Source organism: Peromyscus leucopus, chromosome X (genome assembly GCF_004664715.2).
Source record: "Peromyscus leucopus breed LL Stock chromosome X, UCI_PerLeu_2.1, whole genome shotgun sequence".
In the NCBI taxonomy this organism is placed as follows: domain Eukaryota; kingdom Metazoa; phylum Chordata; class Mammalia; order Rodentia; family Cricetidae; genus Peromyscus; species Peromyscus leucopus.
The window spans coordinates 60,935,819-61,076,644 of NC_051083.1; the positions used below are offsets into that span (position 1 = coordinate 60,935,819).

A 140,826-nucleotide genomic window follows, 5' to 3' on the forward strand; every position below is an offset into this window, starting at 1 on the left:
CCCTGTAGCCTTTTTCCTCTCAACAACCCCCTCGGGTCCTAGGTTTCCTACCGGCTTTGGTGTCTTCATTCTCACTGGGCATGAGGACCTTGGGGCTGCACCATACCCCTAGCAGGAGCAGCTGAAGGAGTAAGAAGGCTCTAGATGGCAAGAATGGATTCAACATGGCGCTTGCTCTTCTCCCTCTGGGTGTCGTCTGTGTCAGACCTCTGAACTACTCTCCCACAACCCCTCCCCACGCATACATTTCCTTTTGTCGTAGCTTCCGGTGGAAAGAACCTTAGAAACCACGGCTGCTGAGGGGGTTGGTAAATAGGTTCAGTGACACGGGCTAAGTCCTCTGGGAGATTGGGTTCTGCTGTAAGGTGATGTCAGGTCAAGATTAATGCTTGAACAACATCGGCCTCACAGAGTCAAGAAGCGTCAGGCCTCCTTTGGTCCAGGAAGGAGCCGCTCAACACCCACTGCCCCACTACACACCATCATCCCCAATCACCTTCTCTTCCAAGTTATCTTCTAGAGTAGAAGGTCTGAACACCCCCAGCCTGGGTTATGATCTTGGGGAGGATGGAAAATACTGACTTGATTCCCGTGGGCACATATACAGCTAGCTGTCTTTCCTCGGACCTACCTGAGCTAGAGTAGCCACCTCTAGCTACTGCCTCAACTCGGTCCCTGTTGACACTGGGGAGAGCTGGCTTCTAAAATGGGAGAACAGCAGCGCTAGCTTCAGGCTCCCCCAGCTCCCTGCAAATCTGCTTCTCTTCCTGCCGTCCTTGTCCTGGTTAATAGTATCATCACCTGCCAGACTTGAAACCTCAGGCTCCTCTTCATGTCCCCCTTCTCTCTCATGCTGAGAATCCAATCAGCCCTGTTGCTGTGATATTTCTCCCAGCAGTTTCCTCTTTTCTGTTACCACAGCCACCGTGCTAAATCAGCCTCTCATTACCTCTAGTCATGATTATTCCTGTAACCCACAAACTGGTCCCCTTTCTAAAGGGCCTCTGCTCTCCAGTCCATTCTTCATTCTGTGGCTGAATTTACCTTCCCTCAAAGCACAGGGTTGATTAGAGAAGCCATTTACTGAAATTGTTTATCCAGCCAACATTTATTGAGTCTTTAATATGTGCTAGGTACAGTGTTTATGTTCTGAGAACATAAGACAAATAAGATGTCATCATTTTAGAAGCTCACAGATAAGTGGGGAACATATAAATAATACAATATTCTCTAATGAGTTCTACAGCGTAGATGTGGAGATTCTCCAAAACACAGTTGTACAAAGGTAGGAACCAGCCAGCTGCTCTTTTCCTGAGCCTGATTTGCTACTCCATTTTCTCTCTGGTAAAATTACACTCATTTTTTCAGATTCTGCTTTAAAAGCATCTCTTCAGTAAAGTGCCCTTGAACTATCCTCTTTCCATCTTGGTCAATTTAGTTACTTCCTCTTTCTGGGAGAGGTGGTAGTGGTGATGTTGAGACAGGGTCTCATGAACTCCGGCTGACCCCAAACTTGGTATGCTGTGAGGCTGGCCTTAGCTCCTGATCCCTCTGTCTCCACCTCCTAAAATACCCAAATTACAAAGAAATGAGCAGCATGCTTGGCTTGCAAACCTTACCTTCACTAGACCTTCTAAAACCCTTTTTGCCAAAGAAAATCACAAATTCTGAGTGCACATATCTTTTTGGAGGCCACCATTTGGCCTACTACAGAAGAGGTTATTCACCTTTAAAGTCTTCAAATGTTATCCATAGCCTTTAGGATTAAGATTCCATTAACCTATGCTAGCCATATTGGATACATGTTTGACTGATTTAGCCACTGCCTAACTTAGAGAAGGATCCCATCTTAGAATGGCCAAGATCAAGAATTCTGACACCACCAAACCTGAATTGCCAGAGGCATCAATGTGAAGCAATAAGAACTCTCATTCAGGGCTGGTGGGAATGGAAGACTCTAGGTTAAATCCCTCTTCGTGTTTTTTTTTTTTTTTAAGATAGGGTTTCTCTGTGTAGCCCTGACTGTCCTGGAACTCGCTTTGTAGACTAGGGTGGCCTCGAACTCAGAAATCCGCCTGCCTCTGCCTCCTGAGTGCTGGGATTAAAGGCATGTGCCGCCATGCCTAGCTGCATTTTTTTTCTATTTTTTTCCCTTTTTTTTTTTTTTAAAAAAAAAAAAAAGCTCTATGTACTTTGGATGTTAATGATGTACCAATGTAGAATATAAATTCATCAATTGTAACAAAATGTACCACTCTAGGGTGAGATGAGGCGAGGCAGAGGGAGTGAATTGGAGCAGTTTCAGGTTCACAGCAATATTAAGCAGAAGGAACTAACTCTACCTTGCTGTGAACCTGAAATTGCTCCAATTTTTTTCAAACAAAGTCTCCAATTTACTGTGTAGCTGAAGATGATGTAGATCCTGATCTTTCACCTCCAGTCTCAAGGGTTGGGATTACAGGCATGTACCACTATACTCATCTGCTGTTTGTTTTTGAAGGCCTTCAGAGTTAAATCAAAAGTCACCACATCCAGTATATTTTCCTCTACCCAATCAGATCATATTTTTAAAACTTTTTTTTGAGACAGGGTTTCTCTTGTGTAGCTTTGGAGCCTGTCCTGGAGCTCTCTCTGTAGCCCAGGCCGGCCTCGAACTCACAGAGATCAGCCTGCCTCTGCCTCCCGAGTGCTGGGATTAAAGGCGTGTGCCACCACCACCCAGCTGTGTCTTTATATTTTAGAAAATAATCTTTTGTACTCAACTTGTATTTTTAAGGCTGGCCTTTGCAATTCTCCTCCTCCAGCGGCCCTACACCTAAGGGTTCAGACTCGTGGACCATTATCAGTATTTCACTTACTACTTATTTTTGTCCACTTGTCTTTGTTACTTTCCTTGGAACAGTGTGAGATCAGTTTGCCTCTGTCTGCAGAGGGCTAGGACTACAGTCATTGCACCACCATGACCAGATAGTTAGTTATATATTTTGTGTACATGTGTGTATATGTGTATGGGCAAGAAAGTTCCTTCCACCATATGGATTCTGGGGATTGAACTCAGGCTATGAGACTTGGTGGCAAGTACCTTTACTTGATGAGCCATTTTGCTGGCCCTGATTTTGGTACTTTTATTATGGCACTTTAGCTGTCTTTTCTCTAAAAAAAAAAAAAAGTATCATAATAGACAGACTATCAGCTGTATAATATTGGGCAAGCAAATTATCACTCTTTGAAAATCAGCTTCCTTGAGCCAGGTGTGATGGCACACACCTTTAATCCCAGCGCTAGAGAGGCAAAGGCAGGAAGATCTCTGTGACTATGTGGTCTACAGAGCAAGCTCTAGGACAGCCAGAACTACATAGAGAGACCCTGTCTCAAATAAAGAAAGAAAATCAGCTTCCTCATGCAGAAAACAGAGACACTAACAGTGCCTAAATCATGGGGAGTGTGGATTAAAGGAGATAATGTCTAAAGCATGTGATACAGTAGGTGCCTCTCACTACAGCAAAGGTTCTTCTTAAAATGTATTTTTAATTTAAAAAAGATTAATTGTGCCGGGTGGTGGTGGTGGTGCACACCTTTAATCCCAGCACTCGGGAGACAGAGGCAGGCGGATTTCTATGAGTTTGAGGCCAGCCTGGTCTACAAAGCAAGTTTCAGGACAGCCAGGACTGTTACACAGAGAAACCCTGTCTTGAAAAACCAAAAAATAAATAAGTAAAAAAAAATTAAAATAAATAAATAAAGATTAATTGCTGGGCAGTGGTGGCACACACCCAGCACTCAGGAGGCAGAGGCAGGCAGACCTGTGAGTTCCAGGCCAGCCTGGTCTACAGAGCGAGTTTCAGGACAGCTAGGGCAATACAAAGAAACTGTGTTTCGCCTTGAAGCTTTAGGAGGCAGGTGGCTCTCTGAGCTTTCTGTGAGTTCTAGGTCAGCTTGGGCTATTTAGAGAGTCCCAGGCCACCTGTGGCTACAGTGGGGTGACTCTGTCTCCAAAAGGACGGGGGGGGGGGGGGGTAGTTCTCACTATGTAGTTTGGGCTGGAAATGAGTCTATTGAGTTGTGGGAATTATAGGTGTGCAACACACACACACACACACACACACACACACACACACACACACACAGCTTCGATGGTTTCCCCTACACCCTTTGGTCTTTTTGAGACAGGGTGTCACTATGTTGCTCTGGGTGACCTGCTTACCTCACCACATCTGTCTCTTCGATGGCATTTTTTGTTTGTTTGTTTGGTTTGGACTTTGGTTTTTGAGACAGGGTCTCTCTATGTAGCCCTGGTTGTCCTGGAGCTCACTGTGTAGACAAGGCTGGCCTTGAACTCACAGAGATTCTCTTGCTTCTGCCTCCCAAGTGCTGGGATTAAAGGTGTTTGCCACCAACCTGGCTTTTCTTTTGTTTTGTTTTTTTGACACAGAGTCACAGTGCGTAGACTTGGCTGACCTGGAAGTCACTATATATATCAGGCTGGCCTCAAACTCACAGAGATCCGTCTTCTTCTGCTGGGACTAAAGGTGTGCACCACCAAGCCTAAGTAAAGGTTAATAACAGCAACAACAACAAGATTAGAAAGTTTGGGTGCAGAGGGGCTGTAACTGCCTGGAGAGATTTATACAGGTGCTTTCTTTTTTATAAGACAGGACCACTTGTATTTCAGCCCATAGGTGCTTTCTTTCTTTTTTTCTTTCTTTCTTTCTTTTTCTTTTTTTTTTTTTTTTTTTTTTTGTTTTTGGAGACAGGTTTTCTCTGTGTAGCTTTGTGCCTTTCCTGGAACTCACTCTGTAGACCAGGCTGGCCTCGAACTCACAAAGATCCGCCTGCCTCTTCCTCCCGGGCTATAGGTGCTTTCTTAAACAATAGTAGTCTCTAATCTTTACAACTGCCTTTTAAAGGAAGTATTAGGATACCCCTTATCCAGATGCAGGAATTAAAAAACTCAGTACTTAGTAAAAGATGCAGTTATTAACCAAAGTAAACATTCCTGAGCACTTATTTTAGGCCAAGAACTGAGAGAGGCGACGGGAACCCAGTTCCAGCTAGAACTCAGTCGCGCGGCAGTCTCCCTCCATCTCAGGTCTGCGCCTGCAGCACAGGCCATGCGGGTGGATTTTTAGTAGGTGAAATTGACTTTCCCTCCTAGGGCCCAAAGCTCCCGGGCCGTGGGGCTCCGCCCCGCGCTGGCGAGGCCCCACCCCTTCTGCAGTCAGTATTGTCCGACGGTACCCAGCGTCCCTCGGCAGTTTCCGGCAGTAATCGAGAGTTTCTAACGTGCCCCGCCTCCGCCACCCCCCTTCTCTCGGCCTAAGTCCTCTCAACCGCCGCCCGGCTGGCTGTCCCCGCGTTCCCTCCCGTCCTCGGCCCTCCGCCCCTTCCCTCCCCACCTCGCCTGGCCCTGCAGGCGCCTCCGGCGGTACGGGCTGGGCAAGATGGCGGCTTTCGGGATCTTGAGCTACGAGCACCGACCCCTGAAGCGGCTACGGCTGGGGCCTCCCGATGTGTACCCTCAAGATCCCAAACAGAAAGAGGTGCGTTCACAAATCCCGGTTCCCGCGGGGTCCGGGCAGGTGATTAGTATTGGAGAGACAGTTGAGGGAAGGGGGGGCGGGGCGATTAGGTGAGAGCAAAAGTCCCAAAAGGGTGAAGAGTAGAGTGGACCGGTGCCGGAGAGTAGGGTCTGCCGGCAGTTCCGGTTGGTGAGCAGGCAATGGCTCACGAGCCACGCCAGAGGTGCCCCCCTCCACACTCACGCGGGCGCTCACACACAAACCTCAGAAAGTTGTTAGGGCCAGCTTGGTGAGGTGCCTGCAAGGGAAGAGTGATGTTGAGGTCGCTCTGAGGAATGTGGGAATCTCATTGACTGTGGGGGTGAGGGTGGGGTCCAAATGAACATAAGGGCTGGGCTTTAAATAACAACCTCTTTTACTCGGAATCCTCCTCCTCCTCCCGTTCTCCCTTGTTACCTTGCTTTTTAACCTTTCTAACCACCTCTTCTACGAGGCGAATCGGGGGGGAGCTAAAATGCTGTTTTTCTGCCTCAGGATGAACTGACGGCTTTGAATGTAAAACAAGGTTTCAATAACCAGCCTGCTGTCTCTGGGGATGAACATGGCAGTGCCAAGAACGTCAACTTCAATCCTGCCAAGGTGAGACAACCCTGCCAGGCTGAAGGAAAAGGCTGGAAGAATCTGAGAAGGAGCAAAGGCTCTGGGTTGGGAAAACTTAAAAGGGATAACCTAAATGGCAGAGTTCATAACCCAGTGCTACCACGTTGGCGTTTTCACATGAAAAGCAGGACCACCTGTCTACCACTTCTTACTACCCTGAGGTATACTTTTCTGCCTTTAGATCAGCTCCAACTTCAGCAGCATTATTGCAGAGAAGTTACGCTGTAATACTCTCTCTGACACTGGTCGCAGAAAGTCCCTAATGAACCAGAAGGACAACTTCTGGCTGGTGACAGCACGTTCTCAGAGTGCTATTAATACCTGGTTCACTGACCTGGCTGGCACCAAACCACTCACACACCTAGCCAAAAAGGTGAGGTACTGTTTCCTGTTCTTAAGGTCAAGGTGGGGAATGTGTCCGGTAGCTACCTATATCCTGAGATTAAGCTACATGGTATCAGCTCCTGGGGTAATAGAGACCTTGCTGTTTGTTATGATGTCTATCCAGGTCCCCATTTTCAGTAAGAAGGAGGAAGTGTTTGGGTACTTAGCCAAATACACAGTGCCTGTGATGCGGGCTGCTTGGCTCATTAAGATGACCTGTGCCTACTATGCAGCAATGTCTGAGACTAAGGTTAAGAAGAAAAATACTGCCGACCCCTTCACCGGTAAGTAACTGCACACCTGGTGTACCACACCTTCATAGAGCCTTGGGGAAATTCTTCTTCCTAATCTGTATTCCTTGCTTCTGCCTGAATTTTGCACTCACTCAATTGGTAAGAATGGAGTCATCTGCTTATCTGCTGTGTTCAGGTACTGGGCTGTAAAGATGACCAACATATAATCTCTGCTCTTTGGAACTTAGTGGAGATGCGAAGGCATATGTAGTGTAATTAAATATAGAAAATGGTAAATGCCAAAAGAGTAGACAGAAGATTCTTTGGGACTTCAGTGGACATAATGATTACTTGCTTTAAGGAGGTGGCGCTCAGAACTGTGGTGATTGTGGGTGGAGGTAGGATACAAAGTATTTGAAGCCTAAGAATAGTATTAAATAGCTCCCTTTCCATATTTTCTTTAGAATGGACTCAGATCATCACAAAGTACTTATGGGAACAGCTACAGAAGATGGCTGAATACTATCGGCCAGGGCCTGCAGGAAGTGGAGGCTGTGGTTCTACTATAGGACCCTTGCCCCATGATGTAGAGGTGGCAATCAGGCAGTGGGACTACAATGAGAAGCTCGCCATGTTCATGTTTCAGGTAGGAGCAAGGGCATGTTGTACGTGGCATTGAGTTACACCCTATCCTGTGCTGTCGGTATAGAATGGAATTTGCCTGTTACCTTGCCCCTGCTGTGGCTCTCTTCATCCATTTACTTTATCTGCCTTACCTCTAATAGTTCCCTGCTATCCATAGGATGGAATGCTGGACAGACACGAGTTCCTGACTTGGGTGCTTGAGTGTTTTGAGAAAATACGCCCTGGAGAGGATGAATTGCTTAAATTGCTGCTTCCTCTACTGCTTCGAGTAAGACCTAGACCTGGGGAGGGAGTGTTTGAGGGGAATTGAGGAAGAATTAGACATTGGGGCAGTGTCTCTTGGAGACAACTAGGGGCTCTGTTGGTCATGTCTTCGCAGTACTCAGGGGAGTTTGTTCAGTCTGCCTATCTGTCCCGCCGCCTTGCCTACTTCTGTACCCGAAGACTGGCTCTCCAGCTGGATGGCGTGAGCAGCCACTCATCTCATGTTATATCTGCTCAGTCAACAAGCTCTCTGCCCACTGCCCCTGCGCCTCAGCCCCCAACTAGCAGTACACCCTCGACTCCTTTTAGTGACCTGCTTATGTGCCCTCAGCACCGGCCCCTGGTGTTTGGCCTCAGCTGTATCCTTCAGGTAGGTACTAGAGGGCCCAAGAAAGTGTAAAGAACTGACTGCTCATCCTGGAAAATGGGGGTGAGTCCAACTCAGAGGTGGGAGCAGGCACTGAGTACCTGCTCAGGAGTTAATGTTTCTCTGGAATAGGATGTTCCCTTTTAGAGGGTTTGGACATTCTCCCCCAGTCTAAGTAGGCCCAAGGCTTCTTAGGAAAGTACCTGAGAATCTGGGTCATCGTCCCAGAACTTGGAAAGAAGAGACAGGATGATTGTAAGTTTAAAGTTAGCTTGAGCTGTATAGCCAAATGAAACCTTGTCAGAAAATACTGTAAAAATAATAGGAAGATAAGGAGGAGGGGGGTCAGGAATGATACTTGTCCCAGAGACTCCATCATAGTCAACCGAATTCACATGGAAGGGAGGCGGCCATGACGGTCGGTTTGATTTCTCTGTTTGCCGGCAGACCATCCTCCTGTGTTGTCCTAGTGCTCTGGTCTGGCACTACTCATTGACTGACAGCCGAATCAAGACTGGCTCTCCACTCGACCACCTGCCTATTGCTCCTTCCAACTTGCCCATGCCAGAGGGTAACAGTGCCTTCACTCAGCAGGTAAGTTTAAAAACTACCTTGGTACTTCAAAGTTGAGATGTGATACTAAATTATTTTTCCAGAAACAGTGATTTGAAGTCTGCTACTGTTTTATGTTTTTGTTTTGTTTTTGAGACAGACTCTTGCTAAGTAGCCTTCGATGACCTGAAAGTTGACCAGGCAGGCCTCAAACTCAAACTTCTGCCTCTGCCTCCCAAGTGCTAGATTACAGGCAGGCATATACTACCATGCCCAGCTTTTGGCTATTCTTCTTTTAGCATTTTATGTATCTAGGTGTTTCCTTAAAGGTTTTTTTTAAAAAAAAATTGCAGGTCCGTGCAAAGTTGCGAGAGATTGAACAGCAGATCAAGGAGCGAGGACAAGCAGTTGAGGTTCGCTGGTCTTTTGATAAGTGCCAGGAAGCTACTGCAGGTGGGTGTCAGAGGGCAGAAGCTAAGAAAGGATGGGTGATGATGGGTTCATAGATAGGTGAGAATCTGAATGCATTGAAGCTCTAGTTACGTCCCCTTTACTGTTTATCCTCAGGTTTTACCATCGGACGGGTGCTCCATACTTTAGAAGTGCTGGACAGCCATAGTTTTGAGCGCTCTGACTTTAGTAATTCTCTTGACTCCCTTTGTAATCGAATCTTTGGATTGGGGCCTAGTAAGGATGGTCATGAGGTGAGTAAGAAGAGAAACAGAAAGAGCAAACACATTGCAGGAGAAACAGTCTAAGGGTAAGGTTAATAACTCACTGAAAGCCGGAGATTCCTGAAGTGCTGATCTTCCTGGATCCTGGGCCCAGGATGTTTTTAGGTGGGGTCTATTCTTGAAGAAAGAGGAACTCAGTTCTTTTGTCCCCAGTCTTCCCTTACTTATCCTCATTAAATCCTTTGGTTACAGATTTCTTCAGATGATGATGCTGTGGTATCATTATTATGTGAATGGGCTGTTAGCTGCAAGCGTTCTGGTCGGCATCGTGCTATGGTAGTAGCCAAGCTCCTGGAGAAGAGACAAGCGGAAATTGAGGCTGAGGTTAGAGGCTAAGAAAAGGGAGTGAGCTGCCCAATGGAAAGAATCTAACTGGGTTTGGACATATTGGAGTGAGTGAGTGAGGTAGTAGTGGGATTGGGACTGGGCCTGAGGGATTGGAAAGAAACCACAGAGAGCTCTTGTCTTGACACATACCTGTAACTCCAGCACTTGAAAGGCATATATGGGAGGATTATGATTACAAAGCCAACCAGGACTAGCCAGAGAGACTGTCTCAAAAGTTAAAAAAAAAAAAAGCTGAACATGGTAGTGCATACCTTTAATCCTAGCACCCAGGAGCCTGAGGAATGCAGATCTCTGAGTTTGAGGCCAGCCTAGTCTACCTTTTGCATTGTAGAACAGCTATGACCACGTAGAGAGGTTCTGTTTCAAAAAAAAGTTTTTAAAAAATGCTGGGCATGGTGATACATGACTTTAATCCAGCACTCAATTGGGAGGCAAAGGCAGACCGATCTCTATATGAGTTTGAGACTAGCCTGGTCTACATAGTGACTTCCAGACCATCCAGAGCTGCATAGTGAGACCTTGCCTCACAAAACCAAATAACCAAATAAGTAGAGAAAAGTGGTAGAGAACTTACCGGGAATGTTAAGGACAAAAGGCACAAATAGAAAGGAGCTGATGGATTAATAGGTTAGAGAAGAGATCAGGGCTGTAGTTGGGAGCTGGCGAAGGAAGTGAAACGCGTGGGATGGAGGCAAGACAGGTGACACTTCCAAGGTTACATACTGAAGAGGGAAGAAGCGGGGAAAGTCACTCCTCAGCTTGTTCTGTCTTCTTGCAGCGTTGTGGAGAATCGGAAGCAGCTGATGAGAAGGGGTCCATCGCCTCTGGTTCCCTTTCTGCTCCTAGTGCACCTATTTTCCAGGATGTCCTCCTGCAGTTTCTGGATACACAGGCTCCCATGCTGAGTATGGACGCCTATAATCTTCTAGTCATAAGTTACTTTGAAAACATAAAGACCTTCTGTTCATCGGGGGTGGGGGTGGGGGGGGGGGGTGGGGGGGGGGTGGTTCACACCTTTAATCCCAGCAGTCAGGAGGCAGAGGCAGGCGGATTTTTGCGTTCGTGACCAGCCTGGAATACAAAGCAAGTTCTAGGACAGTCAGGGCTGTTACACAGAGAAACCTTGTCTCGAAAAACAAACCAAAACAAAAGCCAGGCAGTGATGGTACACGCCTTTAATCCCAGCACTCAGGAGACAGAGGCAGGTGGATCTCTGTGAGTTCGAGGCCAGTCTGGTCTATAGAACTAGTTCCAGGACAGCTAAGGCTGTTACACAGAGAAACCCTGTTTCAAAAAAAAAAACAAACAAAAAAGGACCTTCTGGTCTATATTTCTGTCTTGGGCTCTGTGCAGAATTAATTTTAGGTATAATTCTACTCCTTGATGGTCTCACAATTTTAATTGAGTAGAGAAATGCACAGAATAAACACAAGAACTTTCGAGCAAAGCATTTTTACTGTATACACAGGAACAAGGATACTTGTTTGTTTTGAGGTGGTGATGGACAGCATCAAGTGGTGTAACCATTCATCCTTTTAAAAATATTTGTGTATGGGTATTTTTCCTACATGTGTGTCTGTGCGCCACGTGCATGTCTGGTGCCCACAGAGGCCAGTGGAGGGCTTCGGATGCCCTGGAACTGGAGTTTCTAGACAATTGTGAGCTGCCATGTGGGTGCTGGGAATCAAATCCCAGACCCTCTGGAAGAACAGCCAATGAATGTTCTTAACTGCTGAGGCATTTTTTCCGGCCCCACCAACCATACTTTGTATCTCTAGGCAGTGTCTGGTTTTTTCTCTTGCTGTTTTTTGTTACTGCCTCAGGGATGTCTCGATGTCTGCAGTATTCTAAGAGCACCATGACTGAGATGTGTCCCTATCTCTTTGTCCTATCTGTGCTCTGCTTAACTTCTCTGTCCTCATTCCCTTTTTCTAGCTGATCCCCGAAGTGAGAGTGAGCGAGTGGAATTCTTTAACTTAGTATTGCTGTTCTGTGAACTGATCCGACACGATGTTTTCTCCCATAATATGTACACTTGCACTCTCATCTCTCGGGGGGATCTTGCATTTGGAGCCCCTGGTCCTCGGCCTCCCTCCCCCTTTGATGATCCTGCAGATGACCCAGAGCGCAAGGAGGCTGAAGGCAGCAGCAGTAGCAAGCTAGAGGTGTGTGTCCTTTTCGCTGTACTTAATTACTTTTGACACTCCCATTTTCACTTCTGGAAGTGAAGTGAGCTTCTGGAAGCCTCTGAGCATCTCTTTTTACCCAAAATGGTATTTTCTCAGCATTTCGTGGTTTATAGAATAGTCTCATGTCGGTTTTCACTTGGTCTGCACAAAAGGTCTGTGAGGTACTCCTGCCTTCCATTTAAAGCTGATGGAAACTGAGGCTTTACTTACTGGTTAAGTAACTGACACAAGGTTTGAATCCAGAACTTGGGCTTTCCTCATGCCTCCTTGATCCATTTCTCAGTGAACTTTCCTGGACATCGGGGAAGCAAGCCCTGGAACTAAGGCAACTCTTGCTTTGTTGTGTGCCTGCAGGATCCAGGGCTCTCTGAATCTATGGACATCGACCCTAGTTCCAGTGTGCTCTTTGAAGACATGGAGAAACCCGATTTCTCAGTAAGATCCTGAGCGTGGACGAATGCAGCCCCTCGGTTCTCCCTTATGCCTCCTTCTGGAACTTCTTTATGCCTCTTGCCCCTCCTGAATGTTCTGCCTCTCACCCTCCTAGCTGTTCTCCCCTACTATGCCTTGTGAGGGGAAGGGCAGCCCATCCCCTGAGAAACCAGATGTCGAAAAGGAAGTGAAACCCCCGCCCAAAGAGAAGATCGAGGGGACCCTTGGGATTCTCTATGACCAGCCACGACATGTGCAGTATGCCACCCACTTCCCGATCCCACAGGTACTGTTCTCCAACAGTTGCGATGGCCCTGTTTTGAGCCCAGATTTTCCTCCAAGGAATTTGCCAAGGGGCTTAGACCCTGTTCCCATGGGTGTGGGTGCGTTTGAGAAGGGGCTTGAACATGGGAGTGTTGAGAGACACAAAGCCTGCTCTTGAGAGGAGGGCAGCAGGCCTGGGATGGAGTCTGATGGTGCTGCTGGGATGCAGGAGGAGTCATGCAGCCATGAGTGCAACCAGCGCTTGGTCGTACTGTTTGGGGTGGGGAAGCAGCGAGATGATGCCCGCCATGCCATCAAGAAGATCACCAAGGATATCCTGAAGGTTCTGAACCGCAAGGGGACAGCGGAAACTGGTGGGTTTGAGGCTCCTTAAACAGAAGGCTCCCCAAAGAATGCCCTAGTCAGTCTCCCCATGCCCAGTGTAGGGCGCTCCCCAGTCATGTCCCAGTGTCCTGTCTCTTGGAGTCTCCTGAGAGCTCTAGTCCTTTTGAAACTTCCCCCTCATTCCCCCCCTCTACAGACCAGCTTGCTCCTATTGTGCCTCTGAATCCTGGAGACCTGACATTCTTAGGTACCTCACAGTAAGCCCCTTACTGCCCTTGCCCCTCCCCCTCCTAACCTAGCACCTCCCTGTACACAATTCCTCTGCGGTCCACCTAGTCTGTGGTCCTTTAAACCTGTGCTCCATCGTCCCATTTGTCCCCACCCCAGCCCTTCCTCGGCCCGCCCTTCCCTTCTTTTCTCTTCCTCCCCTCCCCACTCCCCTCCTCCCTCCCCACCATAGTCCCTTCTCCACACCCCGACCCGACCCCCCCCCCCAGTTGGTCAACTCGTTTTCTTTATTGTCCTGACTCATTGCTTTCAACTGTCCCCTCAGGTGGGGAAGATGGGCAGAAGCGGCGCCGCAACCGGCCGGAAGCCTTCCCCACTGCTGAAGATATTTTTGCTAAGTTCCAGCACCTTTCTCATTATGACCAACACCAGGTCACGGCTCAGGTGTGGGCCTAAGTCAGCCCCCTTCCCACATTCTGGCTCCTGTCCTGTTTTCGGTTTATCTTCCCCCCACTAAGCAGGCTAAGCCTGCTGGTCTCATCCCCTTCCGCCATCATCCTTTCCTGCTTCCCTGGATCTTTCCTTCCATTCGCGTCTCACTCGCACTGCCCTTATCAGGTCTCCCGGAATGTTCTGGAGCAGATCACGAGCTTTGCCCTGGGCATGTCATACCACTTGCCTCTGGTGCAGCATGTGCAGTTCATCTTCGACCTCATGGAATATTCACTGAGCATCAGTGGCCTCATCGACTTTGCCATTCAGGTGGGGAAGTTGGGGCAGATAAGGGCGGAAGAAGGAATTCATGCTATATAGGGTGACGAAGACAAGAGTAGAGGCCTCCGCCAGTTTCCCAGGCTGTTCGGATGGCCGAAAGACTAGCACAGTGGGAGTGGAACATGAGCTAAGACCGCCGGAATAGAGACTTAAGTGCTCCCTGGGGAGGCCCGAGAGACAGATTAGAGCTTTGGGTCCAGAGCATCCTCCCCCTGTGGAGTTTATAGCATGCTGTCCTGGCGACTGCTTAGAGATACTGCTGGTAGATTGCAGGACACTGGTACGTGGTAACCTGACCCTTGGCTGCTGAAGTGACCCCAGCAGGCAGGGGCTCAGGCTTGGCCATGTCAAGTGCCTCACAGGAAGTGGGGTGATGTACGGTGAAAGGGGCCTCATGGTTCACCTCCGTTTCTCTGCTAGCTGCTGAATGAGCTGAGTGTGGTTGAGGCCGAGCTCCTCCTCAAATCGTCTGATCTGGTGGGCAGCTACACAACCAGCTTATGCTTATGTATCGTGGCTGTCCTCCGACACTATCACGCCTGTCTCATCCTCAACCAGGACCAGATGGCACAAGTGTTTGAGGGGTAAGCAGGGTTTCAGAGTGACGGCAGTGTGCAGGGTCTGGTGAGGGCCAGTTGGAAATGGCCTAGGAAGGACATGTGGGTCCACCGAGTGGGCAGAGTCTGCTACGCAGGGAGGGGTACGGATAGCTTCACCGAGACACTTGAACTTGCTTCCAAGGCCTTTGCGCCCTGGGCCCCGTAGACTCCTATTGATTCTCCCTACCCTGCTTCTGAGACAGGCTCTGTGGCGTAGTGAAGCATGGAATGAACCGTTCAGATGGCTCCTCTGCAGAGCGCTGTATCCTTGCTTATCTCTATGATCTGTATACTTCCTGTAGCCATTTAAAGAGCAAATTTGGGGAGCTCTTCAGGTAAGAGAGGTGATGGGGTAAGAGAATGGGGCTAGTTCTACGTCCTTCCCATTCCCGCACACCTCAGCAGCACCCAGCTGTCTGTGCGGGGTCAGTCACTTACAGACTATGTCCTTTTCCTGTTACTACATTGCTGAAAGTGAACCTTCTTCCTCCTTGCCTTCACAGGCCACTCTTTCTTAATCACATGTGGTTCCCTTCCTGCCATGTCTGCTGTGGCCCAGCTCCCTTTTTCTTCTCCCAAGGTCCTCCATCCTTCACTCCTTTTTCTTTTCTCCCCTTTCCTGCCCACCCCTGTACCCTACCTGACCTCCTTCAGTATTGCTGTTTTTTTCTCTACCCCTGCAGTGACTTTTGCTCAAAAGTGAAAAACACCATCTACTGCAACGTGGAGCCATCCGAATCCAATATGCGCTGGGCACCGGAGTTCATGATTGACACTCTGGAGAACCCTGCTGCTCATACGTTCACCTACACGGGGCTGGGCAAGAGTCTCAGTGAGAACCCTGCTAACCGCTACAGCTTTGTCTGCAATGCCCTGATGCACGTCTGTGTGGGGCATCATGATCCCGATAGGTATGGGCCGTGCTGACTTGAAGAATGGGCATCATGCCGCCACCTGACCCTGGGAGGGAGGGCTTCCCCGAGAGATGCTATACCTTTCATTGCTGCTGGCGCAGAGACAGACGGCTGTGAGTCTGAGGGCTTCTGTGCTTTTCCCCAGGGTAAACGACATCGCAATCCTGTGCGCGGAGCTGACCGGCTATTGCAAGTCGCTGAGTGCAGAGTGGTTAGGAGTACTTAAGGCCTTGTGCTGCTCCTCTAACAATGGCACTTGTGGTTTCAACGATCTCCTGTGCAATGTAGACGTAAGCTCTTGGGTGGGGCTCTTGCTGGAGAATGAGACACTTACCTATTTGATGGACATCTGGCCACATTCAGGACCATAGAGGGTCAGAGCTGAGTAGACCGGAGGCATGGCGCACTGGCTAGGTCTCCTCCCTCCACACCGAGTCACAGTGTGTGTCCGTCTGCTTTTTTTCAGGTCAGTGACTTGTCTTTTCATGATTCCCTGGCTACGTTTGTTGCCATCCTCATTGCCCGACAGTGTTTGCTCCTGGAAGACCTGATTCGCTGTGCCGCCATCCCCTCCCTCCTCAATGCTGGTAAAGTCCCAGTCCATAACCCCTAGAATGTCAGCTCTCTTCCATGTGCTAATGCGGACTCCAGAGGCATCCTCTTACTGTGGGACACCCTGCTGCCGTTCCCAGGCCAGTGCTTTGTTGCCAGTCCAGGCTGAAAGGCTCCAAGGGCCTATTTTGAAATCGCAGCCCTGAAAACAGCTCCGCACTGTGTGTGTGTGTATATATCTGGGGATGGAACCCAACACCTCCGTCATGCTTGAGCATCGACCTCTTTGGGTTTTACCCTTCAGCTGTGTACCATTTCTGTGCTCCACTTCTCCTTCAGGATTTCCTGGTCTCTTCCCCTTTCACCTCATTTGGATTTCCCCATACTCCCCCTCCCAGCACACCTACACACATGCAGAGTTGGGCTTCGTTCTTCTCAGATCTGCTCTGTCTTCCTTCTAGCTTGCAGCGAGCAGGATTCTGAGCCAGGGGCCCGGCTTACGTGCCGCATCCTCCTCCACCTGTTCAAGACACCACAACTCAATCCTTGCCAATCTGACGGAAGTGAGTGACTCTGATTGGAGCCAGGCAGCTAGAGAAATGGTGGCCCTCCCAACCCCACTGCTTTTACTTTGCCTCCCTCACCCCGGCTCCCTTGCAGACAAACCTACCGTTGGAATCCGGTCCTCCTGTGACCGCCACCTGCTGGCTGCCTCCCAGAACCGCATCGTGGATGGAGCTGTGTTTGCTGTTCTCAAGGCTGTGTTTGTACTCGGTATGCAAGGGGGTAGGAAGAGAGACGTGCCAGAAGTGTATATAGGGTGGGGTGCCAGCAAAACAACAGGGACAGCCTTTCTCCCTCCCAAAGGTGGTCTCTCTGACCTTTGGAGAGAGGGGGAGAGAAAGAAATATAGTTCTGTCTATTTCTGTTTCAGAGGGCAATGTTTGGGGGGAATTTCTGCCGCTGTGGGCCAGGGCAGGTCTCCCCACAGTGTTCTGATCGCACTCTGCCCTCCCTATCTCCCAACCCTGAACCACAGGGGATGCGGAGCTGAAAGGGTCAGGCTTCACGGTGACGGGAGCAACAGAAGAACTCCCAGAAGAGGAGGGAGGAGGTGGTAGTGGTGGTCGGAGGCAGGGTGGCCGCAACATCTCAGTGGAGACAGCAAGTCTGGATGTCTATGCCAAGTACGTGCTGCGAAGCATCTGCCAACAGGTCAGTCTCACCTCCCCCCACGCCACCTAAATGCGTCTGTGTAATAGAGTCTTGTTTCCAGCCCACGAGCACACTGCCTCCCTGCTATACATTGGGTCCTCTACCTGCCCCTGCCTGGCACGACTTCCCAGGGTTGCCCGCAGTCTTCTGATTATCAGTCTCCTTAGGAATGGGTAGGAGAGCGTTGCCTTAAGTCACTGTGTGAGGACAGCAATGATCTGCAAGACCCTGTGTTGAGTAGTGCCCAGGCCCAGCGCCTCATGCAGCTCATCTGCTACCCACATCGCCTGCTGGACAGCGAAGATGGAGAAAACCCCCAGCGGCAGCGCATTAAGCGGATTCTCAAGGTAGGCCAAGGTGCTGGGGTGCTGGGAGAAGCAGCAGGACCCTACCTGGAAGCAGTGGGAACTGTTCAGTAAGCAGGAAGGTGAAGCGGCATGTAGGAGGATGGGAGCAAGGAAAATAGCTCTAGCACGGCCTTAAAGAGCAGATCTAGTGGTCTGCTCTAGACTCAAGAGTTAGGCGGGGAGGTGGCCGCACACCTGTGCAGTGAGTACAGCTCATGGGAAGGATGGCCTCTGGGAGGCCCAGATCCTGCTGTGCATATATGGCACTTGGGTTGTGATTCAGTAAGTGAATGGTAATAGCCACTGTGGTTGGAAATGTACTTCGTGCACAGGTACTTAGATGCATGGCATATGCATTGTGCGTTCATTTTTTTTTTTTTGATCTTTGTGACCTCGTGCAGTGACTAGGAATATCCTTATTTGACCAGTGAGGAAACTGAGGCTATTTAACTTGTCCAAGGCAGTTTAGGGCCAGCCTGAGGACCCAGGTGTGCCTGTGCCCTTTCACCTTATCCTTCTGCTTGCTTCAGACATATGGCCAGCTGGGGGGTGGAGAATCAGGCCGTGGAGAAATAACTAAAGGAATGAGGTCTGTGCAGGCTGGAGGAGATAACGCCAGAGGGAGATTACTTCACAGTAATTTCCAGTCTCTACAGGACTTTGAGAGAATGGCCGGTAAAGGCCCTGTGGGGGACTTTGAGCAGCTGAAGCAACAGAGTCAGGATTCAGCCTTAACTTTAGGCATTTAAAGGTGAGGCATGGAGCAGAAATCTGTGAGGCACGGGAACAGGAGTCTAGGGGGATATGGAATCTTTTTCTCTTTTTTTTTTATTCGAGACAGGGTTTTTCTGTGTAGCTTTGGCACCTTTCCTGGAAATCACTCTGTAGCCCAGGCTGGACTCAAACTCACAGAGATCCAACTGCCTGTGCCTGCCTAATGCTGGAATTAAAGGCGTGGGCCACCACTGCCCGGCATGGAATAATTTTTTAACCATATGTAAGATATGCTAGTTTTCAGTGATTATTATCTAAATGTAGTCTTTACTACAGAGAGGGACATAGAGGTCTCTTTCCAACTTCTAAGAATCTGTTCTGGGAGATTCGGAATTAGCCATAAAACAGTAGGTAGCTAAGGCTGACACAATGGTTTTTAACCATCAGAACTTGGACCAGTGGACCATGCGCCAGTCGTCCTTGGAGCTACAGCTGATGATCAAGCAGACTCCCAACAATGTAAGTAATATTCCCAGGCCCTCCCTTTCCCAGGCCTACTTCCAGTTCCCCAGGTCAGGGTTAGCAGCCATCATAGAAGAACTGAGGCCCTACCCTCAAGCTTCTGACTGAAAGAGATAAGAGAGGATGCGTGAATGGCAGACGCATGGAGCTGTTGATAAGGGAAATGGCTTGAGAGTATTGAAGCTTTCCGCTAAGGATGGCGATGGTAGCAATAGAGCCTACTTCTGTGGCCTCAGGTGTAAGGAGGTTTGCAAGGGAGAAGACAGCGGGGAACTGTAAAATACAGAGGTACGGGAGGGCACAGCTTCTGACGGTTCTGTCCTACTGCCGACCTCCACGATGCTCTCCTTCAGCCTCATCTCCCAGGGCTCCTGCTTCCTGCACTACTAGCTGCCCAGTTAGCAATTTTGTACCTGTTATCCTCCCCAGGAGATGAACTCCCTCTTGGAGAACATTGCCAAAGCCACAATTGAGGTTTTCCAACAGTCAGCAGAGACAGGGTCGTCTTCGGGAAGTACAGCAAGCAACATGCCCAGCAGCAGCAAGACCAAACCTGTGCTCAGGTGGGGAGAAGCATGTTAGGATCGGTCTCGAAATGGTGATGCTGGACATGCGCGCAGGGAAAAGAAATGATAGATTGTTCAACCTTGTCTCCCTGGCCCCCCTGAAACCCATGTCCTCTGTCTTCTAGCTCTCTAGAGCGTTCTGGGGTGTGGCTGGTAGCTCCTCTCATTGCCAAACTGCCCACCTCAGTCCAGGGCCACGTGTTAAAAGCTGCTGGGGAGGAATTGGAGAAGGGTCAGCATCTGGGTTCCTCTTCCCGAAAAGAACGAGATCGACAAAAGCAGAAGAGGTAAAGGGGCTCTGTGGGTAAGGACTGAGGAGTAGAAAGGAGAGCAGGCTGCAGGCCCAGGGAAGAATAAGCTTTGGGGCTCAGGGTAGAGAATAGGCCTCAGGAGAAAGTGGCTGTTGGGTGGGGTGTAGTGGCGCACGTCTTTAATCCCAGCACTTGTGAGGCAGAGCCAGGTGGATCTTTGTGAATTCAAGACCAGCCTACAGAGTGAGTTCCAGGACAGCCAGGGCTACATAGAGAGATCCTGTTCAAACAAAACAAAACAAAACAAGAAAGGAAGGAAGATGTAGTTGGTTGTTTTTTACTCTTACTCTTTTGGCTCTTTGGCTCTTACTCTTTGGAGGGTCCACCACCCAGCTCCCAAATCAATCACACAGAGGTTTATTCTTACTTATGAATGCCCGGCCTTAGCTTGGCTTGTTTCTAGCCAGCTTTCCTCTTTTAAATTTTTTTAAAAATGATTCATTTTTATTATATGTGCATTGGTGTTTTGCCTGCATGCATGTCTGTGTGAGGGTGTCAGATCTTGGAGTTACAGACAGTTGTGAGCTGCCATGTGGGTGCTGGGAACCGAACCCTGGTCTTCTGGAAGAGCAGTCAGTGCTCTTAACTGTTGCGCCATCTCTCCAGCCCCTAGCCAGCTTTTCTTAACTTAAATTATCCTGTCTATCTTTTGCCTCTGGGCTTTTATCTTTCTCTATTTATGAATACCTTTCTTTACTTCTTACTTCATGGCTTCTGGTGTAGCTGGGTGGCTGGCCCCTGAAGTCCTTCTCTCTCACTTCCTCGTCATCTTCTCCTCCTATTTATTCTCTCTGTCTGCCAGCCCCACCTATCCTTTCTCCTGCCCTGGTATAGGCCGTTCAGCTCTTTGTTAGACTATCAGATGTTTTAGACAGGCACAGTAACACAGCTTCACAGAGTTAAACAAATGCAGCATAAAAGAATGCGACATATCTTTGCATCATTAAACAAATGTTCCACAGCACAAACAAGTGTAACGCATCTTAAACTAATATTCCACAACAGGAAGGGAGGAAGGAAGAAAGGGGGAAAAGAGAAAGTGCAAGTCAAGAGCTGAGAGGCATGGCTAAGCAGGAGGTCACATCTTAGGGGTAGAATCTAGGGTTCCGCAAGATGGCTCCCTGGGTAAAAAATGCTTGCTGCCAGCCCTGAGTTCCGTCCAACTCAGAAGAAGAGAACCAAGTTTTCCTTTGACCTCCAACTGTGCAGCATGGCATGTGCACATGCATGCACTCAAAATCAAGTCAAGACATAGCAAACAGAAATGAAATGGTTAGAGAATGCTTTAAGAGTAGAAGAAAGTTGGACAAGAAAGTTGGAAGTTGCTTGAGCCGTAGTCTCCTCTCTCTGCCCTTCCCCTCCTCGTGGCTTTAGCATGTCCCTGTTGAGCCAGCAGCCCTTCTTATCCCTGGTGCTGACGTGTCTGAAAGGACAGGATGAGCAGCGTGAGGGACTCCTTGCCTCCCTCCACAGCCAGGTGCACCAGGTACGGGGATCTGGGCCATGGAGGCGGCATCGGGGTGGGGAAGGGGGTACACCTCAGAGGCCACTCCGTGCTTCGGCCCTTCCTTCTTTCCTGATGAAAACATTTGGTGACTTGGACCAGAAAGGAGACGATCCCTGAGCACTGTTCAACGTGCTTCTGTCCTAGATTGTGATTAATTGGCGAGAAAACCAGTACTTGGACGATTGCAAACCGAAGCAGCTAATGCACGAGGCACTCAAGCTGCGCCTCAACCTGGTAAGGGATCTGGGCTGAAGGAAGCGGGGGGCTGGAAATACACTTTCAAAGCCCCAGGTTGGGGAGGACAGGTTTGAGAATGGAGGCCCTAGGTTCCCTTAAGGTCTTCCAGTATTACCCCTGCTTTCCTAAGGAATGCAGGACCTTAAAGTGGTGAGAGGAACTGAATCCCTGTGGTCAGGATCCAATAGACTGAAGACCCTGTATGCTTGCAGGGACCCCTGCCTCAGTAGTCGATGTTCTGGCTGAGCCCCAGAAATACTAAAAACCTATTTTGGAATGGTGAATAGAATTATGGAATTTGTTTAGTACAGGTCCCATCTCTTTATAAGTAAGGACACAGATCCTGATATATCAAATTCAGCCCCACTGACCCAAGATTGAATAGTAAATCATAAGTACAAATGATGGGATAGGGCCTCGGGGGTCTCAGCGCCTACCCAACCAGATTCTAACCTAAGCTTTTCTCAAACACTTACCTCCTTGAACCATCTGGCTGATCTGTGGTCCTGGCAGGTGGGGGGCATGTTTGACACAGTGCAGCGTAGTACTCAGCAGACTACAGAGTGGGCCCAGCTCCTCCTGGAGATCATCATCAGCGGCACTGTGGACATGCAGTCTAACAAGTGAGCATCCCTACCCCTGCAGACCATGCCCTGGAGTCCCTGCCGTATACCAGCTGCAGGAACCACTGACTCCATTCCTGCCTGGGACCTCTTGGGCCATTTTTTTCTTAATCTTGCCTCTCTGGTTTTCTCCCTGCCTGCCCCAGTGAGCTTTTCACTACTGTGTTGGACATGCTGAGTGTGCTTATCAATGGAACACTGGCTGCAGACATGTCCAGCATCTCGCAGGGCAGCATGGAGGAAAACAAACGTGCATATATGAACCTGGTGAAGAAGCTTCAGGTGAGCAAGGGAGTCAAGAACAAGGTTTCGGGGTGCTGGAAACTCAGCTCCTTCTACCCTGACCCTTTCCTGTGCCGCCTGGGAGTGGAGAGGGAGATGACTTGTTTTGTTTGGTCTGAGCCCTCTTCTTCCCTAGTTCCTGGCTGCTCTTTTTCATCTGTGCCATGGGGAGTTACTGAATGCCATTGCTGTTTTTTTTTTTTTTTTTTTTTTGAATTTGTGCTTTTTGTTTGTTTGGTTTGAGACAGGAGCTCATTTTAGTAGCCCAGGTTGTCCTGTAACTCACTACATAACCCATACTGCACTTGAACCCATAGCAATCCTCCTGCTTCACCCGTATGAGTGCTGAGATTATTTTTGTTTTTTGAGATGGGTGGCTCTTTATATAGCGAAGGCTGACCCTCAAACTCAAAATACTCTTGCCTCAGCCTCCCAAGTGCTGGGATTAGAGATGTGCACCACCATGTCCAGCTCCGAGTGTCTTCTTTATACCTACTGTGTTCTGTGCTACCTCTTGAGACTTCCCGTCCCTCTTGTTCTGTATCTTTGAACTCATGACCTATCTCCCTGTTCCTGCAGAAGGACTTGGGAGAGCGCCAGTCTGACAGTCTGGAAAAGGTTCACCAACTGTTGCCACTACCCAAGCAGAACCGAGATGTGATTACCTGTGAGCCCCAGGGCTCCCTTATCGACACCAAGGGCAACAAGATTGCTGGCTTCGATTCCATCTTCAAGAAGGAGGCATGTTCTGTTGTCTTCCCGTGTCCTCTAGCCCAGCACCCCACGTTCATTTCTGAGCCCACAATTCCAGCTAACACACCGAGCTCAGGAACCCATTGGGCTCTCCCCAGTAAAACGTACAGAGCATCTGGGCCTTTAAGCAAAGCACTTAGTTTTCCCTTCTTTGGCGTCTCACCCTCTTCCTGGACCCTGCTTTACTTCCGCCTGTCTCTCACTGACTCTCTCCCCCTTTTCCCCCTCTCTGCCCCACCTGGTTTTGGTCTTCTCACTACTCTGCTGACACCGTCTCTTTTCTCGGTGTCTCTCATTTGCCCAACTCCGCTTCCCTCTTCTTCATGTGAGTTTCCATATTTGGATTAAAAAAGTGTATGTACACGGCAGTATGTGTGCCACTTCCATGTGCAGGTGCCCACGGAGGTCAGAAGTTGGGTTCCCTGGAGCTGGAGTTATAAGTGATTGTGAGCCACCTGATGTGGATTCTGGGCAACAAGCCTGGGGCCTATGCAAGGGCAGTGAGGCCTCTTGGCCGTCTATGCAGCCCTTAGTTTCAGTATTTTCTGGATTAACCATATTACTCTGCCTAGAAGTAAGAGGGAGAAAAGGGAATGCCAAGTTTAAAATGCAAGGTGAAAGCCTTCAGTGTACACCTTCCCTTGATTCTTTCATCAGTCTCTTCTGTCCTCCTCCTGCCCTCCCTGTCCCTCCCCGTCCCTCCCCCGTCTTCCCCTTCTCTCTCTCTCTCTCTCTCTCTCTCTCTCTCTCTCTCTCTCTCTCTCCTCTCTCTCTCTTTCACTGCCTCTCTTTGCCTCTTTTCTCCTCTCCCTTCCCCTTTGCCCCTCCCCTCCCCGCCCCCCGATGGGGGGGGCTTCTTTCTAGCCCTCTCATCTTCTGTCAGCCTTCCTCCTCCCCACCGTCTCTGTTCCCTGCCTGCCCCTTCAGTACCTCTTTCTCTCCTGGCCTCACCTTTCTCCTTCACACCTTCCGCCTGCAGTTCAACTCTGTCCCAGCAAAGATGGTCCCTTCTGCACACGTCTGTGGCAGCGTTCATCTTTCCTCTTCTCACCGTGTCCCCCGATCTCTTCCCTTGTTGGAAAACCTGCCAACGGATATTCCCCCCCCTCCCCTTCCATGAGTTCTCAAGCCCTGTCTCCTGTTTTCCAAGTCTCCACAGCTTACTCTTTCTCATTTTCTGGAGCAGGGTCTACAGGTTTCCACCAAACAAAAGATCTCTCCCTGGGATCTTTTTGAGGGCTTGAAGCCGTCCACAGCACCACTGTCCTGGGCCTGGTTTGGCACCGTCCGAGTGGACCGCCGCGTGGCCCGAGGGGAAGAGCAGCAGCGGCTGCTCCTGTACCACACACACCTGCGGCCTCGGCCCCGAGCCTACTACCTGGAGCCACTCCCGCTGCCCCCCGAAGACGAGGAGCCACCAGCCCCGGCCCTGCTAGAGCCTGAGAAAAAGGCTCCCGAGCCCCCCAAGACTGACAAACCGGGGGCTGCTCCTCCCAGCACCGAGGAGCGCAAGAAGAAGTCCACCAAGGGCAAAAAGCGCAGCCAGCCGGCCACCAAGACTGAGGCTAGTCCCCAGCCTGACCCCACCCCCCCATGACGTTGTGTAGCACGGAGTTCAAGTGCCTGGTTTAAGGGCGGCGTGGGGTGCGTGGGAAAGGGGTGCCGGTAGAATCGTGATAACAGTGACTGTATCAGTGCCGCTCCTTCTGACACCCTTCTCCCTCAGCTCCCCCACCTCCCCACCCAGAGCTGCTGGAACCCACTTACCTTTGCCCTCTGTATCCACGCAGGAATATGGCATAGGCCCAGGGCGGAGTGGTCCCTATGGTGTGACGGTGCCTCCAGACCTTCTGCACCATGCGAATCCTGGTTCCATATCCCACCTTAACTATAGGCAGAACTCCCTAGGCCTGTATACCCAGAATCAACCGCTACCTGCTGGTAAGTGCCAGTCACTAGGAATGGTGGAGCCGGACATTCCTCCCTCCCCAGGGGAGGTGTGGATGGCTGGAACTGTTTTTGAAAAAGGCCGAAGGGATGAGGATGCCAGAGAAGTCAATTTGCTCTCCATTCCAGGTGGCCCTCGTGTGGACCCATACCGCCCTGTGCGATTACCAATGCAGAAGCTGCCAACTCGACCTGCTTATCCTGGTGTGCTGCCCACAACTATGACTACTGTCATGGGCCTCGAACCCTCATCTTATAAGACCCCTGTGTACCGGCAGCAGCAGCCCACAGTGCCCCAGGGACAGCGCCTTCGCCAACAGCTCCAGGCAAAGATAGTGAGAGGGCTAGTAGGGAGGAGGACTGTCAGGGAGAGGGCTTCTGGGGGTCACAGGACTGAGAACATACTTGGGACCTTCACAAGAGCATGCGGTATAGGTAGGCGGTATAACAGAGACGTGGCAGAAAGCAGTCCCTGAATTTGACTTCCCCTTTTCCCCTTTAGCAGAGTCAGGGGATGTTGGGACAGTCATCTGTCCATCAGATGACTCCTAGTTCTTCCTATGGTTTGCAGACTTCCCAGGTAAGTGCCTGGGACTCTGACCATCAGGGAGAGGGTGGCAGGCTGCTGTACACCCTCGTGCCCCAACACTCGCTCTCTCTCTCTCTCTCTCTCTCATCCCTCCCTCCAGGGCTATACTTCTTATGTTTCTCATGTGGGATTGCAGCAACACACAGGCCCTGCAGGTACCATGGTGCCCCCCAGCTACTCCAGCCAGCCTTATCAGAGCACCCACCCTTCTACCAATCCTACTCTTGTAGATCCTACCCGCCACCTGCAACAGCGGCCCAGTGGCTATGTGCATCAGCAGGCCCCAACCTATGGGCACGGACTGCCTTCCACTCAAAGGTACCCAAAGCAGTGGTGAGCTGGGAAAGGACACAGGGATAAGCAAGCATCTGACTGGGGAAATCCCATACTTGAGGTAGTAGATGGACCTGAACTTTAGGAAACATCAGGAACACTAATCTTGTCACATAACCATTACCACAGACAACCAGAGTTGGAGCAGACCCTAGAGACCAAGACTCTCACATTTTCAACCCTGGCACTTCCTTGAGGACCAGAGAGAAGAAACAAATATAGCTAACTTTGACAAGAAGGGATCTAGGGTTTTTAGACATAGTAAAACAATAAGGAATCCTAAATCCAGTATGAAACAGTTAACTCTAGGGCTGAGGATTTGATTTAGTTGATAGCATGCTTACCTAGCATGCATGAAGTCCCAAGTTTGTTCCCAAGCACCACATAAAACCTGGTGGGTTGGCGCACACCTGCAGTACCAGCACTCAAGAGGAAGATCAGAAGTTCAAGACCATCCTTGGCTACATAATGAGTTTGAGGCCAGCCTGAGCTACATGAGACGCCTGTCTCAAGGGAATAAAAAGCAGTTGAACTCTAGAATGGACTAACAAATGAATCTCATGGTTAATTTTAGTTGACTCTTAGTTAAGACCTGGGTAACTGTCATGAGGCTGTGCAACTTAGGATTCAGAATAAGAGCAGCTTGATTAATTGCCTGCTGTGTAGCCAACGTTATGTTAGGACTAGAGTGAAGAAAGATAGTGAAAAAAAGGTACAAGGTTCCTCACCACCAAGATTTTACCCTAGTTGAGAAGTAGAGGTCTTATACAGAGGAAGAAACCATACAGAAGAATATTTAGAGAATGGTACAAAGACATGATCAGGTGTTCAGTTGGGTGCCAAGAAATAAAAGGGGACTTGAGTAAAGATGTAGGTGAGTCACTGGAGAAAGATTCATGGATTTGAGCTGGCCGTCCAAGGATAGCTATGATTGGGGTTTGTAGAGAAGGGAAAAGGAAGGGCATTCCAGGCAGAGGAAGCAGCGTGAGTAAAACCCGGGGACTGGATTGAGTGTCTGGAGACAGAAAGGAGCAGATCGGAAATGTGTGGAACTTGCGCTAGGGAAGGAGCAGGGGCTAGGTTAGACATAGGACATTGAACAGTGAGCTACAGCATTGAGACACAACCCTAGGAAGGACTGCTTCGCTCAGGAGACTGATAGGAGGCTCTCGGCATGGCGAGCGAGCGAGCACCGTGGAATGAGTGGACAGAGTGGAGGGAACGTGGGAGAAGATGGGCGAGGGAGCCCAGCTGCAGATTGTCAGGGATGGGCAGATTTGGGTAGATCGGGCATATGGAGTAGCAGAACAGCTGGGGGGTTTCTGGGGTACAACAGCAACCACAAAACTCTGGATAGGTGTTTATAGAATGCTTCTCGTGTGTAGACTGTTTTTCATAAGAGAAAAATAGCTAAAGAGAATCGAAAAATTCCTAAGCATTAAGGTTATGAGACAGTAAAATGGAGTATTGTCTTTGTGTTTTATTCCCTGACCTAGAAATCTGTCAGACTCCAGAAGGGCTCCTCTAGTTAGTGCCAAGAGGAATGAATACAATGACTTGTTAGTTTCTTTCAGGTCAGGGACCCAGGGTTTGTACCACCCCCTTTCTCTGCCCTGTGCTTTGACCTCTGGACCTCTTGTCTTTGGAGGTTTTCACATCAGACATTGCAGCAGACACCCATGATGGGTACTATGACTCCATTGAGTGCCCAGGGTGTCCAGGCAGGCGTCCGTTCAACTTCCATCCTGCCTGAGCAGCAGCAACAGCAACAGCAGCAGCAGCAGCAACAGCAGCAGCAGCAGCAGCAGCAACAGCAGCAGCAGCAGCAACAGCAGCAGCAGCAGCAACAGCAGCAGCAGCAATACCACATTCGGCAACAGCAGCAGCAGCAGATCCTACGGGTAAGGCCCCAGGATCGTGTCTGAGACTTAGGAGCCCAAGAAGGAAAGGGCATATTCTTCCCACACTGTCCCCAAGATGAAACATGATGTAATGTGCTAAGCACCCAGCAGAATGGGTCATGTTTTCTTTGGTTTCTTCAGGACCCTTCTTTCAGCAGGGTCTCATACTCATGGCAACCCTCCTGCCTCAAGCTTCCTGAATGCTGGAATTACAGGCCTACACCACCATATTAGATTTGATCATGGTGCTTAAGTGGCTTCCTTTCCCCTTCCTTTTCATTTCCTGAGGATCATCGTGAGGGGAAAATTGGACACTGTCTGCCAAATACACTGTTTGGTTTCTTTCACATGTGGACCCCGAGTTCCCTCACTGTTCCTTGGCCTCAACTCCCTTTTCCCTTCCTGCTCCCATCTTCTCAATACAAAGGCATAGTTCCCGTGCTCTCAAAATTCTCTCTTGTATGCTTATAGCAACAGCAGCAGCAGCAACAGCAGCAGCAGCAACAGCAGCAGCAGCAACAACAGCAGCAACAGCAGCCGCAGCCGCAGCCGCAGCCGCAGCCTCAGCAGCCTCAGCAGCCACACCAGCAGCAGCAGCAGCAGGCAGCTCCTCCCCAGCCCCAGCCCCAGTCCCAGCCCCAGGTAGCCGCTGCACTAGATAGCTGCAGACTCAGGGATGGCAGCACAGGATGGGCAGGCACACAGGCAGCCTGTGCTAGGAAGGAACAGTGTGTGATGGGGTAGTGTTGGGAGGCCAGGCACAACACTAGGGGAGGGGTATGGGTGAGGAAAGAGGTGGAAGGTTGGAGTTCTATCTTCCACTTTCCATTTCCACCCAGTTCCAGCGCCAGGGGCTTCAGCAGACCCAGCAACAGCAACAGACAGCAGCTTTGGTCCGGCAGCTTCAACAACAGCTCTCCAGTAAGCCTGCCTCCTTCCCAAGAAGAGCCTGGGGAAGAAGCGGGGATGGGGTAGGAAGAGGTGGCCCAGGTGCTAGCTAGCTTCAGGCCCAGATAATGGAGGCCCCCTCCCCTTCCCCCTTCCCCTTCCTCATGAATATGAGCCCTGACTGGTCTTCCATCCCTGACAATCTCTCATTTTTCACAGATACCCAGCCACAACCCAGTACCAACATATTTGGACGCTACTGAGTCACCGGGAGGAACTGCTTGTACACTGGATGTGGCCCAACCTTTCTGCTTAATTCTCAGTCCCCTTCCTGGGCGAGCTCCAGTAGTGGTTGGGGTCCTTCCCTCAGGCTCCATTTTTAATGACTTTTTAGTATTTTTGTTAATGTGAAGCATTGAACTGTTGGATTTTGTATATTATTTATATAGAGACCCCAGAGCTGTTGCGCCCAATACATAGAGCTTCTTTGCAAAAGAAGTGTGTGAATCTGCACATGGAGAGGTTTCCTCTGAGAGTGCCGGGGACAGGATGAACAACTCAGAGCCTTCATACCTTCCAGATTATCCCCCCACTCTCCCTCTACCCTCTCCATTTTGGAATTCTAACTGCTCTCCTTTCTTCCTGCTCAAAAGTAACGTGCAGTGAACTCTACGCCCTCAGTCCTTTCAGGGCAGCTTACCTCCTCAACCAGACAGTGCAGTTTCTTTACAGTGTGCCTGCCACTGGGGACATACCACTAGAAGAGGGGGTTCATTAGGCCGGAGAGAAATCAGCGGAAGCCCGTCATCCTTCCACAACACCCCACATACTTGGTCTCAAACAGATGCCAGACCATAGCTTTCCTTTTCTCATCCCACGTGGTCCCCATCCTACACCAAGGTAGCTAGAGAGCCTCCCCAAAGGTAACGTTTCTGGCCTGAGAAGTTGCTCTCCAAGGGCATGTGATGTCAGAGAATAGGTAGGGACAGAAGTCCAGGTTGGCTCTAGCTGGAAGAGAGGCCAGCAGAAAGCCTCGCCTGCTGCTCTCTGGCCTGCTGCTGCAACTTCACGTTTTCACACAACCCACCTTGGCAGTTCCCAGGGTAACTTGCTCACTCCCAATTTAAAACTTCCTTCCGAGACACTTTTGGAACAGGGGCTGGACCAATCTCCCCTCTGTGACCTATGTGCCTTGGGCCTTTGACCCAGGGCTGTGCTGGAGAGCCCAATTGCTTTATGACAAGGCTGATCTCTGGTCTGCCCAGCCTGGGCTGGGAGAGGACTACACTAGGCTGATGGTTGGGTGATAACTGGAAGGGACCCTCCAAACTGTAGTTGCACCCTATTGCTGGGAAGTGTTCAGTATATGCTGATAAAAGCAGGCATGCCAATCATCAATCAATCAATATCCACGTTATTTTGAAAAGTCCCTCTGAACCCACGAAGCCCTCCTACACATGGGATTTGCCCAAGTCATGAGTAAGGAATGGGGTTCCCAGGTATGGTAAGCCAATACACCTGAAGAATTTTTTTCTGACTCGATCCTGGCATATATATTCCAGGAGCCCCAGTGGATAGAAGTTTGGTAGGATAAGGGACATTGAGCAGGGATTTGGGGGTGTATGTGTGCTAGGTCAAGTGGACAGGTGCATTACATACAGAAACTAGATAAAGACATTGGCAATTGGGGCGGGGATGGAAGCCACAAAGGTCAGACGACTAGTGTGCTAACAGGCTGAATCTGGCCTGCCTTAATAGAAGAAGCACAAGTGTATGACATTGACCTCTGGGAGGGTAATGGATGAGGGCAAAGCGGCCCCACTGGTGCTTGCTGCTCGGGTGGGGCTGGGGCTGAGGAGAGGTGATGGTTGCCAAGTAAGGCTCTGTGGCAAGAAACTGGGGTATTCTGCATACAGTGCCTCAGTTTCTCCCTGTGCGTCAAGGTCTCAAGCTTTGCAGATTAAGTTTGGATTTGCTGTCCTGGAAGATCACCTACCTGTCTGATAGCTGGGGATGTGAGGTGTGGAGGGAGTGGGGAGAGTTGGGGCAGAGCTTGCTTGAACGTGGAGTGGGGGTATTGGGCCATGCCCCAGGACTTGAGCCATCACTGGCACAAAAGGAGTTAATGCCAGGGACCGCGCCCCCCGTGTCCGGGCACGCGCAGCGCGCCCCCTTGGTGCGCGGGCACAGCAGCCAGGCTGCCGGAGAGCTGATCTCGGGGATTCGGGTGCGGAGCCCTTGGCCTGGAGGCGATATGGGTGGTCCGTGGCCGGGTTCAGTCGTTCGCAGCCGCCTGGGGAACAGGTGAGGCCGCCTGCTCCGGTCTCTCATCCTCTAGCTGCCCATACCTTTCCCCAATCCTGTCCCCTCCCAATCCCGGGTTCCTCCACCTCCCCAGCAGTGGCTCCCATCCTTCTCAACCCCGTTTTCTCCATAGGTACCCCTGACCTCCCAACCCTCCCTCGCTTTGCTTTTCTCCTCTACCTCCTCCCTAAATCCTGCATCCCTAGCATCCTCCCGCCCATGGTCCCTCTATTTCTATGGTCCAGCCTGCATGCTCACCAAAATACCCCTAAGCAGAGCCCCCGGCCCCATTCTAGTATAGCATATTGCCAGTACCCCCTCCCCTGCAGTGCACCCCCCATCCCCCTTCCATCATAGCATCTTATAGCCAGGTTCCCTCCCCCACTCTCTGCAGCCCCCCCACCCAACGGAGGCCTTTATTCTGTCCTCCCCATTCTAGGGCAATTTCATCCTCCAATACCATTCTAGACCCACATAGCCCCCGATTCTGCAGTTCTCAACACTGGTCCATTCCAACACAATGCCCCTTACCCAATACCGCTCCAGCCCCCAAAGTCCCCTTAGATGCCGTTCTCATCCCAGCATTGCAGCCTCCCCTTTCTTCTCCCAAATTGCAAGTTGGACCAGAATGGAGATCTTGGCCTTGGGAACTCCCAGTGGGTCCTAGGGTACAGAGGGCATTTGGGGGTCGGTTGGTTTGTCTAGGTGTTCACCAGAGGGAGGGGCTGCAGCGAACTGACTCAACAGGGGAATTTGGCATTTGGCGAAGGGTTACTGGAGAGGAAGGCCTCTAGAAAGGGTTAATGGAATTTATGAGGTGGGGGCAGCATCGAGGGGGTTAATGGGGGGGGTGCTGGCAGGGAAGCCGTGTGAATGAGCGGTCTGTGCCCCAGAGTTGCCATGGAGACGGTGAATGGGGGGATTGTGTGAACTCAGCTGCGGACTATCCCCCCCCCATATACACACCCACCCACTCCCTCCTGCCCCACCTCCCTCTACCCCTTCCTTCCCCTTCCCCTCCTCCTTTCCTCCTCTCCACCCGGGGTGCATTCTGGGCAGTGTCTGGGATCTCCCCACCCCAATACTTTGCTCCCCATTTCCTCTCAGCCCCCATCTCTTTAGTCACTTTACCCGCCTGCCTGCTTTCCTCCCTCCCTCTCACTCTCTCTCTCTCTCTCTCTCTCTCTCTCTCTCTCTCTCTCTCTCTCTCACACACACACACACACACACACACACACACACACACACACACACATTCTCATTCCCCTCCCTTGGTGGCCGATTGCCGGTCGGTCGTTCCCAATCTCCCTCCCCCACCCCTTCAGCCACTTCTTAAAGGAACATGCCTGCAATCTCGGAAGGCGGGAGAAATGGGGGAAAACTAAATGTGCGCCTGTGTGTGTGTGTGTGTGTGTGTGTGTGTGTGTGTGTGTGTACACGAGTGTGTGTGTGCGCGCGCGCGCGCGTGCGTGCGTGCTCATTGTGTGCATGTGTGTCCATGCGGGACACACATGTCTGTGTGCCTGTGTATATGTGTTGACTGTAACTGTCAGAAGGCCTGTGTGTCTGAGTGTGTTGCTATTTCTGTTTCTGTCCCCACCTATGTGTCACCATTATGCCGCCTGTGTCTGGATATTTACCTATGCGGCTATGTGTGATTTGGTTTCAGTAGGTCTCTGTGTGTGTCTGAATGTGTCACTGTGAGGCTCTGGCTGTGTGAGGCAGTCTGTTTTGGAATGTGGGACTAAATGAGGGGATCTCTGTGGGTTTGGAATGTATGTCTCTACCAGTGAATATTGCAGTGTCTGTGATCCTGGCTTGGTCTCTCACTCCCTCTTTGAGTCTTTGTGAGTTTATTTCATGAGTTCCAAGTGTATGTCCCTACACCCTGTTGTTTATTTTACACTGGACTAGCATCCACAATGCCTAGCGTGCTCAGCAGACCGATTTTTGCCTTTGCTTCTGGCATTTGATGTGAATGAAGAGCCAGGCGGCACAATGACAAAGGTTTAAGCATTTGGCAGCCGTGAAGGCTGGGGGGAAGTGTCAAGGAGGGGCATGGAAGGGTCTTTGGACTTAGAGGGCTGGCTCTTGGGCTCCCTGCGCTGCCTGAGGGTAAAGGGCATCTCTCTGTGGGACCCTCTGCCCGGCTGCTGCTTTTCTTTTCTTATACCTCCGAGTCCCGGAATGAAGTTGGCAGCCATACTGGAAGCCACCTCCAGCTGTCCCTGTCACTACATGCTCTGACTCCAGAAGACCCTGGTGAAGTCCACTGGTGATGGAGTTGGAGCTGGGGGACCGTGAATTTGCAATGGCAACAACGGCCACTCTTCATCCCCTTAGAATTTTTTCCAACCATGGCCAGGCACATAAAATAGTTCTGAAAAGCAATGGGTCGCCCGTGAGTCCCTAGAACCCTGGGTATGTGAAACCTCTCAGTGTGGGAAAATAGGCCAAGCCCACCAGGGGCCCAAAGACGGACTCTCCAGCCCTCACAGACCATCTTAGATGACACACGCTTCCCTCTTTCCACAGGCCTGTCTGGCCCTAAGGGAGCCCTCTTTCGAAGTGGTGGTGCTTGGACGACTCGCTCTCTGCATTGCTGGGCACCTGTAGGTGTCCCTCGAGAGCTCGGTTTTGAGGTTCAAGTCAGTGTGGCCATGAAGGGGCTGCCTATTGGGCTGATGCTGTGACCCCGGAGTCTGCCTCTCCTGCCAGTACCCCTGCCCGGAACATGTGGCTGCAGCTTGGCCCGCCCTCGCTGTCCCTGAGCCCCACGCCCACAGTTGGCCGGAGTCTGTGCCTCACGCTGTGGTTCCTCGGTTGGTGCTGAGGGCCAGTACCCAGGCCCCAGCACCCACAGTCAATACTCACTTTGGGAAGCTAAGGGGTGCCAGAGTACCATTGCCCAGTGAGATCCTGGGTCCTGTGGACCAGTACCTGGGGGTACCCTACGCAGCTCCCCCGATCGGCGAGAAACGCTTCCTGCCCCCGGAACCACCCCCGTCCTGGTCGGGCATCCGGAACGCCACACACTTCCCTCCAGTGTGCCCGCAGAACATCCACACAGCTGTGCCCGAAGTCATGCTGCCGGTCTGGTTCACTGCCAACCTGGATATCGTCGCCACTTACATCCAGGAGCCCAATGAAGACTGTCTCTACTTGAATGTCTATGTGCCCACGGAAGATGGTGAGTGCTGCGGCCAGGCACTGCGCCCTCCTTGCCTCCCGCCTGCCCTGTCGTGTTTGTGGCTTGCATGTGGTTGTGTGCCCTGCAGCATGCGTCTGTCTGTCTGTGAAAATGCTTCTAACCATCACTCCGCTTGGCCTTTTCCCCTCCCTGTTCTTCCCTCTCCCGGCATTGTCCGAGCTCCCATGTGTGAGTGATACTGATGCCAGAAGGGGGCTGGCCAGGCCTGAGAGCTTTGACAGGTCTAGGTCCAGTGCTGGATGGGGGTACCCTGGGGGAGTATGGGTGACTGCTGGCAGCTGCCCGCGGGAGGATGCTGGCTCCACCAGGCCCTCCTGTTGCCATTCCACCTGCTTCGAAAGGTGGTAGGTGTGTGTGGCTGAGGGAGCTGGGCGTGTGTGGGGGGGCGGGGGGCCAGCCTGGTTGGCAATGCTTAGGTGCCTCCTCTTCCACTAGCTGATGCCTCCTCCCGCGGGGGTCACATTAAGGTAAGTGACAGAAACAAGGAGATGGTGGACAGGCTCTCTGCCATGTGCCGCTGCAGAGCAGCTCAGCTCTTGGGGCCTGGGTGGGGGGGATGCATGCCCCTGGGCAGAGGCCTCCTGTTATTTTTTAGTTTTTTATTCATTTTACAGTAAAGCGGATTTCCAAGGAATGCGCCCGAAAGCCCAACAAGAAAATTTGTAGGAAAGGAGGTAGGTAGCGAGCCGGCGGGGAGGGAGAGAGAGAGAGAGGGAGGGCTGCTTGCCCACCTGCCCCTGCCCCTGAGGACCCAGTCTTCCTTCAAGTAGCCCAGGTTGAGAGGGCTGTGAGCAGACTTAAGGTCCCAGGCTTACAGCCCTACCTCCTCCAAGGGCCCTGGCTGCTTTGCAGAGAGGATCCAGTGGCCTAAGGCAGGTTCAGAGCAGAAGCAGAAAGCTCATCACTTCCAATCTCCCCAGCTTCCCTAAGGAGGGTACCAAAGATAGAGCGGGTGGCTCTTTTGGTCACACCTCCAGTAGAAAGCAGGCTTTCGAGGTGGAGCCAGAAGCTCCGCCTTCCCCTGCAGCCGCTGCAGAGACAAGGACCATCCATCTCTCCAGTACTCAGTCCTGGGGTGAAGGTCTATCCTCAACTCTCCCCTCCTGAAGCTTAAGGGATAGTCGGGGACACAGATTTATTTGCTCTTCTGTAGCACGCACTCTGCCCCTGCCTCACCACCTCTGGCCAGAGCATAGCCGAAAGACCCAGGCTCTTCTGTGGCAGAAATTGGAAATCTCTGGAAACTGTAGACTCTAAAGAAAGCCAATTTGAAAGTCGGCCTCCTGCTGAAAGGAATTTGTTTCCCCATGTAGTAATGTTTCCTGTTTGCACACCGCTTTATGTTTTCTGCAAGGGTTCTCATATTTGCCTCGTAAATGCCTCTCCTCAGCTAGGGAAGCAAGCATGGCAGGAAGGAAGCAGTATTCCGATTTTACAGATGAGGAACCGAGCCCAGGGGAGTGACTTGCTGCACAAGGCCCCGTTGCTGGTCTAGAGCAGATCTGGGGCCAAAACCTGGGGCTCTTGACCCTCAGGAAATGTTCTTTCCACTGTAGCCCATGGAGGTAACTGCCACCTGGCCAATCCCACCTCCCTAAAACATAGAGCAGATACGGCTGGGTTGGGCCACTCGGCTCTGGCAACAGCCTAAGGAACAAGGACAGCCATAACTCGACCCTTACAAGCCTTTAGCAAGCTCGGCCTTTGTTTTCCTTTGATGCTCTAGGGCAGGGTTTCTCGGGTGTCATCAGGATTCCTGAGATGGAACGATCCCTACTGAATGAGAATCTCTAAGGACAGCCGCAGAATCAGCACATTCAAAAGCTCGTATGTGGAGGGCTTTTGATGCATGCTAGAGCATGGAGTCAGACTTGCGAACAGTTTTTACCATTTTTTGCCTCTCTTCACATCCAGCCCAGGCCCTCACACGCAGTAGGAAGCCCGCACAGGCTCTCATGCAAATGAAGGATTTCTGTAGTGCCGCCTGAGCAAGAGCACTTGTCTAGGGAGCGCAACCCTTGACTGACGCCTGGCCCCTCTGCCAACTCACATGCCATTCTTTTGATTCTCTTTCATTTTTCTTTGCTTTGCTGTGTTTTATTTTGGTTTTGGAGCCAGGGTCTTGCTATGCAGCTTGGGCTGGCCATGAACTCTTTATATAGTACAGGCTCAGAGGTCAGTCTTTTTTTTTTTCTTCTTCTTCTTCTAAGAACCTCCATTTCCATATGGAAAGGCAGAAAGACCATCCTGACTGTGGCCTTCCATTAACATATTTGTGTATTCAGGGAAAGGGTTTCAAAGCTGCTCTCATGAGTTACTGCTTAGTGGGATGCAGTGGGCTGAGGAAGAGATACATTAGTATAAGCCACTGCTTAGGAAGAACGATCTTTCAGGGCTCTAGTAAGAGGCCAGAGCAGGCCAAGCTCATGCTGAGATTTTGGCCAGATTGCTGACTGGGAGCCATCATGCAGTGTGACTATTTTGCCAACTGTAATTGTGGACGATGGGCAAGGTGCTGTTGGGCTGTGAACGGAGTCTAATCATTGTTCAGAGGAAGCTCGGACACTGGCACTAAAATTCTGCTGGGTTCCTTAAGTCCATAGGCCCGTCTGGGAAGCGGGCTTGGGATAGCATAGGGGAGAGCATTTGTTTAACTGTTCAAATTAGTTCCCCATCCCAGGCCCCATCCTGGGCCTGCTAGCCATTTGAAAAAGTTATGAATCTTGCCTCTTTGGGTGCACAGTCTGTGTGTGTGTGTGTGTGTGTGTGTGTGTGTGTGTGTGTGTGTGTGTGTGTGTGTGTGTAATGTACAGGGCAGCTGGGGTGGCCTATGTGGGATCCTACATGGCACCATGTCTGTGGGTGGTGCCTGGTAAAGCCCATGGCAGCAAGGAATTGTTCATCAAGGACGTGCTGAAGGTGCAGAGGGATCTGAACAGGGGAGGCTGGGACAAGGATGAGGGATGTAGCAAGCCAAGTACCCTCAGAGTGGCATAGAAGGAGCCCCCGGAAGTGAAGGATGTCCTGGGAAGGATCTTCCCCAGCCCTACCTCCGTGGAGGGGAAAGGCACTTATGTTTAGGAATGAGTGATTCTGTTTGGTGGCAGATCCACTGTGTGGCCATGTCTCATTGAGATTCTGAGGGCAAGACTGGGAGGTGTCGAGCTAACATGTTAAGACAGTAGGTGCCACTGAAAGTTCAGGAAGCCAGAGGCTGTTTCTCCTAGAGCTGGGCTTTTGCCCAAGTTGAAAGGCCATCTTGTAGTATGAGAGTAGTTCCTGTCTTGATCAATAACTATAAGGACATTCAGTCGCCAGAGTGCAAACCAACAGAGAAAGAGGGCCATTTGTTTGCTCCAGGTTCAAGGTATCTGTAATCATGGAAGCAAGGGGGTAAGATGTGGGGTGACAGCAGGATTGACTCCATTTTGACACTGACCAGCAACCGGGCAGTAGATCGATCGTGTCTTTTCACAGCCATTCCAAAATGTACTTCTAGTCTCCTCAGAACAGGAAGGAGAGGGGGTGCCAACCTACCCCCCAGGTCCGAAATACCTTCCTTCCTCCTCTGGCCTCTTTTCTCTCCCCTCCTTTCATGCTCCACCTCTTCTCCCATCTACTTCTTCCTTCCCTTTTCCTCTCCCCTGAAAGGTGGCACGATGCAGTGGAAAGACCATAAGGGCTTTGGAGTCAAGCGGACCTGGGTTTGATTCACACTTCTAGCACTTCCTAGCTGTGTGATCTTGAGCAAGTCACTTTACCTCTCTGAACCTCAGTTTCCCCATCAGTGAAAGAGGAATAAAGATGATACCTACCTCATTGGGATGTAAGGATCAAGCAATACAGCAGAAATAGAATGTCTGGCATGTGGTAGATACTCAGTATATGGTAGGAACCATCTCTCTCTCTCTCTCTCTCTCTCTCTCTCTCTCTCTCTCTCTCTCCCTCCCTCCATTCCCTTCTCCTTCCCTCCCCCTCTGGCTCTCTCCAAGAGCAACACTTGCTGCTCTTAAAACTGGTTCCTGTGGGCAGGAGCCCTATTTGCCATTATCAAGAGCAAGGGGGGGCCCAGTGAACAAGGCCAGAGGAAAAATTTCATCTCCCATCTTCTCCTGCGGGAATCAGGGTCAGCTGAGGCCCGGCTCGAATCTGCCCACTGGGACTTGGGAGCTCAGACCTGGGGTCCCTGGTAATCACCTCTGCCTTAAGTATGTTACATAGATATCCGCAGATGCTGGCCTTGTCACCCCTCCCCTTCAGTACCTATCCCTGCCCTCCAGCTCAGCCTGCCTGTGTCTACACATGCAGCAGCCCTTCCATCCAGAATGAAGTCTCCGCAAATGGGGCCTCTGGCTCCGTGCCCCAGCCCACCTGCTGCTACCTCCTTCCTAACTGAATGAACTTGGTTGGGGCCAGGGAGGCGGGCCAGGGAGGTGCAGGGCGGTCAGCACAGCAGAGGCCTGCAACACCATCATCCTGATGAAGGTCTGGGCCTCAGCCCACCCATTCCCTCAGTTCTTGCCATCCCTCCTGCCTGTCCTGGGCCCAGGCCCAGAGCTGGCTTGCTGGGCCACACTGCAGTCATGCTGTTTTTGAATTCTCTCTCTGTTTTGTTCTCTGTTCTGTGCTGTTGTGTCTCCCCGTGTCTGGTCCCCAGGATCCGGCGCTAAGAAACAGGGCGAGGACTTAGCGGATAATGACGGGGATGAAGATGAAGGTATTTGGGGGCTGCAGGGCGCGGCGGCTGGTGCATGGCACAGAGCCCCTCCCCTTCTCAATGGGGAGAAGCCCCGTCTGTCTGTCTGTCCGTCCGTTGGTGTGTTTCCGTTCCTGTACAAAGCCGCTGGGCTGTTCCTTCGTCTTTGGCCTCATTGGCCACTGGGACTTCTGGGGTAATGGACACGGCTGGCAGGAGCAGGGGACTGACCATAAGTAGATCCATAGTGGGGGTGTCTTCCTGGCCCTGGCCCCTGACCCTCTCCCATCTTCTATGATTCATGGGCACCTGCCCATATGTGGCAGCAGAAATGGTGAAGAGCAAGCAGGGCCAGGGAGGGTGGGAATTGGCACAAAGTAAGCTGGATGGTGAGAGGATGCTTGGGATTCACTAAGGAGACCTCTGGGTCTCATGAGGAGCCTAGCTCCTGGGAGAATGGTCCTGTAGGGCACACCAAAGGGCAAGACAGGGACATTCAAGGCTGACACTTCCCGAGCTTTCTCCCCCAAAAGAAAGACCACAGGACCAGAGGTTGCAGTAGGTTGGGAACAGAACCAGAAAAACTGTGACCTAACCTGCCAGACTGAGGCCCAGATACCACAGCCATCAGTAGATGAACTAAGATTAAGATTCTCGGGTGGTGATGGGACCAGCCTTCCTCCTTGGGATAACGAGATTGTTTGTGCTGCAGCAGAGCGTTTTCCCTTCACCCATGCTCTGGGCCCGCCCCTTTGGAGGCCCTGGAGGGGCCAGGCAGTTCAGGGGACCCACTGGTGACCGGCAGGGCTGTGCCGGGGTGGCAGAGAGTGGGCCAGCTCACAGACTGACAGGTGACAGGCCAGTCAAGGTCGGGCCTGGAGCCTTCTCTTGACTGCTCCACCCCAACACCATGCTGACTGGGCTTGGAAGCACCCCTCGATGGGTCCTCCGGCACTGGCCTGGGTGGAGACTTCTCCTACATCTTAACTCTGGCTGGGGAGGCCTTCTCGTGCCAAGTTCTGCTCCAGCCCAGTGTTTCCAGCTAAGTTTGCCCAGGAAGAATGGGGGATATGGGCATGTGGTTAAGAAACCCTGTCTATAAGGTTCCCCCACCCCATCTCTGCCATTCACTACGCCCCCTTTCCCCACCTTCCTGTTCTCTCCCTGTGCCACCCCCTTCCCCCACCCTTCTTGTCTCTGTCTGCACTGGGGGGGATCCAGCTGCTGCCAATGGCCGTTTTTCCATGTAACTGGTCTAGTCCTGGGGGTTTTCAGGGCTCCCCAGCTCCTGCTTTCTAAAGCCATGTCAGGTCCCAGGACTCCTGGGTGTGCAGGGCAGGAACTCACCTGATGCTGCTAAGGAACCACCAAGCCCTTTATTCCTTGTTATCCCAGAAGCCAGCCGTGGCCACCCAGGCCCAGATGAATTATGCCCACATGGTCATCTTCAGTTGGGAGGTGCTTGAAACCCAAATCTTTACAAACATTATGCAAGTTCAGCTCTCTCTGGCCAATACTTCAACTCTGGGCCTAGCAGCCCCACGAGTCCTGCCCTCAGGGATGGCGGTAGTGTCCTGGCACCTGGAATAGCTTTGCTGCCCGCACCCCCCCCCCAGGGCTGGCGGGGGTAGGGGAGCAAGGGCATCCTACCTAGCCTGTGTCTCACCCCTTCTCCTTACAGACATCCGGGACAGTGGCGCTAAGCCTGTCATGGTCTACATCCACGGAGGTTCCTACATGGAAGGGACAGGCAACATGATTGACGGCAGCGTTCTTGCAAGTTATGGCAACGTCATCGTCATCACCCTCAACTACCGGGTCGGGGTGCTAGGTATGGTTCTCTGCCAGGTGCCTAGAAGGAAAGCTGCCTTTGAAGGGAGGGGGAAAGACTCCTAGGGAAGTTAACTCACGCAGTCTTGGAGCTCTAGCTGGTGTTAATGACCCAAGTCATGATGTTCCGTCACCCTTACCCAAATACCAGGGGGTTCCTCTCATCTCATCCCCAGCTTCTTTTTCAGAATAATTAGATGCCAGTGGAGATACAGTTCACACTTTATACATTTTTTTAAAGGAGGGGTTAGACTGGGTAGCTTAGGCTGGTCTTGAGCTCCTGGTCTTCCTGCTTCCACCTCTCAAGTGCTGAGATTATGGGCATGGGTCATCACGTATGGCTCAAACTTCACACCAAGCCTCAAGCCAGGCCTCTGTTACCAGACCCCTGCTTGGCTGGATTTTGTAGGCCCTGTTAATTTTCTAGAGTCTTATCTTCATCGATACCCACCCAGCCCCACAGTCCTAAGTACCTATGCATACACAGATATTCCTTCTAATCTACCCTTAACCACACACCCTTATACACTCACACATCACGTCCATCCACCCACTCCCACACATACAAATACTTCTCACTCCCCGAGGCGCATGTGCACACAGCTCCAATCCACTCCTACACACACCCTCACAGAGCGAGACTCATACAGTCTCGCTCACACACATATCCACATACCCACACACTATATGCTCTACATCCACACCCCACACAGATTTTTCTCACCTTCCATATATATACACACATTCTTATACTGTGCTCCACATCTCTTATCCACAGATACACCATGCATACCATACACACACCCAGAGTCACAATTTTTGCTGCCCCTATATTGACACCTTACACAAACACCTAGACTCTGTACATCCACACCCAAATTCCACATACCTTATATATACATAAATATGCTTTCCACTACCCCTACACATCTACACACACACGCATACATGCACACTTTCGTGTCCTCCTACATGTCCTACTTGTGCATTCGCTTCACACATGATGTACTTCACATATGCATACATTTATCTCTCTCCTGCTGTACATAACACAAACCAATATTCTTTCTCCTTGCATGCATTTAACTTCCTATATGTCCACAACACCCTACCCCACAAATTTACAACTACACACACACACACACACACACACACACACACACACACACACACACAGCCTCTGCTTCCACACTGGTAACCATTCCATTCACTGGACATCTATCCCTTCACACATGCACACCAAATAGACCCCCTCCATATACCTAGATGGATACACATGTACCCAGTTTTCCCACATATACTCTGCCAATATATACCCAATACATACGCATGTGCTCATCCCCTTCTCTTTCAAATACACATACATACATACATACATACATCCTTGTACCTAGAGCTGCATCTACACACACACACACACACACACACACACACACACACACACACACCTATATCTGCCTGAGCCACATTCATGTTTCCTCATGTATACACATGTACACGCTCATCCCTTCACTCTTACCCATGATGTGCACCTATTCATACTTATACACATGTATTTCCCAAAGTGTCCCCCATGTACCACCACGTATCCTACCCATCATATACTCTGGCTGTTTGGGTGATTTCGGCTGTTTGTGGATCTTATACCTTCTTTCATGACTGCCAACACCCATCTGTGGCCAAGGTCTTGAGGTGAACAATACCCCAGGGAAGATGACAGAGGACATAGGACCTTGCTTCCTTTTAGATGCTCATCCAGGTTCCTCATTCTGGTAGTGGCATGAAGAAGCCACCTTCTTCCCTGGAGGATTATGTCCTCAGGGTTTCTGTGGGGGTCTGTGGACCCAGATGTTGAATCAGTAGTGCATCTGGTTGCTAAACAGGAGCTACATTGTTTGCCAGTCCCAGCCCCAGCAGCCCTGGTGCCACATTTTGCTTCTGGGCAGGGTTATATGCACAGAATGGCAGTCTCCTCTTGACTTACCCACAGTTCTGTATGGGATATACACCTATTTGGGGCCAATCTGGAGAAATGAGGCTAGGTGTGGTGATGCATGCCTTTAATTCCAGCACTTGGAAGGCAGAGGTAGGTGGGTCTCTGTGAGTTCAAAGTCAGCCTGGTCTACAGAGCGAGTTCTAGTGTAGCCAGGGCTACATAGTGAGACTCTGTCTCAAAAACAAGACAAAACAAAAACAAAAATACCAAACCTCTGGAAAAATGAACGCCTGAAAAAATGTTTTAGACTGTGTCTCCTTCAGTGGCTCCCTGGGACCCTAGTTATGGAACATGTAGGGCACCTCCCTGGTCTCCTCATGGTCTGACAGGCTTTAGACTTCGTGGTTCTTCCCTGTTCCCCTGTCTTCCTGTACTGCCGGAATGTGCAGAGAATACTAAGACTACGAGCTGATACTATATTATCAGAGCAGCAAGGAATGGAAGAAAGAAAGCCTGGGGAAGAAAGCAAGCCAGGTGAAAGCAAGGAAAAGACTGCAATGGCTGATGAGGGAACAGAGGCTGGGGACCACTGGGACATGAGGCAGAGAGGAAATACTTTCTTCAGCAGGATTCAAGGGCTCCACGCTATCAGTCAGGAGCTGTGGGCTGCATGGAAGGGAGCTGGTTGGGAGCACTCTGTGTGGTTACCCCTCATCTCTTCCGTCACTGTTTTCGGCTTCTCTATGAGAAATTCGTAATCTTTTGCGGAGGCCTTGCACTCTTCTGAGATTATGATGACCGCTATGGATTCTTCATCAAAACAATACAGACACACACATAATTTTTTTGTTTTTAAAGACTAGTCTTGACACGTGGTGATGGCACACACCTTTAAGAGGCAGGCAGATATCTGTGAGTTTAAAGCCATCCTGGTCTATAGAGTTCCAGGACAGCCAAGGCTACACAGAGAAACCCTGTCTGAAATACAAAAAAAAAACAACAACCAACCAACCAAAAGACTCTCAACATGTAGCCCAGGCAGCCTTCAACTTGAGACCCTCCTGTCTATGCATCCAAGTACTGGGATTATAGGCCTACATCACCACACCCAGCACACAAACAGTTAAAAGGAGAACTTCACAACTCCCCCCTGAAGCTCAGCCATGAAACTCAGGCTAAGATCATTGACTTGACAGCCTCGTCTCATTTGGATAATCAGAAAAGTGTATCTTTGAGCTTAAGCAATTAATGATACAAATACCATTACTCTACACTTAGAAAGAGTCATAAGCTTAGATTTGGTCAGGAGTTCCTGATCCCTCCCTACATACTCTGCAGTGCCTATTCTGGAGCACACATATAATCAATAAGCCACTGATTGCCTTCTGGGTACATACAAGATGTTTTTGTCTCTTGGCACTAGATGTAGAACATGAGTTTGTTCCTGACGCTTGGGGAGTTTGCTGTGTAGCTCAGGCTCTGCTGTTTTGATTTTCAAAGTATATTTTTAAAAAAACAACCATGCCGGGCGGTGGTGGCGCACGCCTTTAATCCCAGCACTTGGGAGGCAGAGGCAGGCGGATCTCTGTGAGTTCGAGGCCAGCCTGGGCTACCAAGCGAGTTCCAGGAAAGGCACAAAGCTACACAGAGAAACCCTGTCTCGAAAAAACAAACAACAACAAACAAAAAAACAACCAGGTGGCCAGTTTAGGACTCCAGTTATATACATCCACGTGCCTTCTCCCCACCAGCATCTCCTGGGCACTGAGTGCAGCCAGCCCATGTAAGAAGCTTCTCGAAGAATCTGAGAATGTGGGCAAGTTAATTCATAAAGATCTCCCCCAACCCCTGACCCGCCAAGCCAGAGGGGGAGCTAATATTTGAGACACTCCCGCTGGGCTTGGAGCCAACAAAGCTAAAAGGGGTCCAGCAGGATAGAGGCTGTGGATATACCTAGAGGTAGTGGGTAGACTGAGAACGCAATGGCTTGCCAAGTTTAGTCTGGGTTTCAGAATGAAGTTAATTCCACATCATTGCTCAGGTATCTTCCAGGCAAGCTGAAAACATGGTGAGTGACAATCCTGAAGTGACACAAATACCTAGTTTTGATGCAATCTGCCAGATTCCTCCATCTTCTGTTGACAAGCAGCTTATGTATACCGCAGTATAAGCTTGGGTTCAAGGAGGCTGACTCACATTTATTTTGACAACATGTGGAGTCGGGTAGTTGAGTCTTTATTCTCACATAGTTTCTGTGAATGGCCACGTTCCTAGGAAGCTATCAATGAGTGGCTTCTCTCCTAGGCTGCAAGGCTTTGTGTACTCCTGGTCAGTCATGCTTAACCCATCACCTTCGGAGCCCGTTGGCTGTAGTACTTGAAGAAGAGCTCTCTGTATAGTGAGGATCAATGGCATGGCCCCAGCCACATACTTCACTGTTCCTTATCTGGAAGCTCCTGAGGTTTGAGGGAGCAGAGGGATGGCCAAACCCTCTCTCTACTCAGGCTTTTCAGGCAGCTCTCTCTCTCTCTCTCTCTCTCTCTCTCTCTCTCTCTCTCTCTCCTCTCTCTCTCTCTGTCTCCCCCATACCCCCTTTCTCCCTAGGGCCTGGCCCTGTAGTCCAGGCTGACCTTGAACTCACTCCATGTAGCCTTGAACTCAAACATTCTCCTGCCTCTGCCTTCTGAGTGCCATGGAAGTGTGTGCCAACCCCCAACCATGTCCAATGAACTAGGACAGACAACTTGAACATATCTCACTGAACGATGCCTTGACAAAGATTGAAGGCACATCAGCTATTGTTTAAGTGAGAGGAAGGGAAGAAAGAATAAAGGGGAGGGGGAGGAGAGAAGGCAGACACATGGGAGAGTTTGCTAGAGATCTCAAGGCTTGGGCAGCTGAGTTGGCTGTTGGCTGGCATAGGTTGTTGTTGTTGTTTTTGCCCCCAGCCCAGCCCAGTATAGGTATTTTTTAAAATTTATTTATTAAATTTAATTTTACATATCAGCCACAGATTCCATTGTTCTCTCCCCCCCCTCCCGCCCCATAAATGTGTTTGTTTTTTTTTTTTTTTTAAGACAGGGTTTCTCTGTGTAGTTTTGGTGCCTGTCCTGGATCTCGCTCTGTAGACCAGGCTGCCTCGAACTCACAGAGATCCACCTGCCTCTGCTTCCCGAGTGCTGGGATTAAAGGCGTGCGCCACCACCGCCCAGCTCCAGTATAGGTTTTAAGAGTCACAGGAGTCACATGCATTTCTGAATGAGACCTCCCCCCTACAGAAACACTGCATCCCCCCCCACACACACATCTGAAGGAATAGAGTTCTTCCACTCATGGTTCTCAAGCTTACTCTAATGCCCTCTCGTTTTCTCATGTGGAACCTGGGGTTATGGAAGACACGCACCAAGGTTCTGGGGGGAATAAGTAACTACTTACATACTTAATTTTACCAAAGGAAATTAATAATACCCTTGAAGATGGTAAGATGACTTCTTTTGCAGAAGCTAGGTACAGAAAGACCTGAGAAAAATAGTGATGTGGTTTCTGCCTGCTTGGCTCTATTTGAATTAAGCTTCTGCCTGCAGACTGCCAGGACTGCCAGCCAGCTCTCTGTGAGCTGTGGGTTCCTCCAACATGGCCCTGAACCAAGCTGATTCCAGGTGCTGTGAACAGGCTTTTAACTGTGGAGTCAAAGAAGACTGATCCAAGTGTAGGTTTCCAGGGTGTAGGAGCATAGCAATTACACCCACCTGGAAAGGACCCTTCCAGAAGTGTAGGGCAGGAGAAGATAGATGGAGCCTTCCAAGGAACCCAGGGACCAAGAAGGAGATAGAGGGACGAGACAGCAGGATCAGTCTAAAATGGAATGGGGTGATATAGGACATCTCTGTGGGATAGCCAGCAGGTGGGCGGGAAGGTAGTCTCCATGGTAACAAGTCTCCACAGCAGCAAATCCCAGCAGGTGGGTGGGAAGGTAGTCTCCATGGTGACATGTAGTCTCCTCAGCAGCAAATCCCAGTGGGTGGGCGGGAAGACCTGTTTCTGTGGTAACGCAGCGCACTGACTTCCTCATTTCTCCACCAGATGAAAAAGATGATCTGACCCAGTGGCTTCTCAACTTTAGCAGGCGTCAGCATCACCTGGAGAGCTTGTTAACAACACAGATCGCTGGGCTGCATCCCCTAGAGTTTTTGATTGCCTAGGTGTTGGAGGAAGGGAAATGAGAGCAGCCCTGAGAGTGAGGAGAATGGGCCATAGCAAAGCCCTGGAAAGAACTGGAGGTGGACAGATTCGCACAGGAAGGGCAAGGCGAGCTTAGGGACTGCTGCCTGTGTGCTCTTCACTTCAGAGAGAGAACGAAGGGAGGAATGTAACTGTAGATCTACCATGTGCTTGGCTTATGCTCATTTTATCCTCGTTACAACCCTTTGAGGTATTTTTATCCCCATTTTACAGAAGAGGAAACTACAGCCCAGAGATTTTAAATAACTTGCCGAAGGCCACATGTCGAAGATGCTGGATTTAACCAAGGGCTGTTTGGCTCCAGGGTCCTTGCTTTCTCCACTGTATCTTGCCTGACGTTAGGGTCACATCCCCAGATACTACATTAGGGCAGAGAATGCTGAGTTCTGGCCATTTGCAAGCCCTGCAGTTGAACTCTTCTGCCTAGAGGAACCAACCACCTCAAATGTTCTGCCCCCTCCATCCAAACAGGATCCTGGGCAGGCAGCAGGGGGTCTACCCTGCCTATAGTGGTGATGCTGGGCCTTGCAAAAAGAAGCACTGGTTTATGTTAGCATTAGTGAGGTGGGAAGTACTACATGGCTGCATGCTTATCCTTCGTGTGGTATCTTTCCAAATCCATTTCTGCCATCCTAACCCAAATCCTGCATCCCTTCCCCTTCATTATCCTCATGCCTTTTGTTAAATCTAGGTTTCCTGAGCACTGGGGATCAGGCTGCTAAGGGCAACTATGGGCTCCTTGACCAAATCCAGGCCCTCCGCTGGGTGAGTGAGAATATTGCCTTCTTTGGAGGAGATCCCCGTCGAATCACTGTCTTTGGCTCGGGCATCGGTGCATCCTGTGTTAGCCTCCTCACACTGTCTCATCATTCTGAGGGTGAGTAGCTCTTGAGGACCAATATAGAACAGTTTAATGCTGGTACACCTTGAGCTCCAGAATGCCTGGCTCCATATCCCAGATGTGCCCAGGGGAGTCAGCCCACCCTCTCCCACCAGTCCTGTGTCCCTGGGGGATGAGGGGGTGGAAAGGAAATCATTCTGTGCAGGAAGAACTACTTCTCCTCATGCGAGAAAGAATCCCCATTCACACCCTGAGAACGATGCTCGTCTCACATAGGAGTCTTATTTGGGAGAGTGGGAATAGAATGCCTCTCTCTCTAAAGGGACAATAATTCCTTGTAGGTGAGGAAATCTTTCAGTATGAAGGGCCTGTTACTTCAGAGTCAAAATCTGAGGTGAAAATTGGTTTCTAGGTGTAAGAAACACTCATTGTCTATCTTTCTTGGGGAAAAAAAGTCTGTACAGGAGAAGTGGTCTAGCGTGAGAGATGGGTCCAAAGTGAGACTCTCTGGCCTGGGACATGGGCTGCTCTGAGGGAGGCAGACTGTTGTTGGACCACAGACTCCCTCCTGGGCTATCCCCCTCGCTGAAAGAACACTCATTTCCCTCCTGTTTCTGGTGTGGGTCCCTCTGCCAGTGAGTTTCTGAAGGGCTTGCAGAGACCCTATTTTACTAGTCAGGGGAATGTTCTCTTTCTGTCTAGACTATAGAACATTATACTTCTGAAAGGCAAAGCTGAGCTTCTTATGGAGAAAAATTGTCCTTGAAATAAGTGCCCTTCTCTAAAGTGAGGGAGAAATGTGAGCGAGAAGACATTTTTATAGTTGAGATTGACCTCATGGGGGGGGTGCTCTTACAAGAAGCCTCGGCATCTTTTGAAGAAGGCTTGTCTCTGAACACGAGGCGGCATCTTCACTGCCTCAGAAGCTCTGTCCCTGTGCCCCTCCAGAAACAGCACTGGAGGAAGACTAAAATGTGCCGCTTGCATCTGCAAAGAGAGGGAACAGGAAGCTAGGCATGGTGGTGCACACCTGCAAGCCCAGGGCCTAGGAGGCTGAGGCAGGAGGACTGCCATGAGTTTGAGGCCAGCCAGGCCTTCCAGCAAGACTTTGTCTTAGAAAAAGAAGGCGCGCGCGCGCGCGCACACACACACACCACACACACACACACACACACACACACACCACAGGGAGGGAGAGAGTATGAATGGGCGAATGAATGAAGGGAAGGAGGCCTGAGTTCCATCCCCAGCACCACCAGAAAGAATATCTGTTTCTAGGTGACAGTAGAGAGAACAAGACTCCTCTTTTTCCCTCTAGAGGAGGGTGAGATGAGTGGCTGTAAGGGCGCCTGTGTCTGAAGAGAGGCCTGGCACCTCTTCTGACTGGGACTCTTTCCTGGAATGACACTGTGCTGTGTATCTTAAGGGGGACTATGACTCTAGAGAGCTGGCTTCTTTAAAGATTTGCTCTCCCCGGGTTAGAGGGTACGGCTCAGTGACAAAGCATTTGCTTACCCTGTGGGATGCTCTGGGTTCCATTCCCAGCACTAATAAATGTATCATGGAGAGTATCTGGGAAAACGGCTCTCTCTTCAGCAGTAAGCCATACTTCTCTCCCTCTCTCGGCTCACGCAAAAGCATCCTTCCATTGGCCCTGTGCACCTGAGAACCAAATTCTCCCTTGGGAGCATTGGAGTCAGAGAAAGATAGTTCTTTCTTCTGAGAGCTGCAAGAATCGTCTTCTTTTTGAATTGGGGGGATGGGGTCCCTCTAGCTATGGGGAATCTGGATGTGATATGTCCGTAGCTCCAGCAAAAGAGGATCTGTGCAGGGTCCACACTGCCAGGGCACGTGCCAGGAGACTCTCAGACCCCAGGGCCTTTGCTCTCGGGATTCCTCCCTAAACTCCCAGAATGTGGGGCTCTCTCCTGCCTGCATTTCTCATCTCTCATGAAAAAGACCCCTTTGTGGTGTAAGCGCCAGCTCTCTGGTGGTGCGTTGGCACAGAACTGGGCCCAGCTGGGCAGGAAGCAAGAGGAAAGACAACGAGTGATAAAGAGAGGAAGGAGCAGAAGGAGGCTCATTTCTGGGACCCAAAGGGTTAATTCTCGCTGACATTTCCCTTAACCCTCAAGTTACCAGTGGGGTGGGGGCTCCACGGGGCTCAGCGATCAAAGGAGGAGCTCAACAGGCCCACTCTGGTCCTGCCCTGCCGTCTCCTGCTAAATGATGAGCTCCTCATTCCTAGCCAATCCACAGCACAGGGGGACCTCAGTGACAAAGGATAAAGGGTGCTTTTTGATCATATGCGACATGACAACTCTGACCCAGTGCCACCTATATTCTGTAGGGCTTTTCCAGAGGGCCATCATCCAAAGCGGCTCTGCTCTATCTAGCTGGGCTGTGAACTACCAACCAGTGAAGTACACCAGTTTGCTGGCAGACAAAGTGGGCTGTAACGTGCTGGACACCGTGGATATGGTGGATTGTCTTCGACAAAAGAGCGCCAAGGAGCTGGTAGAACAGGACATTCAGCCAGCCCGCTACCATGTGGCCTTTGGCCCTGTGATCGATGGTGATGTCATTCCTGATGACCCTGAGATCCTTATGGAACAGGGAGAGTTCCTCAATTATGATATCATGCTAGGTGTCAACCAGGGTGAGGGTCTCAAGTTTGTAGAAGGGGTGGTGGACCCTGAGGATGGGGTCTCTGGCACTGACTTTGACTACTCTGTCTCCAATTTTGTGGACAATCTGTATGGCTATCCTGAGGGCAAAGACACCTTGCGGGAGACCATCAAGTTTATGTACACAGACTGGGCAGATCGTGACAACCCCGAGACCCGCCGTAAGACACTGGTGGCGCTCTTCACTGATCACCAGTGGGTGGAACCTTCCGTGGTGACAGCTGACCTGCACGCCCGGTACGGCTCGCCTACCTACTTCTACGCCTTCTATCACCACTGCCAGAGCCTCATGAAGCCCGCCTGGTCAGATGCAGCGCACGGGGATGAAGTGCCCTATGTCTTCGGTGTCCCTATGGTAGGTCCCACTGACCTTTTCCCCTGCAACTTCTCCAAGAACGACGTGATGCTCAGCGCGGTTGTGATGACCTATTGGACCAACTTTGCCAAGACCGGGTAAGGAGAAAATAATGGCATGTCTTCTTCTTTGGGACCCCGGCATGCCTCCCCTTTGCTCCTCCTACCTAACCTCTTCCATTATCTCCCTTCCTGTGCAGTTCCCCAAATCTTGCTTGTTAACCCCTTTATTCCCCTTCTTGGCATGGTGCTGTGGTATTTTCCTTCAATTTTGTTGTTGTTGTTGTTGAAGTGGATAGTAGAACTCTTGCTTAACACATCCCAGGCTCCGGTACCCAGCACCACTAGACAGTAATTGTGTTGAGGCTCAGAACTCTGTTAGCATCAGGACTGAGCAGGAAGGCATTGCTGGTAGAATTGTGGGGTTCAAGGTTAGCTGGTCAAAGGCAATATGAAAGGGGAAGAGCGCGCATTTGGAGAGAGTCTCCCCAGGGCCCTTGATACAACTGGACAGCTGAAAGGACTGATAGATACTCAATCGCATGTGGGAAGACAAAGCATTAGTATAGCCTGATGGCAGCAGATGAGCTCAGGGAAGAATGGGATGTTTTCATGCTGCCTGCCATGGGAACTAGTTCAGGCCCTGAGGAAGAAAGGGGTGGGGGAGGTGACAGGACCCTGAAAAACATGGAAGCGGTGGGAAATTTTAGACTAGTGGGAGTGAGAGGAAGGAGGCTGGGCTTTTTCTTTCTCTAGGTAGCATGGTGACCCCAGGTTTCAATGTGGTATTTCAGGGATCCCAACAAGCCGGTACCCCAGGATACCAAGTTCATTCACACCAAGGCCAACCGCTTTGAGGAAGTGGCCTGGTCCAAATACAATCCCCGGGACCAGCTCTACCTTCACATCGGGCTGAAACCAAGGGTTCGTGATCATTACCGAGCCACCAAGGTAGCCTTTTGGAAACACCTGGTGCCCCACCTGTACAACCTGCATGACATGTTCCACTATACATCCACGACCACCAAAGTGCCGCCCCCGGACACCACCCACAGCTCTCACATCACTCGCAGGCCCAATGGCAAGACCTGGAGCACCAAGCGGCCAGCCATCTCACCCGCCTACAGCAATGAGAATGCCCCCGGGTCCTGGAATGGGGACCAGGATGCAGGGCCACTCCTGGTCGAGAACCCGCGAGACTACTCCACTGAACTAAGTGTCACCATTGCTGTGGGGGCCTCCCTCCTGTTTCTCAATGTGCTGGCCTTTGCTGCCCTTTATTACCGTAAGGACAAACGGCGCCAGGAGCCCCTGAGGCAGCCTAGTCCCCAGAGGGGAACGGGTGCCCCTGAATTGGGAACTGCTCCAGAAGAGGAGCTGGCAGCATTACAGTTGGGTCCCACTCACCACGAATGCGAGGCTGGCCCACCCCATGACACATTGCGCCTCACAGCATTGCCCGACTACACCTTGACCCTGCGGCGCTCCCCTGATGACATCCCACTCATGACCCCCAACACCATCACTATGATTCCCAACTCCCTGGTTGGGCTGCAGACCTTGCACCCCTATAACACCTTTGCCGCAGGGTTCAACAGTACTGGGCTGCCGCACTCACACTCCACTACCCGCGTATAGCTCTAACCCGGAGCACAACCCATCTCCCAGCTTTCTCCCCCCCCCCAGACCCACAAACACACATGCACACACATACACATATATGTACACGCACGCACCCACACCCTACAGCAGACCCATCTGCACAAACACAGACAGATGTGGACATGCACCCGCATGTACAAAAACACAAATCCAGAAGTAAACCTGAACAGGCCCTTCAAATGGGGACACATATGAGCCCTTGGTACCAAGGGCCTCCGGAACAGCAGCTGGAGCCAGCTCCCTGAACCTGACCAGACACTCCTGGGGCCCTGGAAGCCACAGCTGGACACCCCCTTGGTGCTTGCCTTCTGGGAACTGCACCTTCTACCAACTGCAGACTCGGGAGCTTTAAAGAGCAGGAGAGCTCTTCCTCCCCCAGACTTGGTCTTTTTTCTCTGGCTCTTGTTTTTGTTGATTTTTTTTTAATGGAACCAATGTTTTTCCAGCCCATTGAATGCTAAGCAGCTCTGGAAGGGGGGGGGGGGCTCTAAGATCAGGATTCTCTGGTTCTGGGACTCCCAGTGTTCATACAACCAGACCAAGGAAAAGGACCCTCCAAGACAGTGACAGATGGGAACAAGACTATGGGGAGGAAGAGGCTAGCGATGGATGGGGTTGGCGGGCCATCAAGGACAGAGCACCGACTGGCTCTGTGTCCCCATAGAGAACTGCAGCATCACCCTGGCTAGACCAGGGGAGCCTAGGTTTGGTAAACTAAGTACTGTGGAGGCCAGAACCTTATTGGGCCTCTGGGTATATATAATCTGGGTTCTGCCTCTGCCCTTGGGGAAATGATATCAGAAATTTGCCCCATTTTATTTACAGTCTCTTTGTGTCTGTCATTTCTCTTTCAAAACAGTGGTGTTTTGGGTTTTTGTTTTGTTTTGTTTTGTTTTTTGTTTTTGGTTGTTGTTGGCTTTTCCTTTTCTTTTCTTTCTTTCTTCTATTTTTTTTTTAAGCAAAGTTCTTAAAACACTAACGGAAACCCATGGAGTTTGTCCTTTGTAAAAATTTTAAACACAGTGTCTTGATATAAAAATAAAAAAATCCAGTTAGCACTCCCAACCTGCCTCCGTGCACAGGCCTGCCCCAACAGCCCCAGGAGCCTGGCGCCTGCTCAGGCTGGAAGCACAATTCTCCAGCAGCCTGGGGCCTCCTGCCTTGTAGCTCCCACAAGTCTGGGCTGTGCTCTGCTTGCCCCGGGCCCCCCTGCATAAAGCCTCTCTGATCCTAATCATGTTGCTGTACCCTCCTCCTGCTCCAGTGCTCTGAGTTCCTACAGCTGAAACCTGTCATCGCCTCGGGCCTCGTAATGAAACAGCAAAAATAAGCCTGCCTTCCTCCTCTGCCACCGGGCCACCGCCACTGCTGCCACCACCTCCTCCAATGCCATCACTACCGTGGTCATCACCCTGCCCCCAACGTGGACTGGTGGCTAGGGGAAGGCTTGACCTCTGACCTGCTGAAATTCTTTCTCCTTTGGAAATGTGGTACACATGGCATCAGCCTGTGACCTCTTCTGCCTCCATTGATTTACAGAAGGGTCAATCTCCTTCCCTCAAGGGGTGCAGGTTTTCTTTTCTGTGAATTGGAATAGCAGAAGTCATTGGAGATCAATTTCTCTTGGGGACGGTTACTAGTGGCTCCCGGACAACTCTGGGGGATGGATTCAAGAAGGGGCCCCGTAGGGCTAGCATTGTGGGGTTTCCTATTGTCCTCTGTGTCTTGAAGGGCTGAACTTGAAATCTGTTCATCAAGTGTGACAGCTGGGCAGGGTTGCTGATACCTCAGAAGCCAGGAATAGAATTGTTCAAAGTGACCCTGGCAGAATAGGGAGATGAGCCATCACAAGGCAGGATGGTGTGCAGAGGGAACAAGTACAAGGTAGTGTACACAAAGATCCAAACCCAGAACTGATACAGTGATGTGCTGCCTGGGACAAGATGGCTGCTTCAACACAGGGGAACAGGAACAGAAGGGCCGCGAGAGGAGGTGCATTTTGAGTCATTTCATGATTGGAGACAGGCCCTCTCTTCCTTCTTTCTTTTAGTCTTTCTGAAACAAAGACACTAGCATATAGTAACAAAAACATGAGGGAGGACCTGGGAAGTAATCACAGAGTGACTGTTAAAACAGAAGTCCCCCCAGTGGCGTATAGTCCAATCCACTTCCACCTGGGAGGAGGAACAGGAAAGGGAAGACCAGGAGTTCAAGGTTATCCTCAGCTACATAGTGAGCTTGAGGTAATCCTGGAATGCTTGAGACTCTGTCGTGTGTGTGTGTGTGTGTGTGTGTGTGTGTGTGTGTGTGTGTGTGTGTGTGCTATACATATGCAGGTGCCCTGGAGACCAGAAGAGGGTATCCAATTCCTGAGAGCTGGAGTTACAAGTGTTTACAAGCTGGCAGACACGGATGCTAGAAACCTAACACGGGTTCTATAGAAGAGCGGGAGGTGCTAACCACTAGGCCATCCTTCCAGCCCCAAGACTGTCAAGATAAAACAAAAATGAACAGAAAAGAGACCTAGAATGTGACCCAATAGTTTATGACCCTGCCGTTCCCCTCTTGGACTCTAGTCCTGCACTGGTTCGGCATCCCAAAGCAGCAGCAGCCCTAGCTTTGGTGGGCGTACTTCAAGTTGGTGGGAAAGCAGGGAGGCTCTGGAGAAAAATGGGATCTTTAGGGCAAAGGCTCTGCTGATGGCTTACTTTGTTTGGCTTGATTTTGATTTATTTGTTTGTTTCTTATCTTTTTTTTTTTTTTCTGAGACAGGATCTTACTAGGTAGCCCTGGCTGGCCTGAAACTTGCTGTGTATAGACCAGGCTGGCCTGGAACTCACAGATATCCATCCACCTGTCTTTGTTTCTGGAGAGCTGGAATTAAAGGTGTGTACCACCACATCCAGCAAAATGTTCTCTTTTGAAAGATTTTATTTTTATTTTTTAGATGTATTTATTTTATTTTATATGTTTGAATGTTTTGCCTGTATATATGTATGTGCACTATGTGTGTGCCTGATTGATGCCCATGGAGGTCAGAAGAAGGGGTCAGATCCCTTGGAACTGGAGTTATGGAAGGTTGTGAGCCACCATGTGGGTACTGAGAACTGAAACCCAGGTCCTCTGCAAGAGTAACAAGTGCTCTTAACTAGTGAGTCATCTCTCCAGCCCCAGATTTTATTTTTAGGTGTATGTGTGTGTGCACATCAGATCCCCTGGAGCAGTAGTTATAAGCTATCAATCATAGGTCAAGTGTGCTAGGAACTGAACTCAAGTCCTCTGCAATCATAGTACATGCTCTTTACCACTGAGCCATCCCTCCAACCCCAGGTTGTTTTTTATGTTTGTTGATTTGTTTTGTTTTGTTTGAGATGAGGTCTCTCTATGTAGTCCTGGCTATCCTGGAACTTGCTATGTAGACCAGGCTGGTCTTGAACTCACAGAGATCTGCCTGCCTCTGCTTCCCGAGTGCTGGCATTAAAGGTGTGTACCATTATGCCCAACCGTAGGTTGCTTTTTTTGTTGTTTTTAATATAGAAAGAAGGAAGCTGATGAGGAACATCCGATGATTTGCCATACCTACTATGTAACAAGTGTGCTATGACCATCTTCAAAATGTCACTTCTGAATAAAGAGCGAGCTGTGTTCTTTCATGGCCTGTGTGCTGCACTCCTTCTGAGTGGAAACAAGACGAAGGGAACACCAACAAGTGATAGAGGTGCAGTCAGGGGCGCTCTGGGTACCCCGAAAACCCTCAACAGCAGCTGCCAAATAGGAGGACTGTGCTGTGGCTTTCACACTCTGAGAGCCTGGGTAACGTCACCTTTTGGGTCCATTTTGTCTGTAGTTCATGTTTAACCTTTAGTCGCTCCATTTCAGATATTCCCATTGGGGCCTCTGGTAGTAGAGAGACTCTAAATTGGGGGACTGTCTCATGGAGGTGATTTAGAGGCGTTTCTTCTCACACACTCAAGATGCCAGAACAAAGCCAGGGACCACCCAGTGAGAAGCTTCAGTTGCTCCTCACACCTTTCAAAGGCCTGAAGGGACAAGGTGATCTCCAAGACAGACAGGATTTCAAGATGACTGACAGCCATCCTAGGCCCAGGTTTTTTCATGGTCTGGGCCTCCCAGCTGAGCAGCAGCCCCGAGCCCACATCTCCAAATCATTAGTGTTTAAGTATAGGGTGCTGGTCACAGCTATCTTAGGAGCTGTATTTGTGAGAAGGGTCAGAGGTTTGAAATCCCCATGCAAGAATGGTAACCGTGACTGGAGGGCTGTCCCTGTGCTATTTCTATAACTATCAAGGGTGAAGACACTTATCTGGGCACATACTATCAGGAAAGCAGTCTAGCCCCAGGGAGCCTCTGGCTGCTCAGAAGTGCTCCACGGCTGCTCAGTAACAGCCCACACAGCATATTTGCAGAGCACCTGGCGGTGTTTTTTTAAAACCCCACAGAAAATGGAATGGATGTGTTCTTCAGCCTCAGGACGACCTGTTATGAATGCGGAAAGGTGAACCCCACAGCTACAGATCAACAGATGTGGAGTCGATGGAGGGCAAATGAATGCAAGGCTCCTTGGGGACCACTCACAAAGCTAAAGATTGCTCATCCCTGTACAGAGTCAGGAAAAACAGATCATTCCCCCATCCAGCTCACCCCCTTTAATGGGGAGGCTGGAAAAGTCCATGAAGAGAAGGTCATGGCCATCGGTTGCCTGGAATTAGACAAAGCATTCTTGGGACAAGACAGACAATTTCAGAGTGGACAAAGGTAGATGTAGAGGGCTCTTAACTGCTCAAGTGATCATGTACAAAAATATTCTGCTTTGGTCACTAGGTCAGTTTTACCAAACCAAGTTTCCTAGAGGTGAATTCCTTTTTCTGAAGTCCAAGGTATAACAGCACAAGGGCAGCATGCGATATTAATAATAAGAGTATATCCCTCAAAATAAGAGGACCATCTTGCACATGCTGTTCTGTCCTCGTCAGTGTGAGGCACCAGACTTCAACAGAGATGCTCACAAAGTATGCTTCGAGAAGAGAGTGTGTTGGGGGGCGGGGAACGACAGCAAGAAGCCTGGAGTGTGCCTGGAAAAATGTGTCTAATGTGGGCAAATCATTATGGGAGAGCGGCGGCGGTGGCGGCCGGCGGGGGTGGGGGTAGGGGGTGTTGCAGGTTTGTTTTGTTTTGTTTTGTTTTGTTTGAGACAGGATCTTACTATGTAGCCTAGAATTTTCTATGTAGACCAGGCTGGCTTCAAACTCACAGAGATCCACCTGCCTCTGTTTCCTGAGTGCTGGCTTGAAGCTGTAGGTTTGTTTTGTGGATCCAACTCCAACTGCTCCAAGAGGTTCTAGGAAAGCAGATTTGGATTCAGCATTAAAAAGCTGCTCTTTTTGCCTTTTAAAAAATATTTATTTATTTTCCTGTGTATTGTTTTGTGGTTTGTTTTTTTTTTGCTTTGCTTTTTGAGACAGGGTTTCCTGTAGCCCAGTCCGGCTTCAGATTCCCAGTGTAGGGGATTTGACTCCAGTTTCTGATCCTCCAGCTTCTGCCCCCTGAGTCCTGGGACCACAGGTGTGCACCATTGTGCCCAGATTCTGCAGCCCTGGGAATGGAACCCAAGGCCTTACACATGCTCACTGAGCTCTGTATCCAGTGAGTTCCATCGGCAGCCCTGCTCTTTCCTTTTATCAATAAAGAAAAACTGTGATAGAAGTTTCAGCTCATGATTGCAGCCCCTCAGAGTCTTTTGAAATTTATTGTCAATGGTTTCAAAAAAAAATGGGGAAAAAAACCAAGTGCCCTAAGATATTAATATGAGCAATTAGAGCAGATTGCCCAAAGGGCAACAGTCCCTAGCAGCAGAGATAGTCAGGCCATGTGTGGACTAGCTCTGCGCGGGGCTGATGCAAGCCTGGTGAAATGTCTGATTAAACAGCTGACCCATAACCTCTAGGCTCACTGAGATCTTGTGATATGTGATCTGGAAGGTCTCATGAGAAAGTATTTAGGAAAATATTTCTGGAGCAGAGGGGCTGAGTGGACCTGAGGCAGAGAGATTGGAAGCAGAGAAACAGCTGGTGAAGAGGTCCCTTCTCTGGGCTACAGCTAGCTTTCACCTCTAGTCTATTTGAATTTCAAATTCATGCTGTGAGATATGGCCTCACTAGTTGAGGCCAACTCTTCACCAAGTACTGATCTTGCCCCTGCTTAAGTAATTGCGGGACAGGGAAAGTCTCATTCTCTCAAGTCGGACCATTGCCGACTGGATCTTCCCAGACTATTCTGGAGTCCTTTACGGGAATGAGTCCAAGTCCATTTCCCATATTACCCACCCCCCCTGCTCTTAACGATGATGCCTTCTTCTCAAGCAAAACAAGGTCAGTCCTTCTGCTGTGCATATTTGCAAACTGGTCCTTGAACCAACACACTGTCAGTCTGTCCACCTCTTGTTCAGGATAAACAGTTTCGGCAGCTGGTACACAGTCCTCTCCCACCCCTGGGCTCTCTTTTCTGTACTTTGCTCCAGGTGGCTAATGTCTCTCTGTAGTGTCCAGGTCCAAGCTCAGAACCGATCCTCGATCCTCGGTGGCCTACTGTGCACAAGAGAAAGAGGAGCTGCACCCTCCCCGCTTGGAGAGCGGAGCTGATTAGCATCTGAGGAGCTACTGCCCCAAACTGAGGAGCACACCGTCCCCTCCGTCCCCTGTCCCCTCCGACGACACTTGAAAGCATGCACACAGATGGATGGGAAGTCACGGCCCTCCTACCAAGTGTTGGAGCATCTGCATTTGGCGAACTGGGTTCTAAAAATTTACATTTCGGGTTGAGGATTTAGCTCAGTGGTAGAGCGCTTGCCTAACAAGCGTAAGGTCCTGGGTTCGATCCTCAGCTCAAAAACAAAAATTACATTTCATTTCCTGATGGCCTTTGGGGAGTTTTCTGAAAGGGAGGTTCATGGCATTTACAGTGCCGTGTGTGTGTGTGTGTGTGTGTGTGTGTGTGTGTGTGTGTGTGTGTGTGTGTTGCTGGGGATTGAACCATGGCTTTTGCAACTGCTAGGCAAGGGCCCTACTTCTGAGGTACATCCCTCATTTTTAAAATTTGAACAGCATGCCGTCAACACCTCATCCAAGTCATTAATTAAATTACTGAGCAGAGGTAGAGAGAGAGCTGGCTTGGCGGTTATGGGTGAGTACTACTCTTACAGAGGACCCAAGTTCAGTTCCCAGCACCCACATCAGATGGCTCGTAATCACTGAACAGATTCTCACACATAAGTAAAAATAAATATTTAAAAGGGTGTGAGGGTTGGAGAGATGGCTCAGTGATAAAGAGCACTGGTTTCCCAGGTTCAGTTCCCGGCACTCATAAGATGGTTCACGACCATCTGTAACTCCAGTTCCTGGGGGTCTGATGCCTAACAGAAGTGCACAGACATACATGCAAGCAAACACTTGTGCACATAAAATACAAATAAAGAAATCTTATAAAAAACAGAATGATCAGGCAGAACCAGAATGGTAGATCATGCTTCTAAACCCAGTACTTGTGGGGCTGAGGCAGGAAAATCTTAATGGGTTACACAGTGAGATGAAATGCTATCCCCCTACTACCACCACCACCACCAAAATAGGATGAGCCAAGGACTACTGTCCAAGCTGAGGAAAATTCTTTAGTCACCAGCTGTGAATACACAGTCTTGCCTGCTTTACCCCAGGGTTTTTCCTTTTTATCCATAAGGACATCTCATGCCAATCATTCTTAATCAAAATAGGATTTCACTGAAACATCTTTGGAAATAGGCAGAGGGAGGATAGGGGAGCAGGAACGAAAGGAAATCAGCGCGTGGCCTTTAGATGTCCTCCTCCTCCTCCCCAGGTCTCAGGATGAGCCCTCATGGTTTCAGACTCCGAGAAGGAATTCCAGACAAGAACTCAGACACAGACAGTTGGAAAAACTAGACGGGGGGCTTAGCAAACGTGCATGCAGAACCGCCTCTGCCTCCTCCCAGTGGGGTAACCCTGGGCAAGTTGCTTAACTTGTCTGTTTGCTCATCTGTAAACTAGACAAGATAACACCTAGCTCACAGGACTGTCAGGAGGTTTAAACGTGACACTGTATGTGGACGCGCTCGTTCTGTGAAGTGTAAGCACTACGCAAATGTAACATACTGTTCTGAGGGTGTAGCGGGCCCGCTGTTTTCATCAGAATAGGGTACAAAAAGATAAACAAGACCTGCTCCTTGCCCTCCCCTGGGGAACTCGGAATTCTGGAGAGCAGATAAAGTACAAGAACAGAGGGCACATGGCACACATTGTTCTAGTCACTAAGAAGAGGGAAGGTCCACCTGGGTGGGGTGACACATACCTGGAATCCCAAAGCTCAGGAGGCGAAGGCAGGGGGATCATGAGCTCAAGCCCAGCCTGGGTTGCAAGTCTCAAAAAGAAAAACAAAAAGAAACGTGTAGGGAGTCCATCAGACTCAGGGACAAAAAAAAAAAAGGCTTCCAGGCATTCCGATAGGCACTCCAACAAACTGAACAGCTCTAAGGAAGGGAATGGCTGAGGAAGACAGCATCCCAGGCAGAAGAGTCCGAGAGTGACAGTTTCTAAATTGGGACTGAGGCACTGGGAGCAGTCATGGTTGACAGGAAGAGGCAGTGGGCCAGCCGGTCACATCACGGTGTTTTAGACCATGTCACTCTCAACATGCCCACGATACAAGCATTCTGCCTTTCTTTCCCAGGAGAGGATGGCCAGATTTGAGCAGAACCACTTAGTTCTCATGTCTGAGTTTCTTCAGCTGACTTCCTTGCACGCTTCCAGGGGGCAAAGGCATCTAGAAACACTCCTAGAAGATCACATAACATTTTGAGTATTATTTTATTTGTATGGGTATTTTGTCTCCATGTATGTGCATCACTTTCATGTGGGGTCGAACTGGAGTTTCAGGCTATTCTGAGCCGCCATGTGGTTGCTGGGAATGGCACCCAGGTCCTCTGGAAGAGCAGTCAGTGCTCTTAACCTCTGAGTCATCTCTCCAGCCCATCTTTACCTGCAGCTGAGAAACAGGTCTGTGGGAAGAGCAGGAGCTATGGCTGTATTTCAGGCAATCAGTGTCCCGATTGGACAGCTCTAACAGACAGAGGTGGCTGAGAAAATACAGCACTCCCGGTGAAGGAGCTTGAGAAGCTTCAGCTGTAAGTGGCTTCCTGAAGGATGGTTATCCATCACACCTGAAAGGCTTCTTATTCTCCAGCTCCATGTGGGGAGCAAGGAGTAGAAAAATAGTTCAAGGGCTCTCAAGGTCCATTTTCCAGACGGGTTTTTCAGAACTACTGTTGTGATTTAGTGCCACCTGGTGTCCACGATGGGATATAGCGGCCACCTTTCCGGCTTTTCCAGCACTCGGGGACAAGACTAGCTTCCTTCCCTAATGGGTTGTTAAGATGCTGTTTTGGGGTCTGTGGAATGGAACAGAAGAAGGAGAGAGGGCAATTGCTGCTTGGAGCCTCAAGGATGCCCTTTTCTATGTTGTCAGGGTTTCCATTTCCTCAGAATGCCTCTGGGAATGTGTATTTTTCTGGAGCACTGCAGGATTTGGTTTGCCATACATACATTCTCTCATGTGATGAAGAGTATCTGTAAATCTCTCAGCCAGACCAGAGAAATTGCCTGAGCCTTTACAGTGATCAAAAGGGTCTGGTTCTCCATGAACTCAGCTTAAGTGATGTTTCCTCCTAATTGGGTTAGACTTATACTTAGGATTCCTAGAGCCCCACTGAAAGGTTGAGAGAGAAGCAGTACCTCAGGAAGCTGAACAGAGAAATGGCCGCCCTGCTTTCTCTCCAAAGCCATTTCGGAATGGATTCCTAATGAGCAATGAAACAAAACCTGGAAAAGTTAGGGCTCAACTGCAATCTCAGATACTTAAGAGACTGAGACAGGAAGGTCACAAGTTCAAGACCAGCTTGGACAAGAAAGAAAGATTCTGTCTGAAATTAAGAAAGAAAAAAAAAACCACTAACATTGTTTTGGTGATGCCTCATAATGTGCTATTAGATAGCATACAGGAGTAATAGCTTGAACTGGGGTGGCCAGAGTTGAGCACAAGACTAAGTTAGGCAAGACGTTACTCTCTCCCAGTCTCTGTTCCCAGATACCCTTGAAGTTTGTTTCTGGCATAGGCCATCCCAGGCTTAGACTGTTCAGACTCTTGTTTGCTTATGAATTCTGGGACAGCTCTCAGTTTAGAGTACTGATGGAGAGGGGGCATGTAATTGAAGAGGGTATTGAAAAGCAGCAGGCCGGGCGTTGGTGGCGCACGCCTTTAATCCCAGCACTCGGGAGGCAGAGCCAGGCGGATCTCTGTGAGTTCGAGGCCAGCCTGGGCTACCAAGTGAGCTCCAGGAAAGGCGCAAAGCTACACTGAGAAACCCTGTCTCGGAAAAAAAAAAAAAAAAAAAAAAAGAAAAGCAGCAGAAAGAAAAAGGAAAAAAAAACATCTTTACTTTAGACTGTTTTGATTCCTAGATAACTGCTTTTTAATTTGTTTTTGTTTGTTTGTATAGGCTCCAACTCCTTCCTGGTCCCCACAATACAGGGGTCCATGAGTAATGGCCCCTGAACCATACTAGCCGAGAGGTGAACAAATCTCTTTTTATCCTTTAATTAAGATGCTTTTTGAGCCCTGTGTGGTGGCGCACGCCTTTAATCCCAACACTCAATTGGCAGAGACAGGCTGATCTCTGTAAGATCGAAGCCAGCAAGGATTACAAAGACAGTTCCAAGACAGCCAATGCTGCATAATAGAGAGACCCTGTCTTAATTTTTTGTTGTTGTTTTTTTGAGACGGGGTTTCTCAATATAGCCCTGGCTGTCCTGGAACTCTCTCTGTAGATCAGGCTGGCCTCGAACTCAGAGATCCATCTGCCTCAGCCTCTGGGTGCTGGAATTAAAAGTGTGCAATATCATGGCCTGGGGTGGGAGTGAGGAGGAAACTTTTCCAAAGTAATATTTGTGAGCAATTTCATAAAACAGTAACAGGTGACCAACAACAAGAATTATATAAGTTGACCTATTTTATCTTGTAAGTTGTAAAGTTTTAAGATTTCTGACCCTGAATTAACTACACTGTACCCATTCAAGGAAGTTACCTAGTACAATGTATTGGGCACCAAATCATAGCAACTTTTCCAAACTGGAGAGGGCTCACACATTAGACCTTACTACCTGGAATTAAGCCTCTACATGGGTCTTTTGGGATTCAGAGTACTAGGCAGAATCGGCTTCCCTTCCTCTTCTCCCAACTGTCAGACCTGGGTGGGTGCCTCTGTCTGGCACATGCTGTCCTGCAGTTTCTACAACCACCCTAGCCTGGGCTTCGCCCCACCCCTTTTCAAGCTTGCAGAGGAGAAAGAACGCAGAGAAAACCCCGCCCTTTCACATAGCTGTATGATGTGTTTATAGAATATGTGTGGTAACTACGACAAATGTTCTTGCGAACTGGGGGGAAAAAAAACAACAACACTTGGAATCCAGACGGCTTCTGAAAATCTGGCCCCATGATAGCAGTTCCTACTGTTCTCGGCTAGTCGTTTTAGTGCCTTAAAGGGGCCATGTGACCTTGACGGCAAACGCCATTTTCCTGCCAGGGGGCCTGCGCGTGGCTGGAGCCTCCGCCAGCGCCGGCGCCCGAGCTTTTCGGATCTCAGCGGCTTTAGACCTCCTCCCAAGACCCCCTTTCCGGTCTGCGAGGCCCAAGAGACTCCCAGATTATTGGTGGAGAAAGTGTGATTGACACGATCTGCGTCTAATGACTGGCCGGCTCTTTCCCCAGCTCGATGACTAGTTCCGCTCTCTTTCCCACAGTCATTTTGATGACTCATCCCTCTGTCTTCGCACGGTAGCCTTTCCCGGCCCCGCCCCTGCTGTCCGCCATCCGCCACCCCCCTCCTCCACACTCCCACTCCCACCCCCCCACTCCCACCCCCGCTGAAGAGGAGCTTCGGCAATCACGCGCGTGTGCATGTGTGTGTGTGTGTGTGTGTGTGTGTGTGTGTGTGTGTGTGTGTGTGTGTGTGTTAACACTTTTTCTGCACCGGAAGGAGGCTCATTTCCTTACAAGGAACTTAACCCCTTATTGTCCTTTGAGGTTTCTCTTGCACATGTTGGAGGCTGGGAGGGAGAAAAGATTGTGGGGGGTTGCCTCAGCTTCCAGTTCAGCCCCAGGTCATAGGGGATACTGAGTTGCCAGGACAGGTCAGCTTCCTGCTCCAGCAGCTAGCCTCTCTGAGGGAGGAGCCTGGGAAGGTGCAGTGAGGTGGAGGAGGCTTACTGATCTGGCATCCTGCAGATCTCTGGGGACATGTATGTCAGGCACCTAACCGAGATTGCAGTCCTAAAGAGGAATCCAGCCTTCTGTTAATAATGGGAAAATGGGGAACCCAGGCCAAGCTAAGAAGCTATCCTGGACCCAGGTGAAAGAATGGATGGTCACCTGAGCCTGGAGTCGTAGCCATGCCGAGTTCCTGCACGCCCTCACAGCAGGTTTTCCAGGACTGGGTTAAATGAAGCCAGAAGCTCTGTAAAAGGGCTGGCTGCACTTGTCTCCTTTGGGCTGCTTCCTATAGTCTCATTTGCTCTTTATGCAGTCATCACTTTGTCAAGTGTCATATCCCACAGGTAAAGCTCACTGAACGTACCAGTCCAAGCTAGATTTCAATAGGCTCTGTGCACAGTAGGTGTGAGTAAACACCCCTCAGCCTGAGTATCGCCGCAAAGACTGGAGACTTTGGAAGCACAAGGTGGGCAAAGTCTTGAGCATACCTTGGTGGCGGGGGTGGGGGGGTGGGGGGGGGGTGGGGGGGTGGGGTGGGGGGTGGGCGGGGATGTGTGTGAGTTTGCACTTTGGTATTTCCCAGAGAGGAGACTATTTTGCAGCTCCAGGACATGAAGAAGGTGGTAAGAGATACTGGCATCAGCACCTTCTTTTCTAGCCAGCCTCCCCTGCTCTCCCTGCAGAGGCCCCTTTGTTAAATCCCATCCACAGTTCATTTGCATTGTCCAGGCTTGCGCCTCTGACCTCTGAATGGAATGTAGCCAATGAACAGGAAAGAGGCAGCATGCTTTTTGCCCCTGCTGGAGTGAAGAGGAAATGGAGACACAAATCCTACCCCTCCTCAGCTTCTGCTTCCAGTTTCTCATCTTGATCGGAAAGCATCTCTCCAAACACTGCCCTCCCTTGGTTAGTTTACCCACACAGTACCTGCTCTGATGATCAAAGACAAGGGCTAAGTAACACTGAAAAATGTAGCAAACACACACATGTTGGTGTGGAGGATGGGGAGCAGGTGAGTGCAAAATAGGTTCTCACAATGTTTTACACTAACCACATATCCGGGAGGAGTTCCGGTGAGAGGCAGGTAATCACAATAAGTACAATGAGTGTGGCAGTTGTCAGTCTTAGATGTTTCTAGGCAGATTGGAAGGGCAGAGAGCCATTAGCTTTCAACTGCAAGCCAACTCCTAGAGAGAGTTGGATTCATTTTACATATTTACTAATTGTGTGCCCGCGCGCGCGCACCATTGCACAGGTGTGGAGGTCAGAGGACAACTTGGGCATACTTTCCTTTTACCATATGAGGTGCAAGGATAAAACTCAGGTTGTCTGGCCTGGTGGAAGGTGCCTTTAGACACTGAAGCATCTTTTCAAGATGTGGGATTTAAGAAATAGGCCAACAGAGGCTGGAGAGATGACTCATTGATTAAAAAAGCTGGGTTCAATTCCCAGCACCCACATAGCAGCTCATAGTCACCCATTACTCCAGTTCCAAGGGATCTGATGCCCTCTTCTGGTCTCTGCAGGATCTGTATGCACATGCAAGCAGAACACCCATTCACACAAAAATCCTAAAGGGGATAGTGGCGAAGAGATCATCAATTAAGAGCACTTGTTTTTGCAGAGGATCAGGGTTCAGTTCCCAGCACCCACATGGTACTCACAGGTGTCCGTAGTTCCAGTTCCAGGGGATTCAACACTGTCCCTTCTTCTGAATTACGAGGGCACCTGATATGCACGTGGTATTCAGACATACATGTAAGCAAAATAGTCATAACATAAAATAAAGAAATCTAAAAACAATTTAAAGAGAAAAAAGAAAAGAATAGCTAGGACAATGACAGACCCAAAGGCCTTGAGGTGTTTGTAACCTGTGGTGGGAGTGGGATTAGCAGGGATTGTTATTTCTTCGCCTTTCTCAACACGTGCTTGTTGAGTGCTAATCCTGTCCTCGCTACTGGAAATGTATAAACAGTAATGCTAGTAAACAGTTACTGGATATTTCTGTGTGCCAGGGACTGTATTATATGCCTTAAGGACAAAGCCTTAGCTTACACCAACTCAATTTACAACTTTTTGGACAATCCAATGGGAAGAAATCACTCCACAAATGGTAGAAAAGTTGTCTTTTCCCAGTCCAGTGATAGGCTGTGTGACCCTCTGTCAGGGTGCTGGGCTGTGGTGTAATCACCTGGCTGCTGGAATATTCTACTGAGAGACTCGTACCCCTCTCTTCTAGTATCAGACTATTTAAACAATGGACACGAAAGAACCCGAATTTCCCGGTAATCCCATGCTGGGAGAAGGGGAAAAGAGAAGCCCTGATGCCAGCCAGAGGGGGAACCTGTTTACCCGGAAGAGATTCCATGTAGTTCTGGCAATTTATCAGACCATCCTGTTGGCTAGACTGAGCCCAGAGCACACCTTGACAGGGCCACTCAGGCCCTCTATTGAAATTTGAATTTCATGTCAGCACCCCAGAAAATGGACTTGGGGGTCATTGGACCCTTTATCTGTTTCACTTCTCAAAGTGGTCACAATTGACTTGTCTCTAGTTGGATGTATGGGAGACAAGCGGTTAAGTTGAGAGTCTCTAGCTTGTTGAGACTGACAGAGCTGTGGCTTTTATCTAAGCACTAGTGTTAGCAAAAGCAGCCCAGCTCCTAATCAACTGAATGATCATGATTTCCAGGGCAAACACTATTCCACAGTATATTGGATTCCATACTATATTGAACCGTGATATTTGCTAGGTTCAGTATTTTCAACCTAGGATATTTCCAACTTAGGAGGCTGGCCTAGAACTTGTGACCCTTCTGCTTCTGCTCTGAATGTTGCGATTACAGAGCTGTGTCACCATGCCTCAATTCTCATGGTGGAGCTAGGGATGTAGTTTGGTGGGTAGCAGCTGCCTAGCTCTAGCATGTGTGAGGCCCTGGGTTCGATTCTCAGCACCACAATAAAATAATAAAATCTCACAGTGATCTTATGGCATAGGTTTTATTAAAATGCCCCCCCTTTTTTGAGGCAGGGTTTCTCTGTGTAGCTTTGGAACCTTTCCTGGAACTCACTCTGTAGCCCAGGCTGGCCTTGAACTCACAGAGATCCGCCTGGCTCTGCTTCTCGAGTGCTGGGATCAAAGGTGTGCGCCACCACCTCCTGGCTTATATCCTGCCCTTTTGTTGACACAAAAGTTTCTCTGTGTAGCCCTGACTGTCCTGGAATTCACTCTGTAGATGACCAGGCCTGCCTCTGCCTCCTGAGTGCTGGGATTAAAGGCGAGCACCACTAAGCCCAGCTTATCCTTCCCACTTTTAAAATATTTATTTCATTATTTTTTATGTGTCAGATTGTATGTGTATGCTGCCTGTGCATGTGTGTGTGCAGAGGCCAGAAGAGGGCACTAGCTACCCTGGAGGAGCTAGAGTGGTTGGGAGCCATCTGCAGTGGGTGCTGAGCCATCTCTCCAGCCCTATCCTGTCCATTTTGCAGATAACCAGGCTCTGATTGAAAGAGACGAAGTGATTTGTCCCAAGATGGCACCAGTGGTTGTAATCAGAAGAGTTAGGATTCAAACGCTGGCAGTCCCAGTGTGGAGCCTATGAATGTAACCAGTATGCTCATCTCAGTCTTCTAGTTGAACAGTTAGAGAAACAGGACTTGCGGGGGGGGGGGGGGGGGGGGGGGGGGGGGCAGCGGGGGCGCATGCCTTTAATCCCAGCACTCGGGAGGCAGAGCCAGGCAGATCTCTGTGAGTTCAAGGACAGCCACCAAAACTACACAGAGAAACCCTGTCTCGAAAAAGCCAAAAAAAAAAAAAAAAAAGAAAGAAAAAAGAAAAAAAAAAAAAAAAAAAAAAAAAAAAAAAAAAAAAAAAAAAAAAAAAGAAAGAAAGAAAGAAAGAAAGAAAGAAAAGAAAAGAAAAAGAAATTTAAGAGCACATAGATGGGTTGGGCCAGGGTAAAGCAGAAAATCCCAGAAGTAGCAGCAGCGACCCTAGTTAGCTGTTTTGACAGGTAGAACAAGCACCCGGGTGTGCAGAATGCCCAGAGGGAGCCCAGACAGGCAGGTGGTTGGCAATCACAGTATCTGGCAGCCAGTGACAGAGGCTCAGCCATGGGGTTTGGGCTTCCAGAACAAGATGCCAGATGTCAACAAGTCTAGCAACAACTAGATGATACATTATTCCTGTAAAGACAGAGGTACTCCGAAAGACACCAAGGTAGGTAACTCTGGAGCTGAGAACATCAGAATTAGGTACCTAGGGTGGGGGATTTTATCCAATAGACCAGAAATAGCCCCCTTATTAGAGTTAAGGACCAGCTCCATTATTTCTCCTTTCCAGCTGTTTTTTCAACACTTTTTTTTTTTTTTTTTTTTTTGGCACTGAGGTACCAAATTCTATGCCAGGTACCAGGCCAAGGCACACTCCAGTAAAGGAGTAAAACCTGTAAAACAGGCATGTACAATGCTGTGTGATAAGTTCTGTATTAGAGGTACAGACTACGGGGGGGTGGGGGGGGACGGGGACAGACAGGGTAGGGAGATTTGTGTATTGAGAGAATTTAAAAAGACTATATTGATCACGAACTGGAGGCCAGCCTAGGTTACATGGTGAGAGCCTGTAAGCATACGTAATAGAGGTGGTCAGATGGCTTGGCAGGTAAAGACTCTTGCCACCAACCCTGAGGACTTGATTCCTGTCCCCAGGCCCCACATGGCAGAAGGAGAAAAAAAAACTCTGCAAGTTGTGCTCTGACTTCCACTCATGCTCTGTCTCACACACACACACACACACACACACACACACACACAATAAGTAAATAAGTAAGTAAATAAACAAACAAACAAACAAACAAACATGTCCAGGTCCGTGGCCCAGCAACCAGGGTCTGGGTTGATATCCATGGTTCCTGTTGCTACCTGGGACTATGCGGATGCCCAGGGTCTCGACAGCCATCTGAGACCATGTTGTTGTCCGAGGGCTTAGCTGCTGCCAGAGCCATACTGATCTGGCCTGTGCTGCCACTGGGGTCACGGTGACATCCGTTCCCGAGCTTCTGCCGGGCTTTAGGTCAGTCATGTCTGGGTCCATGTTCCTGCTGCAGCTAGGGTCTGTGATGATGTCCTTGGCCCTTGTTATCACAGGGGATCAAAGGAATAATTTGTGTTGAAATCTGAGAGCTTTGCTGAGCCATCCCTGACCTTCAATGGCCCTGGGAGAGCTGGCCTTGACCCTTGCTGGACATTGCAGCAGGAGAGCTGGCCCCACCTCCAATGGGAGAGCTGGCCCCTCCCACACTCGGGAGAGATGGCCCCACCCCTCCCACACTCGGGAGAGATGGCCCCACCCCTCCCACACTCAGGAGAGATGGCCCCACCCCTCACTATGGCTGTGGAAGAGCTGGCCCAGATGGCATGCACCCAGAACTGGCTCTGCCCCTCACCTGAGGGGGGCAGTCCTATTGGCCCAGACTGACAAGCTCAGCTACCACCCAGACCCACATCTTGGACTTGAGTTGGCCCACCCTAACATCTACCCCACCTATGGCCTGCTGGAGTGCATGAAGGAGCTGGTCCTGCCGAACGATAACCACAGGATCTCCGTGACTCGGGGCAACATCAGGATATCTGAGAGGAGTTTCCGTGAGGGTCCAGTGATGATGGTGTGACAGAAACCAGAGGCCTTGAACCAGACCAGTGATTCGTTGAAATGAACATTGTGTGGGTGGGTCTGATTGGACAAAAGGGTCTACTGTGTGACACACTACAGTTCCCAGTGCCACTAAGATGAGTGAAGAAGTGTTGGAAAGATGGAGGATCGAAGCGTTCTTTTTGTTTTGTTTAGTTTTTGCTTAATTTTGGGGGGGTTTCTTTTGGGGGACGCTGCAGGGGTGAGGGGAGGATATGGAGGTGAGTGGGATTGGGGTGCATGATGTGAAATTTCCAAAGACTTAATAAAGAATTATGCAAATAAATAAATAAATAAATAAATGTAAGGAAAGAAAAAACCAGGATGGAGATATGAAGATAGTTTTATTTATTTATAACAGTGTTCTGCCTGTATGTTTGCCTGTGTGCCAGAAAAGGGAACCAGATCTAATTCCAAATGGTTGTGAGCCGCCATATGGTTGACTGGGAATTGAACTCCGGACCTTTGGAAGAGCAGCCAGTGCTCTTAAGTCTCTCCAGCCTGATATATAGGTTTCTTAAGAATATTTACTGGCCGGGCGGTGGTGGCACACGCCTTCAATCCCAGCACTTGGGAGGCAGAGGCAGGCAGATCTTTGTGAGTTCGAGGCCAGCCTGGACTACAGAGTGAGTTCCAGGAATGGCACAAGGCTACACAGAGAAACCCTGTCTCGAAGGGGGAAAAAAAAAAAGAGTACTTACTGTTCTTCCAGAGGACTCAAATTTGGTTCCCAACACCCATGTTGATCAGTTTTCAACCTTCCATAATTCCAACTTCAGGAGATCTAACACCCTCTTCTGGCCTCCTTGGGCACATACACAGCATACACAGATACACACACATTAATAAAAATAAACTGAAAAAGCCGGGCGGTGGTGGCGCACGCCTTTAATCCCAGCACTCGGGAGGCAGAGGCAGGTGGATCTCTGTGAGTTCTGTGAGGCCAGCCTGGGCTACCAAGTGAGTTCCAGGAAAGGCGCAAAGCTACACAGAGAAACCCTGTCTCAAAAAACAAAAACAAAAAAAAAATAATAAAATAAAAAAATAAACTGAAAAAGAAAATATACACAAGTGTATGTGTGTGTGTGTGTGTGTGTGTATGTGTGTGTGTGTGTGTTCTGTTCTTTAAAGAAGAGACATTTTTCTAGGCCCAAAGTGTCCAATAATAAGGTCCAGGATACAACCCCGTGAAAGAGCAGTGAGCAGCTCACACTGGGAAATCAGGGTTTGAGAGGCAGCAGTGGGGACACACGAGTCTGAAACAGACCTGAGGCCAGGCTATGAAAGGCTTTTGTGGGTGCTGCTGAAGATCTTAGGTTTCTCTCAAACATAAAGTAGAGCCAGGTGTGGTCTTTCTATTGGCAAGTGATTGTATTCCATCTGAGTAATTCAGGAAGACCATAGAGGAAACACTATCCAGAATCACCGGCAGCAAGCAAGTCTCTCCGGATGTTACTGCAATTGTGTAAGTCAGGGTAGTCAGGGGCAAGCGGGTGGGGGGAGGCGAGACGGCTCAGTGGTTAAGAGTGCTGGCTGCTTTGCCAGAAGAGCCAGGTTTGATTCCCAGCATCTACATGGCGGCTCACAGGTGGTGATTCACACTTGTCTGTAACCCTAGTTCCAGGGACTCTGACTCCTTTCTTTGACATCCGTAGGCACTGGATGCACATGGTGTACAGGTGCAATGCAGGCGTGACCCATACAAAGAAGACAAAGAAATCATTTGTGAGAGGTCCAGTGAGCTGGCGCAGCAGAGAAGACGCTTATCGACAAGCCTGTGCCGCCAAGCACTTTGTCAAGCTGACAGCCTAGTTCACTCTCTAGAACCCACATGCTGGAAGGAGAAAACAGACTCTTGCAAGTTGTCCTGTGACCGCCACACAGGGACTGTGACATGTACCCAAGCACATGCGCATACATACACACTCCTAAATACAAAAATAGAGTAAGATCCTGACAAGAGAAGATTCATTTAGGGAAATATTTCTGAGTGAGAATGGGTATAACTTGATGATTGCTGTGATCAATGATCAAGAAAGGGGTTATTGCCGGGCGGTGGTGGCGCACGCCTTTAATCCCAGCACTTGGGAGGCAGAGCCAGGTGGATCTCTGTGAGTTCGAGGCCAGCCTGGTCTACAGAGCGAGATCCAGGAAAGGCGCAAAGCTACACAGAGAAACCCTGTCTCGAAAAACCAAAAAAAAAAGGGGGGGTTATTAACAATTTGAAAGATTTTTTTTCCCCTTGAGAAACTGCTAATATAGTGACATTCTACACAAAGATATTAGGACTCTAGAATGTGGAGCAGGTTTTCTATGGGGAGGTGAGGAGGCAGTTTGTGCTGTGTGGAGTTGGAAATGCTCAGAGTGTGCTGGAAGGTGGCTGTGTTAGTTAGGGTTCCTATTGCTGTGAAGAGACACCATGACTACAGCAACTCTTACAAAGGGAAACATTTCATTAGGGCTGGCTTACAGTTTCAGAGGTTTAGTCCATATCAGCATGGCTGGGGTATGGCAGCATGCAGGCAGACATGGGGCTGGGCAAGGAGCCGAGGGTCCTGCGTCTTGATCCGAAGGCAACAGGAGTTGAACTGTGTTCCACACTGGGTGTAGCTTGAGCAAAAGAGACCTCAAAGCCTACTCAACAGTGACACACTTCCTCCAGCAAGGACACACCTACACCAACAAAGCCACACCTCCTAATAGTGCCACTCCCTCTGGGGGCCATTTTCTTTCAAACCACCACAGTGGTCCACTATTATCTCTACGTGCTGAGGGGAACCTTCGGTTACATATCCCTGTGATTTGAAAACCCCCACCATAACCAGTTTCATGTCACCAATATGACATGAACCCACGCACAAAATTCTTGAAACTTTAACAGTCTCAGAGACTCATAGAAAGAACTGATTTAGGTACGTATAATGCAAACTTTTAATAATGTTGCTCACATAACTTTGGAGGCACACTACTGGACACCAGTGGAGAAGCTGATGAGCTCACAAGATTACTAAGGCAAGATCAAGCAGAAGGAGAATTACATGAGGAGTTGGGAAAGTAGCTCAGTCGGAGAAGGCTTGTCTAGCATACACAAGACCTTGGCTTCAGTCACCAGCAGCACAGGACCAAAAACTATGTGGGACTGAATGAACAGTGAAGGATTATTGGAGTTTTGATTGGACTATTGCTGCTGAGTTTAAGGAACTCAGTTTCTCACATGTACTCGTAGCTACTACATTATATTCTTTTTGGTTTTTCAAGACAGGGTTTCTCTGTGTAGTCTTGGCTGTCCTGGCAAACTTTATAACTTCAGTGATGTCATCCTGTGCTGGACCAGGGCCTGCTGTCTTGCACGCTTTGTCGGTCTTAACCAAATTCTTCATTTGTCTGCTTCCTTCAGGATCTAGTTACAGCTCTCCAAATTGATATTCCCAGTATGGTTACCACCCTCCTGACTTGGTACCACTGAGAGCTAAAACCTGACTGCCCAGACCCTGACTGGGTCTCTGGGTTGTCTTGCAGATGGCTTTTCCAAAGCAGGATCTAAAGAAGGTCCTGTACGGAGAAGCAGGGTGACTTGCTCTACGTTTTCAAAGGGCTGGTGGCCACAGCAGAACCAGTTTGGGCACCTCTAGTGCCTGCTGCTATGCGAGCATCAGAGAAGGCCTCAGCCACACACTTTTACCAGCACACCCAGAGCTCCCAAGCTGCTCTGTGGGAAACAGCCATGCAAGCTTCAAAGCAGAAAGCCGTTAGAATTGCCACAGCCATCCTCACATCTCTGTCCAAAGATGCTGCAAGCTTCTGGGGAGCTAGCTCAGTTGGTAATGTGCTTGCTTTGTGTGAAGACCTGAGTTTGACACACAGCAGGCTCATAAATAGCCAGGTGGAGTGGTGTAAGCTTGCATCCCCATCATTAGGGAGACAAGACAGGAGGATCCCTTGGAGGCACAGGCCAGCCAGGCCTAGGCTAATTGGTAAGCCTCAGGTCCCTATGAGTGACCTTGTCTCAAAACAAGGTGAAATGAGCGAAATGGCTCAGCAGGTAAAGGCTGCTGCCACCAATCCTAATGACCTAAGTCTGATCCATGGACGCACAAGGTAAACGGAAAGGACCAACTCTGGCAGATGGTCCTCTGCCTCCGTATTTGTACCATATGAACCGTATGGACCCCTCATGAAATACATTAAAATGAAATAAAGAAAAACAAGGTGATTAGCTCCTAAGGAATAATATTGGAAGTTAACCTCTGCATGAGCGCGCGCGCGCCCACACGCGCACACACACACACGCACACCATAATGCTTCAAGACCAATATATAGAAATCTCATGCCCAGTGGTGACACACAACTTTAATCTCAGCACTGAGGAGGCATAGGCAGGTGGATCTCTGTGAAAAAAAAAAGAAAAAGAAAAAAAGATTAGTGCAGACAGACTATAAACCCAATTTGACATTTCTTTTTCTTTGTAGGACTGGTGATGAAACCCAGAGCCTCCCACAAGCTAGGCAAATGTTTACTTACCCCTGAGCTACAACTGTAGCCTAAGATTTCTTTCTTTCTTTCTTTCTTTCTTTCTTTCTTTCTTTCTTTCTTTCTTTCTTTCTTTCTTTCTTTCTTTCTTTCTTTCTTTCTTTCTTTTCAAGACAGGGTTTCTTTGTGTAGTCCTGGAACTAGCTCTATAGACCAGACTGGCCTCAAACCCAGAGATCTGCCTACCTCTGCCTCCCTAATGTTGGGAATAAAGATGTGCATGCCTGGCTTTCAACCATTTTTAAAAATATTATCAGGATCTGAATACAGGGCCTCACTCATGTGGGGCAAATTCTCTACAGCTCTCTTTAATTTTGAGACAGGATCTCCCCACACTATGTTGCAATGACTGACCTTGAACTCCATGGTCTAGTCTGACTTTAAACTGTCCATCTTCCTGCTTTGGCCTCCTCAGCAGCTAAGATTAAAGGTCTGCACCACGAGGCTCACCTTGGCCCAACCACTAATCTTAGTTTTCTGTTATGTTCATAGGAACCTCACTTTTCAAACCAAGTGTTGTGACGCATGTCTTTAGTCTCTGAACTCAGGAAGCAGAGACAGGAGAATCTCTGTGAGTTCAAGACCAGCCTGTTCTACACAGAGAGTTCCAGGACAGCCAAGGCTACATAGTAAGACTGTGAAGAAGAGGAGGAAGACGAGGAGGAGGAAAAGGAAGTAGTAGTAGAGAGATGGGCTCAGTAGTTAAGAGCCTTTGCTGCTCTTGATGTCTTGAAGAGGACACAGGTTCAGTTCCCAGCACCCATACGGTGACTCACAAGAATCTGTAATTCTAGTTCCAGGGAATCTAATGCCTTCTTTTAGCCTCTCTGGGCACCAGGCATGAACACGGTACACAGACATATATGCAGGCAAAACACATATACACATAAAAATAAAAATAAAGCCAGGCATGGTGGCGCACGCCTTTAATCCCAGCACTCAGGACGCAGAGGCAGGTGGATCTGTGAGTTCGAGGCCAGCCTGGTCTGTGTAATGAGTTCCAGGACAGCCAGGGCTACACAAAGAAAGTCTGTCTCAAAAACATTTTTTTTAAATAAATAAAATCTTTTTTAAAGGGAAGTCTCTCTTTTTGAAATCCTGCTGCCTCGCCCTGTCTAGCAAATATACCCTGCTACCAGTCTTAACACACGTTCAGCTGCTCTTAGTGAACAAAAAACGGCTGGGCATGGTGTCAAGGGAGGGTGGCAAGTTCCAGAGCAGTGTGAGCTGCAAAGCAAGACCATTTCTGAAAAACCAATAGAGAAAACGAGATGGGCGCAGTGATGACACACATTTGTAACCCCAGCACGTGAGAGGCTGGGGAAGGAGGATTTCCGTAAGTTCAGGGCCAGCCAGGGCCACGTAGGAAAACCTTGTCTAAAAAACAAAATCAAAATGAAGGAAAGGGAGGGGGAGGGTGGACAGGAGTGGTGGGTGAGAGTGGTTAGCATGCAAGGCATGCTGTTAAATCAGAAAAAAAATCACAAAAATGAAAACTAAAACAACGTCTGAGCTGAAGAGATGCTGCAGCAGTTAAGAATGGATACTTCTCTGGCAAAGGAGCCGAGTTTTGTTCCCAGGGCCCGTATCGGGCAGCTCACAAAGACCCATAACTCCAGCTCCAAGAGATCTGATGCCTCCATAGGCACCTGCGCTTATTTGTGCGCGCACGAGCGCGCACCACACACACACACACACACACACACACACACACACACACACACCACAGACACTGGGGGGTAAAGTCTGCCAAGCATTGTGGCACATGCCTTTATTCTCAGCACTCAGGAGGCAGAGTCAGGCAGATCTCATCTACCTAGTGAGTTCCAGTTCCAGGGTGGTCAAGATTGTACAGTGAGACTCTGTCTCAAAAAAAAAAAAATCATTCTTTTGCTGTAAGCTAAATTTCAGTGGCTGTTACACACATCCAATGAATGGTTGGAAATGTGTATCGAATTCTAAGAGGAAAGTATGGGCCAGGAATTTGTGAATCACCTTATAGAAATAACAGTGATGTGGAAGACTGTGGCTGAGCCCCTGTGGAGGACGGAGGACTGGACTTGGTCGAATGTTCCCAATTGCAGGGCCGTGAGGAGGGGAACAGGGTTGCTCAGTGCAGTGGCTTCCTCTAATTGCTCAGTCTCTGCCACCTCTGCAGCGGTGGATGCAAGCGACCTCTTCATGCCTGCTTTTAGAAACCCTTCTCCGGTTTCCATGGCATTCGGCACTCTTCGATCTTAACTGATTATGCATAGATGTCACAGCTGAAAGCTTCACAACACTTCCATCCTTCAACCCCCTCCTTTTACGAACGTGGAGACTGAATCAGAGTCAGAAAATGGAAGTGGCTGGACCGAGGTTTAGCGGCAGCCCGTCCCCCGTCCTCCGTCCTCCTTTGTCCTTCCCACTGCCTCTCGCCTGCCTCTCGTTGCCGGTGACCCTCTGCTTCTTTGTTTTCCTACACTCCTGGCCTCTTAGGAACTCATCTGTTTGCATGCTTTTAAGCTTCGGATTGCCGAATGGAAATTCCCCACCCACCTCTCTTCAGAGCTGCTATCTCACCCTAGCTGCAGCCCGCTAAGTGGTCCTTGAACACCTCACAACCAGGATGGCTGGAAAGCATCTGTCCCCATAGGGCACGGGGTGAAGCTTTCCTCACGGGCTTCACTATCTTATTATTGCCACCCCATTCTTCTAGTCGGCTAATTCTTTGTCAAATCTTGTCAGTTAATCCTACAAAAGTGTCCACACATGAGGACTGGGCATGCGGCTCAGTAATAGAGTGCTTGCCTGGCGTACACAATGCTAGGACCACAAAAAAAGCAACGCCCATGGCAAGCCACATGCCGTGGAATTCGCCTGTAATTTCAGTACTAGTAAAGTTGAGGCAAGGGGATCATGAGTTCAAGATCTGTCTGAGTTACAGAGAGACAGACACCGAGCAAGATCCAGAGAAAGCTGTAAGAGCCTTCAATGATAACGGTTCTCCCAAGCTTCACTTTTTTTTTTTTTTTTCAGATGATAAAGGCACAGAGTCTGTCAGCTGGAAGTCTCTACTAGAATCTAGGGCCATTGGAACTAGTGTATTCGGGGTCATTAGAACTGGTGTATTTGGAGTTTCTGGTGGTGGTGGTGGTGAGACTGAGTCTCTTGTAACCCAGGCTGGCCTCAGACTCACTACATAGCCGAGGATGACCCCAAACTCCTGATCCTCCTGCATCCACCTCCCAAATGCTGGCAAGTTTAGTGCCCTTTGTCCTCAGACTGCTTCACATTGCCCCTTGTCACCCTCCTGGCTCTGTCACTTCTTTCCCTGGTTGCCACACCTCTAGATCGGATCTTTCTAACCTCTTGCTTGGATTGCTGACGCCACCTCCTACCTACCCAGACTCCCTCTGACCTCCTCCAAGCCCGGCTTGTCCTGCCAAGGTGCTCTCCTTAGAGCATCATTTACCCAATCAAACCATTTTAGTTCTTCTTTCTTGCCTCCTAAATAAACTTTGCAAATTTCAAGCCAAGCTTCCAACTCCCCCAAAGTCTGGTGCCCACCCACCCTTTCATGCCTCATTAGCGGCATTGCCTTTTATGTTCCTAAACCCGATGGGCAGCCTGGCCCAACACTCTGTATTCCTTGAATAACTCGTGGACTTTCATGCTGTACTGCTTTTTTACATACTGTTCTCTCAACTCAGAGTGATGTTCCTTTGATTTTTTTTTTCCTTCTGCAAAGTTCTTGTCTCCCAAGGCCCAACTAAAAACTCCTAGGGTATAGACTTCAGTTAATTCTGCTCCTCGGCATTAATTTCTGCGTGAGTCTGGGATGTAGCTCAGTTGGTAGAATGCTTGCCTAGTACAAAGGAAACCCTAGATTCAGTCCTCAGCACAGCATTAATGAGTTATGGGTGTGGCACATGGCTGTAATTCTAGCACTGGGGAGATAGAGGCAGCGGGACTAAGAATTCGAGATCATCCTTGGCTACACAGCGAATTTGAGGTCACCCTGGAATACATAGGACCCTGTCTCAGAAAAGAAAAAAATATATTAAAAACAAAACAAAATCAACCAACCAACCAACAAACAAAAAAACCCAAGATGGGCATGGTAATGTATGCTTTGAAGCCCAGCACTTAGGAGGTAGATCGCTGTAAATTCAAGGCCAGCCTGATCTACATATCAAGTTCCAATATAGTAAGACTCCATCTCAAAAACAAAACAGGGACCAGGAGAGATGGCTGAGGTTCGGTTCCCAGCACCCACATGGTGGTTCACCTGTACACCTGTTACTGCTCCCCTGTAATTCCAGTTCCAGGAGAGCCAATGCCGCCTTCTGGTTTGCACCGGCTCCTGAGCACACGGGCTACCCACACAAACACACATGCACATTAAATAAAGATATACAAATGCTTAAAAACCAAAAAGACCACACTGGGTGAGGAGCTGGAGAGGTGGCTCAGCACTTGAAAGCATTTACTGCTTTTCCAGAGGGCCCAGGTTCAGTTCCAAGTACATGTGAGCATGGTGGCTAAGATCTGTCTATAACTTCAGTTCCAGGGGACCCAACAACTCTTCTGACCTCCAAGGGCTCCTACACACACATGGTGCCCAGACATACACTTGGGCACACATATAATAAATAAATATTTTAGAACAAACAAATAAACCAAACCCAAGGGGCTGGAGAGATGGCTCTGTGCAGTTAAGAACACTTGCTGCTCTTCCAGTAGCAATTCAATCCAATTGCCAGCACCTACATCAGGCAGCTCACAACTGTCTGTAACTCCAGCCCCAAGGGATATATATATATGACAACCTCTTCTGGCCTGCACGGGCACACAGTACACACACACACACACAGGCACACACACACAGGCACACACACACAGGCATACACTACACACACACCCCTAAGTAAAAATGATAAAATGAATCTTTAAAAATGAAAACAAAACAACAAATTAGGGACAGTACAGTGTTTGTTGTGTAAGAATGGGGACCTATGTTGGATCTCCAGAACCTAAGTCAAAAAGGCAGGCGTGAGTCCACCTTCCAGCAAGATGAAAAGGGGCTCATGAGGCTCACTCCCAGATGGGGAGCTATTGACAGTGGATGTCTGCTGGAGAAGACAGAGCTGTTTTTCACTGGTGAAGTGACTACTAATAGGTTGCCCATGCTCTGGTGAATGGTCCTACATCCATGCATATGCAAGCAGCACTAATTAGACTCGGTGGGTCATTTTTTTGTTTTGTTTTGTTTTGTTTTTCGAGACAGGGTTTCTCTGTGTAGTTTTGGTGCCTGTCCTGGAACTCACTCTGTAGACTAGGCTGGCCTCGAACTCACAGAGATCCTCCTGCCTCTGCCTCCCGAGTGCTGGGATTAAAGGCGTGCACCACTACCGCCCGGCCTAAAATATTTTTTAAAAGAGGACATAAATGTGGGAGGGGTGTGTTGAGAGGCATGGGGCAGGTGAGAGGGGAAATTGGGCTTCGATATGATCAAGGATGTTGCATATATAAATGAAATTATCAAAGAATAAATGCAAAAATGTTCTAAAGAAAAAAAAAACACGAGCCAGCTGGTGGTGCACACCTTTGATCCCAGTACTATGGAGACAGAGGCAGATGGATCTCTGTGAGTTCAAGGCCAGCCTGGTCTCCAAAGCGAGTTCCAGGACAGCCAGAGCTATCACACAGAGAAACTCTATCTTGAAAAACAAACAAAAAAGCAAACAAAACAAGACAACAACATTCTGACTGTGACGGCTCACTTTTAATCCCAGCTCTGGGTTAGTGGAGACAGGAATAGCGATTCACTGGCCGGCTAGCCTAGTGTAACTTTTGAGACTCAGGTTCCAGTGGGAGATTTTTGTCTCAAAAATAAGGTAAGGGGCTGGAAGGATAGCTCAGTGGTTAGGAACATTTGCTACTCTTCCAGAGGACTTGAACTCAGTTCCCAGCACATTTTTAGGGTGGCTTATGGCTGCCTGTAACTCCATCTCCAGCAGATTTAATGCCATGTGCACCTGTACTCATGTATACACACACAAACACACACACACACACACACACACACACACACATGCACACACACACAAAAACTAAAATAAATAATTTTTAAAGATATGTTTTTAAAAAAGAGCTGGGCAGTGGTGGTGCATGACTTTAATCCCAGCACTCAGGAGGCAGAGGCAGGCGGATCTCTGTGAGTTCAAGGCCAGCCTGGTCTACAGAGTGAGATCCAGGACAGCCAGGGCTATATAGAAAAGCCCTGTCTCAAAAAATCAAAACCAACCAAACAAACAACAATGAAAACACACATATATTAAAGAGCTGAGTGCAGTGGTGCACGCCTTTAATCCCAGCACTCACTTAGGAGGCAGAGGCAGGAGGATCTCTGTGAGTTCCAGGCCAGCCAGAGGAGCTACATAGTGATACCCTATCTCAAAAAAAGCCGTAAATAAAAATACATACACAAATACATAAATAAGTAAGTGGGGTGGCTGTAAGAATGGCACCCAAGAGTGACCACTGTCCTCCACACAAATATCCACACATACCCACACACACCGAAAGAGAAAAGTAAAAGAAACTAGCTTTGGCGGTAACACATGGGACAGGACCTGCCATCCTAATGAGGGGTCCAGTCACCGTGAGTCTGAGTTTCCTCTCCCCACCCCTTTGCACACACGTTCCCAAGCACACATGGATAACTGCTTGCCAATGAGATCCGTCTCACTTGTGCTTGCACCCTCCACCGCCCCTGAGATCCGGGCACACAAAGGGTACTTAACAAGTATTTCTTGGAATGAGCCCTCTGCAGCCACATCTTGAAATATGGCCTCATTAGCAATGCAGGAAGACCGACTCCTGTTGCTGATCACCGAGCGACATGTTTCGAGAAGAGAAGTCTTGTTGGCAAGTCTCCAGCAGTGTGCCTCCGAGCAGCCACAGTCACTTTCAACCTGACAGTCTGCTAGAGGGTGATGAGGTAGGAGGCTGACAGCCCAGATAAGGCCTTTTTTTTTTCATGCATAGAAAAGCTCAAAATTGGAATGATGTTAGGGCCGATTTGATCTACTGGTCCAATTATGATCAAATTTCTAATATTTGCTGTCAGAACTTTCATTAGGGTATAATGATTGAACAAAACTATGGGCTTCATTTCATTATGATGCTTCATTTAGATAAGATTCCTGTCCACATGTTTGTTCACATATACTGTGGTCACATCCACCATCCTCATCCGGGGGACCATAGGTAGCTGGAGAGAGCAGGGACTGGAACTGAGCATGAAAGGAGGTAGAAGCAGAGCTCCCTGGAGCTTTAAAGACTATCAGGACCCAGAAAAGAATCCTCCTCTGGGAAGGGATACTGACTGAGAGCCTAGATCATTTCCCTCAGAAGATTAATGGTGATGGGTGATGCTGGGCAAGTGCTTGGCATGTGTGGTGTACCTTCCTGGTCTCTGGGTAGCAGGGTTTGTTTCAGGCCATTCCAGACACAGCTTTGCACTCAAGCTGCAGTATGGACCATTCTAGTTCTAGAAATACTGTTTGGTATGACGCCAAGATAAAAAGGATGGCTATGAGTAGCTGGAGAGATGACTCAGTGGTTAAGAGTACTTGTTGCTGAGCAAGCCATGGAGAGAGAGCAAATCAGTAAGCAGCACTCCTCCATGGCCTCTGCATCAGCTCCTGCCTCCAAGTTCCTGCCCAACATCCACACGGTGGCTCACAACCATCCATAACTGTAGTTCCAGGGAATCTGGCACCTTCTGACTTTCTCAGGCATCAGGCACACACATGATGCACATTCATATAGGCAAAATACTCCTATACATTAAAACAAATTAGGTAAATCTTAAGCAAAAACTTTTAAGATGTCTCTAGTCTCATGGTAACAGCTTAAGGACATCTTGAAGGCCATGAGTGCTTTCTCTCTTGGTCACTTTCATTCATTATCACTCATCAAACTTATTCTAAACACCAATATGTGCCAAATATAGAAGTACTGATCCAGATATGAGTGGTCCTTTTGTCCACATCAGTCACTAGTTGTGAAAAAGCAGGGCAGGGATGGCCCCATCCACACTCATCATGGTGGTCCTGGGTTCTATAAGCAAGCAGGCTGAGCAAGCCAGGGGAAGCAAGCCAGTAAGCAGCACCCCTCCATGGCCTCTGCATCAGCTCCTGCCCTCAGGTTCCTGCCCTGCTTGAGTTCCTGTCCTGACTTCCTTCAGTGGACTGTGACTTGGATATACACACCAGATAAACCTTTTCCTCCCTAAGTGGCTTTGGTCATGGCGTTTCATCACAGCAATAGTAACCCTAAGACATATGTATGAAGGTGCCACTAAGAAACCCATTATTTTGTATACAAACCTAAAAGTAACAAAAGGAAAAAAAAGAATTAAAACCATCATACTGTATCCCACAAAAGCACAAATATTATAGATCAGTCCAAATATACTAATTAATCAATAAAGATAAAATAATGGACCTGGTTTACATATACTACCTTGGAAGACTGATCATACCATTAAGTAATAAAGCAAAATTGCTTACCAAAATGCTCAGAAATGAATGACTCTACATTTGTGAGACTGGCTAGAAATGCAGCCTAGTGGTGGAAGGCTTATGTAGCATGCATAAGGTCCTGGCTCAGTCCTCAGCAACAAAACCCAAGGTGCATAAATGCACGTATTTCTTATAGTGTTGTGGAATACTTTCATTACATGCCACAGACATCATCTCACTTTTCAATTCACCGAGATAAAATGCTGCTACAAAAGCAATTTATGGCTGGGTGTGGTGGCACACACCTTTAATCCCAGCACTCTTTTGGAGGCAGAGCCAGGCAGATCTCTGTGAGTTCAAGGCCAGCCTGGCCTACAGAGTGAGTTCTAGGAAAGGTGCAAAGCTACAAAGAGGAAACCCTGTCTGGCGGGGGGACACAACAACACGGGAAAAAAAAATGCAATTTATGGTAAAAGGGTTTATTTTGGCCCACATTTAAAGGTTATGGTCCATGATGGTGGAAAGGTTACAGCAGCAAGAGCTTAAGGTACCCGGTCACCTGTATCCACAGTCAAGACGGCAGGAGCTGGCCCATAGCAGCAATAGGTCACTACATTAGGCCTGTACAAGACTGACTCTGTGAACTTCATAGGCAGTCATGGGTAGGAGAAGGATTCAGGAGACCCCTGTAATACAAAATCTAAAATGGCCTTTTAATAAAAAATCCCAGAGCCAGAATATTGGGGTAAACACTGAAAGATCAGAAAGACAAGGAACAAGCCACTGCCAAGTCTCACCTCTAGGACTCCTCGGCCTGAAAAGCCTTTAGTTCCTGTCTCCTCACCCATTATATACCTTTCTCCACCCAGCCATCACTTCCTTCCTAGTGCTGGGATTAATGGCGTGTGTGCTTCCAAATACTGGGATTAAAGGTGTGAGATCTCAAGTGCTGGGATTAAAGGTGTGTGTCATCACTGCCTGCCTCTGTTTCTCTCCTAGACTGAGTCAATCTCATGTAATCCAGGGTGGCTTTGATGCAGATGGATTTCTGCCTCCTAAATCTAGGATTAAAGGTGTGTGCCACCACTGCTTGGCTTCTATGTTTAATCTAGTGGCTTGTTCTGTTCTCTGATCTTCAGGCAAATTTTATTAGGGTACACAATATATCACCACATGTCCCCTTTTTGTCTAAAATAATAAAAAAAAGATTATAATATAAGAAAAACTATATACAATAAGTATCTATAATATATACAGTTAAGAATTACATTAACAATGTCTAGTCCATAAACATTTGACCAATTCAGAGAAAATACTCAATTATCTATCCTATTTTGGTGAGTCCAAAATGTTGTACCTAATTCACTTTCTATCCTAACTTGTATTACAACTGAAAACTATCTTTTGATGTCGTTCAAACTTACACAGTTTACACCTCTTTAATGAGTTTCTTTTCTGAATTTGTTAACAAGAAAAACTATAACTATCTAGTCTTCAACTCCCTCAGAGACCTGAGAAGAAAATAATATTTACTGAGTAAGCAGTAAGTGCAAATAATTAACTTCCAAAAAATGTGAGAAATGCCAGAAACAGCTGGCTGCCTGGACAGTCACCCAAGGTTCCTCTGCAACATTGGGACATCCATCTTGGTCCTACAGGCCTAGCATATCTAACAGACTCATCTGTGAAGCAGGATTTTCTGAAGGGCTGTCCTACCTTGTCTTGGTAAGGTTTGGCAGTCCTTTCTCTTGTGTCCTGCTTGTCCATTTTGGACAGCAAACTGTCAGCAGTCGAGGCAAGGGCATTTTCTTGCCCAGTGTCTAACTTTTGCCATAAAGAAAGTAAACTCCATATGGAGTTTCTTCATGCCTATCACCTTCTCTGAAGTAGATTGGTGCTGCCAGGAGCAGACATGTCTCATTGTCATAAAAAATAAGAATCTATGTTATTAAAACATCTTAAATGCCATATTCTGTAGATCTCTGAAGTGTTTAAAGATGACCTGTCTATCTAAAATATATCTGTTTGACCTTGAAAACATACCTAACCTGACAAGTTCCATTATAATAGGTGACTAACTACTAACCTGCATTTCTTTATATCCTAATTAGTTGGTAATAATAACTTTCAATGACTAGAAATTTGCATTACATTGTTAAATGAACTATACAGGTACAATACCTTGAATAAGATTAGAAATATATGTACAGTATGTTCTAACAAAAATAATCTTGGGGTTGGGGATTTATCTCAGTGGTAGAGTACTTGCCTAGCAAGCGCAAAGCCCTGGGTTCGGTCCTCAGCTCTGGAAAAAAAAAAATCTCAAATTTTTATCAGTATACAAAATTTGTATACAATATACAAAAATCTAATCCAATGTAAAATATTTAAAACTAGTAGTCGTGTGTGTGTGTGTGTGTGTGTGTGTGTGTGTGTGTACATGTGCTTGCATATTCCTCTCTCTAACTGACAAGCAAGAATTCCAACACAATTAGTGACCTTTACATTTGGGCACACTGGAGCACACACACAAATAAAATAAATAAATGCAATATAAAAAAGAACTTTAGATAAGCAACTCTAAAAAACTTTAAGAGTCTTTAATGTTAAAAAAAGACACGGACTATTAAAAGCATAACTAAATGAAAAAACGAATCATGTTTGGGGCAGAAAAGAAGAAGGGAAGAAAAGAACCAGTGTGTGTGCCGAGCTCCTCTCTCCTCTGCCCTGCAGTGCAGGGTCCCGGCCCAGGGGGTGGCGCCACCCACAGGCTTCCTACTTCACTTAACCTGATTTCATATAGACATTCCCCAAGGCTCATCTCCCAAGTGGATCTAGATCTCTTTAACTTGACAACCGAGATTAACCATTACAGATACTGTGCCATTACCATTCACAACAGGTATCAGCGATGCCCACCTGCCCGGGAACCTGAGTTCAAGAGCCCATGGAAGGGAGAAGAGAACTAACTCTCCAAAGTTGTCCTCTGGTGTCTACACATGGGCCACAGCACACTCAAACCTGCACTCATACATCAACAAACTTTTTAAAAATTCTCAATAATTCGACTCTACCAGGTATCTCATGTCTATAATCCTCACATTTAATTTCAAGATAATCCCCATCTACATAGCAAGCTCAAGGACATCCTGGGCTACATGAGACTCTGTCTCAAAAAAGAATTCAATAATACTGTGAATATTCTGCTATCACAAAACACACTCCATAGAGGGAGGAATAAAGATAAAGTAATTTTTTTAAAAAAATCACATTTTTACATATTGCTGAAACGGGACTCAGATGTAGGTTTACTGAAATTTGAGAATATATACTTGACAAGCAAAGTTTTAGAAGCTAATGCTTGAGAAAATACACTACTGGTTGCTTATTTGTTTTGTTGTTGTTTTAGTTTTGTGAGACAGGGTTTCTCTGTGTAGCTATTTCTTTTTCAGACAGTATTTTATTCTGTAGCCCTGGCTGGCCTGGAATATCTAGATCAAACTTATTATGATCCTCCTGTCTCAGCCTCCTGAGTGTTAGGACTAAAGGCACGAGACACCACCACATCTATTCTTTGGTTTGATGTTTTAAGGGGGTTGTTTTCAGCACTGGAGGGCTGTACAAATCCAGGGGTTTTTTTTGCACATGCTGGATGAGGGTCCATTTTCTATGTGGCTAGCTTGAGACCAAACTGGACTACATATGACCCAGTCTCAAAAGAACATAACAAAATCATTGTATAGTTAATGCTTAGCATGGATCCACCCCATCACACATATACACACACAATTAAAAAATGCTTTATATTTATTTATTTTTTGGAAACTGAGGATCAAACCCAGGGCCTTGCACTTTCTAGGCAAGCGCTCTACCACTGAGCTAAATCCCCAACCCTACATTTAAATTTTTACTTGTGTGTATGTCACAGTGCACTTGTTGAGGCCGGAGGAAACTTGTGGGATCTGGACTTCTCCTTCCAGCACGTGGGTCTGGGAAACTGAGCTCAGGTCTGGCTTGGTGGCAGGCACCTTCACCTGCTGAACCGTCTCGCAGCCTCCCGAAATCCACGTTGATGTTTTGAGACAGTGTTTCATGTGGACCAGACAGGCCTTGACCTTGCTCTATAACAATTTCCTATGTAACTGAAGATGACCTTCAAATTCTGATCCTCCTGCCTCCACTTTCTCCAGTGTTTTAAATTGCACCATTACATCAGATGTATGCCATGTTGGAGATCAAAACCAGGGCCTCATACGTTCTATCTGATATTGTATCAAGTGAACTACATCCTTAGCCCCACCTCTCTACAATTAAAATGTTAAACCAACGAACAGCAAACCGTGTTTGGGGTGGGACTGTCAGCAGCAGCAGCAGGGACTGAAGTACAGCTATACTCTGTTGCCTGAAGCAGCCTGAGGACTTCCTTAATCTTTTAGGGACCTAGAATTAGGGATCCTTGTCTTCAACACAAACGGGAATTTCAAGATGAGCCAGTATGAAGCAAAGTTGGAGTGTATTAAAAATGGAAAAAAAAGGCACTCAGGGAAAGAATAAATCATAGGTGCAGAATTCTCAAAGGAGAGTCACAGTTTTATTAAGACTTTGTATGTTCTTGAGTATGTGTGGGGTGTGTGTGTGTGTGTGTGTGTGTGTGTGTGTGTACTTTCATTTATGTATACATTGATTGGAGGCCAGAGGATAACACTGCCTGTCTTCCTCAATTAATTTTCATCAGAGAGAGAGAGAGAGAGAGAGAGAGAGAGAGAGAGAGAGAGAGAAGGTCTCTCACTGAACCTGGAGCTCCCATTTCAGCTAAACTGGCTGGAACACAGGGATTAAGGAAGAGAGTTGTGGGGTGCTAGAGAGATGGTTCAATAGCTAAGAGTAGTGACTGCTTTTGAGGATTTGGTTTCTGGTACTCGCTTAACAGTTTACAACCATCAGGAACTCCAGTTCTGGGGATCTGATGCCCTCTTCTGGCCACCATGGGTACTGCATACACATGGTGCACATGCAGGCAAAACTACATAAAATAAAAATATAATATAGATAGATAGATAGATAGATAGATAGATAGATAGATAGATAGATAGATAGATAGATAGATAGATAGATAGATAGACAGATATGAAATCAAAATGCTCGGGGAGAACCGAGACACACTCAGGTATGGGTATAACCTTCTTTGGGAGAGTGTCAGTGAAGAGTCTCACCAGTAGCCATATGTACCATTCTGTTGCTCTCGTGTTACATCTCAAAGGATTGCTGGGAAACGTTCCCCGTCTATTCTTTCTCTTCTGTAATACTACAGGGTGGTTCCAGAGGTGACTTGGATGGGATTACAGAAGCCACCAGGGTTGCACAAGGGGTTTAGGACACATTTGTTACTGTACTGGGGTTTCTGGTAAGATCCGGTTTAGAACTGGGAAGGGAAAAAGGCCTTAAGCAAATATCACTAATTGTGTTGGAATTCTTGCTTGTCAATTAGAGAGAGGAATATGTAAGCACGTGTACACACACACACACACACACACACACACACACAGGACTCCTGGGTGAGGGCTCCTTTTCCCTTCATGCCTATAGTTTCTCCTATTCTCCTATCCTGCCTCAAGATAAAATGGGCACAGTATAATTTGATTTTTTATTTCATATGACTTTGAAGTACTGTGGTTACGGTGGTTTTTATTTCTTCTCCTTTCCTTGTTTGTTTTACATTCATTTACTACGTGTTTGCGTGTGTGTGAATATTTGTCTGCCACGCGTGTGTGGAAGTCAAAAGGAAGCTCACGGAACCGGGTTCTCTCTTTCCACCATGCGGGCTCTGAGACGCTAACCCGGGTCCTCAGCAAGTGTCTCTTCCTGCTGAGCTGTCCCACGGGTCTCCCTGCAGCCACTGGTTTGTCATTGCAAAAGGCTGCTTTTGTGAGACAGGGTCTTACCCTACAGACTTGGCTGGCCTCACACTCTCTATGTAGACCAAGCTTGCCTCGAATTCAACAGAAATCCACCTGCCCACCTGCCTCTGCCTTCTGCATGCTGGGATTAAAGGCATGAGCCCCCAGGCTTTGTCTTAAAAAAAAATTGAAATTTCAAAATTGCTTGGTGCTGGTAATCCTAGCTATTAAGGAGGCTGAAACAGGAACAATATTTGAGTTCATGTGTTCCAGACCAGCCTGGGCAACATAGTGAGACCCACTTCAAAACCAGAACAAAACTTCCAGAAGAAAGGAATATTAATAATTTTATCACAAAGAAATGATAAATGTAAAAAGTGATAAATGTGTTCAATATCCTGTTTAATTATCCCAGAATGTGTAATGTAATAAAACATCATGCTGTATCCCATCAACATGAACAATTTTGCTTTGTCTCCTATAGTTTGGATATTTCTTTTAGTTTGGGTCTTCAGTACTCCCAAAAGCCTGTACGTTAAAGGCTTGACCCTCATCTTGGTGCTGTTGAAAGGTAGCATGATCTTTATCCATGGGAAGGCCTGGCTTCCAGTTGTTGAGAGTGTGCCCTGGAAGGGGAATGGGATGGATCCTACTCTCCTCCCTCCCTCCCTCCCTTCCTCTCCTTCTTTCTCTGTCTTATTTCCAGCTACAACAGTGAAGTGCCTTCCTCTATCACATGCTGCCACCACGATGTGTCCCCTGCAGACTGAGAGTGACACTGGCCCAGACTGAACCTTCTAAAACTGCAGACCAAAACCAACCTTTCCTCTTTATGAGCTAATTTACCTGACGATCGGGAGTTCAAAGCCAGCCTTGACTACATGACAAGTTTGAGGATAGCCTGAACTGTATGAGGCTTTCTAAAACAAACAAAAACAACCCCCCCAAAAAGAAAATAACAAAAAAGACTTGATTGACCTTAGGTATTTGTTAGTAAGAGTTGAAAAACTAAGTAGCACAGAGCCAAGTAAAAACAAAGTGAAATGCAAGCCGGGCTCAGTGGAACACGCCTGTAATCCTAACACTGAGTCAGAGAGGCAGAAGGATCAGGAATCTAAGGCCATCATCAGCTACATACTGAGCTTGAGGCCAGCCTCGGTTACGTGAGATCCTGTCTTAAAAATAATCAATCGTATTTAGGAGCTGGAGAAAAGTCTCAGCAGTTGAGAGTGTGTACTGCTGTTCCAGAGGATGGGAGTACGGTTCGCAACCCCTGCATCAAGTATCTCATAGCAACCTGCTAACTCAACCTCCAAGGGCACCCACCCACGTGAGGTAGTCACGCACACACATAAATAAAGATAACACAAATAAATCTTAAAAGGAAAAAAAATAAAGGGTAAAGAAAAAATAAGCAGAGAAAAAAATCAATAAGTAAAATAACAAGACATGTTCTCTTTCAAAATAAGTTAAAGGGATGGAGATGTATGTGTCTCAGCTGGTAAAGGGCTTGTCTAGCATACAGGCATCCCTGAATTTGACCCCCAGCACCGAATAGAGCAGGCGTGGTGGTGTGTAAGCCTATATTTCTAGCACTTGGAAGGTGGAGGTAGAAGGATCAGTGATTCAAGGGCAGCCTTCCCTACACAGCAAACTGGAAGTCAGCCTGGGATGTATGAGACCCTGTCTAAAGCAAAAATCTGGGAACTGGGCCTGGTGGCATAGACTTGTAATCCTAGCCGATTGAGAGGCAGAAGCAGAAAGCTCACCTGTGCGGGGCCTGCCTGGGTTCTAGAGTGAGTTCAAGGCCAGTCTGGGCTAATTATTGAGTCTTTGTCTCCAAATGATAAATAAGGGAGCTGTTGATACAGCAGAGTGTTTGCCTAGCATATGGGCAGCCCCGTTCCCTGCCCTCCCACAAATGAGCTGAACCTGGAGTAGTGGTGTCTGCCTGGAATACTAACTATTCAAGGGGCTGGGGGAAGGTCAAGGGCTTGAGGTCAGTCTAGTTTATATAGCAATACTCACTCCAAAAGTAAAAAAAAGGAAGTAAATTTGAAAAAGCTGAAGTCATGAGAGTGGGTGGGACTTCTCAGGAAGAGTTGAAAAGGACCTAGATATGGTGGCATATACTTGCAGTCCTACCACTCAGGAAACTGAGGCGGGAGGATTAGTTCCCGGCCAGCCTGTGATATAATAAGGAACCCTTGTCTCATCCTCCCGACCACCTAAAAAGTATAAAAAGTAAGAACAAAGAGCGGAGAACAAAGACCAGGACTCTACGGAACATTGACATTTAAGTGTCACAGTGGCCTGGGCGGTGGTGGCGCACACCTTTAATGCCAGCACTCAGGAGGCAGAGGCAGGCAGATCTCTGTGAGTTCGAGGCCAGCCTGGTCTACAGAGTGAGTTCCAGGACAGCCATGGACACAAAGAGAAACCCTGTCTTGAAAAACCAAAAGAAAAAGAAAAGAAAAGAAAAGCAGGCAGTGGTGGTGCACGCCTTTAATCCCAGCACCCAGGAGGCAGAGGCAGGCAAATCTCTGTGAGTTCGAGGCCAGCCTGGGCTACCAAGTGAGTTCCATGACTGTTACACAGAGAAACCCTGTCTCAAAAAACCACACACACACACACAAATGTGTCACAGTGAAAGGAAAGCATGATGTCAGAAAGATGTAGCCAGACAAAAAGATAGGGAACTAGCCGTTCATGGCTGCAAGCCTGAAATCTCATCACTCAGAGACAGGAGGACTAGACACAAGTTCCAAGCCAGCCTTGGCTGCATAACAAGCCGAAAGAAAGAAAGAAAGAAAGAAAGAAAAGAAAGAAAGAAAGAAAGAAAGAAAGAAAGAAAGAAAGAAAGAAAGAAAGAAAGAAAGAAAGAAAGAAAGAAAGAAAGAAAGAAAGAAACTATGCAGTTGCTGGGTGGTGGCGGCGGCGGCGGCGGCGGCGGCGGCGGCGGCGGCGGCGCACGCCTCTAATCCCAGCACTCAGGAGACAGAGGCAGGCAGATCTCTGCATGTTCAAGGCCAACCTGATCTACAGATCAAGTTCTATGATGGATAGGGATGTTACACAGAGAAACCCTGTCTCAAAAATAAAAATAAAAAAAACCGTGAGACCACTAAAATTCATGCTTAAGAGAAATATTTAATGACATCTGTGGTGAAACACTGTGACCAAAAGTAAGTCGGAGTGGAAAGGGTTTATTCAACTTGCACTTCCACATTCATCATCTAGGGAAGTCAGGACAGGAACTCAAACGGCAGGAACCCGGAGGCAGGAGCTGATGCAGAGGCCGTGGAGGGGTGCTGCTCACTGGCTTGCTCCCCTGGTTTGCTCAGCCTGCTTTCTTAGAGAACCCAGGACCACCTACCTGCCCAGGTATAGCACCCTACACAGTGGGCTGGGCCCTCCCCCATCAATCACTAATTAAGAAAATGTTCTACAGGCTTGCCTACATCCTGACCTTATGGAGACATTTTCTTAATTGAGGTTCCCTCTTCTCAGATGACTCTAGTTTGTGTCAAATTGACATAAAACGAGCCAGCACACCATTCTAATATGGTTAAGATATAATAATGGCAAGTGAGAAAAGCAGGATGCAGAGTAACATACACTATGTGACAACTTCCTTTTTTGATATTGGGGATGATATGGAGCCTAGGCAAGCACCTCACCACTGGACTGTATCCCTAGCCCTAAAGTTAAGTGTGTATATTTCTCACTGAAAAAAAAAATGCTATTAAGGTTTCACACCTAGTATCTCAGGGGAGGAGAGTTATCACAGACTATTTTTATTTTCATCCTTGTGGTGGTTTGAATTTAATTGGCCCCCATAATCTCATAAGGGGTGGCACTATTAGGAGGTGTGGCTTTGTTGGAGTCCCTATGGCCTTGTTAGAGAAAGTGTGTCACTGGGTGGGGGTGGGGGAGATTTGGGAGGTTTCCTATGCTCAAGATACTGCCCAGGTGACTTCCTGCTGCCTGTAAGATGGAGGACTCTCAGCTACTCCAGCACCGTGTCTGCCTGCATGCTGCCATGCTCCCCATCATGATGATAATGGACTGAACCTCTGAACCTGTAAGCCACCCCAATTAAGTGTTTTCCTTTATAAGAATTGTCAGCCAGGCGGTGGTGGCGCACGCCTTTAATCCCAGCACTCGGGAGGCAGAGGCAGGCGGATCTCTGTGAGTTCGAGGCCAGCCTGGGCTACCAAGTGAGTTCCAGGAAAGGCGCAAAACTACGTAGAGAAACCCTGTCTCGAAAAAAAAAAAAAAAAAAAAAAAAAAAAAAAAAAAAGAATTGTCATGGTCATGGTCATGGTGTCTCTTCACAGCAACAGAGCCCTAACTGAGACAAAGAAAAAATCTTTTTTTGTTGTTGTTGTTTTTGGTTTTGGTTTTGGTTTTCCGAGATAGGGTCTCACTATGTAGCCCTAGCTGTCCTGGAACTCACTCTGCAGACCAGGCTCGGCTTGAACTCACAAAGATCCTCCTCCCAAATGCTGGAACTAAAGACCGCTATCAGGCTGAAGTAAAATCTTTAAAATAAATAAAAAATAGGGAGGGGTTTGGAATATGGATCAGTTGAAGTTTTTGCTTGGCACATACCTAAAGTCCTGGGTTCTGTCCACAGCAACCCACAAACTGGGTGTAATGGCACATGCCTGTGATCCCAGAACTAAGGAGGTAAAGGCAGGAGGATCAAAAGTTCAAAAGCTCAAAACAATCCTTAGCTACATAATGGTTCCAAGCCAGCCTGGGCTACATGAGATCCTGCCTCAAAAAAAAAATTTTTTAAGGAAAAAATTTTACTAGATATGGCGATTACACTTCTAAAATATCAGTACTTAGGAGACTGAGACAGGAAGATAAGTTTGAGGCTAGCCTGGACTACATAAAGAGCGTGAGGCCAGCCTGAGCTACAAAGTTAAACTCTATCTCAAAAAATTAAATTAAATTGAGGCTGGAGAGATAGCCCAGCACTTAAGAGCACTGGCTAATCTTCCAGCAGACCTAGGTTCGATTTTCAGCACCCATATGGCGGCTCACAGCTGGCTGACTCCAGTTCTAGGGACTCTGGCGCCCTCTCCTGGACTGCAGACACCAGTCACGCCCATGTTGCACAGATAAACCCTGTCTCGAAAAACAAAAACAAAACAAAACAAAAAGCATACAACCCACTCCAGTGCTGCATATACAATCACATCATTTAGAGTGTCAGCTGATCTTGGGAGAAAGAGGCCCAAAAGCTTGAGATGGGTGTGAAGTAGCTACAGAAACGCTTGTGACTCATCCGGTAGCAAAGCCCAGTCCCATAGGTGATATTGTTTCTCCAGGAATGAACCAAAGCTCGGTGCATTGTGTGGCTCAGCCCGGCCCTGCCCTGACACCGCGGGGTGAAATGTCATCAAAGAGCAGTTAATGTTTATTGTAAAGCTTCAGAAATCAATAACTGCTTGGCATTCTGCAGAACGCCCCCACACTGGCAGGCCAAGTGCCACTGAACACCCATTTTCTTAGGAGACAATGAAACAGCTCAGTCATCTTCGTCTTGTGTGGAAGAAAAGCTACACAGATGGAGGTATCTTCAGAGAGTCTGAAACCCTTTATACCTGAAATGGGGCCCCCCACGGACTGCTGGATAAGCCTGCTTCTAGGGTAGGCACAGGGGGCAGGAGCCTCAGGACCTGACCAGAAGAGCTTTTCACCTGAGGAGAGTTGGGGGAGCAGAGGCGTTGAGGAGAAGCAGTCTTTAGTCACGGAGTGAGGCCAGGATCGAGGTAGAAGGATGGAGACAGTGCTGTGGCCTGGAGGCCTGAGAGAAGTACTATCCCACTCAGGGGCACAGAGCAGAGTAAGGACGATAGGCTAAAAAGGTGTAACTAGGGGGTATGATGGAATATGCCTGTAACCCAGCACCTGGGAAGCTGAGGCAGGAGGATCCTGAATTCAAGGCCATCACCAAGAGGGCATGCAGAAGATAGGTGTGATGGTACTCCCCTGTATCCCAGCATTAGGGAGGGGAAGGCAGGTGGGCCAGGAGCTCTAGATCACTCCCCACTAAATAGCGAGTTCAATGTCAGCTAGGGCTGTGTGAGATCCTGTCTCAAAAAGCCAATATTAAATGTTGAAAGAGGCCATCCACAGCGATACTCCATTTCCCTTTGAGTTGATCATGCACTGTATAGGCCAGGCAGAGCTGAATTGGCTTTATGGAAGGCACCAAGGGTTATAGACGGAAGGTGAGGTTGGATGAAGTCTATTACGGGTGCTTCTCTGGACCAGAGGGTGGAATCCTCCATGGTGGAGAAGCCTCAGCATCAATGTACTCTAGCTCCCTGTCCCTGACAAGACTGATGGACATGTATGGAGAGGAGATGGGAGCTTCATGCAGAAGGGAATGGAGTTCCTAGACTCTGCTGCTCGGAAGGTCCTATGAGTCAGTCCTTAGATTTGCAGCAGTCTTGACTGTGGCAGGTAGAACAGGAAGAAGGCTGTCCTCGTTTTCTGTCTGGACATTTCACCATCCCTCCCACGAACAGTGTTTGCCAGCAGAGGCCTGGGCCTGAGGCGGCTATCAGCACTGCCCTGTCTATTGATCTGGAAGTACTGAGTGATTCATGGCAGTAGCAGGGATGGGGATTGTTGTTTCTGAGGCTAGGGGAGGCTGGATGAGGCATTTGTGGGTTACTGCTGGCATGCTTGGCTAATTGAGAGGGGCGTAGGGAAGCCGAAAGTGTCTTTCAACAGGAAAGGTAACTAGCAGGGCTCTATTTAGGGTATAGTTTACATGCTTTATTATCATTTTACTATTTTTATGTGTATGAATGTTTTGTCTGCATGTAAGTCTATTAACTACATGCATTCCCAATGCTCATGGAGGCCAGAAGGGAGCTTTGGAGCCATGGGAACCCATGGAACTAGAGTTACAGATGGTTGTGAGCCGGATATGGGTGCTGGGAATCCAACCCAGGTCCTCTGCAAGAGCAACAAGTGCTCTTAACTGCTGACTCATCTCTCCAGCCCCATATGTTCTATTAAATCATTAGTTTGAGGTGCAGGTGATAGATGAGTACATTCCTACTCAGAACACTTTGGAGGGGGAAATCCTACGGGGTGAGCCCTCTTATAGATAGGTAGATAGATTTAGATGAGTGTCACACAAAGACAGGAAGTGGAGGGGAATGGACTTTAACTACTAACAACTCCATGGGCAGGACATCAGCTTATCAGTTGGTTGACCAACGTAGAACAAGCTTAGTTCTTCTGTGTCATTTGGGCCTCACCCTCCAGGTTTGACACTTGGCCTCATTTTTCCAGGTCTGAGACTTGCACTTCTGATTACTTAACCCTAGCTTCTGATTCTCTTGGATGAAAATCTAGCATGGAATTTCATCTGGGTGGTGTTCCTACCTCCTGGGTCATCCCGCAGGTTCTACCATGTTCTACGCACCCCTCCCCCATGGGTGTAAAGAAGAGGATATGGATACTAATTGGTAGGGCCCATGTTAAGCAATATTATGATAAGAGCCCAAAAGTTCCAAATGCCCCGTCTTTTCTTTCCTCCTTGGTGCATTTTATTTGATTATTTAGTGTGTGTGTATATGTGCTACTCCATGTGTATATGTATGCCCACCGACCCTAAGCTCGGAGCCAAAATACGCCTTTCCTTCTTATCAGGTGATTACCTCATGTATTTAGTCACAGTCATGGGAAACTGACTAACACACTTCTCTAGAAAAACCTTTGGAAAAATATTGACAATTACCTCCAGCTGGCCTCTCTCCTAAGAATATGAATTTCTGGTGCACAGATTCATCCATGTGATTGGGTAGCCTTTTGAAAGGATTTGTAAATAAATAAGTAAGCAAGTAAATAAATAAATAACAATAGCAGTTAGGACTATCACAACCATTTCCATTTTTCCCAGTAGCCCGAGCTGAGGTGGGAACTATTGAAATGGTGTGTAGATTTTTCTGGGTTAACCATCTCCCTCATCCCATAGGACCCACTTAGGAAGTGTTTGCCAATGTGTATTGAAAACTGTCATTTGTATTGAAAACTGTCCCTTTGACTCCTGAGCCATACAACAACGCCATCTCATTGATCGAAGCCACCCCAAATGGCTCATTTTGTTTGGTAATGAAGCCCAGGGACATCCAGATGATGGACTCCATATGTGAGATTGCTGTTGCTGAGGCAGTGGCCCCCACGCCTGTGATATCATGAGCAGATCTCTCTCACCAGGCTGCCGATACTGTTCATGAAGCTCAGAGCTCTGAACTATGACAGTGTTGCTGGTCAGACATGCCCTGTATAATATGATCAGTTTTCTCCATCCTTTGTCCAAGTCTTGGGTGGAACAGGAATGAGGGCCCTTGTTTGGGCCGACGACGGAGCTGTGCTGGAGACAGCAGGCATATTGTCTTAAAGGCCTCTTACCTTGTATGTGTCAGAATCTAATGAGGAGCACTTTGAGCGGACTCCAGGAAACCATCAGGCTGACATAAAATGCTTAAACACTGTCCCGAAAACATGCATTATTGAGAAGAAACTCTGCTGAGGAGTCAAGGGAGCGGCTGCGCTCAGCTGCTTCTAGGGAGCTGATAGACAGACCCTGCACAGCCGTTCTCCTCCTCCCATCTCTCTTTCTCCCACCTCCCTTCCTTCCTTTCTTGCACAGCATTTCAGTAAGGAAATGAGCCAAGGGCTAACAGGCCCTGGACAAGTTGTTCTAATAGCAGTATCTTTTAAAATATTTATTTACACTGGGTAGAGGCAGATGGATCTCTGAGTTCAAGGCCAGTCTGGTCTGCAGAGTAAGTTCCGGGACAGCCAGGGCTACACATTTGTTTTTTAGTAATATCTTTTCTACAGCTACAAACTACTCAGACTTCCTGTGGTCCAGAACTACAAACCTCTCAAAGAAGCCCTGCCAGATCTCCCAGGAACCTTGAGCCTTGAGTATGCTGATAATTGACCTGAAGTTTCCTTCCCAGGAGTTCTGCCTGCTCATCTAACAGGAGCTTCCTGTCCCCTGAAATGTCCAGCCCCTCTGTGTCCTGGAACACAGGCAGCTGTGCTTCTTTTGTGAGACCTACCCTTAGGAGCTCTTCCCTGGCTAGTAATGGCTCTGCCTATTTCACCCTCCCGTTAGCTTATCGGGGACTGCTTCTTACTCACACTTTTTTGTACGTTTTGTTTGGGGTGTGTGTGTGTGTGTGTGTGTGTGTGTGTGTGTGTGTGTGTGTGTGTGTTGAGACAGAGTCTCACTATACAGCCCTAACAGGCCTGGACATCACTATAGAGGTGAGATTCCTGATTCTTCTGCTTCCAACCCCCAAGTACAGAGATCTACAAGCATGCATGTGAGTGCTGGGAACTAAACCTTAGAGTCATCTCTCTGACCCCAATTTGTTATTACATTTTACTAATGAGTGTGTGACTATGAAGTATGTGCCATGTGTGCCTAGGTGTCATAGAGTTGTGAGCCACCCAATGTGGGTGATGGGCACCAAACTTAGGTCCTCTGAAGAGTAGCAATTGAGCCATCTCTCCAGTCCCTTACACCAATTATTATTGTGGTTGTTGTTGTTATTATTATTATTATTATTAACTATTTTACATTGATGAGCATTTTGCCTGGATGTCTCTGTGCAGCATGTGAGTTCCAGATGCCCATGGAAGTCAGAAGAAGGCATCGGATCCTCTGGAACTAGAGTTACAGGTGCTTCTTAGCTGAAACGTGAGTGCTGGAATCAAACCCAGGTTCTCCGGAAGAGCATCCAGTGATCTTAACCTCTGAGCCGTCTTCCCAGCCTCTTAATGCCAGTTCTTAACGGAAACTGCAGAGCTCATCAGCTCTGGTGTAGTGCCTGAGTTCAAATCCAGCTTTCTTACTTACTCGCCAAGAGAGCTTACATATGTTACTCAGTCTCTCTGCGCCTTAATTCCTCAATAACATAGGAATATTACTTCATAGAATAAATTTAAGGCTCAAAATAGTACTTGCAAAACACTTTGGACACTGCCATTCAGCCACCGAGTACTCAAGAAATGCTTAGTCCTTTTTCTATCCACTCCAGCCTAAACTGAGCAAGAATCACTAAGAATCAAAATGACATCGTGCCCCAGGGATTCTGGCTTGGTGTCATATACCAGCTTCTGCAAAGACTCACTGAAAGAATTTCCTATCTGACTTTCTATGCTGCCAGTGCTCTGAACCCCCTGGCTGACTGGTTGACGGCTCCTTGCTGTCCACAGGTGAGCTTTATTCCTTTCTGTTCCTTGCCTTTCTCACACAGTTCCTCCTCCTTGGAATTCTAGCTCCACCTTCTCATTTCCTTCCCCCTCCTATCTTTCCCGTCTCTGCTCAAACCTTGCCTCATCTAAGAAACCTTCCCTGACTACATCAGTTTCTTACTCATTTTCTTTTTTCGTTCTTCTCTGTAAGTTATAGTAAGACTAGGCACAAACCTAGTCTTTGGCTGGATAAGGCCAGCCCTTAGGAGGAAAAGGGTCTCAAAAGCAGGCAAAAGAGTCAGAGACAGCCCCTGCTCCCACTGCTGGGAGTCCCACAAGTATGCAACTATAACATACATGCAGAGGACCTAGCTCAGACCCATGCAGGCTTTGTGACTGTTGCTTCAGCCTCTGTGAGCCCCTGCTTAGTTGATTTTTGTGGGCCATAATTTTCTGGTGTCCTCAATGCCTTAGGCTCCTACAATCCTTCCCCCCACCTCTTCCTCAGGTTCCCCAACTCGGCATAATGTTTGGCTTTAGGTCTGTACATCTGTTCTTCCCATCAGCTCCCAGAGGAAGCCTCTCTGATGACGATTAAGCTAGGAATTGACCTGTAAGTATAGAACATTATTATTAGGCATCAATTCATTGACTTCTTTTTTGCCAGCCATGTTTGGTTCTGGATCTCTGGCTATCCAGCCTTGGTTCCTGGCCATCCAGGCAGTGTCAGCCATGGGCCCCCTCTTGTGGGGTGAGTCTCAAGTTAGACCAGTCATTGGTTGGCCACTCCCACAAGTTCTGCGCCACCTTTACCCAGCACATTTTACAGGCAGGACACATGGTGGGTCGAAGATTTGGTGGCTGGTTTGCTGCCCCAGTCCCATCACTGGAAGCCTTGCCTAATTACAGGAGGTGGCTGGTTCAGGCTCTGTATCCCCCATTACTAGAAGTCCACACTAAGGTCAACCTCGTAGATTCCAGGGAGTTCCCATTGCACTGTTTCCACATAGTCCCCCAAATCCTCCCCCCATTCAACTCATTTCTCCTCCTATTCTCTCCCTCCACCTCCCACCACTGTCACCTGATCCCTCCTGTTCCCGTCCCCACCCACCCCCAGTCTACCCACTCAATCTCTTCTAGTTCCTCTTCCCAGGGAGAACTATGCATTTCCTCCTTGAATCCTCCTTGTTACTTAGCCTCTCTGGGTCTGTGGACTGTAGCACAGTTATCCTTTACTTTACAGCTAATACCCACTTATGAGTTAATACATACCATGTTGTCTTTATGGGTCTGGGTTACCTCACTCAGGATAATGTTTTTCTAGTTCCATCCATTTGCCCAAGAATTTCATGTTGTAATTTTTTTTACCACTGAGTAATACTCCATTGTGTATACGTACCACATTTTCTTTATCCGTTCTTTGGCTGAGGGACATCTAGGTTGTTTCCAGGTTCTAGATATTATGAATAAGCTTCTATGAACATAGTTGAGCAATTGTCCTTATCTCAGGATAGAGAGTCCTTTAGGTATATGCCCAAGAGTGGTATAGCTAGGTCTTGAGTTAGACTGATTCCCAATTTTCTGAGGAACCCCCGTATTGATTTCCAAAGTGGCTGTACAAGTTTGCACTCCCACCAGCAACGGAGAATTGTTCCCCTTGCTCCACATCCTCACCAGCATGAGCTGTCACTTGTGTTTTTGTCTTAGCCATTCTGACAGGTGTGTTTCTCTGTGTAGCCTTGGCTGTCCTGGATGGAGCTCACTCTGTAGACCAGGCTGCCTGCCTCTGCCTGCCTCTGCCTCCCAAATGCTAGGACTAAAGGTGTGTGCCATCACATCCAGCCCTATATTAGTTTCTTCTTCTCTTCCCCTTTGAACTCTCTCACTGTCAGACTCAGAACCATGTTGCCAGAATACACAAAGCAATCATTTTGGTCTTGGCCATGTAGCCTCAAGAGATTATTAAATTCCGTTAGCTTGTTCTTTGATGTACCAAGTGTTGGACATTCAACCCAAGGCTAAGTACTGTACACTGGGCCACACCTCCAGCCCAATAAATGCTCTAAGAGTCAGCAAGTTCTCTCTTCCTCTGCTCCGTGACCACAGCATGTAGCCTTTGCTGGCTTCCCCGTGGGTATCCAGTAAAGATTTAGCTGCTGACATTTCTGGCATAACTCAGATTTGCCTGAGGGAAGCCTCTTCCCCCTCTCCTCGGCTCCTGGTTCACCAATGCACGGCAATGCCCAGGTATGCCAGCATACTCAGCGGCTGTCACCTCACTCCCATCTCAGCCATGCAGCCTCCTATTTCTCCCCAGTGACTGCACCTGCTGAGCCATAAAGTTGGGCCATCCGGGGAGCTGAGCAGCAGAGGACTTGAATACCATGACTCCTGTTTGCCAAGGATGGCCACTTGTCCCTGAATTTAATTGTACCATGCATGGAGAGAAATGTTTGTCTTTCTGTTGTCTGTAAATCAAGGAAGCCATTAAATTGTTTTATTTCTCAAAAAAAAAATCAAGCCCTGGCTTGATTTCCAGCAGTGAGCTCAATCAGAAGGCAGGATATTGTCTCTTCACTTGTTTCCTCAGTGGTCCAGGTTGCAGAATAAGCAGGATCCTCAGGTGAGCCTTCAGCGTAGAGACCTCAAAACAAAATGGATCCTTTGGTTAATGGTTGTCACTCTCTGTTTACCTAAATGATTGCCAAGAGTCCCTGCTTGCAGATGGCACACTTTGAGGATCAACTGCCCCCAAGAGTAGAAGACAATTTCTGAATAGGTTTTATGGTTTGGGGATGCAACTGGAAATATTGCAGCCTGTCTCCAGCTATTAAATACATGGACAGTGAGCAAGTGATGCCCTGGTCTTGCTATATAGGGAGAGAGTGAGGCCATCCTCCATTCTGACCTCAGGTGATTTGTCTTCTCAATTATCCATAGTTGTAGAGACTGGGATCTAGAAGAGATAGCATCCAGCACCGGAGTCCTCTCTGCTGCTTGCCCACACAGTATGTCTACTGAAGGCCAAGAGTTGGGCACAGCTGAAAGGTATAAAGCAGTCAAGCTCAGTTCAGTTCCTCAAATAGAGCCCAACATGGCATTTTGGTGGCAATGATGCTTCTCTTCCTCTGGAACAGGACATGAAATCTAGGTCCAAATCCATTGAGAGCTCAGGGATCAATCTTGTTTAATGATTGTGTGTGGGACAGGGGTGGGGCTGGTTAATGTTTCTCTGCTTCCTCTTGGGCTATGGGCCATGTCAAGCTCCGGTCCCTGGCTTGTTGTCCCTCCCCTGGGCTGGGCTTTAACAGTACCTAGTGGCATTGAGCAGACACGCCTGCATACATTCCCTGGGAAAAGGCAGCTGCAACCAGGTGTGATAGTGCCAGGGAGGTGAGGAGTGTGGGGACTGAGGGAGGGGGACCATGGTGTGCTGATATGGTGCTGGGGTAGAAATGCTGGCTGGGAAGAGGCCTGGGTCTTGACTTCTCCTAACTTCAGCCACTCGGGGCCTTTCTATGCTCTCCTCTGAGCTGGGATGACGTCCTCCCGCTAGGTGCCCAGCCTGCTTAGACGCTCTCTTGAGCCTCCAGCTTTCCAGGCTCCATGTCCCTTCTCTTCTCACTCGTTTTCCTCAGCCAAAGATTCTGCTCATGCCCACAGGGTTAGATTCCCGGGAAGACAGACGTGAAGAACTGGAAACATAAGGTGGCCAAGTTTGCCTTTCTGAGACATTTTCTGGCATGCAGGGTTCCCTGGGACTGTCAGACAATGCCACATGCTGCTGCTTTTCTTGACTACAAGGTAAAGCAGGCATGTATCTGCCACGGGCCTGCCAACAGAGCCTAGGATGTGGGAGTATGCCTTTCCATTTGCTTGAGGGGGGCAGGCAAGCACAAGCTGAACCTGATGGTAACTAATGGCTCGACAATAGACTGGAAAGGTGGCTCCCAGCTGTTCAAAAGTCATTCCAGCTGTCAGGAATGGCATATCAGAACCCAGGGTCTTAGAAAGTGAGATGGGGGGGAAATAGAATATATGCAAAAGTTTTGTTTTGTTTTTTGAGACAGGGTCTCACTACGTAGCCTTAGCTGTCTTTGAACTTGCTATATAAACCAGTCTGGGCTCAACTCACAGATCCTCCTGACTCTGTCTCCTGAGTGAGTACTAGGATGAAAAGAGTTTACCAACTAGCCCAGCCACAAGAGAAGTTTTAATAGGCAGGAGCCATTGGTAAGAGACCCAGGCTAGGAAGAGGGGCCAATACGCTTTGCAATCTGACTTTCACTACTTGTCTACCACCTGTGTCACAAGTCACAGCATTTGCCAGCCAGAGTGACATATGTCTATAATCCCAGGACTCTGAAGGTTTGAGGCATGAAGATTGGGAGTTCCAGATTAATCTGGCTACACGCGCTAATTGGGGTTGTTCGGAGGATGAGAGAGTTCATGAACACGCAACTCCTAATACACAGGATGCATTCTGTAAATTGTGGCTGCCACAATGAGCCCAAATAACACCGGCAAGTGAAGTGGATGATGGAGGAGCAAGGAGCAATAACCCAATCAGTGACAAGAGAAGGAATGTCAGCTGAGGCTTTCTGAAAAGGCTGCAGCAGGGAGGGGGAGAGAGAAAAGTGAATTACTAGACCGGTCATGGTGAGCAAGCCTGGCCACAATAGATGGATGCCAGGGTGGAGCCCAAGTCAGTACCTGAGATTCTATAGAACCACAGGGTGGAGGCGTTAAGATAGCAGGGAAAGGGAAGGAGCCAGGTGAGATTGGCTTCAACCACACCAACCTGACGAAAGCACCCCCAAATTCAGAAGGAAGTCTCCCAGAAAGCCCCATGTCCCTTCCTGACCATGGGTGGGCTGGGAGATAGGAATGGAGCGTAGAGATGGAGCAGAGGGTTTGGGTTATTTTTTTTTTTCTTTTTATTGTTTACTTGTTTTTGAAACAGGGTCTTGTGTAGCCCAGGCTGGCCTCAGACTTACTACGTAGCTGAGGATGACCTTGAACGCCTGATCCTTCTTACTTCCACCTCCAGAGAGCTGGGAACAAATACATGTACTACCATTTCTGGGGATCGAACCCAGGGCTTCATGCTGACTATGCAAGCACTCTACCAAGCCTGGTGTCTGGGCCTGAGGGTAACCTCATCCAGCCCCACCAGAGGCATGTTGCCCAAACCCACAAAACACAAGAATTCACGCGCAGTTGGAAGGAATGACAGAGTAGGAAGGAGACTGAAGTAATTTTTTTTTTTTTTTGATTTTTTGAGACAGGGTTTCTCTGTGTACTTTTGGTGCCTGTCATGGATTTCGCTCTGTAGCCCAGGCTGGCCTCGAACTCACAGGGATCCTCCTGCCTCTGCCTCCCGAGTGCTGGGATTAAAGGCGTGCTCCACCACTGCCCGGTGAGACTGAAGTAATTACTAATGTACCGTGTATGCGCACACGTGCCAGCACACATGCACAGGGTACAGCGTTGGGGGTTGTGTGCCCTGTCTCATAATAAACATTCCTTGAGAAGAGGGACCCTCAGGAGCAGTGTCCTGCTCAAAGGCTTTGGGGTCAGAGGAAAATCAATTTGGAATTTGATTCCTTTAGTTGGCAGCAGACCAATTAATTGCCAGTGAACCTCTCTCTCTTTCTCTGAGCCTCAACTTTCTGGTCTGAAAATTGGGGATAACGCTTCAGAATGTTCCATGAGCTCCTGCTTTTGTACTATGCTCAAGTGCTGGGCAAACCTGAATCCAAAGCCTGACAAGGCCTCAGAAACCCTGTCTAATCAAACACAGAGCAGAACATGCCTGGTGCAACTCCAACCATATCAATAGCTGGACTTTAACCTAAAGTCAGGAAAACAGTTTGGATTTCAAAACCAGGTCACTCCCCTGGATGTTTTTAGAATGCACCCTTGAGGTACTGAGGTTGACATAAACAAAGCAAAAGTTGAAATCCCAGTGCCCACACGAGGGTTCTTAGAGGTCCTAAAGGGAGCTACTGGCTGTGTCCCAGGAAACTCAAGAAAGGAAGAGGCAGAGAATTCCTCAGAAGGACCTAGAAACTTGAGGTTGGTCAGGAGGTGTATGGGGCACCTCTGAGGGGAAAGGAGAGAGAGAGAACACCTAAGTTTGCTTTGGAGTTCATGGGAACAGCCTGAGAAAAGGGAAATGGACCAAATCAGGAGGCCAGAGAAACCCTGGGAAGGAACGAGAGAAGGGAGCTTCGAACCTCCTCAACCTTGAACAAATGTGGAAAGATAAGCGGTAACTCTGTAAGATGCCTTAGAATTTATGGAGAGGAAAAAAAGTAAAACTTCAAAATTAAAAAAAAAAAATTTATGGACAGAATGTGAGTTCTCACGTCAGCCTTTCCTCTCTCAAAGTCTAATGCCCTCCCTCCCAAAGCTGTTCCTTAACTTTTTTCTTTTATATATTGTTAGCCTATTTACATGTGTATTTACGTGTGTATGGGTGTCGGTGTGGGTGCGTTAGTGTCACGGCACACGTGGAAGTCAGAGGACAACTTTCAGGAGCTGGTACTTTCCTCGGGTCATCAGGCTTGCGTGACAAATGCTTTGGCCGGCTGAGTCATCTCAAAGGCCCCCCAAGATTGTTCTGAGGCTCACAGGAAAGAGTACATGTTCAAGGGCTTGGCACATATTTAATATATCCTTGGCAAATGCTTATTCTTTTTTTTTTTTTTTTTTTTTTTTTTTTTTTGGTTTTTCGAGACAGGGTTTCTCTGTGTAGCTTTGCGCCTTTCCTGGAACTCACTTGGTAGTCCAGGCTGGCCTTGAACTCACAGAGATCTGCCTGGCTCTGCCTCCCGAGTGCTGGGATTAAAGGCGTGCGCCACCACCGCCCGGCTGACAAATGCTTATTCTTGCAGGAGTTGGGTTTGGGTTTTTTTTTATTATTATTATTACATTTAGGTGTGCGCAAGTCAGAGGACAACTTGCAGAGGTCACTTCTCTCCTTTCACCATGTGGATTCTGGTATCGGACTCAGGGCATCAGGCTTGGCAGCAAGCACCCTTGCCCACTGAGCCATCTTGCCGGCCCATGTTACTCCTCATGTCCAGGGCTGTGGAACAAGCCCTTTACCATTGCCCCAAATAACCCCTGTCTAGTCTGTAGAGCGCAAAACATCTTATTGGCAAAACGTTTTCCTCCCTCCATCCTTCCTTTCCTTCTTTTTTTTTTTGGGGGGGGGATGGTTGAGACAGGGTCTCTCTATGTAGCCCTAGCTGTCCTGGAACTTACTGCAGACGAGGCAGACCTCTAATTCATTAGAGACCTTGCCTGTCTCTGCTTCCTGAGTGCTGGGCATAGAGGTGTGCACCACCACAACCCACTCTTTTTTGTTTAGTTTTTTTTTGTTTTTGAGACAGGGGAGGTCTCACTTTGTAGCCCTTGCTCACGTAGAACTCACTATGTAAACCAGGTTGGCCTTGAACTCAAAGCAGTTTGCCTGTCTTTACCTCCCTGAGTGCTGAGATTAAAGATGTGTGTCACCATGCCTGACAGGACCTTAAAAAAAAAAACAACTAAATGAAGAAACATCATGTAGAGAAGTTAACTAATGTCCCGTAGACTTCTTCCTCTACTCCTGCTTTATTATTGTGACTGGACCTCACTAAGTTGCACTTAAAAGGGTCTAGAACTCTTTTTTTGTTTATTTTTATAAATGTGTGTGTGTGTGTGTGTGTGTGTGTGTGTGTGTGTGCGCCCTTGAACTCACAACGTAGCTCAGGCTGGCCTTGACCTCTTGATCCTCCACCTTCAAAGTGCTGAGATTACAGGTGTGCATCGTCATGCCTGGCCTTGGGCTAAAGCTTCTGAGCTCAAGTGAGCCCTCCTCCCTAAACCATCACGCCCTAGATAGCCTGAAGACAGGTGTGGACCACCTGCCCCAGTTTCCGGGTTTCTTTTCTCTCGCTCCCAACCTTTCCAGTAACTATTTCCCTGCCTCTTCCCTCCGTAAGCCAGAGAGCCACCCAGAAGTGATCACAAGGCTTCTCCCTGCACCCGCCACCCCTATTGTGGCGGTGCCTTGGGTAAGGCAGAAAATGCACTGCATTTGGTGCATTTCTATAGGTGCAGGCCTGAGGCGCTCTCATCCCGCTCCCTGCTTCTAGCACAGTCTCCTTTCAACGTCAATGGCAGAAGTGGTGGGAGGTGGGGAGAGGCCTTCTTTGTCTGCCTAAGGGAGAGAGGAGAATTTCCTCCCTGGAGTCATTGGCGTGCTCATAAGCTGGACGTTACAATACGCACTTGACATTGGGGCCAGGGCAGCAGCTGAGTTGTCTGTTCTATGTCAGACGCTCTAGGTCAACCACATAGTACTGGAGAGAAAAAGGAGAGATCGTGGGCTTGGCAGACCATTTGGCGGCCCAAGGCAGTATTGTTTCCTCTTCCAGAGACAGCTCTTAACCCCTTGCTAGCCACTTGAGAAACTGGAGCAGGTATCTCCATTGACTCCCACTGCCACCCTGGGCATGGGCACCATTAACAGATGAGTAAGCAGGCTCATCCAAAGTCAGTAAATAGCCCAAGGTCACTTTGGGTGAAGAATCAGGACACAAACAGAAGCTACATGACCCTTGCATAATCCACAGTGTAACCTGCTGCTTGCCTGGTGGCTTTATCATTTTTTTCTCTTGGCTTGTTCTCACCAGGTGCCCACCTGCCCACCCCCTGGAGAGGGTCCCTTTCCTGCAGTTTAAGGAGACACAGTCACACATTTTGCTGGACAGCTTCCTTGGTTTTTGTGTCTTTCAAGGTGACAGCAAATTAGCCTTCTTTTCTTTCCTTTTTTTAATGGCTAGTTTTCTCTTTGGCTGACACTGTCTGCAAAAGTGCAAGGAATCTGCTGCCCTCAGACCCTAGTCGTCTGCCTCAGAGTCTTTTGTACTTCATCTTTTTGGCTGTGTGACTTCGAGTGGATAGCAGGATTGTTAAATGGGTCAAAAGAAAGAGTGCGTGGGGAAATGAAATGATTAGTACACTTCTGGATTGATAAACGCGATGCCCTGAGTTTCCCCCCTTCTAGCTCATCCATACCCGGAAGGGGACCTAAGCCTAGGAAGACTCCTGCTGACTCTGTTTCTGGTAGAAATATGGAGGAGGCCCTTAGTCCAGAGGCTCCTGGCTCCCTGGGGTCCTGGCTTACATGCACCTGTCTGTGTTCTGTCTCCCTCCCCCAGAGCCATTATTCTGGTGGGACCATGGGGCGGGTGCGGCGATGGACCGGGCGGGCACAGAACAGGTGGGTGCAGGCTGGGTGTCCGGCGCTGGGACACAAGTGCTCTGTGTGGAGGGTGGGCGGAAGTCAGGGCGTTTGATCTGAATTCTAAAGGGTGTTGTTCAGCGCCCCACAAAGGTCCCATTGTACAGACACTGGGTATAAAGCAGCATATGACTCTCCAGCACCGGGAGGCGATGAATTGGGACGCAGGCGCGACCACAGGGACCACTCCCCCTACACAGACATGAGACCATAGGGGAGCTGTCTGGGTGGCCTCAAGGATAGGCGCTCCCCGAGGTAACCGGGCTCTCTGGGTTTGCCATAAGTCAGGCGCAAAGGCGCTGGGGGAGGGGAGCCAGAAGAGCTGGCTAATCGCAGAACAAGATAGGCGGCCTGGTCAAGAGAGGGACTCGAGGAAAGAATGCTGGACGTGTGTGAAGGAAGGGGATAGGACTCAGAGAGGTCAGGCCAAGCGAATGAGGAGGCAAGGCTGGGGCCAAGAGGGATTGATGAGGAAAGCTATGACTATCCCTGCTCTCCGGCTCTTGGAAGAGATGGGGCAGGGGAGGCAGCGTTCCTATGCCCAGCTTCCTGCCCTAACCTTCTGACAGCTTGCTTCCGGCCTCTTGTTTCACAGGTGTGAATGAGGCAGGATGAACTGGACAGGTTTGTACACCTTGCTCAGTGGCGTGAATCGGCACTCGACCGCCATTGGCCGAGTATGGCTGTCCGTCATCTTCATCTTCAGAATCATGGTGCTGGTGGTGGCGGCAGAGAGTGTGTGGGGTGATGAGAAGTCTTCTTTCATCTGCAACACCCTCCAGCCTGGCTGCAACAGCGTCTGCTATGACCAGTTTTTCCCCATCTCCCACGTGCGCCTGTGGTCCCTGCAGCTTATCTTGGTTTCCACCCCAGCTCTCCTCGTCGCAATGCACGTGGCTCACCAACAGCACATAGAAAAGAAAATGCTCCGGCTCGAGGGCCACACGGACCCCCTCCACCTGGAAGAAGTGAAGAGGCACAAGGTGCACATCTCAGGGACACTGTGGTGGACCTATGTCATCAGCGTGGTCTTCCGGCTGCTGTTCGAGGCAGTCTTCATGTATGTCTTCTATCTACTCTACCCCGGGTACGCCATGGTGCGGCTGGTCAAGTGCGAGGCCTACCCCTGCCCCAACACAGTGGACTGCTTCGTGTCCCGCCCCACCGAGAAAACCGTCTTCACTGTCTTTATGCTCGCCGCCTCCGGCATCTGCATTATCCTCAACGTGGCGGAGGTGGTGTACCTCATCATCCGGGCCTGTGCCCGCCGTGCTCAGCGCCGCTCCAATCCGCCCTCCCGCAAGGGTTCGGGCTTCGGCCACCGCCTCTCACCTGAATACAAGCAGAATGAGATCAACAAGCTGCTGAGCGAGCAGGATGGCTCTCTGAAAGACATACTGCGCCGCAGCCCTGGCACCGGGGCCGGGCTAGCTGAGAAGAGCGACCGATGCTCAGCCTGCTGAGGCCACGTACCAGGCGACCTCCCGTCCCACCCCTCCCTCACCCAGCCCAGGCCTGCCCCTCCTTCTCCGATGCCGGTGAGCAGGCCTCTGCCTGCTAGGGATTACTCCATCAAAACCTCCCTTCCCTCACTACGCCCCTTCCTCAGAGAGCCTTCTGTCTAAGAACTCTCCGGCTGGGGAGTGGGGAGCCACCTCTGCACCAGGGCTCAAGGTTACTGAGGGGGTGGGCAGCTCTTTCTGCCTGCACCCCTTCCTCTCCCCTCTCCCTCTCCCGGAGACGAGAGATGAGATGCTGTGTCGGTGTTTCCAATTATGAAACTAATCTTAACCCCCATGCTGTCAGGTACCCCACTTCGGGAGTCACATCAGTGGGGAGGGATGCGGGCAAGCGGAGTGGAGGAGGGGCTCTGCCTCGTGGGTGGAGACGGGAGGGGAGCGAGCGCAGGAAAAGGAAAAACCGGGGCTTGCCTTGCTGCCGGCTGCCACGAGGAAAAGGAGGCTATGTCTAGGGTGAGGGAGTCGTGGAGGGAGACGCAGGCAGATGCATTGGAGCGGGGGTTGGTCAGGGCTGCCCCCAGTCCCCAGTCCCCAGGGCCTCTCTGTCGGCAAATGTTACACATTAAACAGGATTTTACAGTAAATGAAGAGGTGCTTTGAGTGTCTGCTGAAGTTCTTTCTCCTGCGCCCTCCTTTCCGACCTCCCCCTGGATAAGCTGGCCTCGGCTGGCATTTTGCTGATGAAGAGAGGAAAAGGGCAGCAGGAAGGGTGTCTTGAAGCTGCAGCTAGGAGCCTGGCAGAGCCACCCTGGGGGGGGGGGAGCCGGCTTCCTCTGCCTCCTCTTCTTCTGGCTTGTTTGTTGGCTTGCTTGTTTCTTCTTCATTGTTTAGGGTCTATTGCTATCTAATTCGCATACCTCCTTTCTTTTGTTTGAAGAATAAATGGCAGCCTCTTCTAGAGAGACAGGAAATGCTACAGAAACGGCTCAGGTGAGAGAGAGAGAGGGGGGGGGAGGGAGAAGAGAGAGAGTGTGTGCGGCATACGTTCGTTCCCTGGCTACCTCAGCCAGGCCTTCCTTCCCCTGTCCTTCTGCAAGGGCTGTCCTCTTCCACCCTGTACGTTCAGCGTCTGGCACCCTGCGAACCCTCCACCTCTCTCGCCTCTGGATATGGCCCCTAATTTCCTCCATCTCCCCAGTGGCCCTCCCTTGTTACTCTCTGAATCCGTGCCCCACCCCCAGGACTCCCTCCGAGGTCAGGTGCGTCCAGCAGAAGTTTCCTTGCCAGGACCCCTGTCAACTCCTGAAGGAAACGTCCCAGACTTGGCATTTGACAAAGCAGAGTTCAAATCCTGGCTGTGTCGCTCATTTGCAAGGTGTACCCTTTCCCAGGCCTGTTCCCCTGTGTGCAAACAAGCGCTGGCCCCCACCTCGCCCAGCTCCCTCCCACGTGCGGCTGCGTTTCAAAAGGACCCCTCCCCACCCTCACAGGGCTTTCCCCCACTGCCACTGCCCACACAAAGGGTGCCTCGGGGTCCCAGCTCCACCCCCCCAGCAAGTTTTCCTCCTCAGTCTTCCCACCTCTGAGCCGGACAGAGCACTGGCCGCTCCCTCTCAGAGTAACATGGAGGAAATAACCCCAGAAATGAAGAAAATCAGGTGTGACCTCATCAGAATCGTCTGCCCTCTGGAAATCAATTTTTCCTTCCTAAGAGAAAGCATAAGATACAAAAATAGGAAACAAGTGGGGGACTTGTCTTTAATCCCAGCACTCAGGAGGTGGAGGCAGGGGGATTACAGCAAATAAGAGGCCAGCCTAAGGTACACAGTGCCAAGTCAGCTTGGGCTACAGTGTAAGGTCCTGCCTCATAGCAACAGCAAAAGCGCTCCTTTCCTGTGAGAGATTTCCTTTCTCCTTCCAAACTGACCTCACACTCTATCTATCAGAAGAGGTCCTTATGTGACTGGCACGGCACGTGGGCTGCAAAAGCCCTTCGCCTATGGAAATCCATCCCCTTCTCCCACAATACAACAAGCCTAGACCATCTCCTCTTTGTCCCAAAGACCTCTGGGAAAGATTGTCTTTTTCAAACTTCCATCCTGGGGGCTGGAGATGTAGTTCAGTCAGTAGAGTGAATTCCTAATAGGCCCCGGGTTCCATCCCAACACCACAATTAATTAATTCTAGTCCTCGAGGGAACCTCATACCCTCGTCCAAGTGAGAAAAGATAAACTGATCATCAGGTCAGAAATGCACTACCAAGCCCTGTGTAGAGGCGCACGCCTTTAATCCCAGCTCTTGAGAAGCAGAGACAGGTGGATCTCTGTGAGTTCGAGGTCAGCCTGGGCTATAGAGAGAGTTTCAGGACAGCCAGGGCTAGCTAGAGAGCGCCTGTCCAAAAAGAAAAGGAAGAAAAAGAAGATTCCAATTCTAGATCGAGGCTGCCTCTGCAGGGTAAAGGTGGGGACAGCAAAGCTATCGGCATTAGGGGCCAGAGAGAGGACAGGACACATGATTCTTGTGTCCTGCTAACCAGGTGGAAACAGGCTGAAGGAATCTTGACGGGAGCTCCATGGAGGCCAAATCTCAAAGAGGCAATGGGAAAGACTGGCCCAGGACTGATGTTCTCATTTGAGAGAAACACACTGAGGACTTAGGATGGACCATAGTGCACGATGTGCTGAGCGAGCTGGGTAATGAACAGGTATTAGAGTTAGGAGAGCTGGCTTTCCACCCGTGGCCTTGACCCCTCCACATTCGTAGGTCTCAGTATTTGTGCCTGCAGTATCGGGGGCATAATAACTGCTCTGTCTTTCACGGGGTCTTTTTTTTTTTTTTTGAGAATTAAACAAATTGTGTTGAAAAACTGATTATAAATATAAAGGTAATGAAGGGGCTGGAGAGATGACTCAGAGGTTAAGAGCATTGGCTGCTCTTCCATAGGACCCGGGTTCAATTCCCAGCAACCACATGGTAGCTCACAGCTGTCTGTAAACTCCAGTTCCAGGGGATTTGATGCCCTCACACAGACATACATGCAGACAAAACCTCAATGCTCATAAAATAAAAATAAAATAGATAATTTCAAAGAATTTTTAAAAAATTATAAAGGTAATGAGTTAGGAGTGGTTAGGCACACACCTGTAATCTCAGATCTTAGGAGGAGACAGAAGTTCAAGCCTTAGCTAAACAGGGAGTTTTGAGGCCAGCTTGGGCTGTATGAGACTTGGGCTGTCAGAAAAAAAATCAATAAGAAAGTTAAAAGAACTCAAATTATAAATGTAAGATAGTTTCAAGGGCACGTAGATAGAGGGTTTAAAGCGTATTAGTACTCTCCAGGAACCAGGAAGGAGCAAATTCAGTTCAGCTGGGTTGAATCTTATGCACAGAATTCGACTCTTTAGCCAGGCGGTGGTGATGCACACCTTTAATCCCAGCTCTGGGGAGACAAAGAGGGCAGATCTCTGTGAGTTGGAGGCCAGCCTGGTCTACAGAGTGAGTTCCAGGACATCCAGGACTACAGAGAGATGCTGTCAAAGAAGGAGGAAGAGGAAGAAGAAGAAAGAAGTCGACGGTACAAGGCCAGGTTTGGCACACATCTATAATCCCAGCACTCTGGAGGCTGAGGAAGGAGGAGTGAGACCTCAAAACTGAGCTAGTTATCAAGGACCCTGTCTGAAAACCAAAACAAAATCTTGGCAAAAAGAAGGCTTCTCCAGGGAGTAGGCAGCCGTCCAAACAACAAAGTCCAGAGATGTTGCAAACTTGGTCATGACCCATTGAAGGGTCAATATTCAAGGGCTCTGACTTGGGGGCAGGAAAGGCCAAGGCGCCGAAGGTTGTGGCGCACTCCCTATCTGCTGTTTGCTGGGTGGCAGGGATCTGGGCTCTTTCAGGGGTGTCTGTGTGCAGAGGTGCCAGCAGCTGCAGGGAAAAGACAGCGTCAATTCCTGGATGGAGCCTAGCTGAACTACGGAGAGTAGTCAAAGCAGCAGCTAACTGAGTTGAGACTGCAGAGCAAGCTGCAGTATCCATAGAGAATTGGCATGGCAACCGCAAACTGCCTCAGATGCTCAATCAGATAGCCTGGGCGCTCACAGTGGGGGCTGGAGGGGGAGGCTCACTTAATTTACCGATTCCGCAATATTTAAATGGCAGATCTGACCTGTAGTATACAGGGGCTACACAATTCTACTGATCTGGACTTCCTTTGATTCCCAGGCTAGGCTAGGCTGAACCCAAAAGGGCAAGCGAAGAAAGGATTGGGGCATTGAAGTGAGGGAGAATAAAGCGGGAGGCAGACATCTGAAAGGCGTGGTGTCTTCAGAGTTAGATAAACAATCTGTCATGGAGGATTCAAGAAATGGAACGGCTACAACAGAGATGGGAAAGACAGGCTCTGGCCAGATTGTGACAGGCCTTGTGTGTCTCTTTAAGGGGTTAAGAATATCTTTTAGAGAGGATGGCATGGTGGTGCACCCCTTTAATCCCAGCACTGGGGAGATAGAAGCATGTGGCCTCTGTGAGTTCAAGGCCAGCCTGGGCTACTAATGAGTCCCAGGACAGCCAGGACTATGTGAAGAGACCCTGTCTGAAAACAAAAACAAAAACAACATCTATAAGAGAGCAGGAGCGGGCTGGAGAGATGGCTCAGTGGTTAAGAGCACTGGCTGCTCTTCCAGAGGTCCTGAGTTCAATTCCCAGCACCCACATGGCAGCTCACACCTGTCTGTAACACCAGTTCCAGGGGACCTGACACCCTCACACAGACAAACATGTGGGCGAAACACCAATGCACAGAAAATAAAAAGAGAGAGCAGGAGAGGTGGCTCAGTGGTTAAGAGCACTTGTTTTTGCAGAGGACCTGGGTTCAATTCCCAGCACCCATGTGGCAGCTCAGAAGTGTCCATAACTCCATCGAATTCAAAGAGATCCAAGGCCCTCTTCTGATTTCCATGGGCACCAGGAACACATGTGGTACACAGACATATACTCGAGCCAAACACATAAGACAAAGTTTTCGACAAACACCGTAGGAATATCTACAAGAGCTGGGCATGTTGGTACATGCCTGTGCTATCATGTTAGTACATGTCTGTACTATCATGGCCTGCTTTTCAAATGGTCTACAAATTAAGTTTGAGGCTGGCATAGGCTTTCTGATACTCTGCCTCAAAAAGGAAAGGAAGAGAAAAAGAAAGAGGCCAGGTGAGATGGCGCAGCAGGTAAAGGTGCCTGAAGTGCCCACCGCCAAGCCTGACGGCAAGAGTTTGACCCCAGGGACCTACGTGTAAAGGAAGAGAAGCAAGGCCTCAGAGTCCTCCTCTGACCCCCATCCTCATGCTGTCACATGTGTGCTCACCCACACATAGATGCGCGCGCACACACACACACACACACACACACACACACACACACACAAAATAAATAAATACATATTTTAGAAAGAAAGACCATCTGTAAGTAGTTGGGGAGTGAAACCTCAGACCGAGAGTTGGAGGCCAGCCTGATCTACTGAGTAAGTTTTAGGACAGCTATGGCTACATGGAGAAACCCTGTCTCAAAAAATCCCCCCCCCAAAAAAAGGGCGGTGGTGGCGCACACCTTTAATCCCAACACTCAGGAGGCAGAGCCAGGAGGATCTCTGTGAGTTTGAGGCCAGCCTGGACTACAAAGTGAGATCTAGGACAGCGACCAAAACTACATGGAGGAACCCTGTCTCAGAAACAAAAAGAAAGAAAGAAAGAAAAAGGGAAAAAATCTTTCTTTTTAATTTATGTGTATGAGTGTTTTACCTGCACGTATATTTGTCCTTGGTGCCAGAGGCCAGAAGAGGGCTTCAGACATTGTGACCTGCTATCTCTCCAGCTCTCCCCACGCTGCTTTAATCTGAACTTACTTTATTGTACGTGCATGAATGTTTTGTTTACATGTATATATGTGCACCACGTGTGTGCTTGGTGTCCAAGGAGTTCAGAAAATGCCATTGGATCCCCTGAAACTGGAGGCACAGATGGCAATAGGCCACCATGTTGGGTGCTGGGAATTGAAACCAGTTCTCTGCAAGAGCAACAGGTAAGTGGCATCTCGTCAGCCCCATGCTTTCCCTTTTTCCTTTTCTTTCTTAAAACATGCTTTCTTGATTGTTTACTTGTCTCGGGCAGTCTCCATGATTATTTGCATGCGTATGCATATGATCACATTAGTATGTATATGGGAGGATGAATGGGGTGTTATAATTCTTTTTTAATTAATTATTTAACTTGTTTTATATTTTAACTTAGTTTAGTGTTTTGTTTTGTTTTTAGGTTTTTCAAGACAAGGTTTCTCTGTATAACAGCCCTGGCTGTCCTGGAACTCTCTCTGTAGCCCAGGCTGGCCTTGAACTCACAGAGATCTGCCTGCCCCAGCCTCACGAGTGCTGAGATTAAAGGTGTGCACTACCACTGCCCAGCATTAGTTTAATTTTTTGAGACAAGGTCTTACTATGGTGCCCTGGTTGGTCTGGAACTCTCTATGTAGACCAGGCAGGTGTCAAACAATTTGTTTTTGAAAAGCAGGGGTCTCATGTACCCCAGGCTGACCTCAAACTCCCCATGTAGTCAAAGATGGCCTCCAACTTCTCTTCTGCCAGTTTTGCCCCTTGAATGACAGGATTACAGGCCTGTACTACCATACCCACTTTTATGTGGTACTGGAGATCAAAGCCAGGGTTTCATGCCATGGAGTGACAAGACTTTTCCCAGGGTGTGGTGGTTTTAATAGAATGGGCCTCGGGGCGGTGGTATTTCATGCCTTCAGTCCCAGCACTTGGAAGGCAGAGACAGGTGGATCTCTGAGTTTGAGATCCTGTCTCAGAGGGGGTTGCATAGGCCCATATATTTGAATGCTTGAGTCCAGGGAGTGGAACTGTTTGAGTTTAGAAGGGCTTGTTGGAGGAAATGTGTCATTGAGGGTGCACCAGCTTTGAGTTCTCAAAATTCCATGCCAAGCCTAGTCAGTCTGTCTCCCTGTCTCCCTGTCTCTCTCTGTCTCTGTCTCCCTGTTTCCCTGTCCCTGTCTCCCTGTCTCTCCCTGTCTCTGTCTTATAAAATAAGATAAGATCATGCAGTTTGCAGCATATTTGGTATTAAATTAAGTACTAATATTCATAATCTCATCATATCATCATCAGTATAGCTAAATAGCTAGCTAGTACTATCCCAATACTTGTACATAAGGAAATGGTGGCTCAAAAGGTTAAAAAATAGTTCCAAAGGTTGCACAGTTTGAGCTGGGCATGGTGGTGCACCCTTTAATCCCAGTACTAGGCAGAGAGGGGTAGATAAATCTCTGTGAATCCAAAGACAGCCTGGTCTACCTAACAAGTTCCAGCCAGGGCTTTGTGAGTCTTTGTTAGGGAAAACAAAAAACAATGAAAAGGTTGTATAGTTCGTGACTACAGAACTAAAATTGAACCCCAGGCAGCCTGGCGGCGCGGGTTGCTTGTCTATAACCCTAGCACTCAGGAGGCTAAGGACAAGGGTGGGTTTTGTTTTGGGGGTTTTGTTTGTTTGCTTGTTTCTTTTTTGGTTTTTCAAGACAGGGTTTCTCTGTGTAACCCTGGCCATCATGGAACTCTCTCTGTAGACCAGGCTGGCCTCGAACTCACAGAGTTCCACCTGCCTCTGCCTCCTGAGTGCTGGGCTTAAAGGCTTGAGCCACCACTGCCAGCAGGACAGTTTAAAGTGTTTAAAGCCAGCCTGAGCTAGAGCAAGACACTGTTTCAAAACAATAATGACCAAAAACCCCTAGGTCTATCCCAATCCCGAAGTGGTACTATTTCCTTTCTATAAATCTTTTTTTCAGGAAGAGAGGTGCTGCTGAAGATGGACCCCAGGGCCTCATACATACTGGACGAATGCTTAGCCCTGAGTAAGTACCCTTTGGCACCATGTCCTCCCTCCCAAAGGCGTGCTTGAGGAGGCACTCACTGTGTGGTAGGCAGCACGCAGAGCTCCTCTATGTAAACTATCCGTAGGCACTAACCTCCTGGAAGACGAAATGTGCGTTTGATTCCCCCAGCTCAAGAGAGAAATGGTGAAAATCGAAACAAACAAACAAACAAAAAAACGGCCACCCTGCACCCCGAGAGTGGGGGGGGGATGCAGGGACGAGGCCATGCTGGGAAGTTCTGCCCAAAGTGGGTTGCAGACATTGTCCATCTCAAGTGAGGTAGTCAGGGATGCAGGCAAGGTGGGGAGAGGCCTTTATCCAAAATCGCAACCTCCAAATGTCTAAATTAAGGTAAGCGGTTTACATTTCTTTTCTTGTCTTCTTTTTTTTTTTGTATGTGGATGGGTGTTTGGCCTGTATGTAGACACACCACTTCCGTGCCTAGTAACCACACAGGCCAGAAGAGGGCCCCAGCTTCCCTGGAACTGGAGTCAACAGGTGGTTGTCAGCTGGGAATTGAAGCCCTGGTCCTCAAAAAAAAAAAAAAAAGAAAGAAAGAAAGAAAAAGAGCAGCCAGTGCTCTTAACCCCTGAGGCATCTCTCAAGATAATCCTTTGAAATTCCTCCTTTCTCTCCTCAACCCAGCAGTGACCTTTTCCATCCCTTTGGCTTTTCTGCCCCAGCCACCCCATGCTGGGGAAGGGACCTAAACCTTACTCATGCTAATCAAGTACTCTGCCTCCAGCCTCCCTCGGTCTTTTCCTGACTCCTCATTGGCCTCCCTTCAAGAGACGGAGCCTTTCATTCCTCCCAGATCCCTAGACTGATTAGTTCAGAAAGACTGGCCTAGGCAAACTCACTAAGACTCTGTGTCAACAGAAAGGTTAAAAGGGGCAGGGGCGGGCGGCCGGGCGGCCGGGCGGCCGGACGGGCTGGAGCTAATGTCACTAAGTGGTAGAGCGCCTGGCCTGGGCGAGGTCCTAGGCTTCTTCCATCCTCAGGAACCTCGCCACCTCCAATGCAAATACCTGGGAGAATCAGCTCCAACCTGAACTCATTCTCACAAAAATATAGGCAATTTGCCTGAGAGACACAGGAGGCCTGGGAATTCTCTTCCAATCTTTCTCAGATCCCTTTCCTCCTCCCTTTCTTTCCTATTGTAACCCTAATGTCCTAACTGATAAGGTGTAGCTTGGGGGTTAATACTTATGAGAGTACTAGTTCCGTGCCAGGTACTGTGTTAAACATTAGCCCCTTTAATCTTCATCCTTGGAGTGAGCACCATGTTGTCCCTATTTTACAGATGAGGAAACAGGCCCACGCAGAATAAATAACTTATCCATATCACTCTCTCGGCTAGGAAAGAAGGGTCCAAGTTGTGGAACTGGAACTCCAGCTAGCCGGGCACTGAAGACAAAGAACACTAACTAACCATTTCTGGGCCATACTTTCCCCTTGGACTGGCCATCAAGGCTTCTTTTGTATCCTGTCTTCCTGCATCTTCTCCTCATCCACACATCACAGAGTCTCCTTAAAACATGAAATGGCCAGCACTTTAATCCCAGCACTTGGGGAGACAGAGGCAGGTGGATCTCTGTGAGTTGGAGGCCAGCCTGGTCTACAGAGCGAGATTCAGGACAGTCAGGGCTCCACGGTGAGACCTTGTTTCAGACAAACAAAACATGAAGCCGTGGTGGGGCTGAAGAAACCGCTCAACGGTTAAGGGCACTTTACTGGCTGCCCTTGCAGAGGATCCAAGTTCAGTTCCCAGCGCTCACACTGGGCAGGTCCCAATGGCCTGTAACTCCAGGTGCAGAGGCTCTGGCATCCTCTTCTGGCTTCCATGGGCAAGGTACTCATGTGCACATACAAATTCACACACACACACACACACACACACACACACACACACACACACACTTAAAAGTAAAATATTGAGCTGGGTGGTGGTGGCTCACACCATTAATCCCAGCACTTGGGAGGCAGAGGCAGGTAGATCTCTGTGAGTTCAAGGCCAGCCTGGTCTACAGAGCGAGATCCAGGACAGCCAGGACTACACAGAGAAACCTTGTCTTGAAAAACAAACAAACAAATAAATAAATAAATAAATAGCTTTTAAAAAGCATGAAGCCATAGAACTGGGGAGGATGTCTCAGTGAGTAAAATGTTTGCCACATGCAGGCATGAGGACCTGGGTTTAAACCCCAGCATCTGCTTAAAAGTAGGGTACAGAAATCAGGCATAGTAGTACATGCCATCAATCCTTGCACTGAGGAGGCAGAGGTAGGCGTGGCCTACATAGTGAGTCCCAAGCCAGCCAGTCTCAAAAAAAAAAAAAAAAAAAAAAAAGAGAGAGAGAGAAATTCAAAAACATATTGGGGTGTGCTTGTAATCCCAGCACTGGGGAGTCAGAGACAGAAGGCTCCCTAGAGCTCACTGGCCAGCAAGCCTTGTGAACTGAGGGGTTTCAGGTTCAATGAGAGACCCTGTTAATGTAGAGAGAGTGAATGAAGAAGACACCTGATCTTGACCTCTGACCTCCACATACACACTCATAGATATGTCTGTATACGTTGCGCACACATACACACGCAGCCATGGAGTACTGTTGTGCTGCCAATTCTTTGTGAAAGTCCTAATTTAAGTTTATTTATCTGTTTATTTGTTTGTCTGTGGTGCTGAGGAGCCCAGCCAGAGTCTTGCGTTAGACAAATGTCCTGCCATCGAGCTACCCCCTCAGCTCTTGCTTTTTCCCTTAAGATAGGGTCTCACCATGTATCCCAGGGTGGCCTTGAATCCATGAGCCTCCTGCCTCCGTCTTCTGGGGATATAAGCCTGGGCTCCCATGCCAGCACTGTGATAGTCTTGTAATGGCTTTCCTTTGCTTCTAGGGCAAAGCACAGCAGGGATACTATTTAGGATCAGGTCTGACCACATTCACTTGTCAAAAGTGAGGGTTTTCTTGCCTTGCTGACTTTTCTTGGGTGGATTTTGTCCTAGCAGGGCAGGACAGAACAGAGCAGGGAATGAATGCCTTTTCCAATCTGATCTGCATTTTCCCAGCAGGACCTCCCACCACCCTCATTCCTTCCAGGAAATCCTCCTGTCTACCTCCCTAGGCCAGCGCAGCTACTCTTTCCTTAACCGTGAACACACACACACACACACACACACACACACACACACACACACACACACACACACGGAGTGGTGGTGTGCTTCCTCCTTGGCTTTGTTCACACTGGTTGTTGTATCTCCACTAGTGCCCACTCTTTTTTGAGACAGAAAACCAGTTCCCATGTCACCTCTGAAGAAAGAATGAGAAATAATTCCATTGGACCCTGGTTATTCTGTTGGCATTTGAGTCTTTCCCAGAGTTAGAACCTTATAGAACGCAAATTTAAAGGAGGCACTCTGCCGGGCGGTGGTGGCGCACGCCTTTAATCCCAGCACTCGGGAGGCAGAGCCAAGCAGATCTCTGTGAGTTCAAAGCCAGCCTGGTCTGCAGAGCGAGATCCAGGAAAGGCACAAAGTTACACAGAGAAACCCTGTCTTGAAAAACCAAATAAAATAAAATAAAGGAGGCACTCGTTCTCAAGGGCCACACGGATGACACCCCTCAACTTCTGTGACCCCAACAGCAAGAGCCTTCGCTGCACCGTAGATCCCTCCATTACCTCACCCTAATTCCAGCCTGGTCCTTTCTGCCAGACAAGAGTGCTCACAGATGAGGAGCCCACGTTCTTATTTAGCTTGTATCTATCCCTAGTAACTAGACAAGGCTGGGCACCGAATAGAAATTTAGCTGGATAAATGACATCAGATTCTTCCTTCTCTAGTCCAACAGAGGAAAGAGGTAGAGGAAGATGACGACTTTGGGCCCTATTGTGAATGGGAGACAGAAAGCAAACGGAATAGACTTCATCCTGGCCTTGGCTGTGAAGACAACCATCCCAAGCGCCTTTGGCGTCTTAGACCTGGGAATCCTGCTTCCCTCTTCTGTCTTCTGTTTCTTTCTTTGTTAATGAAAAACATTGTTGATGGTTTTTGTTTTAGTTTCTGTTTTGTTTTGCTTTTGTTTTTTCAAGGCAGGGTTTCTCTGTGTACCTTTGGAGCCTGTCCTGGAACTCACTCTGTACACCAGGCTGGCCTCGAACTCACAGAGATCCACCTGCCTCTGCCTCCTGATTGCCGGGATTAAAGGCACATGCCACCACCATCCAGCTTGTTTGGGTTTTTTGTTGTTGTTGTTTGCTTGAGACAGAGTCTTTCTGTAGCCCTAATTGGACTGGACCTCACTATGTAGACCAGTGAACTCACAGAGATCCACCTGCCTGGATCTCCCAAATGCTGGGATTATGGGCATGTGCCACCAAGCCTGGGACCCTGATTTTTTTAATTACAATGTATTTAAGTATGTGAACATGTGTGCACCACTATGTGTGTGTGTGTGCATGTGCCTCTGTGTGTGTGTGTGTGTGTGTGTGTGTGTGTGTGTGTGTGTATCAGAGGACAGCTTGTGGGAACTGACTTTCTCCTTCCACCATGTGGGTTCCAGGGATCACTCAGGACATCAGTTCTGGTAGCAGGTGTCTTTACGGGCAGAGCATCTTGCCAGCCACCACCCACGCTCTAGTACTGAATTTCTAAACGCCTAGCATATATGGTAACATCATCATTTGCTCTTCCTACCAATTCTTCTTCTTTTGTTTGTTTTTCTGAGACAGGGTTTCTTTCTATAGCCTTTGGCTGTCCTGGAACTCGCTCTATAGACCAGGCTGGCCTCGAACTCAATCCCCTGTCTCTGCCAATCCCAAGTGCTGGGATTAAAGGCGTGCACCACGACCACCACCACCACCACCACCACCACCACCACCACCACCACCACCTGGCTTTTCTTTTGTCTTATTTTTCTTTCAGGACAAGTTCTTGTTATGCACCACTGGGTGACCTCAACCTCAAAGCAATCCTCCTCCCTTAACCTCTTAAGTGCTGGACCTTCAAGTGTGAGCCGTCAAACCTGGATCATATCCTTACCCTCTCTCTTACTTTACATTTACTTGGTGTGTGTGTGTGTGTGTGTGTGTGTGAAGGCAAGTGGGGGAGATTGTGGGCCTGCCTGTGGAAGTCCGAAGACAACTTTCGGTAGGTATGAGTCTGTGGGTTCTCTCCTTCCATTTTGGCAGCAAGTTCTCTGACTGAATTACCATCACGCCAGCCCCATTTCCATTTTCTTACCTGATTTCTCAACAGTTCTGTGAGAAAACTCAGGCAGATCTGGGTCTGCTAGTGTAGACTTACTTACAATCTCACTCAACACAGGGGAGGCTGAGGCAGGAAGGTTGAGTTTGAGGCCAGCTTGAGCTACACAGTGAAACTGCCATTAAAAAACAAAAACAAAGCCAATGAACAACACAAGCTAAATCGGACTATGAGCTCATTTTTTAAAGGAGAACCTCGGCCGGGCAGTGGTGGCGCATGCCTTGAATTCCAGCACTCTGAGTTTGAGGCCAGCGTGGTCTACACAGCAACACTGTCTCAAAAAAAAAAAAAAACCGAGAGAGTGAGAACAAGAGTGAGATCATCTCAAGAAGGTAGAATGTTTTAATGGTACAGCTAAAACTAGAAACTGAATTTGGGGCATTTGTTCTATAAAGCCATGTTGCATGACCACCATGGCTATTTCAATGGAGTCCAAACTCAACATGGTCAAAAGCTTCATTTATTACCAGTTTCCTCCTGTCCATAACAAAAAGCAAATACGGCCGGGCGGTGGTGGTGGCGGCGGCGGCGGCGGCGGCGGCGGCGGCGGCGGCGGCGGCGGCGGCAGCAGCAGCAGCAGCAGCAGCGCACGCCTTTAATCCCAGCATTTGGAAGGCAGAGGCAGGCGGATCTCTGTGAGTTCGAGGCCAGCCTGGGCTACAGAGTGAGTTCCAGGAAAGGCGCAAAGCTACACAGAGAAACCCTGTCTCGGAAAAATTAAAAAAAAAATGCAAATACAAATAACAATGAAAAAACCTGCTATATGGGGCTGGAGAGCTGATGGCTCAGCGGTTAAGAGCCCTGGCTGCTCTTCCAGAGGACCTGGGTTCAATTCCCAGCACCCATATGGCAGCTTACAATTGTCTGTAACTTCAGTTCTAGGGGGTCTGACACCTCACACAGACATAAATGCAAGCAAAACAATAAAATAAACAAATAATTTATAAAGAAAAACGTGTTATCATGGATCAAGATATCTTAGTTACTTTTCTGTTGCTGTGAAGAGACACCATGACCAAGGCAACTTGTAAAAGAAAGCATTTCATTTGAAGGCTAATGGTTCCAGAGAGCTGAGTTCAAGACCATCATGGTGGGGGCTATGGTAACAGACAGGCAGGCATGGGGCATGGTGCTGGAGCAGTAGCTAAGAGTTTGCATCTGATACACACATACAGAGAGAGAGAGAGAGAGAGAGAGAGAGAGAGAGAGAGAGAGAGAGAGAGAGAGAGACTGAGACTGAGACTGAGACTGAGACTGACAGACAGACAGACAGACAGGGAATGGTGTAGGCTTTTGAGACCCCGAAGCTCACCCCCAGTGACACACCTCTTCCAAGGTCATTAAGTTATTAGGTCATTAGGCCATTCCAAAGATTAGGTCCTGCCTCCTAATCTTTCCCAAACAGTGGCACCAATTGGGAACCGAACATTCAAATATATGAGCCTACAGGGGCCGTTCTCATTCAAGCCACCACACACATTCTCTCTCTCCCCCTTTGTTTTAGAGATTCATTTTATAGGGTAAGGAGATGGCTCAGCAGTTAAAAGCACTGCTTGCTGCTCTTGCAGAGGACCAAGGTTTAGTTCCCCGAATCCAAATGGTGGCTCACAATTATTTGTTAACTCCAGTTCCAGAAGAACCTAGGCCTTCTTCTGGCCCCTGTGGGCACCAGGCATGCATGTGGTGCTCGCGCGCGCGCACACACACACACACACAAACAAGCAAACACTCATACACATAAAATAAAAATAATCTTGAAAAAGATTTATGTAGTTGTGTGCCCACAGAAGCCAGAGTTGGTGTGTATGGTCCCTTGAAGCTGCAGTTATAGGCATTTTTGAACCACCTGTGAGGTCTGGACTTGGGTCCTCTGATAGACCAGTATTCATTCTTTAAATTTTTGTTTGTTTTTGATATAGGGTTTCTCTGTGTAACATCTCTGGCTGTCCTGGAGCTCTCTTTGTAGATCAGGCTGGCATTGAACTCAGAGATCCACCTGTCTCTGCCTCCTGAGTGCTGGAATTAAAGATGTGTGCCACCACTGCCCAGAAAGTTTTAGGTATATCTTTTTGTTTGCTTTTTGATACAAGAGTTTTTCTGTGTATCCATGGCAGCCCTGCAACTCATTCTGTAGCCCAGGCTGGCCTCGAACTCACAGAGATCCACTTGCCTCTACCTCCTGAGTGCTGGGATTAAATGTGTGCATCACCACCACCAGGCCTAAATTTTTTTTTATTATTTTATTCTATGTATATGAGTGTTTTGCCCACATGTATGTCTGTGTACATGCATACCTGGTGCCCACAGACACCAGAAGGGTGTCGATCTCCTGGGACTGGAGTTACAGATGGATGTGAGCTGCCATGTGGGTGCTGGGAATCAAACCTGGGTCTTCTGGAAGAGCAGCAAGTGCTCACTCTTAACTGTTGAGCCATATCTTCAGTTCTACTGTTTTGGTTCTTTGTTACTGTTTTTTTTTTTTTTTTTTTTTTTTTTTTTTTAAAGAAGACAGGATCTTTCTCTGTAATCCAGGCTGGCCTGGAATTTGGGATGATTTCCAACCTCACCACACTGGCTTTAGTTAAAGTTATCTCTCCCAATCAAGGCTAGAAACCAGCTCTCACTACCACTCATTCACCGGATCCTACAGACTTAAGCTTCAAAATCTCTGAATTCATTTTGATGGCTAAACTTTATTTTGAAGCCAGGCATGGAGGTACATCCCTGGAATCCCAGCACTTGGAAGGCAGAGGCAGGTGGCTCTCTGTGAGTTCCAGGCTAGCCAGGGATACATATTAAGAGCCTGTCTTTCAATTTTTAATGTATTTTATTTCAGATTTATTTTATATGTATGTCTGTGTACCATGTGCATGCCTATTGCCCTCAGGGTGCCAGGTCCCATTGAAGTTAACAGATGGTTATGATCCACCATGTGGGTACTGCTAACTAAACCCTCTTGCAGGTCCTCTGCAAGAATAGCAAGTGCTCTTTCTTTACCACTTACCTCTCCAGCTCCAGTATTGTATTGAAAATATTGGATTAGTGGTGTGTGTGTGTGTGTGTGTGTAGGAATTGAAGCTAGGGGATGTTTGGGAAGTCGATGGATTCTTTCCTTTGACCGTGGACTTTAGGGATCAAGTTCAGGTCTTCAGGTTTGTGTGACAACCACTTTTCCTAAAGGGCCTAAAATTGTATTTAATATTTTCCCTTTCTCCTGCAATTATTTTGAATCCATCTTTTATCCTTCCCATCACTATAGCCCTTGTTTTGTTTTTTTTTTGTTTGTTTGTTTGTTTTTTTGAGACAGGGTTTCTCTGTGTAGCTTTGTGCCTTTCCTGGAGCTCACTTGGTAGCCCAGGCTGGCCTCAAACTCACAGAGATCCACCTGCCTCTGCCTCCCGAGTGCTGGGATTAAAGGCGTGCGCCACCACCGCCCGGCTCACTATAGCCCTTGTGAAAGTGCACAATATCTTAGACATACTCCTTGCACCCATTTGCAGGCTTTCAGGCCTTCCCCTCCATTCTTTCATTGTTCTAGGGAACTTCTCCTTGAACAGATCTGAGCTTGCCACTCCCTAGCTGAAAAAAATCCCAGACTTGTACTCCCACCTCTAAACCTGTGGTTTCCCAATCCCTTCCATTTTGTCTTTGAGGCCCAGGTCAAATGATACCTCCCCAGTAAACCCTCAGCCTCACTATAACCTGAAAAGGAGGTCCATAGCCCTATTTATTTCATTCTGCTGGTATTGATTGTGTTTGCTGGTCCCCTAGACCTGGAGCTTACTGGATGCAGGTAACAGGTTTAATCAGTCTTTTGTTTTTCGAGACGGGGTTTCTCTGTGTAGCTTTGCGCCTTTCCTGGAACTCACTCTAGTCCAGGCTGACCTTGAACTCACAGAGATCTTCCGGCCTTTGCCTCCCGAGTGCTGGGATTAAAGGCCTGCACCACCACTGCCCGGTAACCTAAGGGATCTTTTATATTTTTGGTTGTGAGCCTAGCCTTTAAAGGGCTGAGCCATCTCTCCAGCCCAATCTAGGGGATCTTTAACAGATGGATATCTTAGTTTTTTGTTTGATTTTTTAAGACAGAGTCTCATGTACCTCAGGTTGGTCTCAAACTTGCTGTGTAGCTAAGGGTGACCTTGTAAGAATGCTGGGATTACAGGCATGTGCTCAGTTTTATGTGCTGCCAAGGATTGGACTCAGGACTTTGTGCATGCTGTGCATGCTCAGCGAATCCTCTATCAACTGAACTACATCTCCAGCCCCTGCCCTCTTTTTGAGACAGGGTTTCATATAGCCCAGGTTGGCCTTGAACTCACCATGTAGCTAAGAATGACTATGAATTCCTTATCTTCCTGCCTCCACCTCCCAACTTCTAGGATTACAGACATGAGCCACCCCAGCTCAATAAATGGCTGTTGAAAAGTAGTTTTTTTCTGATGTTTCTGAAAATGTGTGCCAAAAGGACCAAACTTGTGATATTTGTGGATGAGGTAGACTCATTCTCGAGGATCCCCAGCTAGCCGTCTTCCTCTCATCTCCCACTCCTCCAAAGCCAGCTCTCCCTCCCCCAGAGAAAGCAAAGGACAACTTTAACTCTTTATTTGAAACAAACAATTCCAGAGACAGCATGTTAGTTGTGACAACAGTTTCTCACTACAACACATGGGTGGGCATGGCTCACTGAAGGAACAGGCCAGGCACCGCAGTACAATATATACAATTTCAACAGTGGCTAAACTGGTGACAGTTATAAAAACACGAAGAAAAGAAGGCTGGGGAACAGCAAAGCCAACAGGGAAAGAACTGGGCACTCCCTCTGCTAGACACTAAGTTTTCTGGGCCCACCAAGGTAGGATGGGGAAAAGAGAAGATGTAGGCAGTAGGCGCAGGAGCCTTACCCACAGCTCCTCACCTATCCTTTGACCACAAACCCCATCCTGTATGGCCTAGGCCCCCATAGGGTGGGCCTGGCTCTGATGATGGGGGGAAACAACATTGGGGAACCCAGCCCCAATCCAAGCCAGAAGGTCATTTTTGCCTTGAGAGCTCTGTTCATGAACCTAAAGGGAGGCAGTCACAGAGGGGCTAAGCATGTTGACACCACGGCTCCTGCCACCCTAAGATGGCAGGAGAGACAAACACATAAAGCAAGGGGACAGGAGTATGCACAATAGGAGTCTGCTCCCCACACTGAGTCCTTCTCTGCCTTTGAGGAAAAGAAAGCATTTGGAACCCTTGAGGGACTGTAGCGCCAAGGAGTGGTGCTCAAAGGGTAGGTAGGGGACAGGGTGGAGAGGGGTGCCAACCATCACTTTTTCAGGAGGGAGAAAAGTGTCTGAGCGCTGTGCTTTAGGGAAAAGGTCCCCTCATTTATCATGTCTCTCAGACAAGACCCTTTCACATGGTACTAGGAAGAGGAGAGAGGGAGGGAGGGAGGGGGGGAGAGAGAGGACACAGGGCAGAGAAGGCAGCTGGGTTCTTCCCTAGGTCAGACCTAGGAACACGGGGTTTCACCTACATAGATATAGGTCAGGAAACCCAAAGCCAACAGGATCACCAGAGCTATTATCACTCCATCAGAGTCAGGCCCCAGCAGAAAGGGTTCACTGTGAAGCACAAAGAAAACGGGCTACCTGGGTCATACCCATCACTGGGGGACTAGCCCATGAGCACAGATGATTGGGGCCCCATGGTTACGAGTGGTATGGAAGGTTAAAGCCAGGGGTTCCTGGGAGAGGCAGGGAATGAGGGACTAGAAAGAGGCAGTTGGGGCCCTCCAGAATGGATAGCATTGGTTCCTGGGCCAGTTACCCCACAGGACAGACACTGATGTGAAGGATGGATACAAGGTACAACATGGGTTCAGTCTAGGTCTTCCTCCCCAGAACGACCAAGTTCCTCATAAATCTCACGCACAGCCAGAATGCGATTAAGCATGCTCTCCAACATGCTTCGGTCCATGGGAATCACAGAATACCAGAGGGGTGACTCCGCAATGCAGGAGCGCTCAGGTTGCAGGTAGAACACATCATTTCGAGTCCTGAGGCTTTCAGGACTACAACAGTGGGGATGAGGGTGGAAGACAGCCATTAGTACTACCAAGGCAAAGCAGGCCTCTTAGGCCCACATGGTAATTCCTATAAATTCACCAACTCACCATTTAGAGAGATAGAACTCATAGAACTTGACGGGGCAGCGGAGGGGATTCATGCGATTCTCACGCTGCTCTAAGATAGTTTCATCCTCCCTCTTCCGTTTCCCAGGACCTGTGTCTACAGGGGAGGGAAATGATCCAGACTCATTAGAACACAGGCCCAATGAGCCACCTCCCAGAGCACAATCAAGGGTGCAGAGATGAGGCCACAGGATCGAAAACTACAGCTTCATAAGAAATCAAGGGAGAAAAAAGGAAGGCTCGGAGTGTAGCTAGGTGGAAGAGTGCTTGCCTAGCATACACAAGGCTCTGGGTTCTATCTAGATTACCACAGGAAAGGAAAGGAAGGAGGGAGGGAAGGACAGGCGAAGAGTTTGTTATCTTTCCACTAACCAACCATCCTATAGGTTGTACTACTCTGAAGCACTCTCCAGTTTTTCCTGCCCAAGTGTATATAATCATTCCCAAGTTGATTTCTTAAAGAGGTGATCTCTCAAGTCATACAAAATAATTGGTAAAACAGTTTGTTAGAAGGTTGGCCTTGCCTTCGAGCTCAGATTACAAATGGCGGCCACAACCTTTGCCCATCAATTTAGGTAGAGGCACACAGAAGGGACCTGAAGAATCACACAGACAGGACAGAATTCCAGGGCCAAAGAGAATGGAAACCAATATGCAGTTTCTTTTTCTCCCTCTGTACAGTTCTGATTTTATTGGTGTGTGTGTGTGTGTGTGTGTGTGTGTGTGTGTGTGGAGTGCATGTTTTTGTTGTGCATGTGCATGAGAGTGCAGGTGCCTATGTGCACACGTGGAGGCCAGAGGTTGGCATTGGGCATCTTTCTCTAGCCCCTCTATATTACGTTGAGACAGTTTGTCACTGAGCCTGGAGCTCACCCACTCGCTGGACTAGCCGAACAATGAGCTCTGGGGAATCTACCTGTCTCTACCCCTGCTTGCTCTAGCTCTAGGTTATAGACATAGGCCACCATGCTTTACATGGCTACTAGGGGTCCAAACTCAGGTCCTCATACTTATGTGGCTTGTATGGGGATTGTACCAACTGAGCCATCTCGCCAGTTCTCACTCAGTATGTAGTTTTTGAATCATAGAAAGTTTGTTATTCACTTTCAACATTCCCTGATAGTCAGACACACCTAATAGCTCACTCCCTGTCCACCCTCATTCTGTCGAAATAAGGCAAGCAAATAAAGTGCCTAGAAATGACGACAATGAGAACAGGCAGTTAACTGCCCTCCTATTAGGAAACAGCCAGCCACTGTCTATCAGAACTGTTCCCATCTTTTCTGCTAACACAGAGGGAAGCTGGTGGCAAAGCAGAGGGGCAACCTGGCAGGCATGGTGGGCACGCCAGGAGAAAGAACATGAAGGGCAAAAGCAAAGGAGGGGAGAGCCTCATACCTCGCCCTTTCCTCTGTCGGACTGGGGCGTAGTAGCGGATGCTCACCACCTTTGTGGTGCCCCGAGGAGTGGTACACTTGCGAGACTGCCGTACCACATTAGTGAAAGAGAGTTGCATGTGTTCCTCGGCTGTCTGCAGTCCAAAAAACTTAGTGTTGAAGAACATGAGGGTGTTGAGAAGGACAAAGGGAGAATAGACCCCCAGCTGCTTGCACTCCCAGAGGTGTTCTTCCTCCACACGGGAGAATACAGTATCTGTGGTGGACAAAGAGAAAAACAAAGGGGAGCGGCTTCCCAAACCCACCTGAGTTCCTACACATAGACACACTTAGCTGTGGGCTTCTTACTGCATATAAACCCTGACGTCTGACCTACACAGTAGGACTGGGCAATTTGGGATGGGTAGAGGTGCTGAAACAGGGTTTCTCTGTGTAGCCTTGCCTATCCTGGAACTGGGCATTTTGTTTGTTTATTTGGTTTTTTCAAGATTTTTTTGAGATAGGGTTTCTCTGTGTAGCTTTGTGCCTTTCCTAGATCTCGCTTTGTAGACCAGGCTGGCCTCAAACTCACAGAGATCCACCTGCCTCTGCCTCCTGAGTGCTGGAATTAAAGGCATGCGCCACCACCGCCAGGCTGGCATTTTTTATATACTTTTCACCTGCATATAACACTTCTCTGATCATCTCTTAAGTTATATGCAGGTAGACACAAAGCTTAGGATTCCTACATCTTGATTTCTTAACTTACCACCCAAACCTGAACTGTCTTTTTTTCTGGTCTCAGAGATAAGTCTACAGACCTGAGTCTTTTTTCTTTTTTCCTTAAGAAAAGGGTTCCCCTTGAACTTGAGATCTTGCCTCAGTCTCCTGAACTGCAAGCACATATCATTGCTCCTGGATCAGACTAAAAGTCTTGACCTTCTCCTCATGTTCCTCTCTTAGTGTTTCCGTTTAAAAAACAAAAACAAAAACAAAAACAAAACAACAACAAAAAAACAGGGTTTCACTATGTAGGGCTGGCTGGTCCTGAACTCCACCTGCCTATGCCTCCCAAATGCTGGTATTAAATGCATATACCACCATGCTTAACTCATGTTCTTTTTTTTTTTTTTTTTTTTTTTTTTTTTGGTTTTTTCGAGACAGGGTTTCTCTATGTAGCTTTGCGCCTTTCTTGGAACTCGCTTTGTAGACTAGGCTGGCCTCGAACTCACAGAGATCCGCCTGCCTCTGCCTCCCGAGTGCTGGGATTAAAGGCGTGCGCCACCACCGCCCCGGCTTCATGTTCTTTTTTTTTAAATGGCAATGTCTCACTCTATAGTCCAGGCTGGCCCAGAACTCACAATTCTGCCTCAGCTCTCCTCCTTATGTTGAAGGGCAGGGACTCTGGCTCCATTAACTTGAAACCCTAAGGCATCCGGGTATATGCTCCTACCCTTGAACCCTTAGTGAAGAGTAACAGGCCAGACAGTACAGGACTCTTGCAGTGGTGTGTTGGAGAAGGGAAGAGAGGGAGAGGGATTGCTAAGTTCCTGTCCCTTACTGTTGGGGAGAAGTGTGGGCTGCCAGGTACTCAGAGACTTGTTGAGTTCTTGAACGAAAGTCAAGTAGTAAAGGTCCGTGAAAATGTTCACCATTCGGTTATTTTCCAGCAAATACTAGAGGAAGAAAAACAAAAATACATAAAGCCAGACTAGGACCTACAGGAAAGAGAATGATGATGAAAGCTGCAGTCATGGTCCTTGACAACTGAAGAGGGGGAAACAACTGCTTGAGGAGACAGCCCAGCGTGCTCTCCCTCAGGTGTGAGCACTGATGAAAGGGGCGGAGCTTGGAGATGTCCTCACAAGCTCAGACATCCTTATCAGGTCACAGTTGCTAACCTCACCTAGAGAGAACTAAACATTACCCCACTACTCAAGGAACTCAGCCCTCACATCCTTCCTTCCTCAAGACCTGCTGACTCAAGGGGACCCTGAGGATCCAGACAGCACTGAAGACTGGGGCTTGAGCAATAGTCCTGGAATGAAGCGCTGATTCGAGGAGATCGCTGACATCTATTTGTCATAGGAAATGTAGGCAAGCTGCCTAGTCAGGGTAAGAGACAAGTGACAAGAAGGAGTGGCTAGAAAGAGTCCCAGGAGAATTCTGTATACTGTGTTGAAAGTAACAGAAAACAGGGTGCTGTGCAACAGGTACCTGCTGGATGCCAAGACACAGGTAGTAGATACTGTCGGGTTCATATCGTTCACCATTAGGTCGAGTAATTTCTCTCACAAACTGGGCCAGACCATAGTTGAGCTCAGCAGCTGAACAGGCGAGAATATCCTCTTTGATACGCATGGGTTTGGCTGTAGTGATATGTAGTAGAAGTAGATAGGATTAAGAAAACTCCATGAGGAGAATTTCACATAGCTCCACCATGAACCCTTTAGTCACAACAAGCTCCTGGAAAAGGCCATCAATTACAAAAGGAGCCCTCAGCCGTGAACCTAGACAGGATCTCCCTTTAGTCCACGACTGTTCACTGTCTTTCCTGGGTGGGGAACCCATACTTGATCACATCCTTACCACTCCTAGACATCGTCAGCCGTTCCTAGGTAACAGCCCCTTTTCCCTTCCCTCTCTCTGCCTTCTTCCTCCCGAGGACTCACGGCCAAAGCGTAGCTCATCACCCTTGCTGGTTTCTCCATTGGCATATTTCGACTGCACCCAGCACTTCCAAGCGTTCACACCGTATGAATAGTTGAGAGCAGTACAACTAGGCTGGCTGCTCAGAGAGTCCCGGGAACAGCTTTCAGAAAGCACCAGCCTCTTTTGACCCTGGAAAGGAAGACAAGAGGAGGATGGTGGCTAAGGCAAGGCCAGGGCACCATGAAAGCTAGTCAGGACAGTGCTCACCACTGGGGCTGGGAGCACTGACGTAAGAACACAGAAACTTTGCTACCATGCAGAAAGTCCCAGCATAGCTTTGATAGTCTTGTGAACTAGGAGAACAGCAAAGTTTGGCTCTATCTCAGCACTTCTAGTGGTGGATCAAGGAGGCCGGGGAAGGTCAACTTAGACTTTCTCGCGTGGCTCTGAGAGCAGCCCCACCCTTCAGATGTCCATTTCCTTTTTATGGATACAGTAACCCCATTCCTCACCTTCCTCATGGCTCGAGGAAGGTCCTGTTCAGTAGACACATCCTCAGGCCCCACAAGGCCACAGTCAAAGAGGAAGTCTACACTTGGGTTAATGTCCAGAGGATCTAATAGAAGGGAAAGAAAGAAGAAATCAGTTTCTTTAGGCCTCAACTCTGAAGTCCTCTCGTTCCATCCTTGCTACTTGCTCATTCAACTCAAGAGGAACCACTGGGTCGGCCTCACTGAACTCCACAGGAACCAGTAAAGCTGTATGAAAGGTCGTCAGAGGTACATAAACACCAGACTCAAGCCACACGTGGTGGCACAGACCTTCTAGGCTACAGAATGAGTTCAAAGCCAACCTGGGCAACTCAAGAGACCCTCTCTCAAAAAAAAGCAAAAAAAAAAAATAGGGCTGGGATGTATCTCAGTAGTAGAGCTTGCCTAATATACACAGGGCTTCGGATTAGATTCCCACCACCAACCACACTGAACACAAATATTCACAAATTCAAAGCAACATGAATATACTTAACATGACTGAACTATACACATAAAAATGGTGACCATGGGGGCAGAGGAAATGGCTCAGTTGATAAAGTGCTTGCCCAGCCAGCATGAGGACCTGAGTTTGATTCCCTAGCACACACTGAGAAGCCAGGCATGATAGCATGCACTGTAATCCCAGCACAGAGAGGCAAGGACAGGTGGATCCCTGAGGCTTGCTGACAAGCTAGCCTAGCCTACTTGGCAAGTTCCAGGGCAGTGAAAGAGACCCCATCTCAAAAAGGAGATGGGCAGTGCTTGAAGCCTCATACCCAAGGTTTTCCTCTGGCGTGAATGTGAACATCCACACATGCTCATATGCACACACACACACACAACTAAAAAAAAAAACAAAGGCTAAGATGTGTAGCTTAGAAGACATATACCTAGTATACATGAAGCCCTGGGTTCAATCCCCAGTATCATATAAACTAGGAGAGGTGGTGCAAACCTACAATCCAGGCAGAAGAGTCAGAGATTCAAGGTCATCCTCAGCTATAGAGTGAGTTCAAGGATAGTCTGGGAGCTGGACAGTGGTGGCGCACACCTTTAATCCCAGCACTCGGAGGCAGAGGCAGGCGGATCTCTGTGAGTTCGAGGCCAGCCTGGTCTACAAAGTGAGTTCCAGGAAAGGTGCAAAGCTACAGAGAAACTCTGTCTCAAAACAACAACAACAACAACAAAAAAAAAAAAACCAAAAACAGGACAGGCTGGGCTACATGAGACAACTGTGTCTCAAACAACAAACAAAACAAACAAAAAACAGTACCTTGTCCTGTCTTTTTGGGTTTGTTGTTGTTGTTGTTGTTTTGGTTTTTTTGTTTTTTGAGACAGGGTTTCTCTGTATAGCTTTGCACCTTTCCTGGAACTTACTCTGTAGACCAGGCTGGCCTCGAACTCACAGAGATCTGCCTGCCTCTGCTTCCCAAGTGCTGGGATTAAATGTGTGCTCCACCACCGCCCAGGTTTTTTTGGTTTTCAAGACAGAGTTTTTCTGTGTAGCCCTGCCTGTCCTGGAACTCACTGTAGACCACATTGGCCTTGAACTCAGAGATCTGCCTGCCTCTGCATCCTGAGTGCTGGGATTAAAGGTGTGCCCCACCACCACCACACCACCACCACCACCACCACCACCACTACCTAGCCCCTATCCTATCTTAATAAACATGGTTTAGAGTCATGCTCTGAGTCACAAGAAACACTCCTTTCCTAATACCACAGATGCAACAATATTTGGCGGGTGTGCCTAAAATCCAACTTACTCTTGGGGAAATCTGCCTCCAAGTCTTGCCCAGGCTCATCTAAGACATTAGCCATCTTAACAGCCATAGCCAGGACATCATCTCGAGCTGTCCCAAACAGGTCACAGTCTTCCAGAAGTCCCTCTGCACTCTGGTTGCTCACAAGATCTGAGAGGCAGAGAAGTCAGGTCAGTCACGGAAGCTCTTGCCCAATGCCCACACAGTCTTGAGGGGCCAGTGCCGGCCACCCTTCCTATCCCACTCAGCACCAAGACTACACTTCCAACTCTCACAGGAAGACAGAGGGCTAGCGCTGTTCCCACTATCACCACTGTCCACTGCCTACCACACAGATCAGAAGAGGCCTTGTCTAACTCTTCAGCCTCTGCAATCATTTCCGCCATGGCCAGGATGTCCGCCTCCAAGGGGTTGGAAGGGATCTTCACCTTCAGCTCCTCAATGGTCTCCACAATCTTGTCTGTGCTCTCCAAGGTAGTGGGCAAGAACATGGGCACAGGCACCTGGAGGCACAATTAATCTCAATTAAATGTCAAGAATCACACCAGTAGATAAGGGTACCAACCTATGAGAAAACCAGAGAGGGTGGGCCTCAATCCTAGAAGGAGAAAGGAGGACTGGTCAGGAAGGGCAAGGACACTTACCGGGATAGGCATGGAGAAAGGCACCGGGACTTTCTGGCAGTATAGATGCATAGGCACTGGCACAAATATGGGCACTGGGATGGGCAGCACAATCACCTGTGGCTTCCACTCTTCTGCAGACACGGAAACTCTTTTTAGCACCCCTTCTAGATTAGTGACATCTGATCTAGGACTTGATGCTCATCTGTGATCTCCAAAAGCTCTAAACACGTGTTCAATGGCACAAAACTGTTTGGAACAGACTGAGAGCGAGCGACCTAGTTCCTGCCCATAAAGCTTAGGACTTAGGAACACCATCCATGGACTGGACGGTATCATGGCACTCACCTGTTTGACTTCCTTTGGACTTCATTTCCACCTTGCAGGAGACTCCCCGGTTCTGCATCAGCGGCTTACACATGGCAGCTTTGTTTTTTCGGGGTGTTGCTGGGGGTGGTAGGGATTGAGGAGTGGGCACAATTGGAGCTGGTCGAGTCTTCACAGGGATCTGTAGCATCAAAAGAATGTAAATTCTGCCAATTAAAGTACCCTCCTCTGAAATAATCTTCCCTCTTGGCTTTTGTCCTGACCTTGCCCAAATTCCCGTTTTCCTCTGGGGTCGTCACTGTGCTGTTGTTTTCCACTTTGGTTTGAGAGGCTGTCTGGGGCTTTGACTCAGAAGACTGACCTGTAGGATCAAACAAATAAATGCTCTTGCCAGAGGAACTAATTGTTTTCCTCACCCTTTTTCTAGAAGAGCTTTATGAAAGAGCACACTCTTTAGAAACAGGAAGTCACTGGGTGGTGGTTGGCGCATGCCTTTAATCCCAGCACTCAGGAGGCAGAGCCAGGAGGATCTCTGTGAGTTCGAGGCCAGCCTGGTCTACAGAGCGAGATCTAGGAAAGGCGCAAAGCTACACAGAGAAACCCAGAAACCCTGTCTTGAAAAACCAAAAAGAAGAAGAAGGAGGAGGAGGAGGAGGAGAAGGAGGAGGAGGAGAAGGAGAGAAGGAGGAGAAGGAGAAGGAGAAGAAGGAGGAGGAGGAGGAGGAGGAGGAGGAGGAGGAGGAGGAGGAGAAGAAGAAGAAGAAGAAGAAGAAGAAGAAGAAGAAGAAGAAAAGAAATAGGAAGTCTAGAATTTCTCTTCCTTCCTACCCCAGGACTAGTCTTCTCTGGGCCCTAGTAACAGTAGCCAAGAAGAATCTTCACTTCTGGCTACCAAGAAGAATGAAACACTGCATTTAGAAAGCACCAACACCACCTCCTACCCCTCACTATACCTTCCATTTAGACAGCCTTCAGGAGTTAAGTATCCCCAGAGTGACTGAAAGGCCAGGCTAACATTCCAGAGATGATACCAGTTTTCAGTGTCACTAAAGGTAAAGCCTATGCTGACCCTTCCCTTTCTCTGAAAACTAACCATAACCTCCACAAGTCCCTATCCTACCTGAGTACACCTTAAACTATATATCCTTACAGAAAACCAGTAGACTCTCACTCCAAGATCTAAAGAAGAATACCTGAAGAGTCCAAAGATAAAAGAGCATGGTAGCGCGTACTCTGGCCAGGGAACAGGTAATTGCAACAGAGGAAGAAGGGGCTTGACCCAACAGTAGAAGAGCCCAGGCCAGTTCTAATAATGTCACACTGTCCCAGACTCACTGTTCAGGAGGCTTTCTGGCCCACTCTGGGTATCCAAGTTGGGTTGGTTCTGCTGGCTGTAGAAGCGCAGCAGACACTGTTGGTTGCAGAAATGACGGATTTGCCCACGCCAGTGGATGGTTTCCAGCAGCTTCCCCTGGCGCTTACAGGCATGGCACCGGGCAGCCTGAGGGCATTGACAGAATGGTCAGACCTGCCTCTTGAAAATAGGCTGGGCCCTCTCCTCTATGATAAGCCATATTTCTTTCTTTAGAAACTGGACCAGCTTAGAGATTGGAGAGGTTAACTCCCCTCCCTGGGGATCTGACGCTGCCGGCAGTACAAGAGTTCATACCCCTGCTGCCTTCTTTCTGACATGTTGACTCTCCTTACCTTGCAGTACCATAACAGGTACTTGGTCTTACAGTCCTCACTGCAAAAGTCCCAGGTGCTGCCATCCAGTTGCTCAGTGACTCCACGCTGGCAGGTTTGGGAGCAGTAAGTACAAGTGATGCAGCATAAGCCCAGCTTCTTAGTGAAATCTTGTTTGTACAGCAGCACACAGCCTAGAAAGCGGGGAGCAAGAAAGAGCCTGGAGACAGAGTTCCTCACAGGTCTCAGACCCAGGCTTTTCAAGGTGCTACATCTGAAACCTCTTCTAAATAGTCCTTCACCTAAAGCCTTAGCATAAATGGGGAGAGCATTCCGACAAGGTTCTACCTTATCCACTGCCTTCTAAGCCTTGCTCCGGGCTCTGCCATCCTCCCTGGTCCTCAGAGACAGGGCCTCGGTCCCTCCCTCACTTCCTTACCTTCGCTGCAGAAGCTTTTCTCCACCCCACTGAACCGGAGTTTCTCATGCAGGAGTTTCTCCTGCCGGCAGTGCTCACACTGGGACACCACACCCCGAAGCCTCTTGAAGTCCTCACAGCAGTCACGGCAGCAGAACTGGAAGACCTGGTCCTGAGGTGGAAACACAGGACAGGGAGGGCACAACTAGGACATCTGCACCTCACAGGCACAGCTTGAGGGGACTCCTTCAAACACGTGGCAAGGTGTGGGTGGGGGGGATCTTACCTGCCACTCCAAGACCTCAGGCTTGCCACTGAAGAGGCTATGGCAGTAGTGACAGCTCAGGTGAATGCCCCCCTCAGGGCTAGTACGCTGGAGGGAAGGAAGACAGGTAAGGGGCAAGATGCCTGCAGTGCTGGAGGGGAGGGGAGGTCAGGCTGGCTCTTTGCCCTACCCAGGCCTACCTACCCCAGTTCTCGGCCCTTTCCCTGCTACCACACCCTTTATCCCTGGTCCAGGGCCTCGAGTACCTGGAACTTGGTCCAGCAGCTGGGGCTGCAGAACTGGTAGACTGTGCGATCAACTTTGTTGTAGTAACAAGGGTCAGAGAGGCTGCGGCGGCAGAAGCTGCAGGGTCGGGGAGGGCCTGGGGCACAGAAAGAAAGAGAGAGAGAAAGAGAAAGAGGAAGAGAGAGCACATAGAAGGTGTAAGGCAGGGCAGAGATGAACAGAAAATCCACGGGAAGATGTGGTTGGGGCTGAGGTTGGGCAGTAGAAATTACTCTACAAGAGGGGAACGTGGGAAGTAGAAGGAAGGCCAGCAGGGATCTCAGAGAAGAGGGCTTTGCACCTACCAGTGAGCCCTGCCTGCTTCACTTTGTAAGAAGTGGTACAGCACAGGGAACAGAACAAGCTGGTCTTGCCATTACGATCCACATGTGATAGCATCTCAAAGTTCTTACACAGGGTCTTGCACCAGACACATGGGTACACACGTGTGTTTTTCTGTGAGGATGGGGAAGGAGAGGCTGAGGCTGGATTTGTCCCTTCACTTTTATTTTTAAAATTTTTTAAACATGAAATTTTCAGGCATACAAAAAGTATAGATGATGATATAACAAAGACCTGTGTGTCCACCAGCCAGCTTCAAAAATAAAACATAACAGATACAATTGAAACCCCCTTTATTTGTTTTATTTTTTCCCAGCCCTCGACCCTTCAGGCACCTTTATTTATCACCCAGGAACCACACCCCCTTCCGTAACCCTCTAACGCACTACTCCCTCGGCCCCACCTTCTTGTATGCCCCCAAGCACGCTGTGTTGCAAAACCGCTTTTGTTGACCATCATGGAAGAGGAGCTCTGGGCCAAGGCTCCCAGGCCTGGCGTAGATGTAAGCCCCACACTGGTCACAACAGTTGGTTTTCAGTCCCTTGTTGGCTCGGAATTTGGAGAAGCAAGAATCACTGCAGAGTCGGTGTACCACGCTGCCGTTGCTGACCTCATGTAGGACCTGCCACACATACATATACACACCCTGAGCTGAGGCCAGGCCACCACCGCCCACCCCAATCAATG

The 140,826-nt window shown here is 48.6% G+C and overlaps 5 protein-coding genes across 18 annotated transcripts in view; 3 read left to right on the forward strand and 2 right to left on the reverse strand.

Annotated features, from left to right (window-relative positions):
* Positions 1–230, reverse strand: part of Il2rg (interleukin 2 receptor subunit gamma) — a 3,742-nt gene extending 3,512 nt beyond the window's left edge. The window contains exon 1 of the mRNA XM_028892089.2: positions 52–230. Coding sequence (XP_028747922.1) covers positions 52–166 — 115 coding nt within the window. The 5' untranslated portion in view covers positions 167–230. The remainder of the gene's footprint in view (positions 1–51) is intronic.
* Positions 231–5,216: 4,986 nt separating this feature from the next.
* On the forward strand, positions 5,217–29,233 carry Med12 (mediator complex subunit 12). 2 transcript variants are annotated; one of them, XM_028892095.2, is made up of 45 exons: positions 5,217–5,540; positions 6,054–6,158; positions 6,361–6,552; positions 6,688–6,847; positions 7,261–7,442; positions 7,599–7,709; positions 7,821–8,075; positions 8,520–8,666; positions 8,978–9,077; positions 9,192–9,328; positions 9,551–9,682; positions 10,485–10,611; positions 11,642–11,871; positions 12,250–12,330; positions 12,443–12,613; positions 12,821–12,965; positions 13,133–13,183; positions 13,490–13,608; positions 13,783–13,926; positions 14,359–14,522; positions 14,741–14,872; positions 15,221–15,448; positions 15,597–15,741; positions 15,918–16,038; positions 16,465–16,566; positions 16,664–16,777; positions 17,043–17,218; positions 17,386–17,565; positions 18,727–18,798; positions 19,231–19,364; positions 19,493–19,654; positions 21,053–21,164; positions 21,330–21,419; positions 21,936–22,045; positions 22,192–22,327; positions 22,907–23,068; positions 24,267–24,644; positions 24,871–25,021; positions 25,157–25,362; positions 25,530–25,607; positions 25,717–25,934; positions 27,598–27,850; positions 28,322–28,492; positions 28,690–28,771; positions 28,958–29,233. In XM_028892095.2, the coding sequence occupies exons 1-45, from the start codon at positions 5,442–5,444 to the stop codon at positions 28,999–29,001; spliced, it is 6,609 nt and encodes a 2,202-aa protein (XP_028747928.1). In that variant the 5' UTR covers positions 5,217–5,441; the 3' UTR covers positions 29,002–29,233. The 2 variants fall into 2 exon arrangements, with proteins under 2 accessions (XP_028747928.1, XP_028747929.1); XM_028892096.2 differs by having other exon boundaries at positions 25,157–25,353.
* A 1,659-nt stretch (positions 29,234–30,892) lies between these two features.
* Positions 30,893–53,566, forward strand: Nlgn3 (neuroligin 3). Its single transcript, XM_028892094.2, is given in 9 exon segments — positions 30,893–31,042; positions 33,578–33,861; positions 33,864–34,232; positions 34,868–34,927; positions 38,911–38,970; positions 40,631–40,780; positions 47,649–47,834; positions 50,149–50,938; positions 51,634–53,566. Coding segments are annotated over 8 exon segments (2,544 nt in total). The 5' UTR covers positions 30,893–31,042; positions 33,578–33,776; the 3' UTR covers positions 52,478–53,566.
* A 49,463-nt stretch (positions 53,567–103,029) lies between these two features.
* On the forward strand, positions 103,030–111,144 carry Gjb1 (gap junction protein beta 1). Of its 4 annotated transcripts, XM_037199047.1 has the most exons (3): positions 103,052–103,126; positions 108,949–109,010; positions 109,627–111,144. In XM_037199047.1, the coding sequence occupies exon 3, from the start codon at positions 109,643–109,645 to the stop codon at positions 110,492–110,494; it is 852 nt and encodes a 283-aa protein (XP_037054942.1). In that variant the 5' UTR covers positions 103,052–103,126; positions 108,949–109,010; positions 109,627–109,642; the 3' UTR covers positions 110,495–111,144. The 4 variants fall into 4 exon arrangements, with proteins under 4 accessions (XP_028747918.1, XP_037054942.1, XP_037054941.1 ...); XM_028892085.2 differs by lacking the exon at positions 108,949–109,010 and having other exon boundaries at positions 103,030–103,126; XM_037199046.1 differs by lacking the exons at positions 103,052–103,126; positions 108,949–109,010 and adding an exon at positions 105,634–105,811.
* A 17,133-nt stretch (positions 111,145–128,277) lies between these two features.
* The window catches only part of Zmym3 (zinc finger MYM-type containing 3), a 26,431-nt gene continuing 13,882 nt past the window's right edge, over positions 128,278–140,826 (reverse strand). For all 10 annotated transcript variants that reach the window (XM_037199248.1, XM_037199247.1, XM_028892048.2 and 7 more), the window contains 19 exons: positions 140,543–140,761; positions 140,103–140,253; positions 139,779–139,894; positions 139,534–139,620; positions 139,269–139,419; positions 138,851–139,023; positions 138,479–138,644; positions 137,407–137,504; positions 137,165–137,324; positions 136,838–136,950; positions 136,522–136,696; positions 136,197–136,343; positions 134,410–134,513; positions 133,918–134,086; positions 133,463–133,614; positions 132,807–132,921; positions 131,268–131,522; positions 129,852–129,966; positions 128,278–129,749 (listed from right to left, as the gene is read on the reverse strand). In XM_037199248.1, the coding sequence (XP_037055143.1) occupies positions 129,557–129,749; positions 129,852–129,966; positions 131,268–131,522; positions 132,807–132,921; positions 133,463–133,614; positions 133,918–134,086; positions 134,410–134,513; positions 136,197–136,343; positions 136,522–136,696; positions 136,838–136,950; positions 137,165–137,324; positions 137,407–137,504; positions 138,479–138,644; positions 138,851–139,023; positions 139,269–139,419; positions 139,534–139,620; positions 139,779–139,894; positions 140,103–140,253; positions 140,543–140,761 (2,859 nt within the window). In that variant the 3' untranslated portion in view covers positions 128,278–129,556. The remainder of the gene's footprint in view (positions 129,750–129,851; positions 129,967–131,267; positions 131,523–132,806; positions 132,922–133,462; positions 133,615–133,917; positions 134,087–134,409; positions 134,514–136,196; positions 136,344–136,521; positions 136,697–136,837; positions 136,951–137,164; positions 137,325–137,406; positions 137,505–138,478; positions 138,645–138,850; positions 139,024–139,268; positions 139,420–139,533; positions 139,621–139,778; positions 139,895–140,102; positions 140,254–140,542; positions 140,762–140,826) is intronic.

Bases quoted from the DNA above. Each gene is read 5' to 3' on its own strand.
- Gjb1 (XM_028892085.2), top strand. From the start codon at position 109,643: ATGAACTGGACAGGTTTGTACACCTTGCTCAGTGGCGTGAATCGGCAC.
- Med12 (XM_028892095.2), top strand. From the start codon at position 5,442: ATGGCGGCTTTCGGGATCTTGAGCTACGAGCACCGACCCCTGAAGCGG. The intron at 15,449-15,596 runs GTATGGGCCGTG...GCTTTTCCCCAG, and splicing joins GGGCATCATGATCCCGATAG to GGTAAACGACATCGCAATCC. The intron at 18,799-19,230 runs GTAAGTAATATT...TATCCTCCCCAG, and splicing joins TCAAGCAGACTCCCAACAAT to GAGATGAACTCCCTCTTGGA.